The 144,179-nt window shown below is 39.3% G+C and overlaps 1 protein-coding gene and 1 pseudogene across 2 annotated transcripts; one reads left to right on the forward strand and one right to left on the reverse strand.

Moving 5' to 3' along the window:
• Positions 1-3,987: 3,987 nt before the first annotated feature.
• On the forward strand, positions 3,988-56,402 carry GXYLT1 (glucoside xylosyltransferase 1). 2 transcript variants are annotated; one of them, XM_019934615.3, is made up of 8 exons: positions 3,988-4,327; positions 17,888-17,980; positions 27,883-28,054; positions 33,576-33,701; positions 36,665-36,916; positions 42,803-42,926; positions 43,142-43,314; positions 50,587-56,402. In XM_019934615.3, exons 1-8 carry the CDS (start codon positions 4,107-4,109, stop codon positions 50,746-50,748), a joined length of 1,323 nt encoding a protein of 440 aa, XP_019790174.1. In that variant the 5' UTR covers positions 3,988-4,106; the 3' UTR covers positions 50,749-56,402. The 2 variants fall into 2 exon arrangements, with proteins under 2 accessions (XP_019790174.1, XP_019790175.1); XM_019934616.3 differs by lacking the exon at positions 17,888-17,980 and having other exon boundaries at positions 3,990-4,327.
• Positions 56,403-74,895: 18,493 nt separating this feature from the next.
• Positions 74,896-86,416, reverse strand: LOC109549798 (N-acetyl-D-glucosamine kinase pseudogene; annotated as a pseudogene).
• Positions 86,417-144,179: the final 57,763 nt, after the last annotated feature.

Below are 144,179 nucleotides of genomic sequence, written 5' to 3' on the forward strand. Positions count from 1 at the left end.
TCCCCCACAGGATGTCTTTTTTTTTTTTTTAAAGAAGTACTAAAAGGTAGAATTGGGAAGGAAATGCTGAGCAGGACCTAAATTTGCTCTAGAGTGTCTTGGAAAAGACATTTAAAAACCCCCCAAAACTCATTAATTGAATGTCTACCATATATCCAGCATGTACTAGGAGCTATATGAAAAATCAAGATTAATCTTTTGAATATACGATTGTTGAGATTCGGATTATCCTGAATCCGAGAGTTTTTCAGGTCATGGAGAAGGTCTCTATCTCCATAATTTAAACAACTAATGTTGCTACTTTTAAATTTTTTTGTCCACCTAAATTTACCTTTTTTGACAGAATGAAGGGAAGATCAATATTGATTAAAAATTTGGATATAGGGGCTTCCCTGGTGGCGCAGTGGTTGGGAGTCCGCCTACCGATGCAAGGCACGCGGGTTTGTGCCCCAGTCCGGGAAGATCCCACATGCCGCGGAGCGGCTGGGCCCGTGAGCCATGGCCGCTGAGCCTGTGCGTACGGAGCCTGTGTTCCGCAACGGGAGAGGCCACAACAGTGAGAGGCCCGCGTACTGAAAAAAAAAAAAAAAAAAAAAAAAAAAAAAAAAAAAATTTGGATATAGCCAGCCTGTCACTAGAGAATTAAAAGGGTGGTCTAGAGATGAAAAAATAGACTTAAGAACACATACATACACACAGTAAGTGAAAGAAATGCCTAACCATTATGGCAAAAAATATTTTCAATAATTTACAATTAATTTTAGGAATATCAAAATGTGTGAATCCTGGAAATGATCAGAAGTATTCACACAGCTCCTTATACTCCAGGATAACCAGATGGGACAGTGTGTGGGTAATACAAAAATCATTTCTATTTTTGGAATGCCTTACATACTTTTCAACAGAATTTCCTTTTTAATTACAGGATTAAAAGGAACCTAAAGGGATGATATGGTCCAGAACCCTGATGTCAAGTAAATGGATGATTGTTCTTCCGGATATGCTCTTCCCATATATTGTCACAGAAATGAATATTGCCATTCTAGTATTTTAAAAATCTCTGGGTCATTAAATTATTCTTTATTTTCATTACATTTAGTTTGTTGAAATAGAAACAATTGTAGTTACCATCTCTTTAAGTTAAACGTACTTTGAGTGCTAGCTCTTACTCTAGTTTCTTGGTACCATATCCTTTAGTTTTCTCTCTGAAAATCTATTTTCTGTTCTTATAAATGCTTTTGTCATCCATCTTTGTACCTCATTAAGTTTATCTTTATTTCTCTAAGAATTGTAAGGTGTAGTGAAAGGATTAACTTTATATTGTCGTGGTTTTTACTTGCCTGTCTCCAGTTTTGGGGGCAGTACAGAATAGTCCCTTGTCTGGCATGTAGAATATATTCAATAAATGTTTATTGAATGAGTAAGTGTGTGTTTTCATTCTATTCACAGCTTGATAGCATGCTAGTTTTCATTTTTTGTCAAGTAAGGCAAGAAATTTAATCCTTATAGGGTAAGAAACTGAGGCTTAAATTTGTTTAGTGACTTTCCCATGGTCACTTATTTGGTGTAGGGATTCCAAATGAAGAACTACCACTAATTATACAGCATTTCCATATCTTGTTTCTCATGGCCAAACTCTTCAAAGCTCCAACTGCAATTTGAACAGTTTAACAGCATGATTTTTCTCCATGGAGAGAGAGAGAGAGAGAGAGTGTGTGTGTGTGTGTGTGTGTGTTTAAAGCCTCCTTTCCCTCACTTTCTGGCACTGTAGCTGCTTTCTGGCTCCAATCTCAATCTGTCCCAGCCTCTACACTGCAGCCAGAATCTGCTCTCTAAAAGGCAAATGTGACCATGTTATTTCCTAATTTAAAAACCCTTCAATGGTTCAACATTTTACGTTCAAGCTCCTTGCCAGATTATGTTCAAACTCCTTGCTGTACTAAATAAGGCATTCCGATATCTGGCCCCTTCAACCTCTAGTCTTATAGCTCATCTTCTCCTCTTTTGCATTCACTTAACTGGTGATATCAAACTTTTCACAGCTCCCTGACCCAAGAGCCTGTTTCACTGATTCCTCAGCCTGGAATTACTTCTCTTACCACACCCTAGACTCTAGGGCCACTTTTGCTACAGTCAAAAGTTCACAAAAAACAGAAGTAAAACCTGTGAGTCACTTACATAGTTATTAGTAAAAGTTTATTGTGTGTACACCAAAAAGACAGCAAACTGGGAGCACTCAAACCAAAATATGGAATGAGGCTCAGGAGTATATTCTGTGAAGACTGAGTGTGTATTCTCTACAGTGACTGGTTAAAATATTATAATGTCCTCTTTTCCTTTCTTTTCATTTTTTTTGCAGTTTAAACTTCAAACGTTGAGTATTCAACTGCTTTTCTTTCTTTGTTTTTAAATTATTTTTTATTATATAAGTTTCAAGTGTACAGCATTATAATTCAACACCTATATACTCTGCAAAGTCATCACCACCACAAGTCTAATTATCGTCCATCACCGTACAGTTGACCCTCTTCACCCATTAAAAAAAAAAAAAAAAAAGTATTTGGCCGCTCCGGGTCTTAGTTGTGGCACATTGGATCTTCCTAGTCGTGTGCGGGATCTTTAGTGGCGGCATGCGGGATCTAGTTCTCTGACCAGGGATCCAACCCGGGCCCCCTGCACTGGGAGTGCAGAGTCTTAGCCACTGGACCACCAGGTAAGTCACCCCCGCTTCACCCATTTTGCCCACCCCTCCTAGACTTTTCTTAAATGAAAGGGAATTGGTTAGTGGTTACCTCATACCAATTTTCGGGAACTATTTAAGGTCTGCTTATGATTTTCACATGCATAAGCAAAAAGTGACCCAGGTCAAGTTAACCTCTTATCCCGCAAAATAAGCTAAATTAAGCTTTGCTTGTATGACTAACTGGTTTTGTTCGCTCAGGGAATTTTCAAGTCTGGCGTCTGTGTTTCATTTTAACATTATGAAGTGTCTCTTAACCATGCCCGCAGGCAGAACTGATTGCTCCGTTTTGTATGTGTGCCCACACCTTTACAGGCTTATATCCTAATGTCTGTATGGTCGTATTGCACTTAACAAGTATCCACTGTCCCACCCCCATGCCCCAACTAGGCGTCTTTGTACCCCAAGGTACTCACACAGTGCTTGGCACATGCTTTGTAAATGTTCAATAAATGAATGGAGTGAAAATATGGCTGAGAAAGAGGGAAAAGAAATGGAAAGCTAAAGGCAAAGCTCTTTAGGGAGAATATTAATTGTTTTGGACATGCGAATGGTGAGCTGTGAGGAGGATCAAAAAGGCGTAAAAGGTTGAACCTCATCAGCCTTATAGGAACTTACAACCTCGATGGGAGGCGAGATATGCATCCTAAAGGGCATTAGGAGGTAATTAGACATCTGGGTGAAAATGGCTCGAACCGACTGTATTATAGAATCTTAGAGGCTGGGGAAGTCCCTGCTGAGAAGGATGTAAGTGAGAAATGGCTCGATCAAGTGCCGTCTAAGTGCAAGGGTTTTTTCGTGCGTTAAGCAATTTTATCTTTACAAGCACCCTATGATGAGGATGTCATCTCCATTTTAGAGACGAAGAAACACGCTCAGAGAATTTAGGGCTTTCAGCGTCCCAAATTACCACGTGGAAGAACCATCATTTAAATTTGGGTCGGTTGCCTCAAATACCCCAATCATTTCGTCCGCAGTTGGGAGCCACAGGGCTCGAGAGTCGCCCTCCCGGGGTCGCCGGTGGCCCAAGACCCTGCGCTAGCCGCGTCCGGCGTCCCGCGGGCCCCAGCCCACCCGGCGCGCCCTGCCCCCCTCGCGCTCAGTGCGCCGGCGCGTCCGGCCGCCCACCTTCTGGGAAGAGGCCCGCGGCGGAGGCGGGGCCGGGGCTCCGGGGCGGGGTGTCCGCGCGCTCTCGAAGGTGGTGGGCGGAGAGCGAAGGGAGGCAGGGAGGAAGGGGGGCGGGCGCGAGGCCGTGGCGAAGGAGGAACTTGTTGCGCCGGCGGCTGCGTGGTGTCGCTCCCTCCGCGCCAGTTCGCCCGGGCGGGCGCGGCGGCGACGGCAGCGGCGGCGGCGCGGGGACGGCGTGATGCGGCGCTACCTGCGCGTCGTGGTGCTGTGCCTGGCCTGTGGCTTCTGCTCGCTCCTCTACGCCTTCAGCCAGCTCGCCGTGTCCTTGGAGGAAGGAGCGGGCGGCGGTAGCGGGAAGCCGCAGGCCGCAGCGGCTTCCTGGCTCGCGGGCGGCGGACGCGGCGCCGGGAGAGGGGCGGGCAGCGCGGGCCCCGCGGCGCATCCCGGCCGGTCTGACAGGTACGGGCCGTTCCCTGTCGGGGGCCGGGGCGGGGGGCGCGGGGGCGCTGGGCTACGCCCGGCCCGGGCTGCCTGCGGGTCAGCCCCGCGCCTCCCGCCACCAGGCCCGCGTCTCCCGCTTCTTTGCCGCAGACTCTGATCCCCTTTGCTCGTTTCCCTCCTCCTCACCCTGGGGGTGAGCCCAGCGCTGCTCCAGCCCGAGAGCACCCCACGCTTTTTGTGTTTGTCTTCAGACCCATTCTTTAGGCACTATTCACAGCAGTTAGAAATTAATTTTCAACTCTTAGTTGACAGTTGCATTTTCTTTTTCCTGTTTTCTTAGAATTCGTTGAAAATACGAGGGTCCTTGCAAAGCCTTCTTGCTGTCAGGCTAGTGGGAATTCCCTCTTGTTTCCATGGCGTTCAAGTTGAGATATTTAAACATCGGGCTGGCGCCCTAGTTCAGTTTTTTCCCCCCTCCTGAATGGGACATTTAAATTTCCTGTTAACGCTTAAAATTTTCATTATTTGCCGGTTAGTTAAATTTGGATAGACCATTTCTGCGGACTGTGAATTTTTCTTTAGGAAACGATCGGGCTGTCGTGAAACTTACAGCAAGTTAAGAAAAATAAGCGATACTTAACATGCCCACGTCTTTTGTGCGTTGGAATAGAGGTGTTTCTCTTTAAAAATCGGAATTTAAAAAGCATAATGACTTAAGTAGATTTACACAGATCACTGTCAGAGTTGGAATCAACATGAGATTTAAATGGAAAAAGCAACGCATTACGAATGCTTAACAAAATCTGAGCGTTTCCACTTCCTTGAAAACGAGGCTCCTCTGTTTGTGGGCACCTCTCTTACTCCGTGTGCTCCCTTAGTAAGAGGCAAAGGCTGCTTTGATATGAAAAACTTCCTACGGGCTGATAGGAGGGAGCGCAGATCAGCTGTAGGCTGTTAATGTTCTTCTGAGAGTTGATGGCCATTCCCAAAATGAAAGGGGACGTTTGGGCAGAGGAGCAGCATGGAAAAGCTGGATTGTCCTGTTTTCACCCTGTGATTTGATTACAGTCAGGACTCTGTTCATAAAAGCAGAACTACTTTCCAGAGCCAGGTTTGTCAACGCTATTATCTGTTCTGGGAGAGGCCGTGACTGAAGACCTGGATGAGCTCATGAAAAGCTAATGGTGGTCTGTTATGTTCCAGTGAAGCATTTATTTAAAGTTATGGGGAAGAAGCTATTTTTGCATTGGGTAGAATTGTCAGGAAGCAACATTTTTATCAAAACATTGAATGAAAGTGGACTATGATATTAGCATTTCAATCTGTTAGAGTAACATTCATTTTTAGTACCTTGTCTGAGATACTTAATATTTTGTGACAAATTTTTATAAATTGTATCTGCTTGGCTAGCTAATTTTAACAAAATTACATTATTTGAAATTCAGAAAGTAAGTGCTTCAGTTTTAATGAATGTTTTATAGAGCCATTACTGAAATCTGAATCTTGATGTGTCAGTCGAGTCAGCTAAAAAGCTGTATATTACAGGTCCTCTGGGCAACATAATTACTCATGTTAAATGAGGCACACATTTGAGTTAAAACTGAAGGTGTATGGGCTTCCCTGGTGGCGCAGTGGTTGAGAGTCCGCCTGCCGATGCAGGGGACGCGGGTTCGTGCCCCCGTCCGGGAAGATCCCACGTGCCGCGTAGCGGCTGGACCCGTGAGCCATGGCCGCTGAGCCTGCGCGTCCGGAGCCTGTGCTCCGCAACGGGATAGGCCGCAACAGTGAGAGGCCCGCGTACCGCAAAAAAAAAAAAAACACCTGAAGGTGTATCATTCTTTGTAAAGAAGTGTGGGCAGAGGAGCACCCTGGAAAAGCTGGATTGTTTGTAGCCTATGATTTGATTAAGGTCAGAAGATTCCTAAGACATCAGGACTCTTCATTTTAAATATTATCATTTATAACATCTTTTTAGATTTCTCATAGAGTTTAGTCAACTTTTTTGGCTACCATGGGATATGGAGTAGGTATTCTTAAGCTCTTTTCCTATGTATAGTTTGGTGGAGGTGCAGAGGGCATCAGTACCAGCATTGCAAACTATGTATCCTTTGATTGCTCTGCAAGTGCTCTTTCTATAAAGCTGCTGTGATAAGAACCTAGTCTAGATAGCGTTACATCAGTGGAAAATGGGGCTATGAGGCAAGCAACATCTTCCTTTTTTTGGTAGGACTTATCATTGCATTCCTACTTTTTTTAAAGCTATCTTACCTCAAAGAGTAAAACTATTATTTCTCTCTCTCATTTGAAACATGGGATTATGGTTATACCCAATAGGTTCCAGTGGTCAAACCTTATAGAAAATATTCATTGCACAGAATTCCACGACAACAAAATACTTGGAAATGTCCTTGCACGTTCTCAAAGTAAAAACTAGAAAATGATGGAAGCAATTTTTCAGTGAAATTTATTATTAGTGAGTTCATTTTGTTTGAATCCATTATTTTGGTATTTAGAAAATGGGTAGATCTTAGTGTCAGACAAACCTGTGGTCTCATTCTGGCCCTGTTTCCTGTGAAACCTTGACCACCTCTCTGCTTCACTTTTCTTACCTGTAAAATGTAGTTTGTATTTACCTTAATTAATTTATAGTAATCAGAATTCTTAGTTGTCAGTCACCAAAGTCCATTAAAAATGACTTCAGCAAAACAGATATTTATAGGCTTATATGGGTTGCTGGAAGGAACAGGATTGAAGGAAGAATTCCCCGGGCAGTTCCAGGGACCTCAAGGACTGGGGACTCTTTCTCTTCTGCTGTAGACAGGCTTTGTTCCTGGGGTCTTTCAACTTCTTGTAGTGTTTCATCACTAATCTCAAGTAGAAAATTTTAGAAAAAGGCTCTCATTGGACTTGCATTACATGCCCATCCTTGGATCAGCCAATGTTGCCTGGGATGGGGGCCTCTGGTTCTCTGGGCTGTGTTCCTTGCACATCCATACTGCAGACAGAATCCCATGACTGGCGCTGGAGGGGAGTGCTGCGCCAGTGGAGAGGAATGCTCAGGAGGTGGTGGCTCTTCCACATAGAGGGACTCTGAAGGTGCTCAGTGTGGACAGACTGTATTTAAGGTTTTCAATCTAAAGCACTTACCTTAAAGCACTGACCAGATGTCAGTACTTCAGAAGGAGTTAAACCATGCTCTGGCTTTTTAGATACTCTGGGTGATTAAATTCTCACAGTTCACTGATGACAGCGATTATCAAGATTTCATCCCATTGAGGCTGTACAGCATATCGGTAGTAGGGAATCAAGAAACTACTAGGCATTTCAGTGATACCATTTCTGGACCCGTCATACCCTTACTGTGAATGACTGTTAACTGGGAGGTAGTCACCTTACTTTCCTTTTCAGATCTGGTCAGGCCATCAAGTTATGGTTTCTGCTGGGTCCCAGGAACACTAACTAGTAGGATATACTGAAAATGTAGAGTGGGAAGAGTCAGGGCTTTGGAAACAGACTTCAGCTTTGCCACTTACTGGCTGTGTTAACCTTGAACACATTTCCTCATCAGTTACAAAGAGGTAAGAGTATCTGTGATAATTGGGTTGTTTGTGGGAATTGAAAAAAATAGCTTGTGTAGATTACTTGGTATGGTGCCTGGCACAATAAAATTATAGCTAATTCATTGATGGTTTTGATCATTTAAATTTTAAATGATTTTTTTTTTTTTTCCAGTTTCTGACCTCTGGGAAAAATGTCCTCAGGCCCCAGTCCAGACCTGTTAAACCAGAGTCCCTGGGAGTGGGGCTTGGGAATCTATATTTTAGATATGTGCTCCAGGGTGTTGTTATAAAGCCAAAGATTGAGAACCATTGATTTAACTGAGAATGATTTGACCACTATTTTTGCGCTATTGTTTTTTGGGGGAGAAATTTTTTGCCTCTTCCCTGCAGTTATTTTTGAAGAAGAGAGGAGTTAGGCAGTGAACAGTGAAGAAGGCTGAATTATTTACTAAACCCACCTTAATCTCTGCTTTGTTGATGCAGAGACATCTTAGATAAAAACCAGTATTTTGCACCTTGTATTTCAGTTCACTGAAGATCATACTTCACATAGCTGTAAAGTGCTTAGCACAAACCTGACTAGTAAATTAATTAATTAACGTTGTTCTGTGCTTTTGAACGGGAAAGTGGTTAGGTTAATGAGAAAATAATGTGTACTTTTGACATAGAAATCCTATTTTAAAACATTAAGATTATTATCTGTGTGTCATACCTGTTGGAAATACTTCCCCCCAACATGTTAACTTAAATTTTTTTCAGAGTGTATGCCACGTGAAGTTTAAAATTTTTACGTATTCAGATTGGCAGTTTTTTCCTTATCATTTTTATTTTTGTCATGCATAGAAAAACTTTCTACCAGTGGGTTTTTTCCCCCTTTTTTTTTTCATTTAAATCTTTAATTCATTTTTTTTTTTCCGAGAGAGTTTAGGTTGTACAGTGTGATGCTAACTTATTTTTGAAATGGTTAGATAATTGTTCATTGCCATTTGCGTATAAGCAGTTCTTTTCACACTTCTTGAATATTCATGACACTAGATATTTATGAAAAAGAAGACCTGACTTAGATGTCTGAAGACAATTTTTAGTTGAAAATGAGTTGTGCAGGAACTGATCTTTAAATAATGGTGGTTAGAACCATGGGAATGGTCTCCTTTAACATGGCTGTAAGCATCTTTATTTCTCTTGCAGTCACAGTGCAGGTATCCGTGCCTTTAAGGTGCATCTTTGGTGAGGCATCTCATTCAGACTTCCACATTCTTATGCTGGATATGCCTAGACTTATCACTGACTCTCCACAATGCAGATGGTTTTCACTAAAGCCTCATGGCTATCAGGGACATTTAGAAATGAAAAAAATCTTTTTCAGTTTGATTTAAAAGTATGAAAGACCTTCTGCTGTTGCATTTAAGTAAACTTTAAGTTTGAGGACTGTTATTGTGGAGAGTGTTACTGTTAAATGCTCTGTTTAATCCAGAGCATGATGTCTCAATTTTTTTAATTATTTATTTATTTATTTATTTTTTTGTGGTATGCAGGCCTCCCACCACTGTGGCCTCTCCCATTGCGGAGCACAGGCTCCGGACGCGCAGGCTAAGCGGCCATGGCTCACGGGCCCATCCGCTGCGCGGCATGTGGCATCCTCCCAGACCAGGGCACGAACCCGTGTCCCCTGCATTGGCAGGCGGACTCTCAGCCACTGTGCCACCAGGGAAGCCCTTTTTTTTTCTAAATTTTTAAATTTTATTTTATTTACTTTTTTATACAGTAGGTTCTTATTAGTCATCAGTTTTATACACATGCGTGTATACATGTGAATCCCACTTGCCCAGTTCATCACACCACCAGCCCCACCCCTTCGCAGCTTTCCCCCCTTGGTGTCCATACGTTTGTTCTCTACAACTGTGTCTCAACTTCTGCCCTGCAAACCGGTTCATCTGTACCATTTTTCTAGGTTCCACATACATGCGTTAATATATGATATTTGTTTTTCTCTTTCTGACTTACTTCACTCTATGTGACAGTCTCTAGATCAATCCACGTCTCAACAAATGACCCAATTTGTTCCTTTTTATGGCTGAGTAATATTCCATTGTATATATGTACCACATCTTCTTTATCCATTCATCTGTCGATGGGCATTTAGGTTGCTTCCATGACCTGGCTATTGTAAATGGTGCTGCAATGAACATTGTGGTACCTGTCTCTTTTTGAATTATGGTTTTCTTTGGATACATGCCCAGTAGTGGGATTTCTGGATCATATGGTAATTCTATTTTTAGTTTTTTAAGGAACCTCCATACTGTTCTCTGTAGTGGCTGTGTAAATTTACATTCCTACCAACAGAGCAAGAGGGTTCCCTTTTCCCCACACCAGCATTTATTGTTTGTAGATTTTTTTGGTGATGGCCATTCTGACCTGTGTGAGGTGATACCTCATTGTAGTTTTGATTTGCATTTCTCTAATGATTAGTGATGTTGAGCAGCTTTTCATGTGCTTCTTGGCCATCTGTATGTCTTCTTTGGAGAAATATCTATTTAGGTTTTCTGCCCATTTCTGGATTGGGTTGTTTGTTTCTTTAATGTTGAGCTGCATGAGCTGTTTATATATTTTGGAGATTAATCCTTTGTCCGTTGATCCGTTGGCAAATATTTTCTCCCATTCTGAGGGTTGTCTTTTCATCTTGTTTATGATTTCCTTTGCTGTGCAAAAGCTTTGAAGTTTCATTAGTTTCCATTTGTTTATTTTTGTTTTTATTTCCATTACTCTAGGAGGTGGATCAAAAAAGATCTTGCTGTGATTTATGTCAAAGAGTGTTCTTCCTATGTTTTCCTCTGAGAGTTTTATAGTGTCCGGTCTTATATTTAGGTCTTTAATCCATTTTGAGTTTATTTTTGTGTTTGGTGTTAGGGAGTGTTCTAATTTCATTCTTTTACATGTAGCTGTCCAGTTTTCCCAGCACCACTTATTGAAGAGACTGTCTTTTCTCCATTGTATATCCTTGCCTCCTTTGTCATAGATTAGTTGAGCATAGGTGTGTGGGTTTATCTCTGGGCTTTCTGTCTTGTTCCATTGATCTATGTTTCTGTTTTTGTGCCAGTACCATATTGTCTTGATTACTGTAGCTTTGTAGTATAGTCTGAAGTCAGGGAGTCTGATCCCTCCAGCTCCGTTTTTTCCCCTCAAGACTGCTTTGGCTATTTGGAATCTTTTGTGTCTCCATACAAATTTTAAGATTATTTGCTCTAGTTCTGTAAAAAATGCCATTGGTAATTTGATAGGGATTGCACTGAATCTGTAGATTGCTTTGGGTAGTTTGGTCATTTTCACAATATTGATTCTTCCAATCCAAGAACATGATATATCTCTCCATCTGTTTGTATCATCTTTAATTTCTTTCATCAGTGTTTTATAGTTTTTTGCATACAGGTTTTTTGTCTCCCTAGGTAGGTTTATTCCTAGGTATTTTATTCTTTTTGTTGCAGTGGTAAATGGGAATGTTTCCTTAATTTCTCTTCCAGATTTTTCATCGTTAGTGTATAGGAATGCAAGAGATTTCTGTGCATTAATTTTGTATTCTGCAACTTTACCAAATTCATTGATTAGCTCTAGTAGTTTTCTGTTGACACTTTTAGGATTCTCTATGTATAATATCATGTCATCTGCCAAGAGTGACAGTTTTACTTCTTCTTTTCCAATTTGTATTCCTTTTATTTCTTTTTCTTCTCTGATTGCCGTGGCTAGGACTTGCAAAACTATGTTGAATAATAGTGGTGAGAGTGCACATCCTTGTCTCCTTCCTGATCTTAGAGGAAATCCTCTCAGTTTTTCACCATTGAGAATGATGTTTGCTGTGGGTTTGTTGTATATGGCCTTTATTATGTTGAGGTAGATTCCCTTTCTGCCTGCTTTCTGGAGAGTTTTTATCATAAATGGGTGTTGAATTTTGTCAAAAGCTTTTTCTGCATCTATTGAGATGATCATATGGTTTTTATTCTTCAGTTTGCTAATATGGTGTATCACATTGATTGATTTGCGTGTATTGAAGAATCCTTGCATCCCTGGGATAAATCCCACTTGATCATGGTGTATGATCCTTTTAATGTGTTGTTGGATTCTGTTTGCTAGTATGTTGTTGAGGATTTTTACATCTATATTCATCAGTGATATTGGTCTGTAATTTTCTTTTTTTGTAGTATCTTTGTCTGGTTTTGGTATCAGGGTGATGGTGGCTTCATAGAATGAGTTTGGGAGTGTTCCTTCCCCTGCAATTTTTTGGAAGAGTTTGAGAAGGATGGGTGTTAGCTCTTCTCTAAACATTTGATAGAATTCACCTGTGAAGCCATCTGGTCCTGGACTTTTGTTTGTTGGAAGATTTTTAATCACAGTTTCAATTTCATTACTTGTGATTGGTCTATTCATATTTTCTATTTCTTCCTGGTTCAGTCTTGGAAGGTTATACCTTTCTAAGAATTTGTCCATTTCTTCCAGGTTGTCCATTTTATTGGCATAGATTTGCTTGTAGTAGTCTCTTAGGATGCTTTGTATTTCTGTGGTGTCTGTTGTAACTTCTCCTTTTTCATTTCTAATTTTATTGATTTGAGTCCTCTCCCTCTTAATGAGTCTGGCTAATGGTTTATCAGTTTTATCTTCTCAAAGAACCATTTTTAGTTTTATTGATCTTCGCTATTTTCTTTGTTTCTATTTCATTTATTTCTGCTCTGATCTTTATGATTTCTTTCCTTCTACTAACTTTGGGTTTTGTTTGTGCTTCTTTCTCTAGTTCCTTTAGGTGTAAATTTCGATTGTTTATGTGAGATTTTTCTTGTTTCTTGAGGTAGGCTTGTATAGCTATAAACTTCCCTCCTAGAACTGCTTTTGCTGCATCCCATAGGTTTTGGATCGTCGTGTTTTCATTGTCATTTGTCTCTAGTATTTTTTGATTTCCTCTTTGATTTCTTCAGTGATCTCTTGGTTATTTAGTAACGTATTGTTTAGCCTCCATGTGTTTGTGTTTTTTACATTTTTTTCCTTGTAATTCATTTCTAATCTCATAGCATTGTAGTCAGAAAAGATGCTTGATATGATTCCAATTTCCTTAAATTTACTGAGGCTTGATTTGTGACCCAAGATGTGATCTGTCCTGGAGAATGGTCTGTGCACACATGAGAAGAATGTGTAATCTGCTGTTTTTGGATGGAATGTCCTGTAAATATCAATTAAATATATCTGGTCTATTGTGTCATTTAAAGCTTCTCTTTCCTTATTTACTTGCATTTTGAATGATCTGTGCATTGGTATAAGTGAGGTGTTAAAGTCCCCCACTATTAATTGTGTTACTGTTGATTTCCTCTTATAGCTGTTAGCAGTTGCCTTATGTATTGAGGTGCTCCTGTGTTGGGTGCACTTATGTTTATAATTGTCATATCATTTTCTTGGATTGATCCCTTGATCATTATATAGTGTCCTTCCTTGTCTCTTGTAACATTCTTTATTGTAAAGTCTATTTTATCTGATATGAGAGTTGCTACTCCAGCTTTCTTTTGATTTCCCTTTGCATGGAATATCTTTTTCCATCCCCTCACTTTCGGTCTGTATGTGTCCCTAGGTCTGAAGTGGGTCTCTTGTAGACAGCAAATATATGGGTCTTGTTTTTGTATCCATTCAGCAAGCCTGTGTCTTTTGGTTGGAGCATTTAATCCATTCACATTTAATGTAATTATCGATATGTATGTTCCTTTGGCCATTTTCTTAATTGTTTTGGGTTTGTTTTTGTAGGTCCTTTTCTTCTCTTGAGTTTCCCACTTAGAGAAGTTCTTTAGCATTTGTTGTAGAGCTGGTTTGGTGGTACTGAATTCTGTTAGCTTTTGCTTGCTTGTAAAGCTTTTGATTTCTCCATCGAATCTGAATGAGATCCTTGCCAGGTAGAGTAATCGTGGTTGTAGGTTCTTCCCTTTCATCACTTTAAATATATCATGCCACTCCCTTCTGGCTTGTAGGGTTTCTGCTGAGAAATCGGCTGTTAACCTTATGGGAGTTCCCTTTTATGTTGTCATTTTTCCCTTGCTGCTTTCAGTAATTTTTCTTTGTCTGTAATTTTTGCCAGTTTGATTACTGTGTGTCTTGGCATGTTACTCCTTGGGTTTATCCTGTATGGGACTCACTGTGCTTCCTGGACTGGGTGGCTGTTTCCTTTCCCATGTTAGGGAAGTTTTTGACTATAATCTCTTCAAATATTTTCTTGGGTCCTTTCTCTCTCTCTCCTCTCCTTTTGGGACCCCTGTAATGCGAATGTTGTTGCGTTGTTGTCCCAGAGGTCTCTTAAGTTGTCTTTATTTCTTTTCATTCTTTTTTCTTTAGTCTGTTCCGCAGCAGTGAATTCCACCATTCTGTCTTCCAGGTCACTTATCCGTTCTTCTGCCTCAGTTATTCTGCTGTTGATTCCTTCTAGCGAAGTTTTCATTTCAGTTATTGTATTGTTCATCTCTGTTTGTTTGTTCTTTAATTCTTCTAGGTCTTTGTTAAACATTTCTTGCATCTTCTCAAACTTTGCCTCCATTCTTTTTCTGAGGTCCTGGATCATCTTCACTATCATTATTCTGAATTCTTTTTTTGGGAGGTTGCCTATCTCCACTTCATTTAGTTATTTTTCTGGGGTTTTATCTTGTTCCTTCATCTGGTACCTAGCCCTCTGCCTTTTCATCTTGTCTATCTTTCTGTGAATGTGGTTTTTGTTCCACAGGCTGCAGGATTGTAGTTCTTCTTGATTCTGATGTCTCAATTCTTAAAACATATTTCAAGTACTGAAATTTGGAGGAATTTAATTTGTGATTCATTTATTGTTTTAAACTTTTGAAATAAATAAAAGTTCACAGGAAGCTTCATAGATACCCCATTTATTCTTCACTCAGTTTTTCCCCAGTAGTAACATTTTACACGAGCTTAGTGTAATGCTACTGTATCTGGAATATATGTGTATCAACATAGTGGAATATTAGAACCCCAGAAATTGACATTGTACAACCCATAGACCATCTTCAGACATCACCAGTTTACCTGCACTCATGTGTATGTGCAGTTTTATGCTGTTGTATCACGTAAGTGAAATTCGTGTCATCACCCCCACAGTCAGGATACAGACTGTTGTATTACCACGGAGATCCCTGTGCTATCCCTTGATCAGTTTGCTTGTAGACAAGCCACCTAGAGCTAGAAATATTAAGCTGTATGAAACAGGGGGATGAGTCATGGTAAAGTTTTATTTCAGTTTGATCCACAGTGGAAAAACTTTGCATTTATGGACTTCACTGATTCTGGATGTCATTGTTTACTGAAGACATACCCATTTAGGTCAGCTACAGTTTTGCCCCATTAAAATTATTTAATAGAGTTACCTCTTTGAATTTTGTATGTCTAATGTTCCATTTTCAATAGTCTTAAGGAATAAAAGCAAAAGCACCTAATAATCAGAACTTGGATAAGTACCTTTACTTTTCCAATATTTTTAAACTTTTTTTTTTCTGGCCTGAAAATACCAGTACTGTCTGTCTCAGATTAGTTGCTTTTCCTCATTTATTGCTTGTAGTGATAGTTATTGGTACGTAATGAGTTCTCAGAATGAGTTTCTACTCTCTATCTTAATCTTTAAAACCAAGTTTTCAGAAGTGAAAGAATATAAATTTGGGAGATAAGAAACTGTGAATAAATTATGCCCCCTTTTGCTAGCAGCAGCTCAGTGTTTTATGTTTGTTTTTTTTTTTTTAATGGTAAGGAGGATGTATACTCACTAGTGCATATGTTTTATATTTCCATTAAAGAAAGACAGACAGAGAACATTCTTTCTGTAAACTGTGTTTTCTGACATTGAGTTATGGTCAAGAAAGTTACCTAAAACTTGACATTTTTTTCCCTGTAATTTCATCTGCATTAATCAGTTTACATTGATTACATGATCTAGCCATTCCTCTCGTAGGGGTGTGTGTGCGCACGTGTGTGTGTATGTGTGTGTGTGTGTGTGTGTGTGCGCGTGTGTGTGTGTGTGTGTATATATATATATATACTCAAGAGAATAGAAAACATACGTTCATGTTAAAATTTTACATGGATGTTCATAAAAGTATTATTTATAATAACCAAAAAGTATCAACAACCCAAATGTTCATTAACTCATGAATGGATAAAGAAAATGTGGTATATCCATCCATTCATAAAAGGGAATGTTATTTGGCCATAAAAAGGAATGAAATGTGCTGATAAATGCTACAGTGGGTGAACCTTGAAAATACACTAAGTGAAAAAAGTCTGACTCAAAAGGTCACATATTATATGATTCCATTTATCTATGGAGACAGAAAATAGATGCATGATTGCCTAGGGTTGGGAGCAATACAAGTTGAGGCAGAAAATGGTATTAATATACAATTTCAAGCAGTCATTTTTACAAAAAAATTTAATTAGTCATTTTCTTTGAGACTTCATTTTTAATTTTCATTTTCTACTGTTGGAAGATTTGACAGAAGGAGATGGAATAACCAACTTATTTCCTTCCTGGAACAAAGGGGCACTTTAGGTGTTGATTATAAATAAATTGTGGATTTGTTGAAAGAAAGCTTTGATGATGTCTGTATCTGAAAGATGGAGATACCTATTTGAACAGGTTTGTTGTGAGGCTTAAATGGATGTGAGAACTCTTGAATCTGAAAAAACTCTGTGTTAGTTGTTGCCACTTCCACTCAGCCTGTCTCTACAAATAAGTGCAAGACTTAAAAACTACATGACCACACCTGGAAGGGGACCAACAAATTTCCTGATCAGGTTGTACATTTTACTGGTCTGCACACATTTTCTGACTTATCAACTAAGATATGTTAACTTTTTATGCTGTGCTTGAAAACGGTGTCCATTTCAAGAAAAAACAAAATATAGTGTCACTTTTTTCCATTGATTTAAAAATTCTGACGTAGTTCTTCATGCAGTAGTATACAGAGTAACTTAGGCAGGATTTTAAAAGCAACCAGTGCCTGACCCTGTCCTCAGGGTTTCTGATTTAACAGGTCTGGTGTAGGGCTCTCTGGTGATTTCATTGTACATCCTGGATTGAGACCCCCTGTCTTAGCCTGTTGACATTTGTGAGAGGTGTGATCAGAGATGTTGCAAATATGAAATTTCATAGACCTTTCACTGTAAGAACAGTAACTTATAATTGAATTAATGGTGATGGGACATGAGGTGACCTGGTTTAGTGACTCACTCTGACTTCATACTTGCTTTAGTAAACCCAAGCCTCCACTGTACTGAATTTCCAGCTAGACTCTTGTTTTGAAAAGGAATAACAATGAAAAACATACTTTTTGTAATGTGAGCAGTTGTTGTTGTGTATTTGTGGGGTTTTTTAGCTCCAACCTGCAATCTAAGAAGAAAGTTCACATTTGATCCCCCATTTTAGCTTGTGAAATATAGTGAAACTGAGATGTGTAGGTAATGAAACTGAGCCGTGAATATCAACTTGGTCTCTTATTTCCAACTTAAAACACGATACTTGGTGTTTTAAGCTTGGATTGAGGATTAATTTAAAAGCATTTAAAGATTCTCTCTTTCCTTTCTACCAGCATTTGTGGCTTAAATTTTGCTTCAGAATAAGCAAATGTTTTGTTTGGCAGAATGGATTTTATTCTAGGGGGGATATGTGCAGTTAATGAAGGAAGGAAAATTTTAGAAGTATTCCAATATTTTCTATGTCATCTTAGGAGGAGAGCTTAATATATTAAGAGCGTTCATGACTAAAAAACGTTTCCAGTCTGTGGTATTTTTTGCCTAAAGGTTTTAAAGTTCTATTTAAAGTAGTGCTACCCTAAGTAAGGGAGAAATCAATTTCCAGAAATCCTCAAGTTACCATAGCAAGTTGGATTTGCAGTTTTGTTGCTGTAAAATAGAACAGTAAGTTTTTATGTTATTGAGTAAATTCCTTGTTAGTTTTAAGCCAAAATACTCACATAGGACTATTTCTGTCTTACTCTGTTAGGTGTAAAGATTTCTCTCTGTGTTACTGGAATCCCTATTGGATGCTGCCCTCTGATGTTTGTGGAATGAACTGCTTTTGGGAAGCGGCTTTTAGGTAGGCACTTAATATTTAATTGGTAGATCAGTGTAGGTAAGATTAGATAGTAGCTAATAAATTTTTGAGTGTAATAAAAATGTGGTCATATGGTCATAAAAATGTTTCTTTTCCTGTAATATTATTATACAAGTAAATAATTTGTTTTCTGATTGGGTTTTCTATTTTTTCCCACTTTGAAGTAGTTATGACTAATTTTTTAATACATACTGTGTATAAAATGATCTAAAAAATTTTAAAGGTGTTACTAAGATAAACCATTGTTCTTAGGACAATTTATGATCAAATTTTAGGTAACAGGTAATGAAGTGGTAACCGGATAATAAAGGTAGATTTCCACTGACATTTACAGACATATAGCATTTATCTAACTTAAAGCTGGTATACTGAAAAAACATTTTGTAGGCAGATGGAGACAACTGGGGAAGGATTATATTGGTTATGAGCAGAGGGGTTGAATATTGGGGAATGGAAGGATAAAGATAAGTGTGTAATGAAGGAGCAAATGATATGACATTGTTTATTGGCCCTTTTTTAAAGTTTTTGACTAGTGCAGCTTTGTTCACGTCTCTGGACAATGAAGGCATTGGATTGACTGACTCTCAGGTCCCTTCCTGCTCTAACCTTCAACGAAGGAAACAAGTATTGGTAGGAATGGGATATCAGACTCTCTGAGATAGTAGCAGGGGAGAGTGAGGCTGTAGCCTAAAGTGCCCTTCCCAAGAATAAAATTTCTTTATGATTCATTTGAATTTTAATTCTACTCATTCCATTTGCCAGGCACAGTGCTAGGTGCTAAGAATCAGACTGAGTCTGGTTAACATGGCCCCATCCTTCTGGAGCTTACATTCTGATGGGAGCTTCACACTAGTCAACCTGAGACTCTAGTAGAGGGTGACAGGTTATAGCCACAAAGATGGGAGAAGCAGGTGGGAGGCATCAGGGAAGGCGTTTTCAAGGGAGTGACTGCATGACGAACAGGAAATTAGCCAGGCTTAAGGACAAGAGGTGACATATTCCAGGTGGGAAGAACTGCATTCTTAATAAATATTAGTAGTGTGTATTTATAAATTCTAGTATTCCCAGTACATTATACATCCCATGAACAACTGGGAATGAATCATTGAAATCACATATTTTAATTGTATCTCATTGCTATGGAAAAGATTGGATGATTGAGATTCTAATGTGGGTCAGTCGAGTCAGATTATGTAAACTTTTAAAAGCTCACTGTTTCAAGATAATCTTACCATTCAGCTTGTTCATAATTTTGGAGAATAGGAGCTCCATATTTTTCATCCTTTAAAGAGTTTTCTAGTGAATAGAGTAATGACAAGCACCACTTAGCTATCTCCGACCTGACATAAATCTGCTCACTCTGGGAGCTGGGTAAGGTTGAAAGCCCCTGTATACTCCGATTTATACAACCCAGGCCCTTTCGTAAGTTACGGCATGAGTAATGATCTTCCTACCTCCTCTGCTGCAGAAGTAGCCCAGGGAAGTTGACCTAGTCTGAATCCTGGAGCTTCTGCTTAGTATTCCTTTTCTTTGAGTCTCTCCAACTCACTATTTTCCCAAAGCTCCGAAGTATTCCCTGGAAGGAATTACATGTGGATAGATACGTGACATTGTAAACCCTTGTGCTTTTTTACTCTCCTAAATTTGAGATTTTAAAAGTTATACTCTCTGCCTGTAATATTACATCCGTAGTATAAATCTGTAACCATTTTGTTACATGTATCATATCGTTATGTAAAATCTCTTAAACTTAGTATGATCAGGCCACCCAAAATGGCTGTTCTCTTGCTCTCTGTACATCCCCTGCTCGACCAGTCCCTGCCTCACCTACACCCTACTCACATGACTGACCTTCCTACATACTTGCCCCTGCCCCAACTGGCGATGGTTCTGACCTTTAAATCAGAACATCTCCTCCATGATAGCTTATCAAAGGGATGGTGAGGCACGTGCTCCTCTGCTAGTTTCCCTGGTAACCAGTGAGCCAACCTGAGGTCAGTTCTCCCTATAACTGATTACCCCTTCCCCCCGCCCCCCAGCAAACACTGCTGCCATGTCATCTGCACACAGTAGCGTGCTGCTCCAGGACCTTGCTTTCGACATGTAAGCTCCCCCCATCCATTAAGTCATTGATGTCTCTGCTGGCCTGACTGGCCTCCTCCTTCGGTCTTGAAGCTGGGCAAGTACGGAGCTTGCAGGCCTGCATGCTGCAGCCCAACACTTAGTTTCTTACTTTGCTCTTGGGAATCCCTTATTTATTCAGTCTATTCCAATGTGCCGACAAGCTAAAGTGCTGTCCCATTGCCATGTCATTCTCCCCCTCCATTTCAGTATTTAAATAGCACCTCATTTTTGCCTGACTCTGCCCACCTGGGGAAGCTTCTCTGAAATCCCCTTGGCTACCATTAGCTCTCCCATTTTGCCTGGCACCAGTGGGCCCTTATAACTGGCACCATTTTCTTCTCCCCAGACTTGTCCCAGCGTTTCCAATTTGAATTCTTTATGTATTTTGATTAGACTTCTCTGGGGGGTTATTTCCTCCCAATTAATTTATTATACAGTGATCATAAAATAACATAAAAAAGCCCAAATCGCCTCAATACCCACCGCAAGTGTTTTCGCCGTTCCTGTGCGTGTGCTTCTAATAACTTGTATCTGCATGAGTTGTCTGCCCCTGACTGCGCCCCGGTGGCGTCACAGCGCTCACACCTCTTCCGCCTCTTCTGTCCTTGAAACAAACCAAAGTCCCTACCGCAGCTTGCTTCCAGCCCCTTTCCTTCAAGCATCCTTTGTTTGTTCTTTCTCGTCACCAGCAAACATTTATGAGTATCTGCTGGCTTTACTTCCTTAAAAAACAGCAACAAAAAGAAGAACACCTTCACACCTCAGCCCGCTAGGAGCAGCACCCAGCCACCACCTGACAAAAAACCCGCTCTCACTGAAGTCACCTCTGACCTCGGAATTGTTCTTTGAGCCCTAATGTGCTTTCTTGTTACCACTTCCTCTTTCTTCCTTTCGACTCTGTCCGTCTCTGGCTCTTGTCGTCTCAGGCTTTGTTCCCGCCGCCTCTGGACTCCTCTCTCCAGTCCTAACTCCTTAGGACTCTGCTCTTTCTTCTGCTGCTCCCTGGATGGTTTAACTGATACCTTCATTCCAGAGCTGTTCTCTGAGCTCCCGAGCTGTGTCTCCAGCTGCACGGTGGTGATTTTCGCCTTGCTGACTTGGGCTAGCCCCTCACACCTCCCCTCATCTGGGTTTTGTGTCTTGGTTCACGGTGGGCTTCCCACATGTCAGTCAGTCTGCAGTGACTTTTCCCGCCCGTCTCCTTTCATGCTGTTGCTCCTGCCGGCCTGTTCCTTTCTGTCCCTTAACTACCGTGGAATCACTTCTTATCCCGCCACTGTGACCTCCCTTCCGTGCCCACCGCTTCTCCCTTCTCTGTATCCTCCTAGTTACTGTACCTGCTGCATCTGTTGTGGTTGCGAATCATTACCCACTTCTGGAGTGTTGACTTCGCAGACGGACACCACGTGGTGTTCATTATTTAAGCCCCATTATTTGGCAAGGTGCTTGGCAACCAGTAAATGACTAGTAATTTTCCCCAGCAGTTTCAGACTAGGTTAGATGTCTGTGTAGTGAGCCCAGTTAGCAACCTTGATTGTTTTCTGTTTAAGCAATTACCATGCTTTCTGATTAAATCTTTCAAAAATCTGTCTTTTCACAACAGCTATAAATTGTGTGAGGTTAGGATTGTGGCTTTCTTGTTTATCCCCAGTGTCTAGCATGTGAAAGGAGTTCAAATATTCATTAAAAAGAATGGATATCACTTATGTTCTAAAAATTATACAGATTTAAGCCTGTACCAGCATTGTGTGAGTGTACTGGTGTCACCATAACCTTAACATTCATTATTGGGAGTTATAATTTTACCACTTATTAGAGTAAAATGGTAGCTTATTATTGATTTATATTCATTGATTATTTCTTGAATATATTTTTGCATTTATTTGGCTTTTTAAATTTTTGTTTGTATTTTCTGTATTGATATTTACCTATTGAGCTTTTTAATGCTTATTTTATGAACTCTTAGAATAACACGTTCTACCTTTGCCATTGATTACAAATATTTTCCTTATTTGTTTCATTTTTTAATTGTAGTTTTCTTTTCATTATGTAATCTCTTAATTTTAATATTATTATGTGACTTGAGCTTTTAAAATATTTGATCTTTCTCTCTATGATGGGAATTGATTCTCAGTTCATAGTCTGTGTATTTGCTACCTGAACTGTTATCTTGAGTGGTCCCATGCTAGTTTTAAGAGGTATATTTTTACAGACTATTTTAAATTATATTTTAACAATTAATACTTACAAAATGTTGAATTTTTAGATTTTTTTAATCCTTTGCATAAAACCTTGCAGAGTTTTTTTTAAGTATTATATTTTGTCCCCAGAGTGATTTATATACAACCTTTAAAGTAGTTTTACCTTAGTATGTTAATTCACCACAACTCTTTTTTTTATAGTAAGAGGAAAAACTTTTTTTTAAGAGCTACACATTAAGGAAATTATCATTAGTGTTTCTGAATATAGTTTTCCAATTTTGTCCAATTGCAAGTTTGTTTTGTTTTTTTGCGGTACGCGGGCCCCCTGTTGTGGCCTCTCCCGTTGCGGAGCACAGGCTCCGGAAGCGCAGGCTCAGCGACCATGGCTCACGGGCCCAGCCGCTCTGCGGCATGTGGGATCTTCCCGGACCGGAGCACGAACTCGCGTCCCCTGCATCGGCAGGTGGACTCTCAACCACAGCGCCACCAGGGAAGCCCACAAGTTTTTAAAGATAAGTTTGTGGCAGTTATTTTTTAGTTTGGGAAGATTGTTATCAGAAATTTAATCTGTTTACTTTGAGTCTGTGTACTTAATTATAATGCTAATTACTAGTCTAAATATTGTTATATGTTGTTTTCTTTTATAGAGAAAAGACTAATTTAATTATAGGCTAGAAGAACACACTGGAAGCTTTTGATGCTAAATTTTGATTAAAAAATTTTTAATTTTCATTAAAAACTTTAATGTTTAAATTTTGATGCTGTCTAAAAAAAGAAAAATTATTATTCCTTTATAGCAGAAATGTTACTTAAAATAAGTCTATTCTTAAGGCTTGTAAGTCTGTTTACAGTATTTGTATTAGAATTTTCATCTAAAACATTGTGTTAACTTTTTTTTCTGGATTCCTCCTCTCAGCTTTTTACTTTGATAAGTTTTCAAATCTACAGAGGTTATAAGAATAGCATAGTGAGCCACTACATACCTGTCACTAGATATTTACCTATTAGCAACATTTTGCCACTTTTTGGGTGAACTGTTTGAGCGACAGCCTAAATATTCAGCATGTATTGCCAAAGAACAGGGATAGTCTCCAGTACCAACATAACAAAATTGGCACTTTCAAGTTATTTAACACTGACAGAATGTTATATTTATATATATTCATATTTCCTTATTTTCCTTTTAATGAACTTTGTATCTTTTCTACCCCATTCAGAACCCAGTCAAGGAACAAGTGCATTCAGTTATTAAATCTATTTAGTCTTCTTTTTTCTAGAACAATTCCCAGACATATTTTTGAGGGGGGGACGGGGCAGGGAGGCGTGGTGGTCGGTGTCTTTCTTTCATGACATGATATTTTTGTTTTGTTTCGCAGAATGTTCCTTTATTTGGATTTGCCTGTCTCCTTAGGATTAGATTTAGGATCTTTGGCAGGAATATTGCGCAGGAGATCTTGTGCTCTTTGGGCGTTCTATGGGGAGGCATGTGGTGGCAGACAGTTAACATGATTGGTTGTTTGATCCCCTGGTTAAGGTGGCGGTGTCACATTTCTACACCGTAACAGTATCTTTATCCCCTTTGTAATGTGTGGGGATAATACCTTGATACTCTGTGGTTTTAGCATCCATTAATTATTCTTGTTCAAATCATCTATTGCAATAGTGAGTGCAAAATAGTGTTTTTTGTAATTCTGTCATTCCTTCTACATTTATTGGTTGGTATTCATCTTTAAAGGAGGGTTCCCCCTCCGCCTTACTCTTTATTTAGTATCATTTTGGACTCACTGATTCAGTTTTTTAATAGGATGTGTTACCAATCATTGCTGTCACAATTCTTGCCTATGCTCAGGCTATGCCAGATTTAGCCATGGGGACCCTCAGGTGTTACCTTTGAATTATCTGAAGCATTTCTTCTAATCATATATCTGTAGAAAAGTAAGTTATGACTTTAAAATGTCCTTTTTGGATAACGTTTCTTTAAATCCACAGGGATTTTCTCTTATTCACACTGTAATTAATATATAGCATATTTTTGTAGATCCTGACAATATTAACACCATTCAGTTGGGACCAAAATTACTTGAATGGCTACTTCCCTACAACTTCTTCGAAGGTTTTAGTTATCCCTTCCTCTAGTGTAAAAGCTTACTTTAGATTTCTTCCAGTTGCAGTTACTTCCTGTTCCTGGGTCTAGGGACAGGGTGGTGAGCAGAGACATCTTTAAAATATGCTTTGTCTTGTCAGTTTAGCTGTTGGAGTCTGTACTGTATATAATGCTTTTGCTAAAAAGGGACACATAACAGAAAAACAAATGCAATATTGTTGACAGTACTACTACTTTTATAGAAATTGGTGGAAGGAGTGCTAGCAGTGTGATTAGAACAAGCCTTTCTGCAGTGCCTGAGAGCAGGAGTCCCTGGGACTGACCTTAGAAGGACTTTTTTTCCTTGAAGAACATTTGACTTATTTCTCTTGAGAAGGTTTATTATACTTCTGTATGTAGAGAGTTCTGTGCCAAACAGCACATGACTGTTACGGCTCACTCTTTAAATCTCTAGGCTTTTAGCTTTGGGGCAGGATCTAGTTATGGCCAGTTAAGCAATCCGAGCCCATTATAGATTCTCAAATCTTGGTGCTTTAATGAGGGTCTTTGTACCCTCATGAGTAACAGGACCTGGAGGCATTTATCAGAAAGCTGAGACAATGGAGAGTTCTGTGAGATTGTTGTGTGTCTTGATTGCCTTCTCTTTTACTTGTGTCGTTGTGGCTTCCACTGCTTTGAGGTGAACTGGATTCATGTCCCCTTGTTTAGGTATAGAAAGTGTAGATAGTCTCCCCTCTGCTAGGGCTCCAAAGTTATAAACTGAGGGGCTTAACCGAAACGAGGGGAATGGATAGAGGGTACAGACGAGGACGCAGGCACTGCTTCTTTCTAATTCCTGTCAGTGGAAAAGAACAGAGCTTTCAAAAGACCCAAGCTTATGCTGTACCTTATGAGTGAAAGAGGTAGCACAGCAGGTGAGTGGTGGAAGGCTAAACTCTGGTAAACCTGTAACAGAAGATAGTTGGATAGCTGGATAGCCATGTGCAAAATTATGCAGTTGTCCCCTCCTCAAACCACTCATAAAAAGCAGTTCCTGGTAGATTGATGTAAATTTTAAAGGCAAAGTATGTACCTGATGTTATATCTTAATTTAATGATAATCTTAATAACTTGATGAAGAATGAACTATCACCACCGCTTCTCGAATAGTAAATTCCCCTTCCAACAATACCACTTTTTATGTGACTTCTCCATTGAATACCATTAACAAAGTGGTGTAATAATGTTTAACTTCATGAATTATCCAGGGAAGGTTTCTTTTTCTTAAAAGCAGTTGTTGTTGTTTGTTTTTAAGGAACGTCATCTTTAGAATAATTGGCCCATTAGTCTGAATAAAGGGTAGGTTATCAAGGTATTGGGTTTCAGCCTCCCAGTTGAGGGATCAGGGAAGGAAATGACTCTTGTGTTTTCTAGGAGATAAGTATTCATGCTGAAAAACCTTTCTGCTCCTCTGCTGAAGGCTGACAGTTACCAGTAATTGTGTGGGTAAGAGATGTCCCATGTAAGAGAAGTGAACCCATTTTCAGGCCTCAGAAACTCAGAGCAGAAAAGCGTCAGTTTCAACTGCTGTCCTTAAATGTCTCTGGGCCCTTGGCAAACAAGCTTGTTAATATGACTGAATAGATACATAGTAGATGCAGGAGCACGTTATATATATTCAGACTTTATCATTAATAGGATAAAAAATTAATAATTCCAAATGTTTAATGTTAAAACATTAAGTTGTATGAATTTGATATTTAGGTGTGTTTTATATAGTCAATTGTTTGTATTTAATGTTATTTAGCATCATTTTCTGTTTTCTCATATCCTGGCCAGTTGAGGGACTACCCATGAGCAAGACCAAGATTTTCCTCAGGAAACAGTTCTGGGTCCACTCTGACACACGGACACATGAATGAATACTCAAGGTTCCAAAGTCCTGTGCTAAGGAACATAACCATGATAATTTTAGCTTATAAATTTAAGAAAAATGATTAATCACCCATCCCTGCTACTACAAAATTTCAGTAATGGATACATACAACTATTAACGTTAAACAGTATTATTTGTAATCCCCTTATACATTTTACAGAAAGGATCTCTGTAACTAAAAATTCAGTTAAAGTCAAATTCGTATGTTTTTAGTTTTGGAATGTTTGTACTTCATAATACTTTAATGTGCTACTAGGTTGTTTTATGTTGTCTTCCACTCCTACATACCTTTAGCTGTCAGTTCCAAAAAGATTATTTTATGTCCTAATTACAGATGAGGTCTTTATTTCATATTGTAAATGTTAATTGTTTAATAACAATGCAGTCACACATAATTATTTCTGTTCCTTGTATGATGGTGGAGTATTACTGGTTCAGTGGTAAGGTGCTTGCACTGCTGCTCTGTGTTAGAGGTAGGGTCCAACATAGCCTAGGCTGATAACTGGGGTTTAGGAATCTTTCCTTCCTTCCAAAATGATGTGCTATGAGCGTTTGACTAGTATTTTTAGACCACCTCAGAAATTTTTACTTCTCACTGATTACTTGATAAATGGGACTGCACAGTAAAACAAAACAAAACAAAACAAAACAACTTATGTGAAGGAAACTTCTTATAATCAGCATGGTTGAAGATTGGATATAATACTGAAATATTTGTGGGTGAATTTATATCTGGGTTTGCTTCAAAATGATCTGTTGGTTAGTGGAAGGGGCTGTGGGGAGGGGTTTTAGAGGAAATAAGAATACCTTTGAATGGATAATTGTTGCAGCTGAGAGATGGGTACATGGAGGTTTACTGTTGTCTCCTCTCTACTTTGGTGTGTTTGAGATTTTTTTTTTTAAGTAAAATAGTTAAAAATTAAATGGAAGACCTTCAAATCAGTGCTGCTCCCTTTCTCAAGTGGGGGTTTCCTTGAGAGAATTAAGCCCTAATGTCCTACAGCATCCAGAGTGAGTAGTGAATTAACTTCTCTCCCGTGCATCCAGAATGATGCTAGTTATGTACCATTCTTGGGGGAATGCGGAAGTGGTCATTTTTTGTGTTTTGTGGTTCCTGGTGAGGAACGTTAGCTGAGAAAGGCTGGTTGAGGGTATATATATATATATATATATATATATATATATATATATATATGATTGATTCAACATTATACTGTTTTGTAATTTGATGTGTCTTTGCTTTTTAAATAGAAGGTTCAAACTTCAGGTTTTTTTGTTTTTTTTTTTCAATTGAACTGTAGTTGATTTACAATGTTGTGCTGGTTTCTGGTGTACAGCAAAGTGATTCAGTTATATATATATTCTCTTTCATATTCTTTTTCATTATGATTTATTACAGGATATTGAATATAGTTCCCTCTGCTGTACAGTAGGACCTTGTTGTTCAAACCTCAATCTTTGAACACGGTCAGAATACCATGTCGTTAACATGTTACCCTGTACTAATACTGTTGGAAAATGTGGTTTTCTTTTCTATCAGGTATAGTCTGAAAATGCAGCCCGTTGAGGAAGTGCACCTAGCCGTAGTTGCCTGTGGGGAAAGACTGGAAGAAACTCTAACCATGTTGAAGTCAGCACTTATCTTCAGCATCAAACCTCTTCAGTTCCATATTTTTGCTGAAGATCAACTGCATGATAGTTTTAAAGGCATAGTAAGTATTTGAGACTTAGTCAAGCCTGTATAGTTGAATATTTAATGGTATATATAGTAAAATGTTGTTGAACAAAAATATGTATTCTAGGGCTTCCCTGGTGGCGCAGTGGTTGAGAATCTGCCTGTCAATGCAGGGGACACGGGTTCGAGCCCTGGTCTGGGAAAATCCCACATGCTGCGGAGCAACTAGCCCCGTGAGCCACAGTTACTGAGCCTGGAGCCTGTGCTCTGCAACAAGAGAGGCCGCGATAGTGAGAGGCCCGCACGCCGCGATGAAGAGTGGCCCCCACTTGCCGCAACTAGAGAAAGCCCTCGCACAGAAATGTAGAGCCATACACAGCCATAAATAAATGAATAAAATTTTTTTAAAAAAAGGCAAAATTCCTTTAAAAAAAAAATGTATTCTGCAGCTCTGCCCTCTAAGAGTGGGGACTGTTCCCTGCTGCCACTTCCATCTGTACTTCCAGATCTAGGGTGTAAGAGGAAGACTTGTTTTTGAAAAGGAGTTAGGCTATTTAGAGTCCTTTGCCAAGCATGGAGGTTTTATTTTACTGACTATATAGTTCCAGGATGTTTTGATTGAGAAGTCCTACTTCTTAATTGTGTTCCCATCCTTGGCTTGAGAGTGCCTCAATCAGAGTGTGCACAAAGGTTTTAATTCTGTTTTGAGTGGAGGGAACTCTTAATTGACAATATGGAGGGAAGTAGCTTCGTGCTCTGGTAAGAAAGTTTCTTATTTTGGTTTTGTATTAGTTACAGTCAGTTTGGCTGTAATGGCAGAAAACCCAAAATAACAGTGGCTTAAACAAGATAGAAGTTTATTTCTCTCTTATATAAAAGTAGGCAGTCTGTGGTATATGGCAGTGCTGTGTCTTCAGGGATTCTGTTTTTTTCTCTCTTGTGGCTGAGCCATCTTTAACTTAAAGCTTCTACCTCATGATCCAAGATGGCTACTCAAGCTCCAGCCATCACACTCATATTCTAGCCAACATGAAGGAGGAAGGAGTGAAGAAGGGGGTTCTCCTCCTCCTTTCTAAGGAAACTTTCTAGAAGTTGCACATGACATTCCTGCCAGTATCTCATTGGTTTCAACTTAGTCATGTGACCATATCTAGTTGTTTGTGTGGGTTGACGATATACCCTTTTAATCAGGACTGCCACATAACCTTAACAAAAAAAATTATTCTTATGCAAGAAGAGGAGAACAGATAAATATAGGAGGGAGAACATATACAAAGAAGAAACTTCACCTGAAATCTCATTACCTTGTGTCCTGAGATGGTGGTGAAGAGGATAATGATTATCCCTGCACCATCTCTTATCTCTCTATCTACACTCAATTAAGCTGTCAAACTGATTTGGGTTTTTTGCTTGATCTATGTAGGAAAAGTGTATTCGATGTTTTTTTCAGGTTAAATTAGTTCATTTTGCATATTAAGTGAAAAACACTACTTGTGACCTCAAGTCTTAGATTTCTGCTAAAATCTTTGATTCCAAGAGGCTTAAAGCTTTACTTACTATTTTACAAGGAATGAAATTAGAACATTCTCTAACACCATACACAAAAATAAACTCAAAATGGATTAAAGACCTAAATGTAAGACCAGAAACCATAAAATTCCTAGAAGAAATCATAGGCAAAACACTCTTTGACATGAATTATAGCACTATTTTTTTGGATCTGTCTCCTAAAGCGCAAAGGAAATAAAAGCAAAAATAAACAAATGGGACCTAAGTAAACTTAAAAGCTTTTGCAAAGGAAACCATTGACAAAACGAAAAGACAACCTACTGAATGAGAGAAATATTTGCAAATGATATGACGAATAAGGGGTTAATATCCAAAATACATAAACAGCTCATACAACTCACCATCAAAAACAACAAACAACCTGATTAAAAAATGGGCAGAAGAACTGAATAGACGGTTCTCCAAAGAGGACATGCAGATGGACAAACAAGCACATGAAGAGATGCTCAACGTTGCTCATTAATCGTCAGGGAAATGCAAATCAAAACCACAATGAGAGGGGCTTCCCTGGTGGCGCAGTGGTTGAGAGTCTGCCTGCCCATGCAGGGGATGCGGGTTCGTGCCCCTGTCCAGGAAGATCCCACATGCCGTGGAGCGGCTGGGCCCGTGAGCCATGGCCGCTGAGCCTGCGCGTCAGGAGCCTGTTGCTCCGCAACGGGAGAGGCCACAGCAGTGAGAGGCCCGCGTACTGCAAAAAAAAACAAAACAAAACAAAACACAATGAGGGCTTCACTGGTGGAGCAGTGGTTGAGAGTCCGCCTGCCGAGGCAGGGGACATGGGTTCGTGTCCCGGTCCGGGAAGATCCCACATGCCGCAGAGCGGCTGGGCCCGTGAGCCATGGACGCTGAGCCTGCACGTCCGGAGCCTGTGCTCCACAACGGGAGAGGCCACAACAGTGAGAGACCTGCGTAGCGCAAAAACAACAACAACAACAACAAAAAACCCACAATGAGATCTCACCTCCCACGTGTCATAATGGCTGTCTATCATCACAAAGACCACAAATAAGAAATATTAGGATGTTGAGAAAAGGGAATCCTCATATGCTGTTGGTGGACATGTAAATTGGTGTAGACACTGTCGAAAACAGTATGGAGGTTTCTCAAAAAATTAAAAATAGAACTACCATATGACTCAGCAATCCACTCCTGGGTATATATTTGAAAAAAATAAAAACACTCATTAGAAAAGATACATGCACCCCAATGTTCATAGCAGCATTGTTTACAATTGCTAAGATATGGAAGCAACCTAAGTGTCCATCAACAGATGAATGGATAAACAGATGGTACACACACACACACACACACACACACACACACACACACACACACACACAGTGGAATGCTACTCAGCCATAAAAAAGAATGAAAATTTTGCCATTTGCAGCAACATGGATGGACTTGGAGGACATTGTGCTAAGTGAAATAAGTCAGAGAAAAACAAATGCTGTATAATATCACTTATGTGTAGAATCTACAAATTACAACAAACTAGTGAATGTAACAAAAAAGAAACAGACTCACACTTAACAGAGAACAAACTAGTGGTTACCAGTGGGGAGAGGGAAAGGAGGACAGGCAATATAGGGGTAGGAGATTAAGAAGTACAAATTATTATGTATAAAATAAGCTACAGGATATATTTTACACCACAGTATATCCTATATATAGTGTGAGAATGTAGCCAATATTTTATAATAACTATAAATGGAGTGTAACCTTTAAAACTTGTGTACCTGTACCTTACATCTGTAACTTATATAATATTGTACACCAGCTGTACTTCAATTAAAAAACAATGCAGAAAAAAAGCTTTACTTACTGTTTTAAAATATTTCTGGTATCTGTACTTATGATATGTGCTTTTGTGATCTTAATCTTATTATCTGGGTTGTTTCCTAAAATATTAACTGAGGAATTAATCTCATCCTAACAGTTCAGAGAATAGTAAGAGATTGCTACCAACTGTGGAAACCTTTGAAAATGTAATATAAAAGTAAAATAAATTTATTGCTTCATCTTATATGCGGCTTCTGTGTTGTCTTCAAAGCTGGCTGAGTTATTGCTTGTATAATATATACTATATTTTTAAACTTAGTTTTTCTTTAACTATCATGGTTAACCCTGAGACTGTTTGGTTTTGCTTTTGATGAAGGAGAATCAAATATTTTGTGGAATGTGCTTTTACTGCAGAAAAGATGATTCGATATTAGAATTTTAAGAATGACTAAGATTTCATTTTGAAGTTGGTATTGAAAGGATCTTCTTTTAAATTTATTTATTTATTTATTTATTTACTTATTTTTAGCTGTGTCGGGTCTTAGTTGCGGCACATGGGATCTTTCGTTATGGTGCCTGGGCTCTTGGTTACAGCGTGTGGGCTTCTCTCCGGTTACAGCACGCAGGCTCAAGAGCGCGTGGGCTCTGTAGTTGTGAAGCGAAGTCCCTTGAAAGGATCTTTAAGTGATTTATAAGTCACGCAAGGAAAATAAAATACTAGTGTTTGAAACTAATTAACAGATACATCAAAACAGTGTGTTGGAAGTAAAGTTATTCCCTTAAACTATGTTGGAAGGCATTGATTGTGTGTGTGTGTGTGTGTGTGTGTGTGTGTGTGTGTGAGAGAGAGAGATAGAGAGAGAGAGAGGGAGGGAGAGGGAGGGAGAGAGAGGGAGGGAGAGAGAGGGAGAGAAAGAAGGAAAGAAAGAGGGAGGAATTAATGTTTTTAAAAATCCCTTGAACAGGGACTTCCCTGGTAGTCCAGTGGTTAAGAATCCGCCTTCCAATGAAGGGGACGTGGGTTCGATTCCTGGTCAGGGAACTAAGATCCCACATGCTGCGGGGCAACTAAGCCCTTGCACCGCAACTACTGAGCCCGCGCACCACAGCTAGAGAGCCTGCGTGCCGCAACTACAGAGCCCATGCACTCTGGAGCCCACGCGCCACAACTAGAGAGCCCACATTGTCTGGAGCCTGCATGCCACAAATAACTCACGTGCTACAACTACTGTGCCCATTCACTTGAGCTCACACGCCACAAGTAGAGAGCCTGAGCGCCACAATGAAAGATCCTGTGTGCCGCAACTAAGACCCGATGCAACTGAAAATAAATAAAATAAAAATAAAACAATAAAAAATAGATATGTGTTGAGCATTTTAAAAAATTTTTAAAAAGTAAAAATTACTTGAACACAGACATAATTCAAAAAGAGATCATCTTCAGCCTGTTATATAAAATGCTTAGTTTTTTCTTCCTGCAAAAATTGTGAATGCTCTGTAGGAAATTTAAATCAACAATTCTGTTTAAGCAGCAGTGATAGGTAATACTTAAACTGAATTTGAAGCAATTCAGTGTCTTGAATTGCACTCAGGCTGCCAAAGAGTAAACGTGTTCATTATAAATTTTGAGATCAGAAAATCAGATTTTGCTTTTTGTAATGATTTTTTTTTAAATCATTTTTTTAAAATCATTTATGTATTTATGTATTTATCAAAATATTTTATTACCAGGAATATTGAATCTACATAGATAAATATTTTCTAATCAGTTTTTCACATTGGTCTGACTTGGATTGTAAATATTTTCTGTTATATCATACATACTGTGGTAATAAAATTAGTGCTTAATTTTTCTGAGTTTAACTTGTTCAGGGATTGAGAGGATTTATACATCAGGTCAAGCTGATGGAGGCGAACAGTTTGTAAGGCTCTTTCCACTTTGGTTTTGTGGTTGATATCCTTATAACTTCAATTGTCCCTCAGATCTTTACGGTGGAGTCTTTCTAGCATATTGGAATGACTTTAAGATTTTGAATGGAAACAAAATGGTGGGAAAGAAAAATCTAACTTTCTCTTAAGTGTGTATGACATACAATGTATAACATCTTAAATTTTAGCTTTTGAAAAATAATCTGTTGGTTTATGATTTTGCAGAGAAAGAGAAATCTAAACCGAGTTTTTATTTTTTATTTGTTTTTTTATTTTAGCTTAACAGCTGGTCATTTCTCCAAACATTTAATTATTCATTATACCCGATAACTTTTCCAAGTGAGAATGCAGCAGAATGGAAAAAGCTCTTTAAACCGTGTGCTTCCCAGAGATTGTTCTTGCCAGTAAGTTTTTTCTCCAGTGTTTTTTTCGTTTGTTTGCATGTTGCTGTTACACACACAAGTTAATGAAGAGTTCCAAATAGATCAGTTAAATAAACACACATGTATGATTTTCCCTTTGAACATTAGAAGAAAGAAAAACTTCCCATAGAACAAATAAAAGATAGAATAAAAAAACCTCTGTTAAAAACGAAAAATGTAAATAATTTCTGTTGAAATGCTATTTCTTACATTTTAATTGATTCAGTTGCTATAAACTTTCATCTCTAAGAAGGAGTTAGAGGTCATCAGGTCTTAATGGAGCCAAGTCTTTGCCAGGAGGAATGCAGTGGCAGGATCACCTGCCAGGTGCAGACTTCATTTATAATTTGGGACATGAAGTAGATCATTAGATAATCATTTCTGTCTTAACAGCAAGCCAGTTCACCTTTTCTGGCTGATATTTTAACACAGACACAAAATTTGAGGCACGTGAACTCGAAGGGAAATGGGAACCATTTATTCAATGGGGCTGTTCTTTGGTGGTGGTCTCTGGTGATAAACCCTGATTATTTCTTTTTAATCTAAAAATATTCAGGGACTTCCCTGGCGGTCCAGTGGTTGGGACTCCAAGCTCCCACTGCAGGGGACACGGGTTTGATCTGTGGTCAGGAACTAAGATCCTGCAAGCCGCATGGTATAGCCAAAAAAGAAAAAATAAATAAAAATAAATAAAAATATTCAGAAGCCAGCTTACCTTTTCCATTTTGAATTGAATTCACTGATAGTTTTAAAATTCTCAGTAGTTGTTAGAACCACTGTAATGTTTAAAATAGTTACGGTAGTTAGAAATACTGAGTTTAAGAAGCTCACAAGTTTCTGGAAGGTGAATTACTGGGAAGAAACTTAAGTTACTTGTTATTATTAAGTGGATTAAGGCAATTCTTAGTATATTAAGAATAGAGTTTATCAAATCCAGGATGTCAGTTAAAATTTAAAATTAAGTTACATTTTGATAGCTGAGTCTGCCTAACCAGTAGCTTTATTGCTGAGCATAAAAAATCTGGATCCTAGGATATCTTTCTCATTACCTGCTTTCATTGTAAGAAGCACACAAATAAGGGATTAAAGGGGAAAAGCCTAAGAAGTTTTAGGTACTTAATGTAGGCCTTAAATTTTAAAAATTAAAAAAAAATCTTATGTTGAATCATTGCAGTGTTACATCATTTACTTAATAGTTTGAGTGCCTCTATTCTACCAAGTATCTGTAATGAAGTGCTGGGTATATAGGAATGAATGAAACAGATTGCTTGTTTTCATAGAGCCTGTTGTCTGATGTGGGAGGCTGACATTAAACAAGCACATTATGACATTAAATAAACACAGATATGTCACCGAAAAACAATGATGAAAGAAGCATGAGGTTACAGTCATTGCTCTTCTGTTTTATTCTGCATTATTAACAAGTTTAATTGTTGATGTCTTGATAGGAAATTTGCCAGATCATTTAATGATGTAATCTGGTTAAATTCCTAAATGGAATTTGAATACTAAAATTAAATACTTGAAGCCTGTCAAATTGTCCTCGTCCTTCACTCTTACTTCTGCATCGTTTTAACCAGATCTAAGTAAATTGATTCTTCATTTTTCTAAGTAAAATCCTTTTTTTTACTAAGTTTCTCCTCTAAAATAGATGGATTAAAAGAACCAATGTAAGCTCTGCCGACTCCTTGTTCCGCCAAAAGGAAGCATAGAAAAATACTGACGTGGTTATTATTTAACCTTATGTATGAACTCCAGTTGGCAGTGGCTCCCAACAGTAACCCTGGAGCTTCCTGTAGTGTCTTCCTAGATTGCTAACAATACAAAAGTCTGTAAACACACATTTGTCTCATGGTACAGAAGCAAAATGTTGATATAAAAACAATTTCCCTCACTCTTCGCCCCGCAAAAAGAGAGAGAGGAACAGACATCCACATACATACATACCCTTTTAATTGTAGTCTTTGAACAAGTGAGCCTTCTCTACTCAGGCTCTGTAGCCAACTGTCAGATATTTTTCCCCAGCCTGATACTAAATCAGTGGGGGCATGGAGTGATTTCAGCTTCGTAACTGCTCACCTTCGTAACTGCAGGAGGAGGTAGCAGCTTTGAAAAGGAGCAGAATGAAGATCAAGCTCTTATCGTCTTTGTATTCTTAACCAAAACCCTTTAGGTTAACCTAATCATTGAGTCTTACTAATACACTGGAATAGGCAATACATTTAAATTCGCAGGAGTCACATTCTAAAGTATATGGATAAGGCAGAAATAAAAACGTACCCTTGAAAATTCCTATAAGAGATGCATGTTGGAGGTTTAACGTCTCTCGGAAAGTGACATAGCGAGTCTTCCAAGACAAGTCTTGTCTTCACCCTTGCTATGTGAGTGCACATTTTCTTCGATTTGTTGGGAGGTAGTAAGCTCAGAAATAAGAGCATGGGTTCTGGAGTTAGGTGGTCTGGACTTCAATTTTGGCTCTACCATTTGCTGGCTGAGCCCAGAATGAGGTAAAGGTGCTGGCCATTAGTGTTACAGGCTGAGGGGACGAGTTGAGATCTCCATTTGTACTGATTAATTTCTGTATTTACCTCAGGAAATTAAGATTCGATATGTCAGTTCACCGAAGCTAATGTTATTTTCCATTATGAAAAACATTTCCACCCTAGTCTTTGAGGCTACTGCTTTTATTTTTTCTTCCAATTTTTAGTATTGAGTTTTTGTTCTGATTTGTTTTTATATAGCTTTTCTTCTCTAAAAGTTAATTAAAGAGATTAGCAGACCATCTATATATGCTCTTGTAAAAAATGAGAGACTTGGGAAAAACTACTTTTAAAAATTAATGTCAATTAGTTTCTCTCTTAGGCGTTTTTTAAATAATGAAAGCCTCTTTCATGTTTTATATTAAATAGAGTTACAGTTAATGATTCAAATATCTTTCCCCACAGTTAATCCTGAAAGAAGTTGACTCACTATTGTATGTCGACACTGATATCCTTTTTTTACGGCCCGTTGATGATATTTGGTCTTTACTAAAGAAATTTAATTCCACACAAATTGCTGCAATGGCACCAGAACATGAAGAGCCTCGAATAGGCTGGTATAATCGCTTTGCCAGACATCCATACTATGGAAAAACTGGAGTGAACTCTGGAGTTATGTTGATGAACATGACCAGAATGAGAAGGAAGTATTTCAAGGTAAGTCACCGATCCAGGTTAACTTCTCTCTCTTTTCCCTCCATATTGTTTGGTTTCCAATTTAATTTTGCTTTATTAAAAACTAGATCGAGCTATTCAGAATTTTTCCACTTATCTAGAATAATTGAAGAAAAGTGTGTTCTTAGTATTCTGTTTATTAGAGCATTACAGTAGGTCAGAGCAGATGGTGTTACAATGAAGTAACAATGCAGCAAGTGTGAACATCACCTTCCTAGATTGGTATTCCAGGCAGGAGTTGTCATTTTGTAGTTGTGCAGCCTCATAATACTTGAATCTAAAGTGTGGTACGTCTTGGGGGAACACAGATTGTGGTTAAGAGCTAAGAACCGTTGGCTTGGTTCAGACACTGAGATCTTGGGTAAGTTTTGAACATCTCTGGGCTTTGATTTCCTCATCTGTGAAATGGGATGATAGATAACAGTACCTATGTCATAGGGCTTTTGTGAGGGTTAAATTAGTTAGAAGGGAGGCTAACACATAGGAAATGTTGGCTATTTTGGTGCTATTGGAAGTTAACTTAAAAAAAAAAGTTCCTGTGTGTTTCTCATCTCTCAAATTGTGGGGTCAGTAGAAGAGTGAGGCTATTTAAATTCTCTTATTCTGCATATTCTGAACACATGAGTGTGTTGTACTGTTTACCAGTTTCATGCTGATGAGTCCTTAAGTCGTTGTAGTCTGGGGGCATTGGGGTCAAGTGGTTTAGCCTTACGTTTAGCTTTGCCACCTGTTCACCACAACCACTAGCCAACTAGTTAACTTTCAAATGTCAGTGCTCTCAGCTGAAAAGTAGAGATAATAAATGGACTTATGTAGGTTGTCTTTTTAAAAGAGACCCATTCAAAATGCTTAGTACAGAGCATGACACATGGTAAGCACTTCAGTGTTAGCTAAAAGCAGTGGCTTCTGAAACACTGATAGAGACTCACTGTTTATCCTTTTACATCTAGTTAGTACTAACTCAAATATCAAGGGATATTATGTCTTTTATGGTATGAATATATATGTATATTTGTATGTGTATATATATATTTGTCTGGTATTTTTCTTATGGCTTCTGGTGGACCAGAATTTACACCATTACTTATTACTCCTTTCTGCATGTCTGATTTAAATCTCTCGTCCCTTCTTATCCTTGCTCTAGGCAGCAGTACTGCTTGTAGCCTTCACCACTCACATCTCGCCATTTCATTCTTAAGACAGTTAATACCCATCACTCTTGTCTTCTGTAAAGATCTAGTAAACCTAGGGTTTTTTTTAGCTTTCCCATTTTCTGTACCTTTCTGAAATCTTGATTTCATTTCACTTTTGTCTTCCACAAATGAATGCATTAATGAGGCCAGTGTAACCTTTGCTTTTGCTTACAAGTGAACATCTTTCTTCAATTACCCAATTTTTTGATACATTTTGAGTTTTAAAATTTCATGTACCATAAAGTTTTACTAAATAAAACAGGTGTCATACCATGAGTTTTCTTACTTTTCTGATGGTTAGACTATGCACAGTAATATTATACCAGAAGATGGTGCTGTAAGATTATGTGCTAAGGAATAATGTGCCTGCTCAGGAGCTCTTCATTTGAAATTCTTAGAATTATGAGAAGTGTAGTGTTGCAGTAACCTTAGAGATAATTTAGTGTAACACCATTACTTGATTTTTAAGAAAATTTCAGATTGCAGCTATATAGTTCAAATCTCTGATTATTTTTTATTTACCTTTTACTTACTTAAATATCATTCTTAAATATGTTTAACAGTTTCTCCCCTTTCCCTTTTCTTTTTGTCTGTGGCATGTTCTAAACCAGCTAGAGATGTAGATATGAGTTGAAATAATTTCTAAACTTTCAAGCTTTTGTTTTTTTCTATGTATTAATGACTTAATGAAGAAAAATATGAGTGTGATAGTACATTAATTTAGTAGGCGCAATTTACTTCATACCTACTATCCCTCTGTTTCAAACAACTCTATTCTTGCCCAGTGGGAACAACACAGATTTACTCTGTTTCTAAATATTGTATTTATGATTGCTGATATGTTTCTACAAAATTTATTGATTTTTAGTTCTGTTTTTCATATATCTTTCTTTATTTTTCCTGATTTCCAAACATACCTTTAGCAAACATTGCCTTGTTTTTTCCTACTAACTCTATAATTTCTGGCACAGATCTTAAATTTTAGAGCTCTAGTGATGTAACTGAATTACTTGTAATAACTTTTCAAACTGTTTCACGCAGATCCATGAATGTTACCCCATAGTGCCTATCACATGAAAAGCTGTAAGATTACCCACTTAGGACAGTGGCCATGGCCATGTTTTAAAGTCTTTGCTTTGCTGTCACCCAGCCCTACCATTCATGATTATTCAGTTCCAACCTGATGTATTATAATTATATATTTTAAAAATTAAAATAGTAAAATTCTAACTTTTTTGTTTTTTTTCTCATAATGCTTGATAGACATTGATATAACACTGGCTAAGATACTGCTTTGTATTTTGTATTATGATTGTATTTGCAGTGTTGAATCTCTATTAAGATATTTCTTAACCTTTTTCTATTTATTAGCTAAAAACCAGAGAATATAAATAAGGCATCCTGAGAATTTTTTTCTTGTATATTTACTGTACCCTGTTCATGTCGTGCCATGTATTACTTTGTAAAGTAATTTTTGCCTGTTTTCTCCATCTACTGAGGGCAGGGTGTGTCTTTTATGCAGCTTTGTATTCAGAATATTTAGCATGGAGTCTGGCGTAAAGTAGCAACTCAGTAGATAATTACTGGCAGAGGACAGACAGAAGTTTTAGAAACTAGGCCATTAATGAATTATTGAAAAATTAAAAAAAAAGAGAATACTTACTGTGAGGTGGCTGTGAGGGTCGTTTTTTACATATTTGAAAGATGTATGTGATGGAGGGCTTTTATTGTGTTACGTGTAGAGCTTAAAACAATATCAATGAACATCTTACCAAAAGGGATGGAACTTTTCAGAGATTAGGAGAGTAACTAATCTTTGGGAATTGATGAATTCTCAGTTTCTAGCATTGTTGGAACATAATAGGAATAGCCACCTGTCAGTTTTGTATTTGTTTGTAACCTAAACTGAGGATAATAATGAGTCTGTCTATTTTCAAAAGCATACATAGTTCTAGAAATGAAACTAATTTATCTTAATATAATGCATGTGCATTTTGGTAGGTTTGCTGAAATTAGTAAATTAGAACTACATCTTTTTAAAAAATTACAAAAATACTTCAGCTCTGTCATCTCCCACCTCCTCTCCCTCCTCCAGTCAGTAACTCTTCTTGCCTGTTCACTTGATGCCAGTTCCTGTATGCCAGCTGTTGTACTGTACTACTGTACTTTTCAAGGTATTGTACTGTAAGATTTAAAATGTTTTCTTTAAAAAAAAATTTACAAAACTAAATCATGCTTATAAAAATTCAGGCAATTCATTGCATATAGAGTAAAAAGACAAGTCCCCCCTTTACACACCACTCTCCTCAGTTTCATTCCTTTGCCCAAATGGCATTATAAACTTTGCTGTGTATTCTTCAGACCCTTTAAAAAAGTATTTTGAAACAGATATACATGTACATTAGCATTTATATGTAGAATTCTTTTATATATCTTCAGTTTGCTTTTTTCACTTAGTAAATATATAAATGATTTTTATGTCAGTACATATAGTCTGTCACATTTAATATGTGTGATATTGTGGAGAAAGAATGTTTTGATTTTATTGTTTGTGTGTACTAGTATGAATATGTAGTTACATGGCTGAAAAATATCTCATGTATTTTAATTTTTACTTTCCTGACTGTACCACCAATGTGGGATGAAAATCTTTTCATACAAATTTTAGCCATTTTTGTTTCCTCCTTTGTGAATGGCTGTATGGCCATATCCTTTGACTATTTCTGTACTTTGCCGTTTTTCCATTTCTGTTGACTTGAGCTCTTTTTATATATGATGCCTCTTTATTAAACTCATTTCTCATAGTTTTCGTTGGTTGTCTTGGATATTCTAGGTTGTATCCTCAGCAAATAATACTAGTGTTATTGCTTCTTGTCCAGTATTTTTCTAGTAGGACTTTTCCTTTACGTGTATTATAAAGGTCCCCCCCACCTCCCACCCCTTGATTTTTTTCTTTTTTCCCTAAAACTGCCCTGGACCTTGTAATTTTATCTTTCTTTTCTTTGAATAGATGTATTTCTTTGAATAGGTGTATTTCTGTCTCTCTATACATTTTTTTTTTCATAAGTAGAATCCAGTGAAGACTTGAACATTGACATGGTACAAGGGGTCCACCAGTCCTGTCTATTTAATCTGTTTCTGGTCTTGGTCCTTTTGAGCAATTCAGAAGTTTCCTTTTCAGATCCTAAGAACATTTAGTGAACATGATCTGTGACTTATTTCAGAGTCATCCTTTCAATAAAGTATTTTCTTAATATTTCCTTAAGTAAAACTTGCTTCAGTCATTTTCCAGATTTATTTCTGATTGTGTATAGTTTACTGTATTTACTGCATTCTGAGAAATTTCACACAAAGGTAATACAATTATAGCAGATTATATTTAGTTTAAATACGTAGTTTTTCCCCCAGGAATTCTGACTTTTCTTTCTCGAAGGATAGATTGTTTATACCTCCATTGTGTTTGTTATATATCCTAGAATAGCTTGTAATAATGTTTTTTAAGCTATCTGTGGAGAAGAATCCGTGTTTTTTTAAACATTATTTACAATCTGTCATGAGGCAATGCTTTTCTAAAAATAATATAAATAAATTACTAGGAAAATATTAGACTAAATAGACATAAAGTTGCTATAAATGTTTCTAAATCTTACTCTTAATTTGTGTACTTAAATCTTGTAGAGGACATGAAAAATTCACTGATCAGCACACTGCAAACTGTACTTTGAGGAGTACTGGTTTAAGTCTGGAGAGTTTCACAGAGTCAGATTGGTATAAAAGACTTAGTATTCAACTTCACCCCAGGTTCACTTGATCCCCAGCGCTCTTTCAACTCTGTTGTTTCCTTAGGTATGAGCTATGAGTAGTTCCGTAGAGGCTGAAAAGGCATCTGACGAAATTCAGTATCTATTTTTGATTTATCAATTTCAAATGCCCTCTTTGAAATGCCAGTTATAAAGGGTTGGCAAATCAGACTAAGAATAATAATGATCATGGTGATAATAATAGCTAACACTGTGCCAGGTACTTCCTAGTACTCTTTATTTATATATTAATAGGTTTGATCCTCAGCAGCTGTATGATAGAGACAGAGGTACTGTGTCTAGACATATGACATAGGTACTAAAGCTATCTGCTTTTTAAGATGAGGTCACAGTCATAGTACTTAAACTACCACCTACTTTCTCTTTCCCTTTCCTCCCTGACATCTGTTAGTTTTATCACTTCTTTGTGCAGCTTCAGATACCTTCTTTTGTTATCTTCTGCACTCCAGCTGGGCAGTTTTACTGACATTTATGTTTACATTAGGGTCACTTGGTTTTGAAACAAAAGTTTACACTTCTGGGCTTCCCTGGTGGCGCAGTGGTTGGGAGTCTGCCTGCCGATGCAGGGGGCGCGGGTTCGTGCCCCGGTTCCGGGGGGATCCCGCATGCCGCGGAGCGGCTGGACCCGTGAGTCATGGCCGCTGGGCCTGCGCGTCCGGAGCCTGTGCTCCGCGGCGGGAGAGGACACGGCAGTGAGAGGCCCGCATACCACCAAAAAAAAAAAAAAAAAAAAAGAAAGTTTACACTTCTCCCCTTGATCTGTAACAATTGCTAAGGGAAGAATGGGGAACTGTCATTATGCTGCCATTTTACACCTGGAAGCCTGAGAATCTCATTAATGTATTTACCAACAGAATGATATGACCTCTGTGCGACTACGATGGGGAGATATACTTATGCCACTGCTTAAAAAATACAAACTGAACATCACATGGGGTGATCAAGATCTGTTGAATATCATATTTTTTCATAATCCAGGTAATCATTTAAATTTATTCTTTGCATTTGTAAAAATAATCATAGTTAATATTTAGTCAGAACTGGAGAAATGCATTTATTTGATTTTGGCTTATACTAATGGCTATCACTCTTTTTTTTTAAGACAGAGTAAACTAAATTTAAACTAAAATTTTGCAAAGTATTAATTCTGTGGAATTAGGGTATGTTTGCTTTTTTGTTTTGTCTCTGCCTAGAAAGCCTTTTTGTTTTTCCGTGTCAATGGAATTATCGACCAGATCATTGCATATATGGAAGCAATTGCCAAGAAGCCGAAGAAGAAGGAATCTTTATTCTTCATGGGAACAGAGGTGTTTACCATGATGATAAGCAACCAGCGTTTAGAGCTATTTATGAAGCACTGAGAAATGTAAGATTTTTTTAAAAAAATGTTTTTGTGGACATACTCGCAAGCTTACAGAGAATTTGCATATCCTTTACCCTAGTTCAAGAGTTATAAACCCAGCACTCCTTCCACATCTAGCTCTGGCACTTGGCGTTCTGCTGTAAGGAAGAGCACTCCCCTTTTCCCACTTACTGATCTATACATTATCAGTGTGAACTCATTGATATGTATTTTTTTCCATGATTTATAATGCAGTATTCAATTTTATTTATATTGATGCTGAAGTTGTGCCAGATTTGGCGATTGGGAGCCCTTTTGGCTACCTCTTGTGCTCATTTGACATATTCCCATCATTATTTTGAGTACCTCCGCATTCTCTGTCCAAACAAAATATCCCAGGCTCGTCTTGTTAATACATTCCCTGCCCTCACCCTGAAATCAGCTGTCAAAGGAACTCTGATACTTATTGCTACAAGGGTGTCTTCCCTTCTAAGCCCTTTCAGCAGCAGAGCTGGGAAATACAAATATACAACCACACACAGTCATGTGCTCACACCAGTGCCTCCAGTTCCATTCCCTTAGGCCCCTTCCTTGCCTTCTCCTACTCTGTTTCTGTTTTATCTCATTTCTTCCACAATTAGAATCCTGGCTCCGAGCATACAATATTTCCTCTTTTGCTTAGTTCTACAGTACACTTAAACTAATTTCAAAAATGCTCCATTCATACTGCTATCTCTGCTTCTCTGTTCTTGAAAAACCAGCCTACTATAAAGGATTTGTTTCTAGTCCTCCCCCCGCCCCTCCCCTGCCCCAGACGAGGGTGTGTACTCAGTACTATGTACAGAAGTTACTTGCGTCAGTTCTTTTCTCCTTCTTTCAGTGTGGTTATTCATTCACTGGAAATACAGTTGGGTTCATGTGTTTCTGTATGCTTTCAGTTTTAAGTTTTTCCCCCTCATCTTTGTTGATTTAACTTTAGTTTGATATGAGGAATATTAATATACTTCAAAAAGTCGAAACTATATAACGGTTTACTCAGAAGTAGCACTCCTTCCCCATCCTTCCACCCCAGGCCCCCCACCCCATCACCAATTTCATTTTCCGGTTTGTCCTTCCTATACTGGTAAGTAGATACGTGTATGTTTTGTAATTCCCCTTTTCTTACATGAGAAGTAGCATACTGTTCATCTTTATTTGCGCTTTGCCTTTTTTACAGTATTCTGGAAATTTGGGCATTTATAAATATTTTCTTCATGCTTCTTTTCTTTAAACAGCTGTATGATATTCCATTTTGTGCATGTACCAGAGTTTATTCAATTAATCTCTTATGTTTGAACATTTTGGTCTTTTCCAGCATTTTGAATAATAAATAACGCAGCAGTGCATAACTTTGCCATACATATATATGTATTGTTGGGAGATGTTTCTTCAGGGTAAATTCCTGGACATGGGATAATTTTAATTGAAGATACCGCCTGTTTTCCCTACATGGGGATTATTTGCATTCCCGCCAACAGTTCATGACGAGGCCTGTTACTCAGCCTCCCTAACAGAGTGTATTATCAAGCTTGAAAAATTTTTGCCATTCTAACGAGTGAGAAATGGAATCTTAGTTTAATTTTAATTTGCCTTTCTCTTATGATTGAGATGAACATCTTTCTATATATTTAACAGCCGTTTTTACATCTTTTTTATTGATAACATATTTTATATACCACACAGTTCACCCATAGTATAAATAATTCAGTGGTTTTTAGCATGTTTACAGAGTTGTACAGTCATCACCATGAGGGAGTTTCGGTCTCTACTCCCCACCTCCCCACCATTTGTTGCAAGTTCTTTGTGTATTAAAGATGTTAGTTCTTTTCCTGTGACATCTCATGTAATTTTTTTTCCCAATTTGACTGTACATGGAATTTTTTACCATTCAAAGTTGTTTTTTAAAAATTTTATGTAATCAAATTTAAAACCTTTTTTTAAAAAAAGTAGTAATTAGAAAGTCTTTCCTTACCTATACTCAACTTATAGAAAAATTCACCTATATACTTTTTCATTTATTACATTTAGCCTTCTGCTCAATTTGGAATTTACTCTTTTGAGAGAGGAATAGATCTAATTTGATCTTTTTCCAAATGGCTGTCTTGTCCCAACACCATTTATTTAAAAGTCTATCTGTAACCCAAAGATTTGAGATACTGACTTTATTATATACTAAAGTTCCATTTGTAATTTCTGGATTTTCTGTTTTGCTCCATTGATCTGTCCATTTGTGTACTCTTGCACACTATTTTAATTATAAAGCCTTTGTACTGTATTTTAATATCTGATAGGGTTACTTCCTCTTCGTAGCCTGTCCTTTCAGTGTTTTCCTACCTACTGTATTTTTATTTTTCCACAAATATCAACTCATTTAATTACATAAAAAACTTGGTTTTTTGTTGGGCGTGTATCATCTTCACATATTAACTTAGTGCCTGCTGACATTTTAATGGTGTTGAGACATCTTAAGAACAAGGCCTGTCTTTCATTTGTGTCTTTCAGGAATGTTTAATAGTTTTCTTCATACTGTGGATTTTGAACATATCTTAAGTTTATCCTTAAGTATTTTATCTTCTTTGTTGCCTTTGTAAATGGGGTTTTCTCTTTTAAGCGTTTACTTTATATTGATTTTGGAAAAAAATTATACTGGCCCCACCACCCCAGATATCTGTTCTTCTCTCTTTTTTTTTTCCTTGTTCTTACGGTGCTCTTGTTTAATTAAGGTGGATTGACAGGGGGAGATGATGCATGAACCAGGTCTCTGAATATGTTGGGGACCAAGACTTGGGGCAAATCCAGATAAGGACTGGATTTATGATTTTGCTTAAGGAGCATTATATCAAGTGCTATCCATGCAGCTAATTCATTGATACCTGGGGAGAAGTGTATGTGAGCACTCATCTCTCACGTGGGTGTGTTCACTGCTCTGCTAGACTGTGTCTAATCTTATGTGGACGTGAAGACAAAAACATAAGTAAAATAACAGGAGTGGTTTGGTGTAAGCGTGGGGGTCAGGAGAAGAGCTGATGCCCCTGTTTGCTAGATGCTCAGTATCTGCTCGTGACTGCTCTCATTGTTTGCTAGTACAGCCTCAGTAATAGGAATGGGGTTAAAGATACTGAACTGTACGTAATCTACTGAGACACAGATTGTACTAGGACTGTGAAAGAGTGCAAGTTTTGCCCCGAAGAGCCAGGGAAGTCTTTGTTGATGAGGCATTTGAAGTGAGCCCTGAAGAATGAGTAAGAGTTTGCCAGGTGAGCAGGCTGGGCCAAAATTGCCTGAGAAAAAGCCTCAGGGGTTGTGGAAGGTCCGCGAGGAGGTCAGGCGTTGAGCTGTTTGGGTTGATGGGTGAAGGGAGGCAGCAGCAGGGCTGGGCTAGATGCGGTGATGACGTGCTGTGTAAGGTGATGGTCTGCAGTGACAAGGAGCTGAAGGTTTCTCCTGGAAATCTGAGTTTCTCAAATCTGGTGGTAGGCAAAGTGCTGACAGCATTGTAGGCTACAGTTTTAGTGTTTTTGCTAAGTTTCTTGTCCTATAAACCTGAGAGAGAAGGTTTCTGAATAATCAGTTTATCACGATACAGCTACACTCACTGAAGAATTATAAAATTTAGTGATGTTCATTTTCATGTAGCCGACCTTGTATGCCTTCAGAAATCAATATCGTATTTTAATAATGCTTTATCATGGGTTGTCAAGAGGTGATAAAAATGACAAAAGGTACATTTGGGGTTCTGAGACTTTGCAGGATAGAAAAGAATTGCACTCCTATAAAAATGTGATTTCTTTGTTGCCTTTGATCATTTAAAAAAAATTATTAAGGAATTAAATCTTACTAGTTTTATTTGATCTTTTCTGATCTTCTATAAATGTATACTTTAAAAAAATTGAGTATTGGTTTTAAGCTGATGAATTACACTTGGTTTTTAAAAAATAAATCTTATTTTAAAAACTATTTCAAATACTGAAGTAATTAAAGATTAATGTTTGTTTTGGGTCCATATTAATAGCCATATTACCCATTTTTCAACTTAATGAAGTTAATCAGTCTTTTTTGGTGCTCTTGGTTAGTGTTTTTATCTTGCCTTATCTATAATTCAGTGAGAAGTGTAATTTAAAAGAATTGCAGTTTAGACAAGGGCATTTATGCAAGTGTCAGACAGAAGCTTAGTCATAGCCATCGAATGCTGTGAACAATAAGGACGTGAACCATTTTTAAAATGTAAATGCATGGCTCTGTCTGCCAGCAAATCAGTTTTTACAGCCCACACATAGTTGTTAAATATTAGTTGCTGAGTGAATAAAAATACTAAGATTAAAAATTGCAGATTTGCAATGGGAACAAAATATTTTATTGCTCTGTAAAATATTTTCTGCTTCTTGTATTTCATTTGAATTATTAGATTTCTTGGTGTTTCTGGGTTACCTATGATTTACTTCACACCCTTCTTCTATTTGCATAAGATGCAGTAGATTTGCAGTGATGCAAGGGATTCTCGACCATTTCCCTCCTGCACGACCTTCTTGTACATAGTTGGCACTCAGCATTTGTCAGATTGAACTGCCTGCCATTCTGCCATACTTTTAAAACATGTTCTGTTTTTTGAAAATGCCTTTAATTATCTACTTGTGGTCATCATAGCCTCACTATTTATTCACTGCCTTCAACTGACAGTCTTAGATATAAAACATGACCTTCCTAAAAGTTTGTGTGCTGGGTGCGGTGCCAGTGAAGAGGGAGGGAGTGATTAACTGTGTCAGGAGAGCTTCTCAGAGGAGCTGACTTTGGACTGAGCTGGAAGGCTGAGTACCAGGCAGGCAGGAATGGTGCAGACCAGTCAAACGTAGCACTCAGTATGGGAAGAGGCGCACAGTCAGGTAAGGGCACATGTGGCCTCTGGGAAAGGGAACGTCTGGACGTGCGTTCCATGCTGCACAACTCCTGGACACTGCAGAGTCTGTGGCTGGTGGAGGGCGTGACTTCCGGCTGTGTACTACAGGTGGACATCTGGGTGATTTATCACCTTCTCCCGTAAAGGGCAAATTACTTGTGTTATATGTTGGACTAAAAGAGCTCTAATTCATGAGGCACTATTTTTATTTTGGGAAAATACTCATCAAAAGACTTTCCCAGTGAAGAAAAAAGAAATTTAACCACAAACTGGGATTTAAATCACATGAACATGGATGAACTGAATCTCTAGTATTCCTGGGAGTTTACTTTTAAACACCTTTGTTATGTTTTCATTTTTTGTCATTGTAGGGTAAGAAAAAGACCACAGTTTGCTCTTCCCATTATTACTCGCCTCTCAGCCACAGTTGTCCAAGTGTGTTGTTTATACACAGTGAAATGTTACTTGACAGTATCACTTAATACAGGTGTTAAACCTTGAAGAAGGTAAGGTAAACCTGACCTTCTTCAGCATAACCCCAGACAAATGTAGACGTGTCTGTATACAGCACAGCACAGTTTACCACTGTTAACAGAGCTGCATCTTTTAACAGAGTTTTTGAAACTGACTTGGCACAGTTGCGTTTGCTGTTTTGGATAAGCAGTGCTGTGTGGTTGTAAAGCTGTTGACTTTTTTTTTTTAACATCTTTATTGGAGTATAATTGCTTTACAGTGGTGTGTTACTTTCTGCTTTATAACAAAGTGAATCAGCTATACATATGCATATATCCCCATATCTCTTCCCTCTTGCATCTCCCTCCCTCCCACCCCTTTAGGTGGTCACAAAGCATGGAGCTGATCTCCCTGTGCTATGCGGCTGCTTCCCACTAGCTATCGATTTCTTTTCGCAGCTGAGGTGGACTCCTGGCTTAGCCACCTAACTAGCATTGTAACTGGGAGGACTCTCCCCCTGCCTTAAGTTGCTTTGTAAATAATGATGTCCTGTTACATGAAGTTGGTATGAGGCTTAAGTGCATTAATATGTATAAAGCTCTTAGAACAATGCCTGGCATGTAGGAAGGGCCCTCTTTTAACCAGTCCAGCTTTCAGCAGTCTCTCCTAGATCCCTGTGTGCTAGCTGTTGTTATTTTCGTTACGTTCTTCCCAGTTAAGCCTCTCCTCTCTTTGTTTTTTTGGGGTTTTTTTGGTTTTCAAAAATACTTCAAGATATTTATCTTCAGTATATGGGATTAGGTTTGAAAAACCACCCCAAGAGTGAAGGTTTCATGCAGTTAATGCTCATAGTTTTCTTGCACTAGAGACACCCAGGTTTAGGATCTCTTTGCAGCTCTACACGTCCATGTTCTAAATTAGCATCTACGTTCAGCCTGTTCTCCCTAGATGGGCTGTGGCTTCCTACAGACTCACTAATTGTGATTCAAATGGTGCTTTTATTTCCTCTTCCTCAGTGGCAGCGTAGTGAGCCTCAGGTCATATGCAGCCCTCCTAGATTTCAGGTTCTGAATTTCCTTCAGGATTTTGCATTTTTCACTGACTTCAAACTTTTCCCATAAAATGTTCTGTTTTCAAGCCCCATCAGTCTTTCTGACTGTAGTTGCAAATACTAAATGAAAAAATGTACCTGGTTGAAAATACTAAGCTCACAGGTTATTTGCACTTAACTATTACAACAGTGTTTTCCAAAATATATTCCTCGGGCTATTAATATATTTTATGGTGAAAAGGGTAAAAAGTATATTTTGGAATTAGTGGGCCGAACAATACCCAACAGATGTATTTTCTGTTTTTATAGTTTTTCATGTGCCACTGCGAATCCCCCCGAGAGTGCTTGGTATTTAGCAGTTCTCAAACATCTTTATCCTTGGGATCCCTTTGTGCAGTTAGAGTTCTGTGGGAAGCACTGACCTGTGCTGTCATTTTGCATTCCTCCCGCTGTGTGCCTCCGTCTCACTCCTTCCCAGTCCAGCCTCACCAGTGTTATCAGAGTGATTCTTGGCTCTTACTAGTCTCTCTCAGACACCTCGAGCTTTTGGTTGTCACCTCACACCTGTCAGTATCTCTGGTCTTCTCTGCCCTTGACCATGTTCTTGCCTTCGCCTGGAGTGCCCTGCCTCCACGCTCCTCTCTGAAGGGCTCTCCCCAGTACCCCCAGTGAGTTACCCGTACTCTCTCCCTCCTCCTGTGAGATCGTAGTCTGTTAAACTCATTGAAATCATTTGTTGGGCACATACTTTCTGTGAGACTTTAAATGGAGGTTGTCAATGTCAAGTTGATTGAAGAAGAAGTTGTTGGGAATAGAGTGAAATTTTTATATATATCTTTGTCTTATTTTCTTTCTCTAGTGTTCTTTTGAAGATGACAACATCCATTCTTTATTAAAGCCTTTAGAACTGGAACTACAAAAGACAGTGCATACATACTGTGGAAAAATTTACAAAATATTTATCAAACAGCTGACGAAAAGCATACAAGATCGTTATGATAGACCACCAAAGGAAAGGTGATTCTTGGTGACCGCTAAATCAAATGAATTAAAACAACAAAATATCAGAGGATGTGTGTGAAGGAATAGTCTTAGATGAAGTGTTCAGGAAAGAATTATTCATCTTCAGAATAATTTTTTTCCCGAAGAAGTTTAATGAGCAGTATTTTCATGTAATGAAGAATAAGTTGAAGTCTTGGACCCCAACAAGAAGATATTTTTGATTTCTGATGTTTTGTAATGCTATTTGCTATCATTCTAGTATTGATGAAGATATTATTGAATGGTTATAGCCTACAGACTTTGTTTGACTCTTACTCTCAAGTGGGTGAGAGCAGTAGGGATGTATGGTTGGAGAAAAATGTACCTCATACACAGTGGAAACACTCAAACTGTGAGTATAGCAATAATTTTATGTCAGCACTAACCTCACTTTAAACGTGTGAGAAAAGAAAGTTGTTTACAGGAGCAGAAAATGTTCTGTTTCTAAAGAAATGGGATGTAACTGATGTCACTATCGACAATCTGTGTGTGCCTTTATACATTTCATCTCTGTTTTAAAATATTTTTGTGACAATCATGCTTAAAATTATTTTTAGTTTATAAGTAAACTGCACATTTAAAATTGAGAGGGAAAACTGAAAGTTTTGATTATTAGTCTCTGTGTGTATTTGTGAAACGTAGAATTTTCATTTGTATGTGCTTAACTGTCTTGCCAAAAGTCATATCTAAGATTATTAGGTATTTTAGGAAATTTTTTATCACTTTAAATGAAAATTTTCAGCTTTACTGGGCATTCTGGACACAATAAATATACTGATAATAAAATGAGAACCTAACGAGTATACTTATATGATGGTGGAAAATGTGATGGACCAAAATGCATAAGCTATGTACTTCCTGTGAGCAGTCATTATAGTTACAGTGGAGCAGAAAAAAAGTGGTCCACTTAAACCTTTTTCCTTCTACCTCAAAATGGCTTTGCAAGATATTTTTGAAGAAGCAAATATACGTATAGAGCCTGACTTTAAGTTAGACAACTTTCATGGATGATTGGCTTCAGAAGATTGTCACATCTGATTATAGAAAAACTAGTTTTGATTTGGTTTGATGTGCATGTCCTCCTTCTTTGAATATCACTTAAGACAGTTATTTTTTTTTTTATCTTGGCAATAAGAAAATATTACTTCTCTTAGTGTTTTTGACCTGTCTTCTATAGCTGTAGATTCTGAGTACTTAGCATGTACTGTGCTGGGGCACACGTCTCATTTTACCAAGTACTGTATGGTTAACTTCTTTTTCTCCTTTTGACATTTTAACGCTTAAATAGAGAAGAGAAAATCATGAAGGAAGACTATCACCTTTGTGAAAATAGTGGTGATTGGGTTTATGAAGACACAGTGCCCTCTGTGGAGACGTGGAAGACGGTCCTTGGTCTTTGCAGTTCGGTCAGGGACAAATTGGGAGAGGAAGGTGTTAAGAAAGGCAGATTAGAAGCTGATGGCCAGCCCAGCACTCTTGGACAGAAGCGTTCAGAGAGCACAGTCTGTGTGTCCCTGGCAGAGCACCGTGGTGACTGTGAGAACTTGTGAACTTGTTGAAGTTGATTTGCTAAATAAAAAATGAGGTCCCTAGAATTTTGAAGTTTGGAGGGTATAGGATCATTTTTAATGGTCCCCAGGTGAGACCATTGGCGGCCTGGCTACATTAGACTCTTGTGGGGACCTTGCTGAGAATGGATTCCTCACCTTTGGTGACTCTGGTCCCCCATGTCTAGATGGGTCTGCACATTACACAGAAGTAGAGAGAATAGTACAGTGGGACCCCTCATCCAGATCAGACACGTCAGTATCTTACCACATTTGTGTCATCTGTCCCTTTTTCCTTTGCTGAAGTATCTTAAAGAAAATGCCAGGCATCATGTTATTTCACCTCTGTGAACACTTCGGTAACTACAGTGACATCATATCTCCTTTGGCTTCGGTTAATATCCAGTTCTTAGGCAGATTTCCCTTACTGACTACAATGTTAGAATCAGAGTGCAAAAATAAGTCACATTATGATTCTATTTTTAATAAGCACCTCAGATGATTTTGGTGTCAGTCTGGGAACCCCTGGAAATCATTTTGCCAACTTGAAGGTTGAAGTTAGGACCACAATTCTCGGCACAGTTGGTGGATTATAAATGTGATTCTGAAACATTAGCGGAAGTACTTGGGGCTATTGACACGATACAAATTTATATTAGGAAGTTGCTTAGATTTAATTTCCTTAGTGAACAGAGACTCTTAGCCCCATAGGCTCTAGTATGATTGGGACTGGGTAGAGTGTGGTCATAGTTTAACTGGACTGTGTGCTGTGGTCTCATGCCTGTTGTACCTATTTACACGGTTACCCACTCTACATTGTGGATCAGTTGGAAGGTTCTTCATGTGGTTTATTCAGACCTGACCTAATTGAGCGTTTTACCATAAATTGGTTTATGGCGAAAACTCTCCACTTAGGGACTGTGTTTACCTGAAAGTTAGGGTATCACAAAAAGTCCTTAACAATATTAAAATGAGTTTTCTGAGTTTATCTTTAGATAAGGTAATGTTTTCCTTGAGAAGTCTCAAGAAGTGCAGTTCTCAGCATTAATGAGGTTAAATTCTAGAACAGCTTAGAGAATGTTTTATATTTCTTTCCATAAGATGGTGTATCTATGCAGTTTATACGAATTACATTCTATATCCTTTGAGTCTATGTGTTAGAACAATTCTGACCTCAGAACTATCTCTGGGCTGCAGTATTACCAAAGCGGAATGACTTTATAATGTAGCCAGCCCTCGTTTATATGAAGTAGCCACCTTAGAGGAACTTGGAAAACCTTTAGAAAATATATATTGTGATTTACATTTTAAGAAAATACATACTTTTTTTTTCCCTATGAAGAGTAGTTCATAATGTATACGGTAACCCACTTACCTTTGGACACTTCAGAGCCTGAAACAATACTACTGCTTACTCACTGCTCTCTCATCTTGCCTTCAGTCAGATGTTATTGGTGTAATGGAAGGAAAACCAGACTGTGAACTAGATCTGGATTCTCTTCTTGGTTAGGGACCCGAGGCATATCATTTAACCTTCTCTGTGCCATAAGTTTGTGAACAATCAATATGCCCTTCCCACCTCATAAGACTCAGAAGTCATGAAGTTGAGACCCAGAAGAGAGAATGGATTTGCTGCATGGCTTGTATCATGCCACACCAGCATTACTGTTGAAGTTCTGTGTTGCTCTGTTGTCTCCTGAACAGATCATTCTGTTTTAGGCTGAATGTTTTTTATCTCTGGTGTGAATTTGCTTAGATTATGTAAGGAAGAATTTTTAAGGAAGAGAAAGCAAAGGAAAGAATGATGTAAAGGAATGATCAAAGGAAGAAGGAAAAGAGAGGAAGTGAGAAAAGTGAGGAAAGAGAAGGGAATAAGAGTGAGAATGGCCAAAGGCAGAGTGCAAGAAGAGAGGGGATGAGAGTGGGGAAATCGAGAAGTAGAGGTAGAGAGCGGAGGTGTGGGAACAGTCACTTTTTGAGTTGCAGCACCCCAGCCTGTACCACTGTCTGCTTGCCTTCCTCTGTTTCAGTTCACGAGGCCCTCTGGGCTCAGGAATTGTGCTGGCTTTCGTGGAAGGGGCAGCCAGGATACCTTGGTTTGATTTGTTGATCCTAAAGGCTTTTCCCAGTCACTCTACTCACTGATCATTTAGTGCTGTGATTCAACATTGTATTTGTTTTTGTATTTTTTTGTTAATTGGATCCAAGTTTGTGAGCTAAGACCTGTCGAAACACGATGACAAATATCTTCCTTTTTAACATTCTTTTAGTCTTCCCAGATGCTGGATTATGCAGGACTGACCACACAGATAACACAGGAGGAGGGGATGGCCATATCAGATCTGAAGGGGGCCCAGGAATCTATCACAGTGGTTTTCCCAGATGATACTGATAAGAAGCTAGATTTGGGAACCACTGCCCTGCCTTGAATGAATGGCAGCTTAAACAGTACATCACATCTCCTGATTCCTCAATAGGCATACTTCCAGTTGAAGTGTTAGGAATGGATTAAAGAGAACAGGAGGCAGCAGGAGTACATTAAATGGAAAAACCTAAAAAGAAAGTATTCAGTGTCTTTTTCAGAAGTTTATATTGTAGGTAATAAACACCTTAGTGTTAATCAGGAGTGATTTAGGGAGACCACTGATTTTTTTTTTTTTTTTAAATAACTTTTCATTCCTTAGAGTAAAATAGAGAAGAATTAGGGAAGCAGTATGTCAGGTGTGGGGCCAGTTATCATTTTATTAAATGTAATTTCAAGCATCTTAAACAATTGCCTTATTGAATTTTAATATTTAATAAAAGTAGATTAAATAATGATTAGTACTGCAACAGTTATCCTTTTATACATTGCCAAAGCAACCCTTTTTTGCCTGTTAAAGTCTGGCTAAACTGTCCTGGTGTTCGTCGTTTCTTAATTCATTGAACATGAAACTAGATTTTTAAAACTAAATTATATAAACTTAAGGCAGGTGTGAAAGGTGATGCAAGAATTTTTTTTAACTAAAAATGAATATGATGTTAATCCAAATATCTAGCAATTACAGAATTACGAGAACATGGAATAGCATATTGGACTAGGCAATTTAAAACTGATTACAAGTTGATGTCAAACTTCTAAATGGAAAATATCTATTGTCACGTCATCTCTACCAATTAATTCCAAATGTCTGATGGGATTGTTTCTTAAGAATTTTCTATGAACCCAGTTTTCAAACAAAAGAGAACCTTTGAAAAGATACGGAGAGAAAAAGAAAGGAAAATTTCTGTCACTTCTAATGCTGTGAATGTTATTTGGAGGGTCTGTGGTCAGACATTTTAATGCCAAACTGAAGACCCGATGTGGAGCCTCTGATGATGTGTAGTTTGCATATACAGTTTGAATTTGTGAGCATATTCAAACACACATCATCATAGCAACTCCTTGTAAAAACTGAAGAAAAGCAACAGTGTACCTTTCATTTAAAATGTAAGTTGACTTTGACTATGATGGAAAATAGCTGTTTTCAACCTGTGTATAAAATCTCTTCAGGGAATATCGGAATGTTATGCAAAAATAATTCAGGGCTTGTAGCGTAGCTGTAAACTGTGTCATCCATTGCATCACATCCATTGTTGTCAGTATCTGAGAGCTGGGCCAGTGGCTTTTGATGGATGTTGTAACAGAAGATTTATGAAGGAGATGGTGGTTTGTACTTGTTCCTGAAGTCAGAAACTGGAAGGTGCTTCCATTTTTCACAAGCATTTTGCATAAATATGTTAATATTTTGAGTAGTAATGATTCTAAAGCTGCAGGAAGGCAGCTGTGGTGTACTGTGTTACACAGAGATTACTACTCTTAAATTGATTTTTACCTGAAAATATGACGGTTTTAGGATAATTTGGATATCTTCCTCCAAGTATTTTGTGTATCTTGACATTTATTAAAGGGAGGGTCAGTATAAGATTATAGATTGGGATGTAACCTGAGAATAATGGAAAGTTGCTCTGTTCTGTTTTGGGGGGATTCAAATCATCTTTTTCTTGAGAAACTTTGTGTTGTTCTTACTAAATAAACATCTACTCAATAAATACCTAATTTCTTCAAGTGATGTGTCTGAATTATTCTAGCAGTCAGAAGCAATTTTGGAATCTTTAGGCTTGGGAAGCTTGATAACTAAAAGTCAGGGCAGTTCCTGGACTGACTAATTCGGCAACTGGACAACGTCATCAGAAACCTAGGTACCTTTTGTCTTTACAGTACTGTTCTCACCATGTGAGCTGTGTCTCCCCCCACGGCCCCCAAGTGACAGCCAACATTCTGCGTCTCAAGTGACAACCAGATGCAAAAATATATCTTTTTATAAGAGGAAGGTGCCACCTGTCTCCATTCACTTGCTCTCATAGCCATAGCAATATCTGTGTCCAAAACAATTACTTTGCAAAGAGAGTAAAACTTCAGTGGTTGGCTCAGACCATGATTTGCCCCAAACTTAAATATAGCCTCCCTTGAAGAATGTATACTCACAGGAAAGGAAATAACATCAGGGTTCTTTTAGAAGTCTGTGGGGTAGAAGGGTAGGGGCTTAGAAGATAGCTATTGGGTAGGCAACAGACCTGGATGATTTTACTGGCCCAAGTATTTCTTCTTATTATTATTATTTTCTTTTGGCTGCGCTAGGTCTTCACTGCTGCACACGGGCTTTCTCTAGTTGTGGCGAGCGGGGGCTACTCTTTGTTGCGGTGTGCAGGCTTCTCATTGCAGTGGCTTCTCTTGTTGCGGAACACGGGCTCTAGGGCGCACGGGCTTCAGTAGTCGTGGCATGCAGGCCCAGTAGTTGCGGCTCGCAGGCTCTAGAGCACAGGCTCAGTAGTTGCGGTGCACGGGCTTAGTTGCTCCGCAGCATGTGGGATCTTCCTGGACCAGGGATCGAACCCGTGTCCCCTGCATTGGCAGGCGGATTCTTAACCACTGCGCCACCAAAGAAGTCCCCAAGTATTTCTTAAAACTACCCAGAGGATCAAATTTCACATCTAGAGAAGAGTACCTTTTCTGTGCCAGGGTGTAATTGTGCTTTAATGGGTCTCGGTAATATTATGATCCAACAGTTCTCAGTTTTACATATTTTATTATTTATACAATGGTTTTCTGGTTACAGTGATAGCTTGAAGGGTTTTAAAAGATTATTGAGGTGATGACTACTTCCAAGAGAGTTTAAAAGTTCTAAATTTATGTTGAGAAATGTATTAATAGTTATTAGCAACCTTTATCATATTTTTAATCATTTATAAGTTACAAAATGCCCTCACTGAAAAACATTCAAACAATACTGAAGAATTAAAAGTATATGAAGTAAAAAGTAAGACTCCTAACAATCCACCCCTAAGAGCATCTGGTGTGTATCCTCCCTGTCTTGCTGTGCACATGTACACACAGTGTACCCACACACGGGCTTGGTTCTACAAGGGCTTCTACAACTTGCCTTATTTCACACAGTATATTATGATATCTTTCCTTGTTGATACATTAGATCTACCTCGTTCTTTAGCTGCATATTATGTCACAGTAGTGTACTTAAGTAGAGATTAGCGTATGGACTTCTGAAGTATGAAAGCATAAGTAATGAGTTTTAACCTGTTAGGGGAAATAGTTGTTAACTACTTTTACCATTTTTCTAGTTGTCATTTAAGGTGCATTAAATCGTGAATAAACTGTAGTGTACCTTAAAAATCAAAGTAAATATCAGATTATTAAAATTTTAAAAAATTAAATGGGAAGTTTTTGTAAGTAATAATATAATATGTAATGTAAGAAATACATAATAATAAAATAACAATAATTACATTTCTGTGAGACTGGCATGTCTGAATATTGTTACTTCAGGGTTCTTTTACCTTTCCATTCTTTTTTAAAAATACATTTTGAATCGTCTTAAAATACATTTGAATAGCTCTAAAAAATTTATTTGTAGAAATTAACAAAATTTGACCCTCAGTTTTACCTGTGCTTTACCTACTGTTCTTTAGCATTTAAAATATTTTAAGTGGGCCATTTAACTGGTTAAAAGAGGTTTTTAATCTTTTAGAACAGTGCTATCTGACAGTAATATAATGCAGACACATTTAATTTTAAACTTTCTAGTAGCCACATTAAAAGCGGTAAAAAGCACTTGCAATTAATTTTAATAATACATTTTACTTAATTCAGTATATCCAAAATATTATCATGTGGGCATGTAGTGAATATAAAAATGTTAGCGAGATCATATTTTTTCCATACTGTAGTAAGCCTATGTTTTTCACATACAGCACATCTCAATTCAAATTTGCTACATTTCAAGTGGCCACTTGTGGCTCATGGTTAACATCTTGGACAGCACAGCTCTATAGAGTACAAACTCTGGAGGCAAAAATCATTTGTTTGTTCAGTGGTGTCTGTCACTGTGACTGTACATGGTAGACACACAGATTTGCTCAGTGAATTTTTTTTTTTTTTTGCGGTACGCGGGCCTCTCACTGTTCTGGCCTCCCCCGTTGCGGAGCACAGGCTCCAGACACGCAGGCTCAGCGGCCGTGGCTCACGGGCCCAGCCACTCCGCGGCATGTGGGATCTTCCCGGACCGGGGCACGAACCCGTGTCCCCTGCATCAAGGTTATGGTGAAGCTACTACACAACTTCAGATGATAGTGAGGTCATATGATTCACATACCCTCAGAGCCCACTTTTTGGACCATTGATTACTCATGCACAAACATTGATCTCAAATCCATAATAAACCTGAGTCTGCTCCCATAGATTCTGGCTTCCCAGCGTTGCTACACCTCCCGTCTAAAGCCAGTCCCTTCATTTTGCACTAGACTTTTAACAGGTGGGGTGGGTTAGCTGTTAGCGCACACGGTGGTTACTCGCAGTGGTCCTCACAACAGAGAGTGCAGTGAGAGGCGGATCGTGGCCTTCTCTCCGGGGGGCCCCCCAGGCCCTGCGGCCTCGGGCCGGTGGCTGAGCTGGGAGCCCCAGGGACAGGCTGGGGGTGTGTCCTGCAGAGCTCCAGAGCCCTCGCCACGGCCGCCCACTGGCTGGGCTTAGGCCTTGAAGCAGCAGTGAACCTCTCCCCTATTCCCACCTCTGCGGCCTAATGCCAGCGGCTGTCTCCATGGGTCGCAGACCTCGGGACCCCAGCCCCTGTTTGGGTGCCCTGAGGGCCGGCTGGCTCCTGGGCACCTGGCTCCCTCAGTGATGACGGCTGGGCATGGTCTGGGGACCTGGCCCTGAGGGCACCTCCAGCTGAGATCTGCCTGCTTAGCTGGGCCTGGGCACCGGCAGGAAGACCCAGACTGGGTGCGGGACGAATGCTCTCAGGGTAACCTCCTGCGCAGGGACCCCCTCCTCTTAGCCAGGGCCTGGACCTCAGAGGGCTAAAGTTAAGCCTTGGGACCTTGCCCTTTCTTGTCAGAACTGAAAATAACATTTGTTTTGGTGGAGGTTTACAGGAACATCGTGTCCTGACCGTGACCTGACCTCAAGAACAAAGGATCCGCATCCGACACCAAGAAGTTTGCAGCAACTAACCACGCCCCTCCATCACTTCTCCTATAAAAGGTCTTTGTTGAAAGCTTTTGGGGAGTGGGGGGAGGTAGGGGGGTTAAGGCATGAGCCACCCGTTCTCCTTGCATGGCCCTGCAATAAACCTTTCTCTGCTCCAAACTCTGACATTTTGGTATTGTTTCGCCTCACTGTGCGTCGGGCACACACGCTTGCATTCGGTAACAGATTCTGTCCTCTCTTGTGTAACTCAAGAACAATGTTCCATCAATTCTTCCCGCTTTCTCTTTACCTTATAATTTTTTCCACTGTACTAGATCATTCTCAGGAAAACTCCTTGAAAGCGTTGTCTGTATTCTCTGTCTCCAGTTCTTCTCTTGTCAAGATCACCAGTGACTTGTGTGTTCTTTTTTTTAAAAATTATAGGTGGTTTATAATATTGTATTAGTTTCAGGGTTCTATAAAAACATTGAATCACAGTGACTTGTGTTTTCTTCCTTCCTTCCTTCCTTCCTTCCTTCCTTCCTTCCTTCCTTCCTTCTCCCTCTCCCTCTCTCTCGCTTCATAGCTTGCAGGATCTTCATTCCCCAACCAGGGATGGAACCCGGGGCCTCAGCAGTGAAAGTGCCAAGTCCTAACCACTGAACTGCCGGGGAATTCCCAACTTGTGTGTTGTTAATTCCAATCTCCAATTGCTAATCCTCATCTTATTTGCCCTATTAGTAGCATGTGACAGAATTTGAAGAAGCACTTTCTTCATTGAAACATCTTCACCTGGCCTCCATTTCCTTGTACTCTTTGTCTTCCTCTTTCCTCATTCAATACTTCTTTCAGGTTTTTGTCTAGCACTCCATTTTCTTCCCACTCTCTTAATGCTAGAGTGTATCAGAGGCCTCTCAGCAATCTCATCCGTTCGATGCCTTTACAAACATGGACCGTGTCCCCAATTTGTATCATCAATCAAGATGTCTGCCAAATTCCAGTCTCCTCTACTACTTGTTTCTGCTTGCTATCTCTACTAGGATATCTAGTATTCATCCCAAACTTAACATACCCAAAACAGAATTCTTGATTTTTTTTCTTAAACCTACTCTATTTAGAATCTTCTTTACTTAGATGATGATAAATCTATCCTTCTAGCTGCTCAGGCTAAAATCTTTGGAGTCATTCTTTACTTTCGTCTTGTTCATACACATGACACATCTAAGCTATTAAAAATATTATTGCATCAACCTTTAAATTAAATCCAGAATCCAACAACTCCTCCCTACTTCTACTTCTACTACACTTGTCTAGACCATCATTACCTCTTGTTTGAATTAATGCAACAGACTCCTAAATGGTGACCCTGTTGCCAGCAGCATCCAGCCAGTCTATCCTTAACATAGCAGCTAGACTGATCCTTTTCAAAAGATGAGTCATATCATGTCATGTCTCTGCTCATCACTCAGTGACACACCATTCACTCATAGTAAAAGCCAAAGCCTTTAAGTGGCTACAAGACCTTACAGGATCTGCCAGCATTATTTCTCTAATTTTATTTAATACTGTTGCCTTGCTCACTCTTTCTCCACCACACTGGCATACCCGACAAACTCCCAACTAGAAGATTTTGCACTGTTGTTTCCTTTCTCTGCAAATCTTCTCTTAAATATTTCCCTGGCCAACTTTTTCATCTCCTTCAAATCTTTGGTTAAATGTCAATACCCAGTGAAACCTACCAGAAGAATAAGGGATGGCTGCAAATTTTTTGACACTCCTATTGAGGGGAGAGTTTATTTCCCATCCTCTTGAATTAATAAGAATGGTTTGTGATGGCTTAGACCAGTAGAGCATGGAAGGCTTATCTTTGGGACTAACAACTTCCACCTTGGACTCTTAGAATCCTGAGTTTTCTTGTAAGAAGTCTGACTACCCTTCTGTAGAAACCACCTGGAGACATCCTGAGACTACATGAGGAGTGAGAGAGTCCCAGCTGAAACTAGGCTTCCAGCATCTCTGCCAAGTCCAGGCATGTGTGTGAAGACATCTTGAACCCTCTTGGACCAGTGAAGTCATACTGGATCATCCAGCCCAAACTTGCCACCAGTTGAAAACCACTGAGTGACTTCAGTTGACATCAGGTAGAACAGAAGCCCTGCCCAAATTCCTGACCCACAAAATCATATAATATAAAATGGTTGTTACTTGAAACCACTAAAGTTTTGGGGTAGTTTGTTACACAATAATAGACAACCAGAACACCTACACTGACTGCCTATTTAAAGTTGCAATTTGTACCTGTCTCTACCTTGGTACTCTCAATTCTCCTTACTTTGTTCTATTTTTTTCCTCCATATTACTTATCACCTTAACATGTAATATATTTACTATGTTTATTATTTATTATCATTCTCTTCTTAATCAATGACCCCTTCTCCCATTCACCAGAATATAAATGGGATTTTTTTTTCTGTTTTATTCATTGACACATGCCTGGCACATAGGTGTTCAATAAAGTCTTGTTGGATGAATGAGAAGTAATTTACACTTTATCACAGGATATAGAGGATCTCATCAGAGCTGTCCAAGAATGAGCAAGATAAAATTTAAAAAGTGGCATGGTAACTATGGGGTCATACTACAGGAAAAAAAAAATCCAACCTAGAAGAAACTATATCCTAAAGAACAAATTTCCCTCAAGTGCTTCATACTAGGGAACAACTTATTAAGCTCATGAATTCATTAAGGTAAGCCTCAAATATGAAATAAAACAATTAAATGAGATTTTAAAAAGAGATTATAGGTCTAAGAAACAAGTTGAGGATCAAAAGGAGGTCATGAAAAGTTTGTTAAGTAAATTAGAAAGGAACAGAAAAGACAGTTGAAAATTAAATTGCTGACATAGAGGAAAAGTACAGTGAGTCAAATGCCAATGAAAAAGATCATCATAATTAGGAAAAATCCAAAAGGACCACAAACTAGAAATAGGGCATGAACACATGGAACAAGAAAGTTTCCTTGGAATGAAAATTATAAAAGAATAATCAGCAAGTTAAAAGAGCACATCTTATTTCAGGAAATTTTGTTTCTGAGTACTAACAGATATATTCTAGGTAAGTGTAAAATTTCAAAAATAAAGACAGATTTCTTCAGATAAATCTTTTTTTATTAGAAAAAGCAAATCATGCTCCTAGGCACCCCCCCCCCCCAAAAAAAAAGAATGAAAAATGCAAAATCAAACTATTTTTAGATTTCTGGAGAGCAACATTCAACAGACAGAGGAAATGTCTACAAGGTTTTGAATGAAAGAAAATGACTCTAACATTTATAACAAAGAAGATCTCATTCAAATATAAAGGCAAAATGCATATATTCTCAAACATGCATGAACTCAAAAGATGGTAAACCCTTGAGCTGTTCTTGAAAGACCTACTTATAAATGAAAGCAGACAACTAACTGATGAATCAATACAGAGACCTCAGCAGTGGAGACGCCATGATAAAAGAATTTACAATAAACTGTGAAGCATTCAGTTATGGGGCTAATTGGAAATAGTGGGGGTATTATGATAACATCTGAATCTAATCTAATAATGTAATCCACAAAAAATTGGGAGGTGGAAAGCAAGGAGGGTATATAAAGTGTTAAGCCTTTACTAGTTTAAAAATGTATTAGGATATCAACCTCATTTAAAAATTTTTATTTATTTTAAAGTTTTAATCACAAAATTAGATGAATCACAATGCCTGGTGCAAGATATGCTCTTAGTTTTTGTCTATTTGTAATCTTTCATTCATTCCTTCATAACATGCATGGTATAACCCTATTTCATAAAAGTATTCCTACTTATCATTCCACCCGTATATATGTAGAGAAAGATCCATGAAATGATGTTCACCTGATAGTGATAGTTATGTGGATGGTGGAGTTTGAGGTGATGATAGTTTTGTTAACTTTTTGCTGAGAAGTATAAGAGAAACTGAGGAGCCAGGGGTTGGGGATTGGGGGATTGAGACAGCAGCTCTGCCTCTGAATAACTGTAATTTTGAGCAAGTTAATAAATTTTAAGTTTCTGCATCTGTAAAATGGGTACAGTAATAGTCCTACTTCATCAAGCCATTGTGAGGATTAAATGAGTTAATATCCACAAAGTACTTAAAATAATGTTGACATATAAAGAGGTCTCAATAAATGTTAACTTTGTTTTTTTAACTGCCTTTCCTCTACTAGTCTTCTTCATGCTAGACATTCCTTAAAATAAGCATGTACCATTTTTATATAAACAAAATTAGTAAAATACAGACCAATATCTTGATGTTTGGTTTAAAAAAAAACTAGCTTCATGTTCTCTGTGAGAAATATATCTGGTAACTTTAGCAACAAAATGATAATGTAATTGTTGGAAAAATGCCCATGTCATTAGAGGATGTAATATTTCTTTATAGAAAAGGATGTGGAAATTTATGGATTTGTTTAGACAAGGCAGGAGATGACACAGAAAGCTGCCTGATGGTGGTGTGGGCTATTTAGTCTCCAGTAATTTCCCTGGGACATACATTTGTGGATATGAGTAGCTGCATTGTGTAAGAATTCTGACAGATCTTATCTTGTCATTCTCACAGGATTTTCATCTCCTTCTTTTCCCCACCTCTGCCTATTCCCTCCTATCCTTACTGTTCTAGAAATTCAAACTCTGTGCCTTCCCACTCAGCAGAGACAAAATAATCCCACAATGTTTCTGAGTGCTTTCCATGAAAATGGGTGAATTTAAGAGCCATTTCCCAGCAGGCCTAGCACCCTTTGAAAGAGTTAGTCTTCTGACACTTTGAGGTTAATCCTGCAATACCTAAGCAAAGTGACAAAGGAAGAAGGAAAATACAGGAATGGGGAAAGGCATAGAAGAAAAATTTTTAAAGGAAATCAAATGTAATATTATCAGAAAGAGTAAAATCAAGATCCAAAGTTTAAAATGGGACAAAGAATTTTTTTTTAAATTTCATATAGTAGTCTACCAAAATATACACTAATTATTATGCATCAAACATTATAGAAGATGTTTACATATAGCAAAATCTTCCAAAAATATATGACATTGATAAAGCCACCATCATAGTATCAATCTTTAATTAACTTTCAGAATTTGTACATCAAGAAGACCAAAAATATCAGATGTATTTATAGGATTTAAATAACACAATAAATAAAAACCATGTTATATATATCCATATTATATACAGTTTTTTAGAACTTAATAATTTGCAAAGAAAACCTTCCTAAGCTTGTGTATTAGGTTGGATTACCTGAGATGAGATTTGACTACAAGTGACAGAAAGCAAAAATAATGATGACCTAAAGAAGATAGAAGCTTATTTCTCTCTCACATAAATGTGGGTTGTCAAGGCTAATTTGGAACATCAGGAACTCAGCCTCCCTCTTGGCTGCTTCTTTGTCATTCCCAATAAATGATTTCTAACAATGGTAACAAAATGCCCTCTGGTTCCATCTAGAGTGTCTGTTTTCTAGCTAGCGTGGATGAAGAAACGGTAGGAGAAGGGCCTGCTCCCAGATTTTAAGAAAACTTCTGGGGACTCCCTGATCTCAAATTATACTACAAAGCTTCAGTAATCAGTACAGTATGGTACTGGCACAAAAACAGACACATAGATCAATGAAACAGAATAGAGAGCCCAGACACAAACCCACACTCGTATGGTCGATTAAGCTATGACAATGGAGGCAAGAATATACTACGGGGAAACACAGCCTCTTCAATAAATTGTGTTGTGAAAACTGGATGGCTACATGCAGAAGAACCAAACTGGACTACTTTCTTATACCACATACAAAAAAAGAAAAACAAAAACAAAAAAAAACACCTCAAAATGGCTTAGGGACTTAAATGTAAGACATGAAACCATAAAACTTTTAGAAGAAAACATAGGCAGTAAGCTCTATGATATCATCGATCTTAGCAATTTTTTTGGATATGTCTCCTCAGGCAAGGGAAATAACAGTAAAAACAAACAAATGGGATGACGTCAAACTAAAAAGCTTTTTGCACAGTGAAGAAAACTATGAACAAAATGAAAAGGCTACCTACAGAATAGGAGAAGATATCTGCAAATGATGCATCCGATAAGGGGTTAATATCCAAAATATACAAATAATTCCCACAGCTCAAGGTAAAAAAAAAAAAACCCAAACAACCTGATTAAAAAATGGTCAGAGGACCTGAATAGATATTTTACCAAAGAAGACATACAAATGGTGAACAGACACATGAAAAGATGCTCAACACTGCTGATCATCAAGGAAATGCAAATTAAAACCACAATGAGATATCACCTCACACCTGTCAGAATGGCATCAAAAAGACAACAAATAACAAGTGTTGGCAAAGATGTGGGGAAAAAGGAACCCTCATGCACTGTTGGTGGGAATGCAAATTGGTACAGCCACTATGAAAACAGTATGAAGGTGTCCATGTGGGTGTATGCTTCTCCTGTTTTACTATCATTTTGGTGGAGTTTAGTGAAGAAACAAAGATAAGTATGTGAGTTCAATTCGCTATGTTTAATTAGGCAATTTGTTGTTTTTAACATGAAGAGTTTTTTGTTGTGTTGTTGTTGTTTTGGCCGTGCTGTGAGGCATACGGGATCTTATTTCCCCGACCAGGGATCGAACCTGAGCCCCCTGCAGTGGAAATGCAGAGTCCTAACCACTGGACTGCCAAGGAAGTCCCAACATGAAGAGTTTTGATTTTCTTTTCTATCTATGCTTCTTACTTTAGTATCTTACATTTTTAGTGGCCCTAATTACACGTGAAAGACTCATTTAGCTAAACTCTGGGTGTTTTAAGCTCCATCTGCTTTCATAAATCTCCTTATTTCACCCCACACATGAGTTTATTAAAGGAGCTAAGCCTTTTCTAAGGTAGAGCACTAAATATGATGCTTTTTGCTTTATATTTATTATCTCATGAAATCTTTATGACAGTTCCAGGAGCTAGATAATACTATCCCCATTTTATAGATGGAGCAACTGAGAGACATGGTATGTTATTGGCCTAAGGCAAAGCAACTAATAAGCGGCAAAAGCAGACTTTAGTGCTCTTATTCTTAACCTCAAAGCAACAAATATGTATCCTTTTGCTTTGTTGTGGTGGTTCTTCCTTTTTCTACTACTATATTGTCTTTTGGGGAAAACGTAGTTAGCTACTGAATAAATCATTTAATTTTCTTTTCTAAAGGGACTTTCTGTTTGTTTTTATGTTAATACCACTTTAGGTCATTTGAGATGGGCAGTTTATTAGACTGCTGTAATGTGTTTTTCACTACCCTCGGGCTCTAGGAGTCCAATTCATCTCATACTTTTCCTTTTGATAGCTTAGCATCAGCATCATATCCACAGCTCTGTAATTATATGCTGCACCCTACAGATTCATTTGATAAAATGTTCATTTTTTAAAATATTTATTTATTTGGCTGTGGCACGCTGGATCTTTTAGATGAGCTGCACAGGCTCTTCATTGCGACACATGGACTCTCTAGTTGTGGCACATGGACTCTGGAGTGCACCAGCTTAATGGCTCTGCACAGGCATGTGGGATCTTAGATTCCCCAATCAGGGATCAAACCCACCTCCCCTGCACTGGAAGGCAGATTCTTAACCACTGGACCATCAGGGAAGTCCCAAAATGTTCATTTTTAAACAATTGTCAAATCTGCTGACAATTTGCCAACCTTTTAATACCAAAATATCATCTGTAAAATTAATTTATAATATTTATATTAATTATTCCAAACATGTGCCCACTTGTCCTATAGAAAAATCAACCTATCCTGAAAAAGCAAACAAACAAAGCACCCCTTCCCACCCAAAACTGATCAAATCCATACAGAATCTCTATATATTCACAGATATCTTTGATCTTTATTTGGAATAGTTTTAGAAAAACATTAAATATAAAAATTTAATTTTTTAATTGACTCTCATTTGCCCTCTGTGTCAGTCTCTCTCTTTGTAAAATTAAGATTTATATACTAATTTTTCCAGGGTGAGAAAAGAATCAAGGAAGAAATGTGAAGGTGATAAAAAGTCTGAAAATTTATAATTATTCTGTATCTCTCCTTAAAAAAAACAACAAAATACCCATAATATTTCAAAGATACCTTAACTGCCCCAGGGAATAAATTGAGTAATTATGGCTGGATATTGGAGAGGAGGTTCTGATATTGATGCCAGCCAGTCTGAGTCCTATTCATTCTTGTTAGTGTTCCTGTGTAACAAATTATTAAGAATGGGTTGTTACTAGGCAACAAAACAAATCTCAGTAAATTTGAGAAAATTCAAACCATCCCAAGCACGTTTTCTGACCAAAATGCTATGAGACTAGAAATCAAGTACAAGGAAAAAACTGCAAAAAACACAAACATGTGGAGGGTAAACAATACTAAACAAACATGGATCACCAAAGAAATCAAAGAAGGAATAAAAAAAATACCTGGAGACAAATGAAAACGAAAGCACAATGATCCCAAATCTCTGGGATGCAGAAAAATCAGTTCTAAGAGGGAATTTTTTAGCAATACAAGCTTACCTCAGGGAACAAGAAAAATCTCAAACAACCTACCCTTATACCTAAAGGAGCTAGAGAAAGAAGAACACACAAAACCCAAAATTAGTAGAAGAAAGTAAATCATAAAGATCAGAGCAGAAATAAACAGAGACAAAAGAAAGAAAGAAAGAAAGAAAGAAATGCCCAAAGAAACCAAGAGCTGATTCTTTGAAAAGATAAACAAAATTCATAAACCTTTAGCCAGAGTCATCAAGAAAAAAATAGAGAGCTCAAATCAATAAAGCCAGAAATGAAAAAGGAAATGTTAAAACCAATATCTCAGAAATACAAAGGATCATAAGAGATTACTACCAGCAATTATACCCCAATAAAATGGACAAGCTAGAATAAATGTACAATTTTAAATTCTTATAAATGTATAATCTCCCAAGACTGTACCAGGGAGAAATAGAAAATATGAGTTAAGAAATTTCCAGTAATGAAATTGAATTAGTAATAAAACAACTCTCAACAAACAAAAGTTCAGGGCCAGATAGCTTCACAGGTGAATTCTACCAAACATTTAGAGAGGAGTTAACACCTATCCTTCTCAAACTACTCCAAAAAATGCAGAAGAAGCAATGCTCTTGAATTCTTTCTATGAGGCCAGCATCACCTTGATACCAAAACCAGACAAAGGTATCACAGAAAAAGAATATTACGAGTCAACAACATTGATGAACATAGATGCAAAAATCCTCAACCTATTAGCAAACTGAATTCAACAATACAATAAAAGGATCATACATGATGATCAAGTGGGATTTATCCCCAGCATGCAAAGATGTTCAAAATCTGTAAATCAAACAATATGATACACCACATTAACAAATTGAACAATAAAAATCATATGATTATCTCAATAGATGCAGAAAAAGCTTTTGATAAAATTCAACATCTATTTATGATAAAAACTATCAACAAAGTGGATATAGAGGGAACATACCTCAACATAATAATGGCAATATATGACAAACCTGCAGCTAACATCACACTGAACAGTGAAAAGCTAAAAGAATTTTCTTTAAGATCAGGAAAAAGGCAAGGATGCCCACTCTTGCCACTTTTATTCAACATAGTATTGGATGTCCTAGCCACAGTAGTCAGACAAGAAAAAGAAATAAAAGGACTCCAAACTGGAAAGGAAGAAGTAAAACTGTCACTGTTTGCAGATAACATGATACTGTATGTAAAAATCCTAAAGAAGCCACCAAAAAACTACTAGAACTCATCAATGAATTTAGTAAAGTTGCAGGATACAAAATTTATATATAGAAATGTGTTGCATTTCTATACACTAACAACAAACTATCAGAGAAATTAAGTAAACAATCCTATTTACCATCACATCAAACAGAATAAAACACTTAGGAAAAATCTAACTAAGGAGGTAAAAGACCTTTACATGGAAAATTATAGACACTGATGAAAGAAACTGAAGATGACACAAACAAATAGAAAGATATGTCATGTTCATAGATTGTAAGAAATAATATTGTTAAAATGTCCATACTACCGAAAGCAATCTGAAGATTTAATGCAATCCCTATCAAAATAGCCATGACATTTTCACAGAAATAGAACAAATAACCCTAAAATTTATATGGAATCACAAAAGACCTGTAATTGCTGAAGGAATCTTGAGAAAAAGAACAAAGCTGAAGATATCACATGTGCTGATTTTAGACTATATGACAAAGCTACAATAATCAAAACAGTATGGTACTGGAGCAAAAACAGGCACATAGATCAATGAAACAGAATAGAGAGGTCAGAAATAAACCCACTCACCTATGGCTGATTAATCTATGACAAAGGAGGCAAGAATATACAATGGGGAAAAGATAGTCTCTTCAACAAATGGTGACAGGAAAACTGTACAGCTACATGTAAAAGAACAAAATTAGACCATTTTCTCACACCATATGGAAAAATAAACTCAAAATGGTTTAAAGACCTAAATGTAAGAGCAGAAACCAAAAAACTCCTAGAAGAAAACATTAGCAGAAAACTCTTTGACATAAATGGTAGCAATTTTTTCATGGATTTGTCTCTAAGACAAAGGAAACAAAAGCAAAAATAAACAAATGGGATCTAATTAAACTTAAAAGCTTTTTCACAACAAGGGAAACCATTGACAGGAAATTCCCTGGTTGTCCAATGGTTAGGACTTGGCACTTTCACTGCCATGGCCCTGGGTTCACCAGGTTCATTTCCTGGTCAGGGAACTAAGATCCTGCAAGCTCCACAATGCGGAAAGAAAGAAAGAAAGAAAGAAAGAAAGAAAGAAAGAAAGAAAGAAAGAAAGAAAGAAAGAAAGAAAGAAAGAAAGAAAGAAAGAAAGAAAGAAAGAAAGAAAGAAAGAAAGGAAGGAAGGAAGAGAGAGAGGGAGGGAGGGAGGGAGGGAGGGAGGGAGGGAGGGAGGAAGGAAGGAAGGAAGGAAGGAAGGAAGGAAAGAAAGGAAGAAAGGAAGAAAGAAAGAAAACCATTGACAAAACTAAAAGACAACCTAACAAATGGGAGAAAATATTTGTAAATGATATGACCCATAAGTGGTTAATATTCAAAATATATAAACAGTTCATACAACTGCATATCAAAAAACAAACAAGCTGATTAAGAAATGGGCAGAAGACCTGAATAGACATTTTTTCAAAGAATACATCCAGATGGCCAACAGGCACATAAAAAAATGCTTAACATTGCTAATCATCAGAGAAATGTAAATCAAAACTGCAACGAGTTATCACCTCATACCTGTCAGAATGACTATCATCAAAAATACCACATATAACAAATGTTGGCAAGGATGTGGAGAAAAGGGAACCTTTGTGCACTGTTGGTGGGAATGTAATTTGGTGCAGCCACTATGGAAAATGGTATGGAGGTTCCTCAAAAAAAATTAAAAATAAAACTATCATATGATCCAGGAGTTCCACTCCTGGGTATATATCTGGAATAAATGAAAACACTAATTTGAAAAGATATATGCACCCCTATGTTCATAGCAGTGTTAGCCAACATATATAAGATATATATATTATATACAATACTATTATATACAATATATATAATGAAATATTACTCAGCCATAAAAAAGAACTATATTTTGCCATTTGCAACAACATGCATGGACCCGGAGGGTATTATGCTTAGTGAAATAAGTCAGACAGAGAAAGACATAACATATAGTATGTACTATATGTTGTCACATATGTGGAATCTAAAAGAATGAAATGAATGAATATAACAAAACAGAAACAAAGGTACAGATAGAGAACAAATAGTGATTAGGAGTAGGGAGAGGGAAGTGGGGAGGGGTAATATAGGGGAGGGGGATTATTACCATGTACAAAATAAATAAGCTACAATGATATATTGTACAGCATGAGAAATATAGCCAATATTTTATAATAAATTTAAAATGATTATAATTTGTAAAAATACTGAATCACTATGTTGTACACCTGAAACTAGTATTTAACAAAAAGAATGGGTTGTTACTGGATTGTTGCCATGTAAAAGATATTTTTCTTTAATCATTTAAACTTAGTTAATCCATGGTCATTATTAAAAAAAAATTAAACACAGACAAATAAAAAGAAAAAAACCTTATAAGCCTACCACTCAGACATAATGAGGATTTCCATTTAGCACTTATCTTTTCAGACATTTTCCTACACACATTCATGTATTGTTTCAGTTAGGGTACAGTCAGGGATGCAGAGTCGCCGTGGATTTATAGAAGAAGGGGTTGGTTATAGGAATTAGACCATAACAAGTTATGGGGGGAGCTGGAGAAGTGAGAGTCCAGAAGGGGGAGTTGGAGGATTGAGAAAGAGCCACTAGCTACTCTCCTGAAGCACCAGTGTGGTTGGACAAGCAGAGCTTGCAGGAAATCTGAGAAGCCCTACCACATCCCACTACAAAGCTGAGGCTTGTGGTGAGGTCTCTGGGAAGCTGTTGCCTCTGTGGAGTGAAGGCTGGTATAGGGTACTGCTGTGGCAGCAGCAGAAGATTTGGGTGTGGAATGAGAATTAGGACAAGTTGGAAACCACCAGGCAAGTCTGGGTCTATCTGGCAGTGTAACTAACTGGGAATTCCTTCAGCGTGTGGCTGCCAACTCCAGCTCAGAGCCAGACAGGGAAGAGGAGAGGTTTCTGGGAAACAGAGTTCCCAGGTTAACAAAGTTGACAATAACATGTGTGTGTGTATGTGTGTGTGTGTGTGTGTGTGTGTGTGTGTGTGTATAAGTGCATACATATATGTTTTTGTGTATATATGTTTCTATATGTATATGTACCTATATGTGTGTGTGTGTGTATGTATGAATTCATACTCTACAAGGAGTTCTGTAACCTACTTTTTCTCACTTCAACCATTGTAAACACTATTGTTTATATAGATCTTTACCATAACTTTAATGGCTGCTTAGTCTCCCATCATTTTGAGGATTTATTTGATCCGTTCGTTAATCTTCTCAATTGTTTAACACTGAAAGTTTAGGCTGGGGTGCTTCTGGTGATGGACTGATGCAGTGAGTAGGTCAGGTGAAGGACAGCAGGACATTCCAGAGCAGAGTGGTGGTTGTAAAGTTATAATATTCCATTATTCTAAGACTTTTAGTAATTTCTCATTAACCTTGACTACATTTTCTCTGATATACTGTTATGAAATCAAGAGGGAGGTTCATTCCTCTGAGGAAGGAGTCGTGGCCACATTAACTGGGCTCAGGGGCACGGTGATCCTACATGTGTCATTGTCATCAAACACAGTGGCATGTGAACACGAGGAGGCCAGAGCAGAAGAGACTGAAGACCCTGCTCCTGGGTGCCCATGAGGTGGCCCCCTTTGGGGATTGCTCAGATATAGCTGGAGGACACTTAGGAAGGATTAATCTCCAAACCATAAGGCCAGGTGAGAAAGGGTTGAGAGAAGCTTCCTTAGTAATTCAGGTTATGACTGAGGGTATCACAATGCATTTTATTTAACAGCATTCATTTTTTACTTTGGATTGTGAGCAATCAGAAAGCATCATTCATGTTCAGCCATCTTTGTGTCTCCAGTGTCTAGAGAGTATATATACTGAAGCATGTTCAAACTGGGTAGCTGAGGAGTGGTAAATGAAGTTACAAATGTGTGGTCAAGGTTTAGGGAAAACAACACGGAATGTTGGAATATCCAGGGCTCATAGCGCTGGGGAACTATTATCACTTCTAAGCCCAAAGGGGCAGAGCAGGGAGGCAGAGGTTGCCAGAACCCAAAGAGCATCTCCCACTGGGCAAATCCAGCTAAAGACCAGAGAGCACAGAGCCCACTGATAGAGTCCTTAAAGACAGACCCCCAGAGATCAAACCGGGGCGAGGAAGGTGGTGGAGGCTGAACTGGAGGGACAAGTGGGATATACCCAGCACAAGGCATCATTAGACACAGGTGTTTTTGAGAAGATGAGCCCTGAGCTAACCATTATGTATGTTTATATCTGTTATGAATTTTAGGTAAGTTTTCATTTTGATATATTTCGAACTAGAAAAGTTACAAGAATAGCACGAGGAACTCCTGTATACCCTTAATTCTTTTCCATTTTGCCTCATTTGCCTTATCATTTCCCCCCACCCCACCCCTCTCTCCTGTGGTTCTGAGGTTTCCCTCAACCATTTGAGAGTAAGTTGGATACATTATGTCTCCTTTACCCTCAATACTTCAGTGTGTGTTACCTAGACATAAGGACATTCTCTTACATAACCATCGTACAGTAATTTAAATCAAGAAATGTAACAATGATACAATTCTATTCTATTGTTTTAAATACAGCCCATATTCAAATTTTATCAATCACCCCAATAATGTCCTTTATAGCTTTTTTTTTCCTGCTTCAAGCTCTAATCCACGCTCATACATTGTGTTAAATTGTCTTGTTTCTTTAGTCTCTTTGAATCTGGAATATTTCGTCAGGTTCTTGTAGTTCTTTTTGATCTTGACTTATTTTTTTTTTGCTATTACTGTTACATTTAGGTTAAATCTATACTTTTGAATCCATGTCATCATAGAGTTGAGTTTATAGGATGCCCCTCCCTCCTTTCCTTCCTTCCTTCTTTCCTTGAAAAGCTGGATGTTATTTAACCTATTGCACTGATGTGAAAACCAAGGCCCAGAGAGGGCAAGTAACTTGGTGTAGTTTGTAAGTGTAAAGTTGGTCCTGGAATCTAGAGCTTCATGAATCCACAAACCTGTGTTCTTAACCATCATGTTATAAGGTACATAGTCAAGTAATTTGGAAAGGGCTATTTTAGACAAAGTTATAAAATTACATTGATTTCTTCACTGTAAGACTTGTTGGAGATTTTATTATGCAAATGAACATTGGGAATTTCCAAGAGGGGAAGAGTATGCAGCATTTCTTAAATTTGTACTCACAGAAGCCGTTCCCCCACCTCCTAACCCTCGGAATACTTCTCCTATGCAGTGCTGTTTATAAACATTGGGCTGGAAGGTGGAGCATCTGTGGCTTGAAGAGGGTGGAAGTACAGAGCTGTGGTTGAAAAAGGAAGGTTGAAGACTGTTAACGGGAGGATGGCCGAGGAAGTTGGAGTTTCCATGCATGAAGTCTGGCCTGGGTGCTCTAAGCCACCATCTTCGGGTTGTCCCCTCAGCCTCTTTTTCGCTTTGCTACAGCTGCCTACACCCCTGCTACCCCTGCTACTGCAGCTAACACAGCCTTCAGGAAAGTTTTAAACTTGTGTTTAGAATGCTGACTCACAGTCAATCTAAAAGAATAGATTCAAATCTTTCAGATTTGAAAGATGAGAAGAGTTCTGGTGATGGGTTGCACAGCAATGTGAATGTACCTGGCGCTACTAAACTGTTCACTTAAACATGGTTAAGATGTTAAATTGTATGGCATATGTATTATACCACACACACCATAAAGGCTGTAGTGATTGACATACTTCTCATCCCAGAATCCAGTTTGGGCAGACGGTCCCTCCTACCTCAGGGTTACCACCCTATTTATTGACAACACAATGCTTCTCAATAAAATGCCATAAAACCAGCAGAGGGGAAAACTGCCACCAGTGGAGAAAAGACAAAAATTCCAAGGACAAGCTTTGCTCTCAAAAATTACTTTTAAAGGGGAAGTTCTATTTGTATTTTAATTTACATTGTATTAATGTACAATTTAATTTGTTTTAATGAATTTCTTAAGATGTCAGTTGATGAGCAAAACATCTTTGAAGTATTCTCAATCCTGTTCAGATATTACTTGTGATGTAACCATGTTTATCATAATTTCAAAGAACAGTAAAAACATTTTATATAAGGAAAAATATCAACAAAGATGTAATTTTATTCAGAGCATTTTGAGAGTCTCTTTTTACTCCCAAGTCTAAAACATCTATAATTTATCCTTCTTTCTTCCCCTCCTACCCCCATCACCAACTCCCACTGCCCTAATGCAGTTTTATAAATGTGCTCATAGACACAGTTGTAGTCTCAAAGGAGTGGAGCTGTTCATCTATTTTGGCACTTGGTCCTCCTGTGTATGTCAGATCAGTACAAAGAGTGACTAAATTAACAGCAATATTAGGATAACAGAAAAATCCAAGTCGACATTCTGTTAAAAAAAATCATTGTGTGACACAAATGAAGACATGGGAAGGTCTGAATTTGCATCTTTGAATGACATGTATGGTAAAAATTCTCTGCTTTATAAAACATATTATAGAGAAGTATCGTATTTTTTATACTTAATAATTCTTGAACAGCAGAAAGTCCATTGTGTAGCAAAGACCAAACCAATACAGTCAAGACTTTAGAAAGAACTTCCTTCCATCAACACAGAAGCAGATGGAGCCAGGTAGCGGAAATAATGGGAATCTCTTAGTGTCTGAATCGGTGTGACAACACCGAGGCATATTTATAACCTCACGTTGCTCCTTCTGTGGCCGGATGAAAATGTAATAACAGGACACCAACTGCACATTCCAGGTTCAAGGGGGAAAACCCCACAATATAATAAAATAAGAAGTAAATCATATGTTTTGGAACTAGCCATAAAGGAGGCAGGTGCTCTGACAATAATGCTGATATATCCAGGGAGGCATCAGGGATCTTGTAGGCTGGTTCTTCCTCAGATTAGCACTGCCTAATTAAGAATAACTGAATTATGGGCACTGCTGGTGAGGCTTGTATCATTTGTCTTGTTGATAGCAACTCCAAAACACCCACACTTGAATTAATTTGCTGGTAGTTATCATTGAAAGAGAAGTAAAATGGTTCAGCAGGCTAATCAGAAGGGCTGGAGAAGTGGAACGGAAAGCCATGCTGTCAGTTGCATACCGCAGCCCAGCTACGTCATGGAATATGTCATTGAGCCGTCAGTTGACACCTCTGCCTCAATTTCTTCGTGATGAAGCTGGAAAACACAGTGGCTCAGACCTACAGAGACTTCTGCTCATCTCAACACCACCACTGAACACCAGTGTCAATTTTATTGGCTTCAAATTCCACTTTGATCCTGTAGAAGCAAAAAGTGACATTTTACCCTGCTTCCAACATGATTAGGCACCTCATATATGACAGTCAGAGAAAACATGTAATGCTCTGACATAAACCAAAAATAATGAGGTCACCTTGACTGGGTTTGGCCCCTGCATAGCAAAACCTTGAATATTTCCTGTAAACCATTTTATACTTGATATTTGCCATGTTGGTGTCTGAAGATACGTCGTGAGTTTTTGAATATGATAATCATGTGAGAAAGCTACTGTTTTTCCTTCATGGACAGACTAATGTAAACTCGGTAACCTGGGCAATTTTGCAGCTTTTAAATTTAAATACTTTGGCCAGCCAATTCTTCTGAAGTCTGACTCTCTTGCCCTCTTAGAAAATAAATGTTTGCTTTCCTTTTCTAAATGCTTCTTTCTCTGTCTTCCTTTGACAATCATCTCAAAAGCCTTTGTGCAAAACTAATGGTTTCTTATTATTTATCCAACCAGATGCAAATTCCTTTGGCTGAGATGTCCTGGCTATTGAAATCTGACCTTGAACTCTTTCTGTAAATTTCTGTCCCATTGTTCCCTCACACAAATCCCATTGCAGCCAGGAGGAGCATGATGCCTGGATTGCCACCTCTGCACCTTGGCCCATGCTACCTCTTCCTCTTGCAAAATCCTCCCAACATCGCTTTATCAATGCAAATTATATCCATCTCGTGGGGCACAGCTTAGGTCCTATATTGTCCGTGAAACTGACTGGATGGCTCACAGTATTGTCCTCTCAAATCATAGTCTGTGCTACGCACTCAGCATTTAACCCTTTGTCCCTATGTGAAGTGTTTTGCATTAACGTTTAAGTCTGAGAACCGCATCCCTCTAGATAGACTGTAAACTTCAATCCACAAGAAAATGCAGGTCTACTATTTAACAGAGGGATTGGAAACTGAGTACCGTATCGTTCTCTGCTTTTTACACAATTATAACTACAATACATGGGAAACATTGGAGTACAAGCCGCCTTTAATAATTCTATGCCAAATACTACTTTCCAACCTCCTAACAACACCTTGGACAAATCCTATACCTTTCTGGTCAGTTTCTGTTATTAAAATAATCTAGTCCAGTTAAAAACTTCAATTTCATATCTGATCCAAAACTCTCCCCCAGTGCTGTTCAGACTTGTTACTCTTCCTCTGTCTTCTTTCTAGAGCTTGGGGAAGGGATGGCAGGGAAGGAAAGCACCCCTTGTCTTCTTTGGGTGATTACAATCTGCTCCTTGTTGCTTTTCTGGTAATGCTGATGGCAGATAACTCCTTGCAGAGTGCAGGTGCCGGCTTTCTGACGGGGTCCCCACTGCAAAGTCCCCTCTTATGGGATCTTTGGGTCCAGATCAGCCTCTTCCCTTGACCTCCTTTTACTGCCACACCACTTTCCTGGCAAATGGCTCCCTTGGGTGTTGTTCTGGTTGGATAATTCCAGCCCAAGCACTTTCACACAGCCACACAGAAAAGTCATGTTATTCATATGATGTAGCCCAAGTGCTGACTCCACTCGTGCTTTCTGTGTCCTGCTTCTTCCCTGTTCCCCTTCTTCTGCTCATGCCAGCCTGGGCGCAGATATGCAAGACTACTTTCTCAGCAGATACAAAGTGGGGAAAAACGACAGTGTCCTGACTTGTACACACCCACATTTTTTACATCTGTTCTTTCGCACACTCCTGATCAACCCTGGGCTTACATAACAAGATACCAATTTTGTGAAGCTCCTTTTCTAATAGCAGTTCTTGGTCAAAATTATCCTTGATCAAAATTGTAAAATGAATAGCTGTTTCATTTCTAAATGAGGTAGTTCTAATGAAAGCCTAAGATGTCCTCAGGCATCCTATTATATTACATTATATTATATTCACAGGGGTCTTTGTTTCACTGAAAAAGAGACTATTTCAACAGGTTATTTTTCAGTCCTGAAAATTTAAAAAATTTGTGATATATGAATTTTATTTTATTAGAGACAGTTTGGGACTCTGCCTAAATTTCAGACACGCTCCAGACAATACCATTATATTTTATAGTCACCCATTCTCCCTATAATTTTTCAGCTTAATTTGCATTTCTAATTAAGTTTTTGTGTGTATTCTACCCCATCATCAGTGTAATCTTTTCCAGATTTTTACTTTGGGGTCACTATATGCTTCTTTTGTGCATTCTAATTTTATATTCTCTATCTGGTATTTCCAATAGCTGAAGTTCTTGAGGGCCTAATCTCTTATCTCAGCTAATTTTTCCTCATGGCTGGTGTGTTTTGTAATTTTGGATTGTGAGTATCATGTTTGCCTGAACTTTATATGTTAATTTACTGTTTTGGGGTTTCCCAAACCAATTAGAGGCTGAATTTTAATCCCAAATGCAGATTCATAACCTGTAGTTATGAATCTCAGAGGTTATTATTATTATTTTTTTTTTGCGGTATGCGGGCCTCTCACTGTTGTGGCCTCTCCCGTTGCAGAGCACAGGTTCTGGACGTGCAGGCTCAGCGGCCATGGCTCACGGGCCTAGCCTATCAGCGGTATGTGGGATCTTCCCGGACCGGGGGGTGAACCCGTGTCCCCTGCATCGGCAGGCAGACTCTCAACCACTGTGCCACCAGGGAAGCCCCTCAGAGGTTATTTTTATTTTTGAACACCCTAAGTCTGTGCCAAGACAGACAAATCTCTTTGTGTTTCCTCTTTGCTGATAGGCAGACAGCATTTTTCTAGCCTTCTTTTTCAGTGTGTGTGAGCACTGGGACTTCAACTCCAAATCCCTATCTTTTGCAAGTTCAAGGTCTTGTTTTCTGTCTCGAGGTTGCCCTTAAAACCCAAGCATTTAGAAAATGGGAAGTGTCAACTGCTTTAAAGCCAACTGCACTTTCAGTGTCAGCCTACAACTATGGTTACAACTTGCTTTTTAGACTTGGCCCTTGGGAATTTTCCATACTTTTTTTTTTTTTTTTTAATGAATTCAGCTATGCGTTGGAAAGAATGGCTATTATATTTGATCCAGTTTTTCTAAGTATCTTATAGAAAAGAATTTGAAAATATCTAGCCTGCTCTTCCTTTAAATTTTCAATCCTACCTACTTGCATTTCAGAATTTTTTCCATATCTTGTTCTGAAGCAATGTAATAATATTTATTGAATGCCTTTTATATGCCAAGTGTTTTATATTTGTGATCCCATTTTCTTGTCATCTTTACTGTAATTCTGATCATATCGTATAAATAAGACCCTATCTGTTACTTTCTGTGTCCACCCCTTGTGTATATCCTGCATAGTGCTATGATATTGACTTGTAATAAGAAATACATATTTGGTCTTCACCCAGTTGAGATCCTAAAACTCTTGGAATTTCCTAAGTGATGAGAGCTATTACGGTGTTTCTTGTTATGTTAATTAGGTGACTTTTGGACCCCACCTAATTGGGGGCGCTGGTTGCCAGGAGAATAAGCCAGGTGATTAGAGGGTCGGAACTTACAGTCCTACAATCTGACCTCCTGGGACGGTAGAGAGTCTGGAGGTTGAATTCATCACCAATGGCCAATGATTTCGTCAAGCATTCCTATGTAATGCGCCTCCATAAAAACCCAAAAGGACAGGTTGGTGAACTCGTGGAGATTCAGAAAGAGTGGCGTGCCTAGAAAGGGCGTGGAAGCTCTGGGCCCTTTCCCCATACTTTGCCCTATGCATCTCCTATTTGGCTTTTCCTGAGTTATACCTTTTTATAATAAGCTGTTAATATAGCGAGTAAAATGTTTCTCTGAGTTCTGTGAGCCACTCTAGCAAATTAATCAAACCCAATTTGATTCACTGGAACCTCCAATCCATAGCCAGTGACAGCAATGGTGATAGACACATAGGTAATATGTACCTATTTTCAGATAAGGACCTGAGACCAGGGAAGTGAAGTGACTTGTCCAAGTTTATAGAGGTAGTCAGGGATTGAGTTGTAATAAAAGATCAGATGCCCAAATCCATCCCCACTGCCACTGGGACGCTATTTATTTCATCAGTTTCTGGGAAGCCAAGGTGACTAGCTAAATTATGAAAGTGGTTTGATTAAATGATAACTGAAATAAATTTTCACATCATTAATTTCAAATTACATTTAATTTTAATGCTGTTAGATGATTTATATTGTACAGAATTAAAGAAATTTCACAGAATCAGCACAACAGAGTAAAACTTCCAGGCCCTATTGATTATACATTGTGCCAATTTTTGTACCATCTCTGAAAAGTAGGTAACATTTATTTTGGAAGGTATTTTGAGTTCTTACCTCATGCAAGAGAAATATTAAAAACCATTGTGCTTTATTTCTTCCCTCCCCTACTTTTCTTAGTCCCTGATATAAAGGAGAAGATTGGCAAACTATTGTTTTTACTGAGTCCATTATAAAAATCAGTTTATTATTATTTCTAAAAAACCCATGAAAATTAGCAAGTTGAAAATGTCTTATTCTTAAAATTCTCTAAAATAGATAAAAGTGCCTTGCTTTGACTAATCTATTACAGTTTTCTGTGATAGATTTAAGACGAGGTATTTAAACTGGAGAACATTTTCTGCAGTAGAGGCTAAACTATCAAATTGGTGATCAAAGTCAAGTGAATATCACAAAGAATATCCATACCTGGAGAAAGTATGCAGCAAAGATTAGATTCTCAGAATAGATGAGTAGATACTGTATGCTGAGTAGAAAGGCTATTTTGGGTCTTTTTAGGCTAAATCAGTCTGTAGCAAATTGTAGGTCACCACTGCTGCGGTTCATTCTCAGATGGAATTTGAAATAAATGAATACATGTGCTCTCTGAGTATAAAGTTTCTGACTTATAGTGCCTTTTTCAGTTCTGTGCTATGAAAAAAGTGATTCCCATTGTCTGAAAGAGTAGTTTTCTGTAGGGTCTGGAAAACGTTCTTATACTTTTAATGGCAAATTTAAAAATGTTGTCTACAGGGTTCTATATTGTACAGCTGGAGTCCATTTTACAGGAAGCGTGGAGTCTTGATTATTGGATGGGTTTTCATGGTGGCATGCACAGAGAACAGCTTTTCAGTCTTTAGAGTCAGAGTGTGTTTGCTTATGTTAGGTCATAAATCAATGCTATTTTAATTGCAAAAAAATGAAATACCAAATATTTTGGCAATATAATTAAAAAAAAATACACAAGGAGTTGTAAAAGCTAACATTTAGGGGAAAGAATCTTTCCAAAATAGGACAGTTTTGAGTGACAGTATGATTTTAACATGCCTTACTAATTACCATGCAACTCTTTAGGTCAAGCACGATATTAGATTGAAGGCAGGGACATCTCTTCTTCATTTTTTATCATCTCCGCTCCTTCTACACCTGGTCAGTCGTGGGTGAAGGTCTTTGGAGACATCCACCTAAATGATCACGGATGAGCCTCCGCTCGAACATTTGTCAACACAATTACCCCCACCACACCAGTCAGCCCATTCTGGTTTTGACGGCTTAGGCGGAAACTTTTTCTTCTCTTGAGTGAACATGTGCTCTCCTCTAACTGGAACTGAGCAGAACCCTGCAGTGCCCCTTACCCCAAGAACAAAGACCCCTCTATGTCCCCTGCCTCTCATTTGTAGAAAAGCTGAAGTCTCCCAGGCCTCCCAGAATCACAAGAGAGCAGGCTCAAGCAGTTAATGGTTAGGACAATGGAGTCACAGACTCAGTGTCTGATGCAAGAATGGGATTAACACTATTGCTCATAATAATCTATATCTCTGTTGGTGTAAGAATAATTGTAGTTTGCTCTGCCCATGTATATAAGCAGGCAACTAAAACTGTCAGCAAAGAGATGCTACAGACCCATGTCGACATTTTTCACTCTAAGAATTTGATGCTCTCTCTCAGCAGGGAGCAGTTACAGCAGATGGGCCTTTGCCCCTAGTCTCATAGAAATGGAACGATGTCTGACAGTGGGGATTTGTAAGTGGCTTTTTTGCCCCTTTTCTGTTTGTTCGTCTCTGTTTTCCTCAGACCTTAATCATAAAAATGAGATCACTAGGTAACATTTAACCTAACTCCCGCCTTGCCTAACCTGTTGACTCCTTTCCTGGATTAAAAGGAGTAGGAATGAAGAATTAAGTAGTTAAAGAATGACTGACTCTCTACCCCCAGTATAGCAAATTTGCAGGCAGACCACAGGGGCCAGAGGACAGCCAGTTGCAGGTGGACCAGGTGGGCAAGACAGCATCCAAAGGAATCAGGAAAAGTCAGTGGGTCTGCACGCAACGGAAAAATGACAATCTAATCTCTTACCTTAATGATTAACTGAGATTGTTTCCGCCTTTTCCTTTAAAATATCGCCATGGCTGAGCAGAATCTTTGGAGCTGGTCTTTGGCCAAGAGTCCACCTCCTCCTCAGATTGCTGGCTTTTATGAATAAAGCAACTTTCCTTTCTACCGACACTTGCCCCTCAATTGTCTGCTTTTGAGTGGTGAGCAGCCGAACCTGAGTTCAGTAACATAACTTCCTCATGCCGTGTCTGTCCTCTGAGGCCTCAGAGAACAAGTCTGACCCTTCTTCCATGTCAAAATCCCTTTAGACATTTGAAGGCAAATACAATGACACAAAATTTGAATTATGGTGAGGCAAGTATCACACCATAAATTCAGATTCTGACTTCTTCCTTTCAGGATTTTGAAGAGGTTTCTTCTATGGGTTACCTTCTCACTCATTTAAACCATATTAACCTTGTAGTCACCTAAAATCCCTGTGCCTTTCTCTCATGCTCTTAAACATTTCCACCCATCCTTGAGTAGTTAGACTTTGAAACTTGCATTTATCCCTCTTAAATTTCTTGTTGTATTTAGCTTATCATTTTGGCTTACCAGAATCTTCATGGATTCTTCTTATATTATCTAATGATCCCCTAACACTCTTTTAGTCTCATCTCTCAACACCCCCACCATCATATACCCTGCTCCATACATACAATCAGAAATATAATTCTTGGAACAGGTCATGCTTTATCTCAATTTGAGTGAATTGAGACATTCTGTTGCACACACTGTTTTGTGATACTTTGCACATACTTTTGCACACACTGTTTTGTGATTGCACGTACTGTTTTGTTGCACATACTGTTTTGTGATACTTCTCCTTTTCTCCTCTGCTAACTTTTATTCTTCAAGGCTTGACTGAGACATCACTTTTTTTAGGACTTTGTTTATTACTGGGTGACGTGGCCCACTTCTGAGCTCCTATAGTACTCTGTATTTATGTTAATCCTAGCACTTATCAAACTACATTATAATGGTCATACCCTTGACTTCTTTTCCTCACTAACCTGTAAGATCCTGAATGCAGGAATATATATTTTTTCACCATTGTATATTCAGTGCCTAGTACAATGCATGACATATAGTAGGCTTTTAGTATGTATTTCTTGATTCAACTAGCCTCACCAAAGTAATAAGAAGCATATGTATACAACCAAGGAAGTTGCCTATGATGTGCCTCATTAAACCTTGCTCCCTCAATCCATAATCTGTGTTTTAGACTCTGGTCATTCAACCAGTTATGAATCCACCACACAGAGTCACTTCCAGCACAGGTCTTATCCCATGTCTAACAAGGTCATCACCAAATATACTGAAACTCTATCAAATGCCATTCTGAAATTCAGTGATATTATGCAAATGGACTTCACCTGACCTATCAGTCCTAGAAATGAAACATTTGTGTCGATCTTGAACTATAATGGTATTTAATTCTTATGCTCAGTTTTTTGTTGATCTTTCCCTGTATTGTTTATAGAATACTTTAATCTCATCTCAGTTTTCTGTAGATTTTATTTGTATTTTCAAAACATCTTTAATAAATTTAGAATACCTGATTTTTTTAACAAATATTAAGTATGTTTATGTTATCACTGATCTTTGTTTTTTAACTCTACCTTACAACCCCCTTTCTTAAAATGAAACTTAAGTTTTATTTATAGTTTAAAGGAGTCTAGAGAAAGGGAATTAACCTTGATGAAGTACATGTATGCCAGATACTTCCCCCTTGAATTATTGCTTATTCCTCAGAAAATACTGCAAAGTAGATTTTATTAAACCTGTTTTATATAAGAGGGAAGTAGGACATGAAGCAAGGAAGGGACAGAGTTGACACTGGAATTCAGTTAGGTTTGATTCTAAAACAGAGAACCTCTGTGAGACTCTGATGAAAGCCATAGCCCGCTTCCCAGTAAATGTACGTAAGTCACATATCTGTTGGTGTTCTCTGTTATAAGCTACAGAAATGAATCCGATTTTGAAATAGAAAGGAGACTTTATGTTTTTAAGACATTGGTAGCTCACAGAACCTCTGGGAGAGCTGTAGAATCGGGAATGAGACTAGGCAACCAGGAAGAAATGTCCAAACCCACCCTTACAGAAGTGTCTGGTGAGGGATCCGTTGCTATACTTCTGTGAAGCACTAGAAGATGCAGTTTGCACTGCTATTTCTGGAATTTAGTGTTGTTGAAGCCACTGCTGCCACCCCATTTTTTTTTTTGGAAGTGGGTAAAATGTGTATATTTTCTTCTATTTGTGTGTATGTATGTGTTTAAGGAAAAGGAGAAAAAACCTCCTCCCTTCCAGGACCCAGTGTCTACTGGGCTTGGAGGCGGGTGGAGCCAGGGCCAAGCACCCCTATTAGAAGTTGTAGAGTAGAAGGTGATGGTGTTAACTCTGTAGTCCATGAGAAGGGGGTGCTGCATGTGTCTGAACCCTAGGCTTCCCTGCCCAGTGAAGAGAAGTGCCACAGCTTCATCAGGGTGAAGGTAGAGAAGCAGTTCTGAGCCAGGATCTCTGCCTTGGGTCAGTGCCAAAAGGAAGTCTTCCTTCAGAAGCTCCCAGCTCTTCCATAAGGAGCCCACACATAGGATGAGAAGGCCAGTCTCCTGTTGGAACAAGACCTGGTCAATCCCAGGTAATATTGCCATGGTATGTCTTCCCAGCATCCACGCGGCCTTCCTGAAGGTATAACAAGAAAGGAGAGGGACTTCCCTGGTGGCGCAGTGGATAGGACCCCGTGCTCCCAATGCAGGGAGTCCAGGTTCGATCCCTGATCAGGGAACTACATCCCACATGCATGCTGCAACTAAGAGTTCGCATGCCACAACTAAGGAGCCCGCCTGCTGCAACTAAGGGGTCCACGTGCTGCAACTAAGGAGCCGGAGAGCCACACCTAAGGAGACTGTGAGCCTCAACTTAGGAGCCCACCTGCTGCAACTAAGACCCGGTGCAACGAAATAAATTAAAAAATGACAACAACAGCAAAAAAACACTAATGTGTCTTAAAAAAAAAAAAAAACAAGAAAGGGGAGCTACCTGCTGAGCACCTCCTGCAATTTTAACAGCAAAATCCAGTAAACCTGCATTTATCAAATATAGGTGAGTGAGGATTCCTAGCTGATCTGACACCTGGATATAGTTGAACATGGCGGGCAGTGTCATGAGGAGCTAGGCTGTGCATCGTCAGACACAAACACCCCACTAACTTGGTCCTGCAGCAACAAGCATCAGTACTTGTTGACATTACAAACGTGGACGCATAGCAACCATCATCTGCACCTTGTTGACACTGCTAATAGGGCCTGCCTCCTGGGTCTGCAAGCTGAGCAGTTGCACAGGGTGCCATGTTCAGAAGGGCTCACACTTGGTTTAATGCTCTATTATCGCCACCTTGGATTGCTGAATCATTTTTGCACACTGGTCTCCACATTTTCACTTTGCACTAGGCCCTGTGAATTACGTAGCTGGTCCTGACTGCCCACATGGTCCTGTAGCAACCACCACCAGCCCTGCATGGACACCGTGAACATGGACCTCGAACTACCCCCACTGCCATTACACTACCACTGCAAACATGTTCCGCTGCCACTGGGATCACCAACATGCCAACACCACAGATACAGTCCTGCAACAACCCCACTCTTACACCGAGAGAGAGAAAAACCCATGAAACACAACTTTTGTGTGAATATTTTAAGGTTCTTGGATTTCTAAAACCGCCTTTGTGGTCCCAGCTTAAGACTCTAGCTCTAAAGCCCATTTCCAGGACTAGAGCAAGAGATTTTTTTTCCAGTTTTATTGAGATATAATTGACTTACAGCACTATATAAGTTTAAGGTGTACAGCATAAAGATCTGACTTACATCATGAAATAATTACCACAATAAGTCTAGTGAACATCCATCATCTCATATAGATACAATATTAAAGAAATAGCAAAAAAATATACTTTTTCCTTGTGATGAGAACTCTTCAGATTTACTCTCGACAACTTTCATTATAATATTGTGAGTGTTAATTGTCTTTATTATGTTGTACATTACATCCTTACTACTCATTTATCTTATAACTGGAAGTTTGTACCTTTTGACTACCTTCATCTAATTCCCCCTCGTATGGTAGTTCTAATTTTAATTTTTTGAGGAAACTCTATACTGTTTTCCATAGCAACTGTACCAATTTACATTCTCACTAACAGTGCATGAGGGCTCCCTTTTCTCCACATCCTTGCAAACACTTGCTATTTGTTGTCTTTTTGATAATAGCCATCTGACAGGGGTGAGGTGATACCTCATTGTGGTTTTGATTTGCATTTTCCTGATAATGAGTGATGGTGAGAATATTTTCATGTGTTTGCTGGCCAGCTGTACCTCTTCTCTGGAAAAATGTCTATTCAGGTCCTCTGATCATTTTTTAATTGAGTTGTTTGCTTTTTTGATGTTGTATATTTTGGATAGTAATCCCTTGTCAGATATATCATTTGCAAATGTCTTCTCCCATTCAGTAGGCAGTTTTTTGGTTTTGTTGATTATTTCCTTCTCTGTGCAATAGCTTTTTAGTGTGATGTAGTTCCACTTGTTTATTTTTGCTTTTGTTTCCCTTGCCTTAGGAGAGATCCAAAAAAAAAAATATTGCTAAGACTGACATCAAAGAGTATGTTGCCTAGAAGAGCATACTCTTCTAGGATTTTTATGGTTTCAATCTTACATGTAAGTCTTTAATCCACTTTGAGTTTATTTTTGTATATGCTGTGAGAAAGTGGTCCAGTTAGATTCTTTTGAATGTAGTTGTCCAGTTTCCCAATACTGTTTATTGAAGAGGCTATCTTTTCTTCAGTGTATATTCTTGCTCCTTTGTCATAGATTAATTGCTCGTATAAATGTGGGTTTGCTTCTTGGTTCAATTGATCGATGTGTCTGTTTTTGTGCCAGTAGCATACTATTTTGATTACTGTAGCTTTGTAGTATAGTTTGAAATCAGGGAGTGTAATACCTTCTGTTCCATACTGCTTTTTTAAGATTGTTTTGGCTATTCGAAGTCTTTTGTGTTTCCATACAAATTTAAGAATTATTTGTTCTAGACCTGTGAAAAATGCCATTGGTATTTTGATAGGGATTGCACTGAATCTGTGGATTGCCTTGGGTAGAATGGGCACTTTAACAATGTTAATTCTTCCAATCCATGTGCACAGTATGTCTTTCCATTTGTTTGTGTCACCTTCAATTTCTTTCATCAGCGTCTATAGTTTTCCATACAAAGGTCTTTTACCTCCTTAGATTTATTCCCAGATATTTTATTGTTTTTGATGTGATTGTGAATTGGATTGTTAATTTCTCTTTCAGGTAGTTGGTTGTTAGTGTATAGGAATGCAACAGATTTCTGCATGTTAATTTTGTGTTCTGCAACTTTACCAAATTCATTGATGAGTTCTAGTAATTTTTTGGTGGCATCTTTAGGATTTTCTTTGCATAGTATCATGCCATCTGCAAACAGTGACAGTTTTACTTCTTCCTTTCCAATTTGGATTCCTTTTATTTCTTTTTGTTGTCTGATTGTTGTGGCCAGGACTTCCAATACTATGTTGAATAAAAGTGATGAGAGTGGGCATCCTTGTCTTGTTCCTGATCTTAGAGAAAATGCTTTCAGCTTTTCACCATTGATTATGATGTCAGCTGTGGGCTTGTCATATGTGGCTTTTATTATGTTGAGGTATGTTCCTTCTATACCCATTTTGTTGAGGTTTTTATTGTAAATAGATGTTGAATTTTGTCAAGAGCTTTTTCTGTATTGATGGAGATGATCTTATGATTTTTATTCTTTAATTTGTTAATGTGGTGCATCACATTGATTGATTTGTGGATATTGAACCATCCTTGGATCCCTGGGAAAAGTCCCACTTGATCATGATGTATGATCCTTTTAACGTATTGTTGAATTTGGTTTGCTAATATTTTGTTGAGAATTTTTGTATCTATTTTCATCAGTGTTATTGGCATGTGATATTTTTGGTTATGACATCTTTGTCTAATTTGTTATCAGGGTGATGCTGGCCTTGTAAAATGAGTTTGGAAGCATTCTTTCCTCTGCAGTTGTTCAGAATCATTTAAGAAGGACAGGTGTTAACTCTTCCCTAAATGTTTGGTAGAATTCACCTGTTTGACCATCTTGGTTCCAGACTTTTGTTTTTTAGGAGTTTTTTTTTTTAATTACTGATTCAATTTTATTACTGGTAATTGGTCTTTTTTTTATTATTGGTAATTGGTATATTTTCTGTTTTTTCCTTGTTCAGTCTTGGGAGATTGTACATTTCTAGGAATTTGTCCATTTTTTTCTAGGTTGTCCATTTTATTGGTATATAATTCTTCATAGTAATCTCTCTCTCTCTCTTTTTTTTTTTTTGCGGTACGTGGGCCTCTCACTGTTGTGGTCTCTCCCGTTGCAGAGTACAGGCTCCGGACACGCAGGCTCAGCGGCCATGGCTCACGGGCCCAGCCGCTCCATGGCATGTGGGATCTTCCCAGACTGGGGCATGAACCCGTGTCCCCTGCATCGGCAGGCGGACTCTCAACCACTGCGCCACCAGGAAAGCCCCATAATAATCTCTTAATGATCCTCAGTATTTCTGAGGTGTCAGATGTAACTTTTTTTAATTTCAGATTTTATTTATTTGAGCTCCCTCTCTTTTTTTTCTTGATGAGTTTGGCTAAAGGTTTACCAATTTTGTTTATCTTTTTGAAGAACCAGCTCTAAGTTTCATTGATCTTTTCTTTTGTTGTTGTTGTTGTTTTTAGTCTCTATTTTATTTATTTCTTCTCTGATCTTTATGGTTTCTTTTCTTCTAACTTTGAGTTTTGTGTGTTCCTTTTCTAGTTTCTTTAGGTATAAGGTTAGGTTGTTTATTTGAGATTTTTCCTGTTTCTGAGATAGGCTTGTATAGCTATAAGCTTTCCTCTTAGAACTGCTTTTGCCTTATCCCATAGATTTTGGATCATTAGGTTTTAATTTTTATTCATCTCCAGGTATTTTTTTGTTCCTCTTTAATTTCTTCAGTGACCCATTTGTTATTAGTAACATATTGTTTAGCCTCAATGTGTTTGTAGGTTTTGCATTTTTTTTTCTTGTACTTGATTTCTACTCTCATAGTATTATGGTCAGCAATGATGCTTGATATGATTTCAATTTTCTTAAACTTACTAAAACCTGTTTTGTGGTCTCGCATGTGGTCTCTCCTGGAAAATGTTCCATGTACACTTGAAAATAATGTGTATTGTGCTGCTTTTGGCTGGAATGTTCTCTATATAATCTATTAAATCTATCTGATCTTATGTATTGTTTAAGGACAGTGTTTCCTTACTGATTATCTGTCTGGATGATCTGTCCATTGATGTAAATAGGGTGTTAAAGTCCCTTACTACTACCATGTTACTGTCAATTTCTCCCTTTATGTCTGTTAATATTTGCTTTCTGTATTTAGGTACTCCTATGTTGGGTGCATATATATTTTGAATTGTTATATTTTCTTGGATTGATGCCTTGATCATTATGTAATATCCTTCATTATATGTTGTTAAAGTCTTTGTTTTAAAGTTTATTTTGTCTGATATAAGTATTGCTACCTTGGCTTTCTTTTTATTTCCATTTGCATGGAATATATTTTTCCATTCCTTTGCTTTCAGATATGTGTGTCTTTAGATCTGAAATTAGCCTCTTGTAGACAGCATATATATGGGTCTTGTCTTTGTGTGCATTCATCCACTCTATGTCTTTTTGTTTTTTAATTTATTTATTTTTGGCTGCGTTGGGTCTTTGTTGCTGTGTGCTGGCTCTCTCTAGTTGCAGTGATCAGGGGCTACTGTTCGTTGCAGTGTGCAGGCTTCTCATTGTGGTGGCTTCTCTTGTTGCAGAGCATGGACTCTAGGTGCACAGGCTTCAGTAGTTGTGGCACGTGGGCTCAGTAGTTGTGGCTCGTGGGCTCAAGAACAGAGGCTCAGTAGTTGTGGCACATGGGTTTAGTTGTTCCGTGGCATGTGGGATCGTCCCGGACCAGGGCTCGAACCCGTGTCTCCCATGTTGACAGGCGGATTCTTAACCACTGTGCCAACAGGGAAGCCCCACTCTATGTCTTTTGATTGCAGTATTTAGTCTACTTACCTTTAAAGTAATTATTGATAGGTATGTACTCATTTGCCATTTTGTTAATTGGTTTTGTGGTTCTTTTTTGTTCCTGTCTTCTTCTTCTTTTGCTCTCTTCCCTTGTGACTTGATGACTGCCTTTTGTGTTATGTTTGGATTCCTTTCTCTTTTTTTGTGTGTGTGTATCTATTATAGATTTTTGGTTTGTGGTTTCCATGAAGTTTATATATAGCAATCTATAGGTACATACACATGATTGTTTTAGGTTGCTGATCTCTTAAGTTCAAATGCATTTTAACAGTTCTGCAGTGTTATTCCCCCTCTCCATGTTTATTGTTTGTGATATCATATTTTATATCCTTTTCTTTTGTACATCCTTTTCCTTATTGTGGATATAGGTGATTTCACTACTTTTGTCTTAACCTTCCTATTAGCTTTATAAGTGGTTGATCTACTACCTTTACTGTATATTTGCCTTTACCAATGAGAATTTTCCTTTTGTGCTTTTCATATTTCTAGTTTTGGCCTTTTCTTTTCCACTTCGAGTACTTTTACCTTATTTCTTGTTTAGCTGGTTTAATGGTGCTGAACTCTTTTAACTTTTATCTCTCTATCAAATCTCAATGAAAGCCTTGCTGTGCAGAGTATGCTTGGTTGTTGGCTTTTTTTTTCTTTTATTCCCTTTCATCACTTTGTATCATGCCACTCCCTGCAGAGTTTCTGCTGAAAATCAGCAGATAGCCTCATGGGAATTCCCTTGCACATAACTTGTTGATTTTCCCTTGTGGCTTTTAGTATTCTCTCTTTATCTTTAATTTTTGCCATTTTAATTACAGTGTGTCTTGGTATGGTCCTCTTTGGGTTGATTCTGTTTGGGACTCTTTGTACTTCCCTGGGCATGGCCAGGGTCCTGGGTATCCACTACGAGTGGTGCCAGCCTGCTGGTGGGTAATTTGGGTCTTGACTTGATTGTCTGTGAGGTGTGGTGGTCCAGGGGCTGGTGTTGGCGTGTTGGTGGGGGGGCTAATCTGATGGCTAGCTATGGGGGCCCCTGAGGGTCCTGGGGCAAGTGCAGGCTCATTGGTGGATGGGGCTAGGTCCTGGGCCCTCTGGTGGGCTGGGCTGGTTCCCAGGTTGGCTGGGTGCTCAGGGGGTCTTATGACAGTTGGCCTGCTGGTGGGTAGGGACCTGGCCTAGGGCATCCCAGGGCTGATGCTGACTGGCTATAGGGTGGGGCCAGGTCCCAGCACTAATAAGCTAGAGGGAGGATTACCAGTACCAGTGTCTTTGTGGTGGGATGAGCTTCCAAAAATGGCTGCTGCCAGGGTCTATATCCCCAGGATGAGTTTCAATTGCATTTGCCTCTCTACGAGGCTCTCCAAGATTATCAGGTGGGTCTGACCCAGGCCCCTTTCAGTTTACTGCTTCTGCCCTGGGTCTCAGAGTGTGTGAGATTTTGTGTGTGCCCTTTAAGAGTGGAGTCTCCATTTCCCACAGCCCTCTGGCTCTCTTGAAAGTAAGCCCCACTGGCTTTCAAAAACAAATGTTCTGGGAGTCTATCTTTCTGATGCAGGACCCCTGGCCTTGGGAGCCAATGTGGGGCTCAGACCCCTTGCTCCTTGGGGAGAAACTTTGTAATTATAATTATCCTCCCATTTGTGGGTTGCCTATCTGGGTGTGGGTCTTGACTGTATTGCATCTCTGCCCCATCTGCCTGTCCTGTTGTTGTTCTTAGCTGTAGGTCTTTTCTTTTAGTTTTCAGGTCACTTTCATGGATAATTGCTCTGTAAATAACTGCAGTTGTGGTTTGCCTGTGGAATGAGGTGAACTCAGGGTTTTCCTACTCCATCATCTTGACCACTCCTCTCTCTAGAGGAAAAAAGATTTTGCTCACATGTGGATAAGGGATACTGTGAATTCTTGATCTTGAGCTGAGTGACTGTAAACCTAGAAAATAATTAAATGGTTATCATAGTAGAGCATATACTGTCTGTAGAATTGTGAAATACTGAAATATATTTTGTAAGTGAATTGAAGCCAGGAGCTTAGAGAATGGTTAGGAGTGGAGATCTGAGAGTCATCAACATAGATGCAGAAGCTGAGTTAATTAATTCAACAAATATACATTCAGTACCTACACATGCTGGGTGTTCTTTTAGGCATAGGCATAAAATTTTGAGAATTAACCCATGTTACTACATTTAGAGTTTATATCTAGGCACTAGAGCCTTAGGGAGAACAGGTAGACTGAGTAGAGGAGATACTCTGATACTAATAATTAAAAGGATATGCTTATTCATGTAAATACAACTTTTAAGTTTTCTAGGAATTTAATTGTAAATCTGTCATTGACAACTGAAATCTGTAACTGCAATTCAAAAAGAGCAATGTCGTATCTAAACATTTTGTGGGACATTAAAAAAATGGCATTTAAATTTATACATGAACTAAAAAATGAAACAAGTCCTATCATAATTTGACAGGCATAATCACTTATCCTGTAATGCAGACAGTAACCTAATAGCAAGATGCTAATAGTTCCTTGGTGCAGGTGTTGCTAATTAGCTATTGGATTAAGCTGAATCCTCTTCTTCTACCTGTGCATAATGTTTGTGCAGAATGCAAATGTGAGGTGTAAGCTGAAATGTTTTAAGTGCCAACCATGGCTCATGGATTGACCTTGAAACAATGAGAATTTTGAATTGGGCAATAACCATAGCTGAATTGTAGCTTAGAGCTTAGTCAGATTCCTGGTTCTCCTGATGAGGAGGTTTGCCCTCAAATAGGAAGTTTAGTTAATTTGGGCTCTTGGTCAAGTGACTAGATGAGAAGACAGAAGTCATTTCTTATTCTTTTCCTATCCATTTCTAGTAGTTGGATTGTTCTAGGAGAAATGGTAGCAATTACTAACACGATTAGGGATCATTTATTTGCTTATTCAGCAAATATTTATTGAGTGCCTACCGTGTTCCTGCACTCAGCATATGGTAGGAGTAATATAAGTATTTGTTGAATGAAAAATAATCACTTGAGAGTTTAAAAAGCCTTCCATAAATAATTTGCAAACTTTGGATTTACCTTAGTGAGGAAATTATTTCTATTTGTGTGATTGAAGTACGGAAGAGTTACTGAAATAGATTATTTTATTCTCCTACAGTTTTTCAGCCTCTTTTCAGTTGAGAGGGAGAAAATACTAGTTCTGGCTAATGAGATATGAGTTTACTTCTGGGCTGAGACTGTAGGAAGCCCAGTGATCAAGGAGGGAGGCTGTTTTCTGGATGATGAAGAAGATGGTGGAACTCTGTGGAGCAAAAGCCCTTGCTGATTCCTGCAGGCTGTGTCACATGAGTAAGAAACAAACTCTTGCTGTATTAAGAGAATCTGAGAGTTTAGTAAAGGGTTTCGGGGTTGTTCTTTTAACACCATGTTACCTAGTCTATCCTGACTAATACAAGCTCTATTGTGTACTTTCTATTCTAGAGGATTTTATGTTGCTCTTGTAGCATTGTATATTGTAACAAAAGACTATAGATAATTAAATGACCATTGATAACAGGTAGCTTAGATAAGTTATAGTATCCTGTACTGTAGAATATCAACTAGCCATTTAAAAGAATGTGCTGATATTGAATTCTCTCTAAGATATGTTGTTATGAGAAGAAAAGAAGGTTCAGAACAGTGTTCACAGCTTCAATTAGTACAAAAAAGAGAGGATCTATCGTCTATTGATCTATCTATTATCTATTTACATGCATGCACAAATGAACACATGTGGTCTTTTTTATTGTAGTAAAATACACTTAACATAAAATTTAACCATTTTTAAATGTACGGTTTGGTAGAATGAAATATATTCACATTCTTGTGCGACTATCACCACCATCCATCTTCAGAACATTTTTCATCTTCTCAAATGGAAACTCTATGCCCTTGGACAGTAACTCCCCATTTCCCCCTTACCCCAGCATCTGGTAACCATCATTCCACTTTCTGTCTCTATGAGTTTGACTACTCTAGGTACCTCATATATGTGGAATTATGCAGTATTTGTTCGTTTGTGATTGGCATATTTCACTTAGTAAAATGTCTTCAATGTTCATCCGTGTTGAACATGTGTCAGAATATCCTCCTTTTTTAAAGCTGAATAATATTCCCATTATATGTATATATGACATTTTGTTTATCCAATCACCTATTAGTGAATACTTAGGTTGCATCCACTTTTGGGCTATTGTGAATAATGCTGCTTTGAATACGCGTGTACAAATGTCTGTTCAGATCCCTGTTTTTAATTCCTTCTGGTATATACCCAGAAGTGGCATTGCTAGATCATATGGCAATTCTGCGTTTAATTTTTTTTTTTTTTTTTTTTGTGGTATGTGGGCCTCTCACTGTTGTGGCTTCTCCCGTTGCGGAGCACAGGCTCCGGACGCGCAGGGTCAGCAGCCATGGCTCACGGGCCTAGCCGCTCCATGGCATCTTCCTGGACCGGGGCATGAACCTGTGTCCCCCGCATCGGCAGGCGGACTCTCAACTACTGCGCCACCAGGGAAGCCCTATTTGCAGCTTTGACCCATGAATTTTCTCACATTTTCCTTAAAATTTGAGTGGTACCATTGTGTAGTGCTTAAAAGTATAACTTCTAGAGCCAGGCTACTTGAGTTCAAAGCCTGGCTCTGCTACTTACTAGCTGTGTGACTTTGGACCAGTTACTTAATCTTTCTATGTTTTGGTTTACTCTTCTGTAAAATGGGAATGATATTGGTACCTAACTCAGAGGGTATTGTGAACACTAAATAAATAAATATATGTAAATCACTTGGAACAATTCCTGGGACACAGTAAATACTAAATGTATTATTTACTATTATAGTTAAGTTTAAATATTGTGAACTATTTGGTAATAGTGCAGCACATGTTTATATGTATTTGGAAAATACGTTCACAGTGTTATTCAGATCTCAAGCAAGGGAGTAAAATAGTCTATTCATTATGGCTTCTGGAGAAGAGTCTATGTCTTTGAATAGAAGGATTTATCTGGCTTGTGTTAGTCAATAAAAAGTAGCTGAAAGTCACCTTTAGTACTTCTCTTAAAAGTAACTAATCTTTTGATACCATGGGGCCTTGAATCAATGGTTGCAGATCAATATTTTCTATATACAACTATTGTTTCCTTTCACCTTATACACGATGGGCTGAAAATCAACACACTGTAGACCGAGAAAATCAATGGGGTATATTTGTGGTTTAGAGAACACTGGATAGGAGACTATGTCCTTTTGGAAAACACATACAAAGAAAATTATGTAAGCACTCTCATAGGAAGCCTAGGCAATTACTGGATGAATTTGTGACCCAACAGGTTTCTCCTCAATTACACATAGAGAACACATCAATTCATTTAACTTGCAGTAAACAGCCTACCTCAAGCTTCCAAATAAAGACACCAAGATTGTTCCTGTTACAGTAATTGGCTCTGGTGGGCCCAAACTCAGAATTTACATCCTGCTTCTCATTTCTGGCCCATTTGGCCTTGATTTTTCAGGGACAATTACTACTTACTGCTTTGAAAGGAATCTTATTTTCAGTAGTCTCAAGGAAAGAAGTCTGAATGGTTTTGAGCTTTCTGTGTTAGTGGAACCAGATGAATTACTATCAGAAGCTAATTCACATTGTGAATTATGTCTCTTTAACAAATGCACTCCCTCTTGGGGAATTAACAAAGCTATGCCATCGTTTTAAAGTCAGGACCTCAAGAGTGCTGGCTGGCCCTTGTACTGGGAGTTAGCTCTGCAAAAGCTTTCAAGAAAGAAACATATTTCTGTGGTTTGAATGGGGAGTAGAGTTTAATGCTATGCTCTCTGAATCCTCACATGCTGTTTACTGGGTGAAGTTTGTGTTGGGATAGATATGCTGTGAGGTTTTCCCAAGTGGATGACCACGTGTTTCATATAGGAGAAAGGCTGAGAGGAAGAATTAATATTTTTATTTTCTGAATGTACTAGAATATTCATGATGGGTTGCTTGTATTATCATTTGCAAATTAGATTCACACAATTAAGATAGAAAACTTATCCTTCATTGTGTTTTTATCAGCTAGCATCTGAGTTAGTTCAAGCTCTGCCACATTCTAGCTAAGATATTGGGCAACTCATTCATTCAGTCATTTCATTGCACAAATACACTGTATGTCGAGTGGCAACTAGGTGCTGGGGATACAGCAGTGAACAAACAAAATCTAGTTCCTTATGAATCTTATAATCTAGTTGGGGAGAGTGGATTGTTTTAATCTTCTCAGGATGCCATAACAGTATACCACAGACTGGGTGGTTTCAACAACAGAAGTTTATTTTCTCATAGCTCTGGAGGCTAGGAAGTTCAAAATCAAGGTATGGGCAGATTCAGTTCCTGGTGAAGCCCTCTTTCTGGCTTGCAGATGGCTGCCTTCTAGCTTGTCCTCACATGGCAGAGAAAGAGGAAGCAAGGTCTCTGGTGTCTCTTATAAGAGCATTAATACTATCATGAGGACCTCATTCTCATGACCTCATCTAACCCTGATTATCTCTCAAAGGACCTGTCTCCAAACATCATCACATTGGGGCTTAGGGCTTCACATAGGAGCCTTAGAGAGATGCAGCACAGTCCACAGCAGAGAAATAGACTACTACATAAATACATAGTAGTTAGATGGTGATAGACACTAAGGGGTATGCTGATGGGGTTGTCGTTTTATAAAAGGTGGTCAGGGCAAACCTTTGTGACGACAAATGAAACGGAGTCATTGTAGAATTCTGAGCAGAGAAGTGATGTGATCTAAGGTATGTTGTATGTTTTAGGTGGATCCCTCTGTCTATTGTACTGGGAATAGACTTGGGGTGGGGTGGATTAGGAGACCATTGCAGAAATCCAGATGGGAACTTGCACAGGGATACAGAGGCAGAGGTGATGAGATGTGGACAGATTCTTGACATATCTTGAGCATAGAACTGATAGGGTTTGGTGATGCATCGGCTTTGGGATGAGAGAAAAATAAAATAACGACTGTTGATATGAGCAAATGGTGTTGTTATTTATTGAGATGCGGGAGGCTGAGGGAGAACTTTTTCTTGGGGGTAATCAAGAGTTTGATTTGGGCTACTAGACGTGTGAGCAGAGAAGAGGGCACTTGGATACATGAGTCAAGAGTTTTGGGTCATCTGAGCTGGAGACGTATGTTGGGGAGTCATCTGTACACAGATATTATATAAAGTCATAAGACCAGGTGAGATCAGCAAGGAGGTCCCAGGACTGATCTCTGGGAGATGAAGAGGAAGCATCAAAAAAGACTGAGAAATAGAAACTAGGTAAAATGTGATCCAAGAGAAAGTGATATTTCAGAACCCAAGGGAAGAATGTATTTTGAAAAGAAGGAAGCAGCCAACTGTGTCCAATGCTAAAGGTTTTGGTGGAGGAAAGAGTGAAGTTCCCTGTACTAGATTGTTCATTCCCAACTAGGCACCATGTAAAGCTGGAACTACATTTCTCAGAAACTCTTTCCCTGTATGGCGAGAGTTGGGCAAGAGAGAAACTTGTATTGAGATTTTGAAAGTGAAAGCAAGAGCCATTATTCACAGCAAGTCAGGCGGCCACACGTGATGGCTTGGCAGGTTTCTCTAGAGCTCCCCCTGCCGGTATTGGTGGCCACGAGCAACAGTTTCTCAGGCTTCCCTATGTGAGCTCTGGCTACTTCTCTTCCACTGCCTTAGTTTAAATCGAGGTTGTTAGTCACTATTTTTCTTCTTTTTCAGCTGCAGACTTTAATTCCTATGTTAAACTCCTTATTTCTTAAAACTTGTAGTGGCTCTGTTCTCTGACCAAATCCAGACTGATAAATCCTGCTTGGATCTTTATGGAGTCACTTCAAATATGTTAGCTACTTCTTGGGACTAATTAAAAAGGTAGTGAAGCCCCTGAAGGGCTTTTGTAAATTCCTCTTTTATGTTGCTCCCAGAAATTCTGAAATGGGTCAAGGAAGAGCATTAATTAAGTAAACCTGAAGACTACATACACAATAAATTCTGGTAGAGGTAGAAGTCTCTCTACCCTGGAGAATTCACTCATTTCCTTTGTCTCTAGAGCACGGGACATATCTGCCAGCAATACACCTCGAATTTGATTTGAGCATCCCCTGACTGTCAAGTAAACACCTGGATTTCACAGAAAAGTTTAAGTTCCTCTTCTCATTAATATCATATTTTTTTCTATTAGAAAGTTAAAGCACACTTGACTATTAAATCTTTCTTCTGTTGTTCAAAACAAAGTACAAAAAGTGGATTTTCCTTCTTCTCATCGCCATAATAAAATTAAAGTCCCACTGTGATATTGTGATTTATAAGAAATATATATTTGGTCATTCACTTAACCAAATATATTTCTCATATATATTTGGTTTTCATCCACATCACTGGATTCTTTTTTCAAGAGGGTAGATAGAATTGAATACAGCAAGGAACCAGAACCTGAGCCATCAGTGTCAGGCGTGAGTGAAATTGCAGCTTGCCCTCTGTCTCCTTTTGCTGACGATCCTTCAGCTCTACCATCTCCCACCTCTTCTCCCTCTTCCAGTCAGTAACTCTTCTTGCCTGTTCACTCGATGCCAGCCCCTGTATGCCAGCTGTTGTACTGTACTACTGTACTTTTCAAGGTACTGTACTGTAAGATTAAAAAAGTTTTCTTTATTTTTTGTGTGTATTTGTTTTTTATGTATTATTTGTGTGAAAAGTATTATAAATCTATTACATTATAGTACTATACAGCCGATTGTGTTAGTTGGGTACCTAGGCTAACTTTGTTGGACTTACGAACAAATCGGACTTACAAACACGCTCTCGGAACGGAACTTGTTCATGTGTAGGGGACTTACTGTAGTCTTATAGTCTCATCTCAAACAAAAGAAATGATCCAAGAATCCAATCATATATTTTAGACCCACATTAATTTCATCAACCACAGACCATAGACAGAAACAGTATTTTGTGGGGAAGGAGGTAAAAAGAGGAAATAGCAAAGAGAAAACTAGAAAGGTATTTTGGCCTCAGCATGGCCATGGTGCCAGTTAAACCATCCGGTTGGCCAGAATACAGGGTCTGTGAACTTAAAATTCAACTGGAAGAGAGATTGACACAAATGGTTGCATACTATCATGATATTCTGCACCTTGTTTTTTTTTTTTAACTGTAGTAACTTGGAGGTTATTCATACTGGTGCATATAGAGGTGCATCAGTCTTTATGCCAGCTGTATAGTATTCCATTGTTTTTATGTGTCATAGTTTATTTAACCAGTCCCTTGTTGAGTGACACTTATATTGTTTTAAAGTATTTTCCTATTAAATACAATACTGGAATGGATGATCTTTGTATCATTTGAGGACCATTTTGAAAGACAGAATTTATTGTGTATTTCAAACAGAGGGAATTCAACATAGGAAACTGGTTAGAAAGGTCCTAGAAGGGTTGGAACAGCAAAAGTTAGAAGATTTAGGGAGCCCTGGGAAAAATGGAAGATGGCGTGATAATCTGAGATCAGAAGGCACTAATACCCCTGAGTAGAAACCCGCACCAGCGCTGTTCTGTTGGAGATACTATTGCAGCCAGTTGCTTCTGGACCTGCTGAATCTGTGCACTTAGGTCAGCACTGAAATAGCTGAAAAGATGGTTCTTGGGGTACTGAATTCGGACTTCTGCTGCCGTGACAGTATATGCCAGCCACCAGCAGTAACCACCACGCTGGCAGAGCCAGAAATAGAAGGTTTGTCTTTTTTCTCCGGCCTTCTCATTACCTTCCAGGATCTCTTACTGGCAGAACCAAATGGGAAGCCAGCTGACAAGGGTGGCTGGAAAATGCAGTTTGCACACCGAGAGTCTCAGTAGCACAGAACAGAGTATAGAAGGGTGGGGAGGGGGGCTGAGGATAACTAGCTCAGTCTACGCCGTAGCGTACTCAGCCGTATAAAGGTCCTTCTACCTAAATTTTGCCTTTTGTGAATAAATTTATAGGACAAACTCCTCAAGTGGAATTGTCCGGCCAATGGATACATACCTTTGAAAATCTGAAACATATAACCAAATTACTGTCCCTAGAGGAATATTTGAGAGTGCTTATTTTTCCATGCCCTTGCTAAATCCATGTACCTGCTGCTCTGGTAGAACTGGTCAATCTCTAAATCCGTATCAGTCATGCACCAAAGCCTTTGTTCTCGGCAAATACCATGCTTATCACTCCTAAAAAAATCATTCTTAAAAAATGCCTGAAATCCCCTTAATTAGAGACTCATGGTTAATAATATTAAAATAAATGCACACCTGGAAGTGTTAAGGCTAGCTATCATGCATTCACACAGTCCTATGAATTAGTTCAACAGTTTTCAGTCTTAAAGGGAGGTAGGAAGATTTCAAAGGTATTCATAAACTTTGCTAAGAGGTTTTGCAACCAACTTCCAATGTGGGGGAAAGGGGTTCCCACACCAACGAGCAATTCTCTGACAGCAGCTGGGTGTCCTACAATTCAGGCCAATTCTGATACTATCTACCAGGAGGTAGAGTCAGATCCAACAGGTTAAGGGCTTAGTCTTATAAGACTGCATCCACTCCACTTCAGATGCCAGTGGCAACTCTAGGTGGTCACCTGTGCTTCTGACAGACCAGCTATAGATCCAGAGTTCCAATGATCCCCTCCTTGGGCTCAATTTATTTGCTAAAGCGGTCCTCTGAACTCAGAGAAACATTTACTTACTAGATATAGAAAAGATGCATAGGGTGAGGTGTGGGGAAATATCTCAGATCTTGCATGCCCTCTCCAGGAGTGCTACTCTTCTGAATCTCTACATGTTCACCAACCCGGAAGCTCTCTGAATCCCGTCTCTTCTGTTTTTTATGGAGACTTTGTAACGTAGGCATGATTGATTAAATCATTGGGAATTGGTGATTGAATTCAATCTCTAGCCTCTCTCCCCTTCCTGGAGGTCTGAGAGTGGCATTAAATATTCCAACCCTTTAATCACATGGCTTGTTCTCCTGGCAACCAGTTCCCATCTTTAGGTAGGGTCCAAAGTCACCTAATTAACATAACAAGAGACACCTTAATCCCTCTCACCTCTTAGGAAATTCCAAGGGTTTTAGGAGCTCTGTGCCAGAAATGGGGATGAAGACCAAATGTATGTATATCTTATTATAAATCACAATGTCACAATTGCCTAGGACTGACTCTACAGTGACTGGAAGCAGGGAGTAATTCTTTAGAGCTGGATGGGAGGCTGGATGTCATCTAATCAAAATCCTTTATTGTGTTGATAAAGAAAGGCCTGGAGAGGTGAAGTCACTTGTGAACAGAGGCAGAGTCGGCAACAGAAGGAGACTGGGGAGGACTGCACTGTAGATGGATGAAGCATGTCATATTTTTTAATATTTAACAACAAAATTATTATTCATTATGAGAAAAATAAAGACTGTTGAGTTTAGTTTATGACTTAGTATTGTTTTAATTTTTAATTACATATTGGTGAAGGGGTACCATTCACTATTTATGGCCTCAGTAGGTCTTATTTCAGCCTGAAATATAGGTCTCTTGGGTCCTAGTTCGTTCTTTCCTCCTCAACATGTTGTCTCTGAGCACCACTAGACATTATGATATACCAGAAAAAAAATGACATTTCTGGCACTTCAGTATTTATTTTGATTTTAAGTGAAATGAACACTGAAATACATGCATCACCTATAATTTATTTAAAACAAAATTTCATAATTCTTAAAATTCAGTTGGATTAAAAAGTCATACATTTCAAATATAAAAATTATAAACCTAGAAAACCTCAAGTAAAATATGAATTCATGAAAATAAATAAGCATTATAATAGTAAAATTATTAAAAAATGAAATATATAAAATAATGCTTTACTTAAATGGGCTCTTTATAAAATGAAGAAAATTAGTCACAAAATGTAAAATCAAATATCTGTTGTAATTTATAGTTCTTTTAAGAAGCACTAATTTAAAAGAAATGAGGTCAACGGTATCATTATTCAGTTGCAAGCATGTTTTTGTACAAATTTTTTCAGCTGCTGATAATGCTCTTTCTATGTACCTGTCAGAAGTGGAGAAGCAAGTTAGAAGCTAACTCCAGACATTTACTTTTGACTCTTTCATCTTCAAACAATGCCATCCCTTTGAGGAGTACTTTTTGAATATTTTTGAGACTGACAATCTTTTTATTATCATAAGCTTCAATATTTTGTTTTGAAAAAAACATTTTGGGTTTGTCTTTTCTTTTCTTAGTGTCTTAAAGACTGAGATTGAGAGATCTTCATCAATGTCAATACTGACAGATTCATATTTTACTTGCTCAGAAAGTCTTTGAATTGGAAGAAGACTTAACCCTTTCAGTGGAAGCCTTGCAATTGCACATTTGGTTACTTATTGCAACCTTTTGGGTGTGGTCTTACCCAGCTCTAAAAAATGAGCACAAGTTTGTTTCGTGGCATAAATTGAAGAATTGAGTCACTGATTTTTGAATACATAAAGGATTCAGATTTCACATTTTTTCAAATATTGAAGCAACAGTATTATCCAGAACTAAATATGTATTTTAGTACTTAAAAATAACATAGTGTGGCAGAATACTGTAAATGGTGTCACGAACACTAAGTATCACAATGCCACGTTTTGATCCTTTTCCTTCTCCTTTTTAGCTTTCTGTTTCCTGGGCTTGCCATTTTGGTTTGTAAAATAACGTCATAATGTAACTGTATGATGAATTACGCAGACTCATGAATTGGCTTGGGAAATTAACCACTTTTTATTTCTTTGAGGAGGTACTTTCTTACCTTCAAGCGACTGCCTTAAAAATGGACTTTTGCAACATAGCATATCTATTAGTTAATTTCATATGTAGTTCTTATCTATATTATAACACAAAAGGTTTGACAGAAACTTAATTAGTAAAGAAGGATGAGAAACTTAAGTCTTAACACCCAAATTGATAGCCCCTCCTGGAAGCTTATTTGAGTCAGTGTATTCTGTTTGATAAAACTCATGAAGCAAGCTAAAATATTTGACAAACTTAATGTTGCGTAAACATGGCTTCGGCTATGAACAAACTTTGTGCAGTTAAAAACTGCACTTACAAGGAATGTTATTCACTAGTCACATCCATGTTAGTGTACCTTTCCTCGAGTTTCCTATTTCCTAAGTGGTATGTGAAATTGCCTTATTTAAGGTAAAAAATAGTCAAGTAGCAGTAGTTTCTTATGGCTTAATTTATAATTTGTTTCATGAATACTATTTCTAGCATCTTGTTCTTTCCCAATATTTTTGGGAATATCTATAATAAAAAACAAGCATTGTTTATCTCTTGCTGTCACTCCTACCTCAAGTTATAGGAGTAGAAACTTAGTAAAAATCAACACCTGGAATAAGATGTTGGCAGGAGATGCCAGAGGAAGCTGCCTTTGGGCTTCTCTGTCCAGGTCTCTGCTGTGGTCTCAATCCAGAATTTTAGGGCTGGCTGTACATTAGGTAAGGGTTCCGAGACTTTTGTGGCTGTCCTTGACATCCTGTTTACCATTTTTTTCTGGTCACATAAGCCCTAAATCATCCAAGTTAGAGACCAGTATCTAGTCCTGTCCAGGACATATTCATTCATAGTTGAAAGAATCTCAGTGCACCACTGTCAGCTCTGAAAATAGGCTTCATTAAAATAGAATTACATACTGAATCCAGCTAAAGAAAGATCAGTAACACAGTGCAAAACCTCAGCTATTTTAAGGAAAGAAGACTACTTTTGAATCATTCTTTAAGTTCTAATATGTTATTTTAAAAATATTTATCTTAACTCAAAAGGTGCTGTTTTATAACATTGTTTGAATACATTATCCCTCTGCAATATTTCCCTTTGTGTATGGCATTAATTTTGTGGTATTTAAAATGAATGCAAAGGAAAGAACTGTAATTAAGGTCAGATGCTTTATTAAAAAAATGTATGCTGTGATTAAAAAAAATGTATGCTGTGATTCTATGACATTCATAAATATTATAAACTAGATTTTAAACTTCAAACCTCATTTTTGTCTGAGACCCTTATCTAGAATATCACACATAAATAAATGATAATAAATAATAAAAATTTAACAAGTAAATTTCATGTATTCTTTGATATCAGAGAGAATTGCTTTACAGAACGTGGAAGAAACGCCTTCGGAACACAGAAGTAATTCCTTAGCAGTGTCAGCTCTCCCCTCAGGCAGACAGCAGATGGCGCTGCGCTTCCCCTTTTGCCTGCCTTCGGTAATGGGACTGGAACCCAATTTTGGCAGAGCTGAGCTGAAGACTGTAAACAACATATTCAGAACTGGGTGAGCAATTGAAGCTACGTTTTAGCATCATAATTCACCTCACTTCATACCGATTTGTGCTCTCAAGGACATAGTTTTTGTTATCCTTGATCTAGGGGGCTTAATGCATTGGGTTAACAGTGCTCATTACCGCTAAGGGAACCAGCTGCTTATCAGGAGAAAGGACCCGATCGTTGCCGTGGGAGGTTGAAAGACTGTTCTCAGCAGCCCCCAACAGATACCAAGAAAAGGATGCTCTCTTCTTTCTCGTAACCAGTTTGTATTTATTAAGGGTCCCTTGATGCTTGGTAGTGAGCTGCAATGACAAGATGTGACTCGTAACTTTGAGAAGTTTGTGGCTGCGACGGTGACGGGCAGATATTCAGTCAAAACGATTTTCTGCCCATTGATACTAAACAAGCAGTTTCATTTTGCTGTGTTCCAGCATTACTGTACTAATTGCATCTGATGCTCACCAGCAATCTCTCCTCTCTTTAGTCTTTTGGTCTGCGTCTGTTTCTTCTTCTGGGGCTGTTTCTTTAGTTAAATTGCACTTGTTGACCTTGGCAAACAGACACGTTTAGCTTTATTTCCTTAAATAATGGAATAAAAATGCTTTTGTGGGAAAATGACGACAGTTCAGTGTAATAATCATATAATTTTCAGCTAGATGAGATCTTAGAGATTATTTAACCCAACTGGTTAAATAATAAGGTAGGAAAGTGATGCTTAGAAGTGTACAAGGGTTCTCTCAAGTGCCCGTAGATTCAGAATGAGAACTTTGACCCAGGTGTCTTGAACAGTCTAACAACCCACTTTACTTTATGCCCTATTGCATTTTAAAACAGGTTCGGATCAGAAACGTCAAAGTTAATTTCTGTCACTGACATGCTGATCATGGGTAGATTTTGGCTGGTCACAGTCATCACACACAGCTGTACATGCAAAGCCTTCCTCAGCTTTCCTGCCACAGCCAACGGTCAGTGCTCTGCTTCTGTTCCCTTTGCACGTGCCTAGGCTGGCCCGGGGCCCCATTGTACTGGAGTCCGTCTGTGGTCTACCTCTAGGCTATGAGCTGGTTGGGAACAGGCTTTTCATCTCACTCACGTTTATGTCATCCCCTGTGTCTTGCATACTGCCTGACACCTCTTAAGGATTCAAACATGTTGATTGAATGAGTGAATGAACTTTTTTATGGAGACTACCCTGAAAATGGCAAACTTGGGTGCTATGGGAAGCCCTCTTCAGGCTTTGAACACAGAGACATGCTGGATTCAGTGTAAGAGAAACCCTTAACTACAGCTGAGCTTGAAAGCAAGAAAACAAATCCTCAGATACTAAAAGCAAGCAAAAGCCAAAATTCAGAATGCTGCAGAGATAGCAGAACAGGACATGTGTAGGAGATATTTTCAACTAGATGAATATCAAGTGAGTTTTTATTCATAGACTCTTCGATGGCAAGGAACCATTAAACTGAGCTACTTCTTATATAATAAGGAAAGGCCCTGGCACCAGGGCACAAAAACTTGATTAATGACTGTGTGCCTTGGGAACCCCTTCTTCTGTGTGTCTCCAAGGAGCCATACAAGTTGTTTTGATGTCACATACTTGGGATGGTAATTGGTGTTAGAGACCAGTAAGTCAGTAAAGACAGGGGCACCCCAAAGTCACTTTAAACAACTGAGGTCTGTACAGGAAACAAAGGAGAAGCATACATTAGCCAACAGTCTGCCTAATAAACTGAGTGCCTCATTCCACAACAAAGGTTGCCCTTATAACTCAAACATATGATTTTTCTGGATGTTTGGCATCTTATTTTTTCCTCATTCACAGGTGGAAAAAAATTTGCAATCACAAAATAAGATCTGCAAGAAATGTCATATTTTTTCATTAAAAAAAGTCAACACAAAACTTGGAAGCAACCAAGATGTCCTTCAGTAGGTGAACAGTTAAATAAGCTGTGGTACATCCAGACAATAGAATATTATTCAGCACTAAAAAGAAATGAACTTATCAAGCCATAAAAAGACATGGAGGAAACTTAAATGCATAGCACTAATTGAAAGAAGTCACTCTGAAGAGGCTACATACTGTATGATTCCAACTCTATGACATTCTGGAAAAGACGAAAGTATAGAGACAGTAAAAAGATCAGTGGTTGTCAGGGGTTGGGGGGTGGAAGGATAGGTGAATAAACAGAGCACAGAGAATTTTTAGGACAGTAAAAATACTCCATGTGATACCATAATGGTGAATACATGTCATTATACATTGGTTCCAAGAATGCACGGCACCGAGAGTGAACCCTAGTGGTAATTACGGACTTTGCACGATTATGATATGTCCATGTAGGCTCATCCATTGAAACATTGAAACAAATGTACCGCTCTGGTGAGGAATGTTGATAACAGGGGGGAAGCGATGCACGTGTAGGGGCATAGGGGGTATATGTAAAATCTCTATACCTTCACCACAATTTTGCTGTGAACTTTACTCTAAAAAAATTCTCTTAATTTAAAAACAAACAAGGAGTCAACATCAACATAACTGTGGGTGCTTATCTCCTAAGGTGAGCAAGACACTTACTTATAGGCATTATTGGGGTTTCTTCCAACTCCCTTGGGTTGACAAGAACCCAGGAGGCTCAGGGGTGCCTTGCTTTTTGGGGAGGACCATCCAGTATCAGTCCCGTGTGGTCACAGCTGGCATCTGCGCTAAGCCCTGTGCCTTGGAGGCAGGCAGCTCTGTGGCTTCTGGGCAAAGCCTGGGCACAAAAACCTTGCCCGTCTCTGAAAGCTCCACTCCTAGGGGCCTGATCAGCCTGAGTCTTAACCACTTTATCCCTTCCTTCCCTGTAGCACAAATGCAGACAGAAAAAACACAACGCAGTATCTTAAGCACATTTTTCCTCTCTCTCCCTGTCTCCGGGATGCTGACAAGATTGCGTGAGGTGGGGTCTGTGAAAGCATTTTCTCAGCTGTGGGATGGTGGACACTGGAGGAGCCACAGCTCTGGGCAGGTGCCATGTGGGGCCTGTCATTGTCCCTCCCTGGGGTTTTTCCTCCTATAGCTAATAGATGGTTGTTTCCCTGGGTTGAGCATGAGATGAACTAGTTAATCTGTGTTGAGGAGTTTGTTATCCCAAAATACAAACCTTTAAATCTTCAAATCACATTCAGTAAGATGAGATGCTCCATTATGAAAGCATCTGAGGACAGAGGTAAACTTAGTGAATAGTGTGGTCCTGTCCCTAATCATTTGCTCCTTCCATGGCGTGTTTGTATCGAAAGGGTGGGTCAGAGATATTGCCTGCACTTCTTAAATGGTTTCTCCTTGGCTTTTCCTTCTATCTATATTTTTCCCTTTTCTTTTTTTTCTATATAATTGAATTCAAGTTTAATCTGAATATGATGTGGCGGATTGTATTAAAGAGAATCAAAGATTTGAAATCAAAAGCCAAGTATTCAGGTTGCAGGCCTGCCGCTTACATGTGTGTAATCTTGGCAAAACACTTTTCTTGGTGTCCTTTTTCTCACTTGGGAACTTTGGGCTGACAATGCCGAGCTCGTGGTGCTGTTGAAAGGCAGAAATGAGGCCATGGATGCACATTGTGACTGTAAAGTGCTTGACAGGAATGAGTTACTGTGGCTGACTGTAGGTTTTATTGTTATTTTGTTATTATTATTATTTTTTTTGCGGTATGCGAACCTCTCACTGCCGCGGCCTCTCCCGTTGCGGAGCACAGGCTCCGGACACACAGGCTCAGCGGCCATGGCTCACGGGCCCAGCCGCTCCGCGGCACGTGGGATCCTCCCGGACCGGGGCACGAACGCGTGTCCCCTGCATCGGCAGGCGGACTCCCAACCACTGCGCCACCAGGGAAGCCCTGTTGTTATTTTGGACTTGCATCTTTGATAGTCTGTGACCACTGTTTAACCAGCAGTTTGTTAGATTGTCTTTTGTCTCTTACCCAAGAATGTTATGATCATCAAAAACAAGCTAGCTTTTAAGTCTATGGAAAGGCTTTTCCTAAAGTGAAAGTTCATATTTTGAGTTTCTTTAAGTGGTTGGGGACCCTACTAGGAGTGGCGGTTTAAAGGCCTCTTTAAAACTCTCCTGGGAGCTAGGTGTCCCCGGGCTCCCTCCCACTGAGAAAGAGGGGCTTCAACAGGGGTCCAGGGGCAAAGGAGTTCCCAGGGATACACCTGGGCCGCAAGGCTCCAGGGCAGGCCTTTCAGAGTGGAGGTAGGGCCTGAAGTTTACATCCTTGGAGGTTCTTCTCCTGTATAGCTTCTTTCCCTGTTAGCCCATGAGGCTGGTGTCACACGACAGGCTTGAGCTATTTCCAGCTTGGTGCAAGTGACTTGGAGGGACTCTTGCCCTCCAATGTGTAGGGGCTGGATAACCACAGAATTTATCTTTCAAACCTGGGTGTGCTTGGGAGAGGGTGTCTTATTAATAATTATGCCAGGATTGACCTAGGAGTGTGGTTTAGGGAAGGCCCTTCTCTTCTTCAGCATCCCTTTTCTGTACATCTTCTTTCCATGGAGTGGTGAAACTTTAAGAGCCAGGATCAGAGTGGATGGACCCGGAAGAGGCCATGGAGATCTCTTGGCCTGGGCTTTTGGTCCAGGCACACCAGGGTTAGGTGTTCCACATAAAGCTCGTGGCCAGAACTTAGAGTGACCAGGAGTAGACATGTGCCTGGCCTTGATGTCTGTCTTCCTCAGGGGCCCAGCTGGAGCTAGAGGCTGGCTGTGGTAGGATGGGTATCAGAATCCTCATTTCCATTCCGCTTATCACAAGTTTTCCTGGGGACACAAAATGAACAATAATTATAAGAGCTAATACGTACCCAACACTTACAAAGCAGGTTTGCTAAGCATTTCACATGGATTATTTCACTTAATTCATACAACCATTCCTCCAGGGAAGTTATTATTCCATCCCTTTGGCAGATGAAGAAGCTGCAGCTTAGTGGGTAAGTTGTCAAGCCCACACAGCCAGGAAGTAGCAGACCTGGACTTGAATTTGGGGTCTGCCTCTAGAACAAACTCTTAATCATGATACTGTCAGTCACAGGCCTTGCCTTGAAGGGCTTATGGACTCGTGGAAACTGTGGGCCACGAAGTAGACTGTACTGTAAAAAGCACTGGAATGTAGACATATGCTAGTGAGAAAAGGAGCACAGAACAGGGGGTAATTCCCCTGTCAGGAGGAGCTGAGAGGCCAGCAGAGACACGACATTTCTAACCTCCTCTCTTCTACTGGCTTCTACTAGCTTCCCAGGAAGCTGGCTTGTTCCTTGTTTCACTTGATCCTTCAGCCTGACAACATAGTTAGGCTTCTCCTTGACTCCTTTCACCTCTCCTTAAAGGTGGGAACTGCTCGGGACTTGGGCATGTTTCCTTCCAATGCTGGGTGCCTGGAAATTCATGAGGCGGAGGTCATGAGAAAGCCACGGGAGGGGAGACATTTGTTAAGACTTTCAGGTATTCTGTGTGAAAATGTTTTCACACATTTCACGAGGGACGGCTTCCCAACTAATTCCCACTGAAACTCAGGGCTGGAAATACATTTTAAATGCTTGGTCGTTCTCCTAGGCTTAGATAAATGATGCATCAAAACAACAGCAAAAATAGACACTTGCAGCAGAAATGGGTCAACTTAGAAAATTTGTCTTATAGCAAACATTTACATAGTTTTCTTTGTTTTTTAAAGTAAGAGTTAGGGGGCTTCCCTGGTGGCGCAGTGGTTGAGAATCTGCCTGCCGATGCAGGGGACACAGGTTCGAGTCCTGGTCTGGGAAGATCCCACATGCCGCAGAGCAACTAGATCTGTGAGCCACAACTACTGAGCCTGCACGTCTGGAGCCTGTGCTCCGCAACAAGAGAGGCCGCGACAGTGAGAGGCCCGCGCACCGCGATGAAGAGTGGCCCCCGCTCGCCGCAACTAGAGAAAGCCCTCGCACAGAAACGAAGACCCAACACAGCCAAAAATAAATAAATAAATAAATAAATAAATAAATAAATAAATAAATAAAGTAAGAGTCAGATCACTGGAAGACAACTGATACTTTAAATCAAAACATGTCACCCAGTGTACTTGTTAAAACTCCAGTCTTGGATTTTTACTTGTTAAAATCTGCATCCAATCCAGGACTTATTAAGTAAACATTTTGGGGGGAATGGGGTCCAGGAATCCACATTTAAAAAAGATTGCAGGTAATTTCTTTTAATGCCAACTAAAGCTTGGGAGCCACTGCTTTAAATTAATTTGTTAATCCAGTCATTCAATATTTACTGAACCCCATGATCTGCTATTCATCGCGTGGGTTATAAAGACAGACCCCTCCATTTCAAGCGCTTACATTTCAGCCAGTGACATGTAGGGAGGGTTCATGAGAAGCTGAGCTATTTAACCACTCTAGAACTCTGGAAGCTCTTGGCTGACTACGGAGGTATGAAATGAGGGCCTGGTAAGTAAGCTTCTTGGGTGAAATGCTGGAGAGGACTGAAACATCAGTTTGAGAATCATTGGGAGCATACTCTCATAGCAGGGTCAAAGGTGAACCCTGGAGTTTAGAAGGACTGAGAGGACAGCCGGGGAAGTCCTCATCAGGGGAGCTCAGCCTGCTCTCTGGGGCCCCGGGCTGCAGTTGGCCGGGAGAGGTGTTTGGTGCTGCCTCGCCAGTGTCTTCTCGTTTGGTGCCAGGTGCCAGGGGAACTTAAAAATACATGCAAGAGCTGGGGTCCCCCTTTGTGGAATTCTGGCTACGTGAGAACCTTATCCCACCGGCGAGAGAGAAGCAGCTGCCGAAGTAGGGATGGGAAGCCGTGAAGGGCCTTCGATTTGCATGTGTCCACAGGCGTCAGTTCAGTTCAATGAGCTGATGAAATTGATTTTCTCACTGCATTGACTGGTTGTCATACTGAATTGCTGAGGTGATTGACTAGTTCAGTATCTTGCAGATATAGCCACAAACTCCAGTGATTCGGTCGCATTCTAAAAAATAAATTGTAGAAATGCTGTTTTTTCCCTTTATCAGGTTTCAACCAGTCTAAGAAAGTTTGCTAAGAAATAGGTAAAAATCTCTCATTCAGTGGCATCGGCAAACACTTGGAATTGGGTGACAGTTAACTCAGCTAAACTTTATGCTGATTTGACTTTGAGAATAATATGAGTGATAACTAAAGAAATTAGATCGATTCTACTTTGCATTCAATAGGTTAGCTGATTGGGGTTTTAAAAAATCTGCTGTAACTACCTTCAAATTTTGTGAGTCAATATGCTGTTAATTGAAGTTTGGGACCAAATTGTGAAAGGCCCTCAGTGCCGATCAGGAAGATAGCTTTTCCATAAACCATCATTTTTGCCTGAATTGCTAGATACTCATTTGAAATTTTCAAAGTCTGTGTAGAAAACAAATATACTTTGCTTTCAAGTAGGATATGCATGACGAGAACTCTCAAATGATATTAGTCCCACTCATATAGCATTAGTGAAATCCCTGTCATTAGGAAATGTTATTTTATATAAAAAAGTTGATAATAAGATATAAAGATGATAATATGATTAGGTGATGAGCTGATAATGGGTATTTGTTTTCGTATCAGTGATTTTCATTTGTCACCGGCAAGTCTGATCTCCCTAATATGATATGATATTATAATAAAACTCAGGCAGAGAGTCAGCAGTGAAATTTATGATGCACAAGAAAAGTCAATAGCATTATAAATCTTAGAAACTGATTATATTTCAGCTGTCAATGTTCTTGGCTGGAAAATCTCCTTTAATTCTCATGTCTTAGTCCTATTTACTTTAGTGATACCAAGAAAGGAAATGAAATAGATTTAAATCTTTATCTTAAGGATAACTTTAATGAGTGACAGTCAATTCCACATGGCCTGGTGACTGCAGATCTGCACCTTTGCCTGGATAAACTCCCATCTAATTAAGTGTACATTTAAATGCAAGTAGTTGGCAGGGAGTAGTCAGCAGAATTTAATTCTACAAGATATAAATGTCGTTTTCTCTGGTATCATGGTTTTAAGTAATAAATGGCTGCCTGAAGGTGTGGGACAGTCATTTCAGCATCATCAAAGGTAGGTCCTTCTTTTCAGTGACAATGTAGTGTGGCCAATGAGCATTTCTAGAAAAGAAGGTCTCTGGATGGGGATAGGGGGCAAAAAGCAATGAGATTCATTCGAACCACCTAATCATCCAACTACGATCTCTTGAGTTTAAACAAAAATATATAAGACATTCACATCAAGGTCGTGAATAGATGACGGCTGTGGCTATCAGTGTATTGGGGAAATTCTCAAGGGACCAGCAGTCCTAGCAAGCTGTTTCTTGTTTGGTGGCACTAACAGAATAGGAAATGCACCAGAATGGGAATGTTAAATGACAGCCCTCTCTTCTAGCTTATAAATTAAGAAAGGGTAAGTATATAAAAGTTACTCTCAACGATATAACAAATACTGTATGTAATAAGACGTGAATGTCTCACTGTGAGTCTAATTTCAGTGGTTAATGCATTGTCTATAAATCATTTTTCAACACTATTAATGCATAGCACCAAACATGAGGATGATGAAGACAGGCTACTTGCGGATCTGTAGGTATAGTCCAAGAACTGGGAAAAATGCTATTACTGCAAAAGCATTACGCACTGGAGTCCTAATACATAAGAAGAGCTACTGCAGTGTGGAATGCAGACGTAGGCAGGTCTATCAGTCTTCTATCAACCTTTTAAAAAAAGCTTTATATTGGAGCATTTTGTTGGAACCTTATTTTACCCATGACATACCAGGGTTATGATACCCAGAGAGGGGTCCTGTCCATGGAACTTTCATAAATATTTTCACTCTCAGAGTCTCCTAAACGCGTTATAAAGCAGGTTCCATGGTTCTGCTCATGTGTATAACTCTTGTTGGCTTCAGAGTATGGGAATGAAACCTCATGCATGATGTTTGCTGGACCACTTCACCTCATGAGACAGTCACTTGCATAGTTTAGGGCCAGAGAACTCCCTTCCTTCCTTTCACTAAAAGATTTCAATTTAGCAGAATTTCAGTTCCTACATTGAGCTCTTAGCTGGGCTGAACTTGGGTTTGACTGGACTAAGCTTGGGTCAGAAGCCACACCAGTGCAGTTTTCTACTCCAGGTAGGGGAAGAATTGCTTAGAATAGGCAGTAAGAAGAACAGCCCCAAGAAAGCCAGCAGAATCTTTTCTGTGAACTTCCAATACTTTTGCTATTTGACCTTTGGCTTCTGCCCAGTTTGGTTTCCTGCCCCCCATTTATTTAGTCTACCGTTGTTACCCTAACTGCGCAGGCTGAATTCGGAAGTTCTTTTGGTTCCTAATTGTCTGCTCTGTGTTGGCCTGCAGCCCCTCTTCCTCCTGCACTCCTGGGCTTCAGACCTGATCTGCCCACTTTGCACTCAGATACTGCTTTTAACTCATTATACCCTAGAGCCCACTCCTGCCTCTTTGTCAATTTAGTCCCAAGAAATGTGGGAAGTGGACCAGAACTGACCCACCACGTGTGATTAATACGTAGTAGTTGACTCCTGGCTTATTTGTCATGTACGGGTTCTTAAGAATTTTTGAAAAAAGATACTTAATGATAATAGGGCTACTTTTTAAGTTTTTCATTTTCTTCCAACAATATCATGTCCCTTAAATTTTGTTTGACATTAATACATTTTTTTTTTTTTGCATGAGCAAATGTTAAAATTCATCTTTCCAGTAAGTTTCTACCTATAGACGCTTCCCAGCCACAACCGGGTCTGGCATTGTAGCAATCCACCCATTCAAGTACAATAGAAGATGACGTGAGGGGAGGGATGGGGGAGGAGGCTGGGAGCCAGAAGAAAGGAGAGAGTCAGCTAGAGCTGTGATCCCAGTGTTACAGCAACTACAAGGGCTCACTGCTTCTGAGTCCTGAGCGTCTGCCATGCATGTTCTTGTGCAATCCTGGGAACCACTCTGTCAAGGCCATTTCCATCGCCAATTTAGAGGTAGAGAAATCGAGGCTTAGTGATTTTCTCAAGGCTGCACAACCAATAGGTGTCAGTATTTAAATTCAGAGCTGTCTGACAGCAGAGCTTGAACTCCTAATCACCTTGTTAAATTGCTTATACATTTTTATGAGCTGACTGAAAAATATTTAATGACTAAAATTTACTAAGAATTCAGTATGCGCTTCAATAAATTAGTATTCTAGCTATTACACATAGAAAAACTTGAAAAATAGCAGTTCTCCTACCCCGAATCGAAATCGAATCGCCCTCCCCTTGAATCAGGCTAGCCCTGTGAGTTGCTTGACTAATAGAATGAGGTGGAAATGACACTGTGTGGTGTCCAAGACAAGGTCATAAGAAGCTTTGCTGCTTCCATCTGGCTCTTTGTAATGGTCCCTTTGGTGGGTGCTACCTTTTTCAGCCCCGCCACCCAACTAAGAAGCCCAACCTACATAGAGATTCCACGGGTAGGTGCTTTGGTTGACATCTTCAGCTGAACTGCCGGCCAAGAGTCAACAAGAGGCAGCCATGTAAGTGAGCCATTTTGGACGCTCCAGCCCAGTCAAGTCCCCGGATGACTGCGGCCATCCTGGAGCTCTAGCTAACACCAGGTGGAGTGGCAGAACCCCTGGTCAACCCACAGAATTATGGGAGAGAATACCTTTTGTTTTAAACCTCTGAGTTTTGGGGTGGCTGTTATTATTCGTACACAGGAATAGACAACTGGAACACACATCCTTTGTGATAATATGCTTTTTGTACTCTGCACACTGTGAATGACTGTGTTCATATTGATTCAAGGATCCCTTGGCAGCAACTCTGTAGCTCTGTGAGTTCTGAGGTCCACTCTCTGGGACCAGGAAAATGTTCATGGGAAGCTTCCTATAGTGCCACATCCCATGCATATTGGATACCTCCAAATCCCTTCTTGTCCCAGACAGTAATTTTTTTTTGTTTTTTTGCGGTACGTGGGCCTCTCACTGTTGTGGCCTCTCCTTTTGTGGAGCACAGGCTCCGGACGCGCAGGCTCAGAGGCCATGGCTAACTGGCCCAGCCGCTCTGCAGCATGTGGGATCTTCCTGGACGGGGACACGAACCTGTGTCCCCTGCATTGGCAGGCAGACTCTCAACCACTGAGCCACCAGGGAAGCCCCCAGACAGTATTCTTAACTGTCTCATAGGGGTAGAAAAACTCCTACGAGGTGCTGTGGAAAGCTGAGTTAAAATGTGCACACACATGTACACATACACAAAAATATATAGATGACCTCAAATGAACACTATGTATCTGGGTGACCTTTGAAAGAAGCAGCCATTCGGATTTCTCTCTTCCAAAGACCAGATACGGGCTAAATGATGCATCAGTAAGTGCCTTCCACAGGCATTCTTAATAGCTACAGTTTATATGCCTATAATTCTAACATGGGCTTTCAGAATGCAATAAACAAAGAACAAAGTGCAACCATTTTATGATATTACTAAAATAGTGCATATAATTGTTGTCTAGTAATCAGAATATTTTAAAAGATACTTGATTATAATGAGGGCTCTGTTTTAAATGTTTTTCTTCTTTCAACATTGGTTCACTTATATAGAAAGTTTTAAATTTATTCTTTTAAAAACATGATCTAAACCTTTAAGCTTTGGTTATATTCTTTTGGTTCTAATGATAGCTCCTGTTTTTTGAGCACCTTTGTGCCCTACATCATGGTGAATCCCTATGCAATCTTGTGAGGGAATTATTACTACCCCTTTTATAGCTGGAGATACTGAGGCTTAGAGAGTTAAATCACTTGCCCAAGGTTACTTGGTTAATAAATGAAGAGCCGGGATTTGAACCACAGTCTTTCTGATTCCAAAGCCATGCACTCCTGCTGCCTTAATGATGACTGCATCTCCTACTGCCCTTCTAAAAAGCTTATGATTCAAAAGTCAATTAATAATAAAGAGCCAGAGTGGAATTGAGGTTTTAAAAGCACTGCCTGCTCTTTCAGGTATGAAATATTTTGTTGGAAGCAATAACAGCATAATTATAGCAAATGTCTCCACCTTCACTGTTGCCACTGCACACGGGTCTAGGTTACAAGTTTGAAATTCTACTGATTATTGGCACATAATTGGCTTCATGTAGATGATAAATGTATTGCTGATTGATTATCATGACTTGGTCATATCTGAAATGTCAAAGTAGAAAATTGAATTGTCATATTATTGCATGTTCTCATTCAAGCACCAGATAAATATTACAAATGATGATTTTTCCACTGAGTACTATATAAAGAATTTATGGAATATTAATAATACTGTTATCCACAACCTTCATGCTCCGTGGATGACCCCAAACTGAAATCATGTTTGACATTTGAGAAATAAACCTCAAGAATGATCTGCTTTAACCCACTTCCCTGCTGCCTACAGTTTTATAGTGTAACTATTTCTAAGGACAATGCTCGCCTCCCTTAGCGAGAACTGGACATTTATGAGATACTTGACAATGCTTTTTTTCCTCATCCTTTTACTACCTATCATGCTTTAAGCCGGTCAAGGTGGCCTCTGGGGTGAAATCAGATCTTTGCAGAGGATGAAGTAGTTGCTCTGAGCCAGTCTAGGTTCAGTCCCCAATTCTAAACATGGTGAAGACCTTGACAGCTTTAAAAAATGCTGCTGTAGGGCTTCCCTGGTGGCGCAGTGGTTGAGAGTCCGCCTGCCGATGCAGGGGACACGGGTTCGTGCCCCGGTCCGGGAGGATCCCACATGCCGCGGAGCGGCTGGGCCCGTGAGCCATGGCCGCTGAGCCTGCGCGTCCGGAGCCTGTTGCTCCGCAACGGGAGAGGCCACAACGGTGAGAGGCCCGCGTACCGCAAAAAAAAAAAAAAAAAAAAAAAAAAAAAATTGCTGCTGTAAACCATCTGTAGAAACCCAGCGTTTGCTGCCAGCCTTCCCACTTCCTAACACGTCTGACCTCCTTGTTTTCACTGGGGCACTAGGGCTGTCTTTCCACAGACCAGTTAATGAGAAGAGCCTGGGAGGCAATCCCTCGAGATGACAGGCTGGGGCAACAGATCTTAGCCTGTGGGACTCAAGCCTCTGCTTCTGACCCTTGAAATTATTAAAAAGAACTTCAAATTCCCCAGTGCACCAAGAGTGGTCTGTAGCCTGAATAAACCACATGATTTAACTAACTGCTTTTTAGATATATGTAGAAGGCAGATACTGCTGTGCTTAATGAAATACAAGTTATTTTAAGATAATACTGAATTTGTTACCTTTCAACGATATGCATTTTCTTAACCGATACTACAAAAATAATGTTATGGAAGATGCATGGATTTTTTTTTTTTTCTCACATCGACTGGGCCTAGGAACCATTTGTGCAATCACAGGTGCTCTGGAGAGCTAGGAGGGCTGCTAGGAGGAGAGAGTTCCTGCTCCCTAAACCTTGCTAATTGATGAAGTAGTTGAGGAAAACTTACAGTCCACTGGTTTTATTATTTCTTTGATCAGACTGAATGAAGATGCTCCCTAAATGCTCCAGATCTGCTCCAGGTCTCAGCTTAATCATTCTTTCAGATACTGTCATCTTTAGGTCTTCATGGGCATTAAGTCTAAATATTTTTCAAATCCCTATTTCACTGTCTGATTTATACATACTAGCTGCTCAGTAAATGTTTATTAATGTTGACGAAGATGCTGCGTACGCCTGTCATCAAATCATCGTTGTTAATCATATTCATATTTAGAGAGGTATCTGTGAAATGAATGGAGTATCCCTGGGTTAGAAGGAAAGGAAAATCAATGCTTCATAAATGTTATTGAAAATGTGTCTATTCTGCTCCTCCTTGATATTCAGAAAAGAAACAAAATGTATTTTAATTTGAATTAGCCACCTGGCTTTTAGAAGTGGCTTCTTACAGAGCTTGATTTAAATCTCTGGTATCCATTTTCCTTTCTTACACATCTATATGTTTGAAGTGGAAATGCCAAAAGGGTATGCATACTCTTTGACTTGTAAATACACAGTAAACATGAACCCCAGGAAATAAGTGTTTTTCAAGGCACCATGTTCTTTTTTACTTTGTGTTCTGTACCTAATCTTTCTTCAGTTATCAGTACCAAGGTTCAACTGGTTCCATAGTTAAACCACATTATGAATAATCCTGCTTTGGCTGGCCAACCTAAGAGCCCAATAATATATTATAATTCATTGGATTAGGGGTGGGACACAGGAGACATTTATTTATTTTCACATCTTTACTGGAGTATAATTGCTTTACAATGTTGTGTTAGTTTCTGCTGTGTAACAAAGTGAATCAGCTATATGTATACATATAAACCAGCCACCTTAGGTCATTTTGAGGCCTGTGTGTCCTGATGTAAAGGGCTGCAGGTGGGGCAGGGAAGGTGGAGACTGCCGCTTTGGAACACAATTAGGATTTGGAGGGAAAAGAAGGCTTTCAAGAGTGGGAACAAGCATGAGTGGAAGGACAGAGGAGCACATTAATGGGAACGTTAGTTAGGTAGTAAAGCATGGAGTTAGGGGTGTGGCCTCTGTCTGACAAACCTGGTTCTGAATCCACCTGCTCCACCACTGGGGACCTGTCAGACTTGGACCAGTTACTTCACCCTCTCTGATCCCCAGTCTCTTCATCTCTACCACTGGATAATAATGGCATCTGCCCATCTGCAGGGGCTGGTGTGAGGATGAAATGAGAAAGTGCAGTGAATGTGCTCTGCCTCAGTTAGATCCTTCGTAAATATTATATTAGCTTTTTTTGTGCATATGCATACAAAAAAAAGTTGCATTTAAAATTTCTTTTTCTCCCTGAAGTCACAGAATCTATATTTTGAGAGTTTTCCTTTTTTTTTTTTTTTTTGTTCTGAGAGTCACCAAGTCATGTGGAGAAGTAGGGGAAATACCCTGAGTCTGGTGAAAGTCAACATATTCTCTTGGGGAAAAAAAAAAAGGATCCCTGAAAGTGACATATTTTGAAATGAGAGCCAGGGCCAAGCTGGGGGAGGGCACAGGCCACAGGCTCTAAGTACTCTGAGCTCTGGCTTTGCCACTTGCCTGCTATACAGTTTTGTGTAATTAGTCAGCACGCTTCTCTTGCCTCAGTTTCCTCATTAATCAGTTAGAGGGTGCTAAGGGCTCATGCCCGCGGGGCACTGTGCGTGCTTCTGAGGAGGGTGTAGGTCCCAGTGCGTGTGCAGAGTCGGACTCTGGGGCGGAACTGCCAGGTCTTGACTGCCTCCGCGGTTATAACTGCAGCTGTGGGCCCCCTATGTCAGCTTTTTCCATTTCAGTTTCTTCATCTATAAAGTGCGGGTCATTATGATCAGGCCTATCTCAGTGGATTATCCTACTCATAATAATAAGCAATGAATACATATGAAGCAATTAATACATAACAAAATGTTTAAAATGGCTCCTGGCACATATGGGTACTCAGCAAACGTCAGCTATTGTTATATGGATGTATTGTAAGTTTGGGAGCAAAATATTCCTTCTAGGGAAAATCTTATCGGGAGGATTAATCTCCCAATAAGATTAGTCTCAAGTCCTCACCGAGGACACCCCTTATCTTTCATTGTTTCTCAGGCTGAATCTTTTCTTTCTGCGTGAGCGCTCTTCACTGTTCTCCCCAAATTCCACTACTCTTACTGAGAGCTTAATATATGTCAGCAAATCACTCTTACAGCACCGTCACAGGGAATCTTCACCACAGCCCCACAAAGAGTGCATTTTTCCGCCCTCACCTGAAGGTCACGTATCCAGTAAGTGGCAGTGAGTGCTCCGAAGCTCATGCCGTTCACCTCTTTGTTTTACTCTCTCATAAGCCTTCACCGTCTGTGCTATTGTCCATTCTACCCCCTACCCCACCCAACCTCAGTACTTCCCTCTTTTCAAACTCTTCTTGGGGGGTTCCTTGCTGCTCCATCTCGCTTCGGAGTAGCACTTATTTTCTCTACTGGACCTCCTATTACTCTGTCTCATCCATGTATGTGTCTTTCTAAGAAACTGTAAGTTCCTTGAAGAAAGGGTCCACAACATCTCCCTAACAGTATAGTTTTATGTCAGGCATAGAATGGTAATCATTTGTTTAATTGAATGTAACATGCATGTGTATTAGTTTGCTATAGCAGTCATAACTATAGACTGGGTGGCTTAAACAACAGAAATTTATTTTCCCACAGTTCTGGAGGCTAGAAGTCCAAGATCAAGGTTTCAGCAGGTTTGGTGTCTTCTGAGGCCTCTATCCTTGGCTTGAAGATAGCCACCTTCTTGCTGTGTCTCCACATGGCCCTTCCTCTGTGCACATACATCCTTGGTGTCACTCTGTATGTCCGAATTTCCTCGTTTTATAAGGACACCAGTCACACTGGATTAGGGCCCACCTTAATGGCCTCATTTTAACTCAGTCACCTCTTTAAAGGCCTATTTCTGAATACAGTCATATTATGAGGTCCTGGGGGACAGGGCTTGAACATTGAAGTGTAGGGGAGGCACAATTCAGCCCATAACAGGATATATCTCTAAAATGACACACAGTTGTACTGAATGTGAAATGCTGACCAAAAATTTAGAATTTCTATAAATATATGATCTCACATAAATGTATGATCTATATATGAGGCATGCATTGAGAGTATCTCATACGATACATGGAGATAATCTCCCATATAGGGAGATTCAATGAAAATTAATTCCAGAATTTATCAGGCAGATTACAGTAATTTCCAGGTGTCTAACAGGTAAGCTGATGATAGCTATGTGGTCTGCTTAATCACAGCCCATTGGGGATTTTTAAATAACATTTCTTTTACACAGTTAGTTAGCACATATATCATGGATCAATAAGGCCTAACTACTCACCCAGCTGTACTCCCTCCTCCTAGGTGTCACATCAGCTGGTGTGAATCAAATTAATAATTTGTTATGGAAACCGAATGCAATCAATTACATCATTTTGAGCTGTTCAGATTTAATTCCATTAAATTATATCATGAAACTGGTCTATAAGAAGTATTGAAAATAAGATGGCAAGAAGCATGCATAAAGGGCCTGTCACTGGGAAAATGCAGTTATGAGAGAGGTTATGAGAATATGGTCTTTCGATTCCTCCAGGCCTGGGTGTGAGTCCTAGCTCTGTCACTTAGTAGTTGTATGACTTTGGGCAAGTTTCTTCACTGGACGAATGCTCAGTTTCCTCACCTGGAAAGTGGAGATAATAATGATCACTGCCTATGTGTGTTGTGAGAATTAAATGAGATGATGAAGGAAAAAAAAACAATTGTTTGGTGTGTGAACAGCATGAGAGCAAGGAGTTTGTCTCTTTTCTTCATTACTGTATCCCTGGTGTTTGCAACAAAGCTGGAAAATAGAGGTGCTACCTTTTAATAAACAAACATTTATTTATTTAAATAAATGAATTAATGAATAAATGAATTAACAAAACAAAAGAAAGAACTCCCACAGAGCAATAATGATATTTTCCATGGATGAAAGCAGTGGTTCTCAAATCTGGCTGCACTTTCAAATCATTTGGAGAGCTTCTGAAAAATATTTATGCCAGGACCTCATGCCCACAGAATCTGACTTATTGGTTTGCATTTGGCCTCTAACACTGGAATTTTTTTTGCGGTACGCGGGCCTCTCACTGTTGTGGCCTCTCCCGTTGCGGAGCACAGGCTCCAGATGCGCAGGCTCAGCGGCCATGGCTCACGGACCCAGCCGCTCCGCGGCATGTGGGATCCTCCCGGACTGGGGCACGAACCCGTGTCCCCTGCATCAGCAGGCGGACTCTCAACCACTGCGCCACGAGGGAAGCCCGTCTAACACTGGCATTTTAAATAGCAGTTATTATCTTCTAATATACTATTTAATCAGTACCTATACGATATAATCTTATGGCATACATAATATATTAAATGTAATAATATAACAAGAAGTATTATGTTTATTTGTTATAGTCTGTCTCCTCCCTCCAGTATGTAAGCTTCATGGTGCAGAAAATTTTTTTTGTTTAATTTAATTTAGTTATCTTATACAGCAGGTTCTTATTAGTTATCCATTTTATACATATTAGTGTGTATATGTCAATCCCAACCCCAGTTACTCACTCAGCTCTGGACTCACAGTCCAGAGCAATGCTGTCCAGCAGAACCTTATGTGATGATGGATGTGTTCTATACCTTCACTGTCCAATATGGTAACTGTTAGCACATGTGACTATTGAGCACTTAGGATGTGGCTGGTGAGACTGAGGAAATGAACTTTTAATTAATTCTAATTTGGATAGCCTCAAGGTAGGAAGCTCATTCAGTGGGAAAGATGAAAAAGAATGAAGGTTTGTTAGATTTTGAATTTTCAAACAGGTTTTGCAGGAACTAACCCTAGGAGAAACTGTGGCAAGAATAAAGTTTGTTGTTAGCATGCTTTCAGCTTTACTTCTACTTCCTTTCCATATATATATTTAACATGTCAGAAGCTACTTTCTCAGCTCCCCACAGCAGTGCTTAGCCCAGACCTGCTTTGCCCTGCCTCTCCTTGGAGCACCTACAATGTGTGTCACAACTTGTCCCCACACCAAGCTGGGATTGAGCACTAGGCAAATAAAACAGAGAAGACAGGGCCACACAGGGACAGGGCCAATTGAACAAAACTGTCCAGCTGGCCGCCTGCAGGGGAATGAAAATTCTAAATCTCACTCTAAGTCCTGCTCTAGGTTTTTTCCATAGCATTTTAATGTTCTGAAATATTACATAATTTAACTATGTTGTGTTTATTATTTAATACTTCTCTCCCCATGCAAGAATGTGTACAGGAAATTTTGTGTATATTGTTCACTGATATACCAAGTTACCTAGAGCTGAGTCTCTTGAATAAATGAACTGGACCTGGTGAGGCAGACATGGACTGTGCAAGTGGTACAGGGAGGCATCAAGATTCTAGGAGTGAGTTTAAACTAGAAAAGGATCCCAGACAGTAGCTGAAGGGTGCGGAAATAGGATTTAGCTCAGGACTTGACCAAAGGGTAAATCCTGGGTGCCATTCCAAAGAATAGTAGTTCCTGACCACTAGGTTAGGAAGGACTGTGAAACCAACCCTGAGCCAAGCAAAAGAGCATTGTAATCAATTAGTTATGTCTGCCATGAGTGCAGGACTGATTGCCCAAGTGCCCCCTATTTGTCTATCTTGACTAGTGTAATGAAGAACTAAGGGTCCAGCCCAAGGGCCTGTGATTCGGGCCAGGTGTCCAATCCAGTGAGGAAACTTGAGGTCACTGAAAAACACAAAAGCACTCACCTAATCATCCAATCTATTAAACACAACAGGGTAATATTAGGAAGACAGGCCAGTTAGAAAGACAAGAGATGCCGGTGTCCCCCACAGACAAAACATAGTTCAAAATAAAGGCGTCAAGATGCATTCATTGATTCGACCGACGTCTATTTATTTATCTCTGTTCCAAGCATTATTCTAGGCACACTTAATATAGAAGACACGGCATGAATAAAACACAGAATTCCCTACCTTCATGTAGCTTACGTTCTAGCGATAATATTCAAAATAACCAAAATATATAGTATGATAAATAGCAGTAAAAATTAAGCAAGACAGGGTTTAGGAAGTATGTACGGGAGTACAGTTGTTGAAATTTCAGATAGAGTAGCCGGGAGGGCTACACATAGCTGATAAATTCAAGATCCACCTCTTGAGGGCTGGAAATCCTAATTACTACAGAATTGCATTGGGTTGGCCCAAGTATCTTGGTGAAACTGGGCTTGCAGAGACCAGACTTGGCACCTAGAGAACACTCGCTAGAGGGGAGCAGGATGCGGCTCTTCTTGTTGTGAGTCTGGTCTCGGATGTTTCTTTGGAGTCACCCAGCAGCAAGGACTTCCCACTGTACTCTCTCCTGGTACAAATAATGCCATGGGCCTCCTTAGCAATCTGATGATGCCTGAACTCCTTTTCAGAGTAATGTTTTTGAAAGCATAAAATACAATACATGGTATTACAGGACTTCCCTGGCTGTCCAGTGTTTGGGATTCCATGCTTCCACTGTGGAGGGCGTGGGATCGATCCCTGGCTAGAGAACTAGGATCCCACAATGCGTGGTGTGGCCAAAAAATAAATTAATTTAATTTAATTTAAAAATACATAGTACTACAAAGGAAGCAAAATATATTGAAATGTCAAATATTTTTAACAAATTTGTGATATAGTAGTATATATGATTCTTTATTAATGCATTAAATAATAAAATCTAGAGACCGGTGTAATAGCTACCATAATTTTGAAGTGGGAATAATTGAAAATATTTTGATATATCTGAAACAATAACATGATATGAAAAAATTGTGATTTCTATTGCTAACAAAGTCTCTTACAGTTCGTTGCCTACATTTGTAGCTGAATAAAATGCTAAATTTCAGCTAGAGGTAAGTTAAAATAAAATAGTAGTCTTTCCCCCATCCAAGTTCATTGACTGCCTGAATTAAGAGCCACCAACCTAGTAGAATGAGTTTGGTAGTGTTCCTCCCTCTGCTATATTTTGGAAGGGTTTGAGAAGGATAGGTGTTAGCTCTTCTCTAAATGTTTGATAGAATTCGCCTGTGAAGCCATCTGGTCCTGGGCTTATGTTTGTTGGAAGATTTTTAATCACACTTTCAATTTCAGCGCTTGTGATTGGTAGTTTATATTTTCTATTTCTTCTTGATTCAGTCTCGGAAGGTTGTGCTTTTCTAAGAATTTGTCCATTTCTTCCAGGTTATCCATTTTACTGGCATATAGTTGCTTGTAGTAATTTCTCATGATCCTTTGTATTTCTGCAGTGTCATCTGTTACTTCTTTTTCATTTCTAATTCTGCTGATTTGAGTCTTCTCCTTTTTTTTTCCTGATGAGTCTGGCTAATGGTTTATCAATTTTGTTTATCTTCTCTAAGAACCAGCTTTTAGTTTTATTGATCTTTGTTATTGTTTCCTTCATTTCTTTCTCATTTATTTCTGCTCTGATCTTTATGATTTCTTTCCTTCTGCTAACTTTGGATTTTTTTGTTCTTCTTTCTCTAATTGCTTAAGTGTAAGATTAGGTTATTTATTTTTCTTGTTTCTTGAGGTAAGATTGTATTGCTATAAACTTCCCTCTTAGAACTGCTTTTGCTGCATCCCATAGGTTTTGGGTCATTGTGTTTTCATTGTCATTTGTTTAAGGCCAGACACTAAAAAACTCTTAGAGCAAAACATAGGAAGAACACTCTTTGACATAAATCACAGCAAGATTCTTTTTGACCCACCTCCTAGAGAAATGGAAATAAAAACAAAAATAAACAAATGGGACCTAATGAAACTTAAAAGCTTTTGCACAGCAAAGGAAACCATAAACAAGATGAAAAGACAACACTCAGAAAGTGAGAAAATATTTGCAAATGAAGCAACGGACAAAGGATTAATCTCCAAAATATACAAGCAACTCATGAAGCTCAATATCCAAAAAACAAACAACCCAATCTAAAAATGGGCAGAAGACCTAAATAGACATTTCTCCAATGAAGAAATACAGATTGCCAACAAACACATGAAAGAATGCTCAACATCACTAATCATTAGAGAAATGCAAATCAACCACAATGAGGTATCACCTCACACCAGTCAGAATGGCCATCATCAACAAATCTACAAACAATAAATGCTGGAGAGGGTGTGGAGCAAAGGGAACCCTCTTGCACTGTTGGTGGGAATGTAAATTGATACAGCCACTATGGAGAACAGTATGGAGGTTCCTTAAAAAACTAAAATGACCCAGCAATCCCACTACAGGGCATATACCCTGAGAAAACCCAGCAATCTCACTACAGGGCATATACCCTGAGAAAACCATAATTCAAAAAGAGTCATGTACCACAATGTTCATTGCAGCTCTATTTACAATAGCAAGGACCTGGAAGCATCCTAAAAGTGTTCATTGACAGATGAATGGATAAAGAAGATGTGACACATATATACAATGGAATATTACTCAGCCATAAAAAGAAAAGAGCCACCAGCCTAGTCCTATCATGCCTGTCTTCATGTCCACAATAGGCAGATGCTATTGAAAGCAAAACTAACAGAGTGTTGATTCAGAGGGCAATTACCTTTCACTTGGAGGGTGAAAATGGTTGAACTAATTTGACTTGCTAAGCCTTTTCTATTCCCCAATAAAACCTGATTATACATGGTCATGAGCAAGACAGTCATGGATAACTTGTGGAGACCATCTCATTAATCTATAGTCAGTTTTCATAAAATTTATTAATTCAGCAGATATGTATTGAGCACCTATTATATGCCATGCACTGTTCTATATACTAGGGATACATCAGTGAACAAATAGACCCCCCCCCCCAAAAAAAGCCCTTCTCTCATGACCCTGAGATTCCAGTGGAGAGTGGTTGGGGGAGGGGCTGGTAGGAGCAGGGGTCAGACAATAAACACAAACAAATTATATAAATGATATCATAGGCAGGGAGATGATAAGTGCTGTGAGAATATATATATATAACAGTGTAAGGTGTGCAGGGAGCTAGAGGGAGACTTGAAACTTTAAATGAAGTGATCAGGGTAAAGTTGATTAAGAAAATGAGGGTGAAATTTAAGAAAAGACTTGAAGGAGGTGAAATTAATCAAATGAGTTCTCTCTCCCAAAGTGACCAAGTTCTTCTGTGTCAACAGGCAGCGTGGGTTAACCAAAGGAGCACAAGAATGGATTCAAGCATCCTTGTCTCTGTTCTCTCTCTGCCAGTTGACTTTTCCTGGACTTGGTTTCCTCATCTATGAAAGGAGAGAGTCCTAACTAGGTCAGCTGTTATAGAGCCGTGATTGGCATGACCTTGGGGTGGTGGAGGTACTTTGGGGATGAGGGAGGTACTTTGGAGGGAGATACCGCTGTTAGAGGCTAAGTAGGCCAAGATTTGAGTCACTTCCCCAGCTTCAACCTTTGACCCGTTTTACATAACGTGGCTGCAAATCAGATTTTGTTTGAAAAAAGTGTTTCACTACAACCCCCCCACAAAAATGTCTGAAAACCATAAATAGTAATTATAGATTTTTATCTTTGAAATAACTGCCATAATTATTCAGAAGAAAAATCACGACAGCGTTGTATATACTGCTGCCGTGATTCTTCACTGCTCACAGCTTGCCATGATTTCACTACTTCTTTTGGCTTTATTTCATTACTTTCCACACAGAGGTATTTATAGTGATGATAATGAGTTTCAGAACAAATCTAATGAAATGTGCATTTCTGTAGAATTTTGAGTTCCTAGAATAAACAAGCATTGATTTAGGGAACCAAATTCCACAGCAACCAGGTGAGGAGTCTGCCCCAGGAAGGTGACTGTGCAGCCTGCCCGTCCTTGCCGTCCTGGCACTGTGCTGCCCCAGATATCCCTACCTGCTCCACCAATGCATTCCGGATTGATTCTATTAAAGGATCATCTATCTGATCATTCCCGTTAAAAATAGTCCTCCAGCTGACACAGGCGCGGCTCACCTAGAGGAATTTTCTAATAGGCGGTAGATCCTCAGTACAGGGTCCCGCTCAGTCAGCCGTCAGACACAGCATACCCACATAACTGATTAGATTGCCCTCCCCATAAATATTCCACCACCAAAGAAGAGATTTACGATACTGTATCTTCAGTTCAATTTTCAGAACGATTTACAGCTCACACACATCCAAAAACTCATTACCAACTGCATTATTTGAAAACAAAGCGATAACTTGCTCTCCTCCGAGAGGACAAGGGGAGCCTTTCCCGGCACTTTCCTTCCTCCACTATCTCTGCCACTGCTCTTACCAGGATATATATATAACAAACCTCTTAAGTGAAGTTACAAAGCACACATGCTGCACAGTGTGTAGTAGTCTATTAAGTGAAAAGCCTTTAGAGGATCACATATTTGTCTTCAAACTGGGAACCTTGACAGAACTTTTCAAGAAACTGAGAGCCCTAGAGCAGAGGTTGTGCTGAGAATCCATGAGGCCCCGGGAGCATCCCCCAGCTAACCAGTGACACCACTGCATGGACACCGAGTTCAGTCAATAGCAATGCTCTACGTGCACCTGACTTCATGGCTTCCTGTCCATGGGCGGCCAGGGTGACCTCGCAGCAGCGTCCCCAAGCCCTGGCTACACATCAGAACCCCCAAGGGAACTTTACAAGAAAAGACTGGCCCCCCAGCCCCATATTTAGCGATTCTGGTTTAATTGATCTAGGGTAGAGCCCAGACATCAGTATTTTCAAAAGCAGAACTCTCCAGAGGTTTCTTCATGTCTCTGGCTTTAGTTTCCTCAGCAGTGAACTACAGTAGGCACTTGCTCTGACAAGCTGGGTGAATGTACACACAAGTCTGGCTTGTTAACCATTGTAGCTCTCGCTAGTGCCTGGCACACATTAGTAGCTCACTAAATATGAGTTGAATTAACCAGTGAATAAACATCAAGTCCTGGGCACAGTTCAATCAGTGACAGCTAATATTGCTAATCAAAATGCCTTTTTACAACCTTTTAATTTACAGTTTTTATCAACAAAAATGTTCTTATTTGACTCTTGCTTTCCCATCCAAAGGCACTGTTTCTTCTCAGAACCAACTTTTTTGTTGTCACATTATCACGTAATAGGGAGAATTATGTACGTATGTATTTATTTATTTATTTTTATTTTTTTGTGGTACTCGGGCCTCTCACTGTTGTGGCCTCTCCCCTTGCGGAGCACAGGCTCCAGACGCGCAGGCTCAGCGGCCATGGTTCACGGGCCCAGCCGCTCCGCGGCATGTGGGATCTTCCCGGACCGGGGCACGAACCCGTGTCCCCTGCATCGGCAGGCGGACTCTCAACCACCGCGCCACCAGGGAAGCCCGAGAATTATGAAATCAGATACTGTAAGAAAAGTACCAGCATCCAGCACTGGCACATACCTTTGTACCCTAAAATATTTGCCTGTGTCCTGTTTCAGTGATACATTGGAGAAGAAATGCTCCTTGTCTCCGTTTGCCATTCCTCATTTTATTGAGAACATATTTTTCCCATAACTAACTTCATACCATGATGGAAAAGGAAAACTATATCTCAAAACTCAACATTCTTGCAAAAAATATGTTTGTAGAGGCAAACATCACAACATGAAAAATTTCAAATTAAAACGTCCATTTTCATTTTAGTTCCAATAGCATCAAAGTCCTTTGCTAATCAAGTAGGAGTGGGACACTGATCGTGCCTCCACATGAAATGCACCTCCTTGTAGTGCAGACACACAGGTGCACTGCTTAGTCATTCTGGCCCACTTCATTGATTGGTGCCGGTAGCCACACCATCAGTCCCACTGGGGAAGTAACCCTGATGGCCAGCATTGGTAATGAAGGCAGCTGGAAGAGTTAGTGCCACTGAGCTGAGATCCAGGGACGATAAACGGACCCAACTGCAGGCTCAATTATATCAGAGAAGGGGGATTCTGAAAAAGTAGCCACTGATGTGGTCCACACAATTAATCAGCCCATTTAATTGAGATTCATCCCCAATTCTTCCTTCTGTTTTCTCAGTTTGAATTCCTCTCCACATCACTTAGGTGGCACTGTGATTCACTTATACTAAATCATCTTTTTAAAACCAGGTCCTTCATAGTCGCGATTTAAAACTTTCGAGTTTTATTCAGATTTGGTCCCTTTGAAAGCCAACTTCAGACTGCTCTTTAAAATATGAATAATTTTCACCCCCTCAGCCAATCAGGTCGACCCCTGCCACATTCTTTTGAGGTGCGTGTTCCCCCAGGATTGCCTCCAATGCTTTTGCATCTTTGAAAAATAGCTGTAATAAAAATTCAAATACAATAAAAAATGAACATAAATAAAACACAATTTCCTCCAAATGATTTATGAAACACTAAACCTTCACTTCCCTGTCTTCCTGCCTGTCAAGAGTGCCGCAGCGTATATCCTTGGGGTGATGGGACTGCTCTGTGTTCCCCTGCAGAGTCTTCCATGGGCGCTGCCTTGACAACGGAGAATGCCCGGAAGCCTGCCAGCTCTCAGAGAATGTCGATCTCCCTTTATCCATCAAAGCACCAGGATGATTTCATCCATGACGAGAAGGTACAGCCCTCCTCCTCAGAGGGCTCTAATTTTAGCAAAAATGCTGGGATGAAAAATCTGTCAGGACAGCAACAGGTGGGGGATGGAAGAGTGATTCACCTTATCCCACATGGATTTTACTAGTGCCCGAATCTTAGAAAAAGGCACTGTGGAGCTAGATTCACTCCTCGTCAACCATCCACCCACCTCAGCTGTCCCCATTCCCTGCCAGTCCCCAATCCCCTGCCTTAGTAACCACAGAGATACCTGGAGTGGGTCTTTGACAGTGGTTGACATGCACAGAATCCCCTGGAAGGAATGTGGAAACACAGGTTGCTGGGGTCCTGTAGAGTTTGATTCAGTAGCTCTGTGGTGAGGCCTGAGAACCTGCACTTCTTTTTCCCCCAACTTTATTAAGATATAATTGAGAGAATTTCCTGGTGGTCCAGTGGTGAGGACTCCATTGCAGGGCACACAAGTTCTATCCCTGGTCAGGGAACTAAGATCCTGCAACCCGCAGAGTGGCCAAACAACAACAACAACTATATATATATATATATATATATATATACACACACATATATATATATGTATGTATATATGTATATGTGTGTATATATATATATATATAACTGACATATAACATTGTGTAAGTTTGTTACACAACTTAAACAATGTTGTAAGTTTGTTATACAACATCATGATTTGATATACATATATTGCAAAATGATTACCACAATAAGGTTAGTTAACACATCCATCACCTCACATAGTTGTGTGTGTGTACGTGTGTGATGAGAACTTTTAAGATCTATAGTCTTAGCAGCTTTCAAGTGTTCGATACAGCATTGTTAACTATAGTTATCATGCTGTACGTGATATTCATCTTACAATGGGAATTTTGTACACTTTGACCACCTTCACCAGGACTATTCATCTTATAATGGGAAGTTTGTACCCTTTGACCACCTTCACCGATTTCCCCCAAACCCCAAACCTGGCAACCACCAATCTACTCTCTGTTTCTATGAGTTCAGTTTTTGGGGGATTCCACATATAAGTGAGATCATACTATTTGTCTTTGTCTGGCTTATTTCACTTAGCATAATGCCCTCAAGATCTATCCATGTTGTTACAAAAGGCAAGATTTCCTTCTTTTTATGACTAATTAATATTCCATTGTATATATACAGGCATACCTCCAAGACATTATGGGTTTCATTCCAGACCAGGACCTTCCCGGACTGGGGCACAAACCCGTGTCTCCTGCATCGGCAGGCAGACTCTCAACCACTGGGCCACCAGGGAAGCCCTACATTTGCTATCTTTATATGGTCGTGGTTTGTGGCACCCCAAAACAATTACAATAGTAACATCAAAGATCACTGATCAGAGTCTAAGTAGACATTTCTCCAAATGTCTACATTTGGACATACAGATGGCCAACAGGCACATGAAAAGATGCTTAACATCACTAATTATTAGAGAAGTGCAAATCAAAACTACAATGCGGTATCACCTCACTGCAGTCAGAATGGCCATCATCAAAAAGTCTACAAATAATAAATGCTGAAAAAGATATGGAGAAAAGAGAATGTTCCTACACTGTTGGTGGGAATGTAAATTGGTACAGCCACTATGCATGGAGGTTCCCTAAAAAACTAAAAATAGAGTTACCATTATGATCCAGCAATCCCACTCCTGGGCATATATCCGGAGAAAACCATAATTTGAAAAGATACATTCACCCCAATGTTCATTGCAGCAATATTTACAATAGCCAAGACATGGAAGCAACCTAAATGTCTATCAACAGATGAATGGATAAAGAAGATGTGGTACATATATACAGTGGAATATTACTCAGCCATTAAAAAGAATGATATAGGGCTTCCCTGGTGGTGCAGTGGTTGAGAGTCCGCCTGTCGATGCAGGGGACATGGGTTCGTGCCCCAGTCCAGGAAGATCCCACATGCCGCAGAGCGGCTAGGCCCATGAGCCATGGCCACTGAGCCTGTGCATCCGGAGCCTGTGCTCCGGGCCACAACAGTGAGAGGCCCGTGTACCACAAAAAAAAAAGAATGAAATAATGCCATATGCAGCAACATGAATGTACCTAAAAATTGTCATACTAAATGAACTAAATGAAGTAAGCCAGACAGAGAAAGACAAATATCATATGATATCATTTATATGTGGAATCTAAAAAAAAAAACAAAAAACAAATGAACTTATTTACAAAACAGATAGACCCACAGACATAGAAAGCAAACTTATGTTTACCAAAGGGGAAAGTGAGATGGAGGGATAAACTAAGAGTTTGGGATCAACATATACACACTACTATATATAAAATAGATAACCAACAAGGACCTACTGTATAGCTCTACACAGTATAGTAACTATATTGGATATTTTTTAATACCTTATAAAGGAAAAGAATCTGAATATACATATATGTATACATATATGTATATATGTATAACTGAACCACTGTGCTGTATGCCTGAAACTAACACATTATAAATCAACTATACTTCAGTTTAAAAAATAATTTTAAAAAATTTAAAAATTAAAAAAAAAAATTAAAGATCACTGATCACAGATCACCATAGCAAATGTAATAATAATGAAAAAGTTTGAAATGCTGCAAGAATTGCCAAAATGTGACACAGAGACATGAAGTGAGCAAATGCTGTTGGAAAAATGGCACTGACAGACTTGCTCAATGCAACGTTGTCACAAACTTTCAGTTTGTAAAAAACACAACATCTGTGGGATAAGGAGGGTAGGAGGGAGGGAGACGCAAGAGGGAAGAGATATGGGAACATATGTATATGTATAACTGATTCACTTTGTTATAAAGCAGAAACTAACACACCACTGTAAAGCAATTTTACTCCAATAAAGATGTTAAAAAACCCCACAAAAACCACAACATCTGCAAAGTGCAAAAGGGAGAAGCACAGTAAAACAAGGAATGCTTATATCTGTTGGCCATTTGTATTTCTTCTCTGGAAATACGTCCATTCAGCTCCTTTGCCCATTTTTTAATTAGATTACTTTTTGTATGAGTTCCTTATATATTTTGGATATTAGCCCTTTATCCATGATTTGCAAACATCTTTTTCCTGTCCTGTAGGTTATCTTTTCATTTTGTTGATCATTTCTTTTTATGTGTAGAAGCTTTTTAGTTTGATAGAGTCCTGCTTGATTATTCTTGCTTTTGTTTCTTGTGCTTTTGGTGTCATAGCCAGAAAATCATTGCCAATACCAATGTCAAGGAAAGCTTTTCCTAGGTTTTCTTCTCAGAGTCTTATGGTTTCATGTCTTTCATTTAAGTCTTTAACCCATTTCAAGTTAATTTTTGTGAGTGGTGTAAGATAGGAGTCCAGTTTCATTCTTTTGCATGTGAATATCCAATTTTCCCAGCATCACTTATTGAAGAGACTTATCTTTTCCCCATTGAGTATTCTTGCCTCTTTTGTCAAAAATTAGTTAACCATATATGTGTGAGTTTGTTTCTGGGCTCTGGACTTGATCCATTCATAGTCTATGTGTTTGTTCTTATGCCAGTATCTTACTACTTTGATTACAAGTTTTGTAGTATAGTTTAAAATCAGGACAAGTGAGGCCTCCAGCTTTGCTCTTCTTTCTCAAGATTGGCTTGGCTATGTGGGATCTTTTGTGGTTCCATACAAATTTTACAATATTTTCTATTTCTGTAAAAACTGTCATTGGGATTTTGATTCTAATTCCAAAGATTACATAGAATCTTAGATTGTTTGGGGTATTATGGACATTTTAATAATATTAATTATTTCAATCCATGATTATGTGATATCTTTCCATCTGTTTGTGCCTTCTTCAAGTTCTTTCATCAATGCCTTATAGTTTTCAGGGTACAGATCTTTCACCACCTTGGTTAAATTTATTCCCTAAGTATGTTTTTGTTTTGATGCTATCGTGAATGGGTTTGTTTTCTTTATTTCTTCTTCAAATACTTTGTTATCATTTAGTGTATAGAAATGTGCCTGATTTTTGCATATTGACTTTGTATCCTGCAACTTTACTGAAATTGTATATTAGTTCCAACAGGGTTTTTTTTTCTTTTTGGTGGATTCTTTAGGGTTTTCTATATGTAATATGTCATTTGCAAAAAAAGACAATTTTATTTCTTCCTTTCCAGTTTGGATGCCTTATATTTCTTTTTCTTGCCTAAATGCTATGGCTAGGACTTCCAGTAATATGTTGAGTGGAAGTAGGGAAAGTGGGCGCCCATGTCTTGTTCTTGATCTTAAAGGAAAAGCTTTCAGTCTTTCACCATTGAGTATGATGTTAGCTGTGGGCTTGTCCTACATGTTTATGTTGCACTGCATTCCTTCTATACCCAATTTGTTAGAATCTGCGTTTCTAACAAGTTCCCAGATGATGCTGATGCTGCTGGAGTGGGAGCCATGCTTTGGGAACAAGTCGTCTAACTTCTCAGAGACTGAGGTTTCCTTTATGGGACTCAGGTAGGAATGAGATTGTGCTGAGAACAATTCAAAATGCACTAGACCTAATCATGTCATATTCTATAGAAAGATCTTAGGGTTATGTGATTCCCAGGGAATTTTCTACACACACTCACACACACACACACACACACACACACACACACACACTTGTGCAGGAAGATGCATGGCACACTGGGAATAATTAGACACATGATGAATCCTTCCCCTTGAATAGCTCACAGACTAATGGAAGAAAAAGTACAAAAATAAATAATTAGAGAGCACTGTGAAAAATGCCTTAGAGAAAGTGTGTACCAAATTTGTGGGAGCCCAAAGAGTAAGTGATTAATTGCCCAGGGAAGTTAGGAAAGTTTTCAAAAAAGGAGGTGACACTAGACCTGGCACTTGAGGGGTGTATGAGAGTAGAAGGTGAAGTAAGGAGTTTTCAGGCAATAAACGGAACAGATGTAAAAGACAGCTGAGACAGATGAAAAGGCCTGGTGCTCAGAGAAAATAAAAGAATTTTATGTGTACTTAAGGGAATGCTTGGAGATTGGTGTGTGTAGGTTCTTAAATGCCAATCTGCAGAGTTGAACCTTGAAACAAACAAAAGGTTTTCAGGTCAGATCTGTATTTGCATGAGAGACCAGCTCACTATCCTTCTGGAATCATTCTTTGGCTCCAGTCCAGTTCTCTGAATCTGTCTGTAACCACCAAATCCGTGCCGGAGTTTGAGAAAAGGTTGGCCACAGAAATCAATCAGATTCAATAAATTGACTGAGGAACTGGGACACAACACGGAGATGACCAAACAAGCTGCTATCTGGAAGCTACTACATACAAGAGTAAGCTCTGCCTAAGACCCAAGAAGCTCACATGGCCAGATATTGGCAGGAATTTTGACCTGGGCCACAGATCAGGTCTCCATGCATGTGGGTGTTCTACCGATAATGAGGTTGTGAAGACTGTACCTGACGTACAGCCACTGAGCCTGACACAGATGCGAGTCAAGTGCGTAATAATGGTAAAATGTTATAAGATAGCTACTACATGGGTATAAATTTTGCAGTTACAAGGTCAGATGTACAAAAATAGAACTTTAAAAAATTTATTTCCCTATAACTCAACCTACCTTAGCTCTCAAACTTTCATTTCACCTGGAGCAGAAAACTTTGTGTAGTCACTTCCAGGGAAACTCAATCCATTCAGTGTTCTCACCCTCTCCTTTTAACTTGTTTTTGCCTAGAGATTATTCCAATCATGGGGCCTCAAGTAGTCACCATGTGTCATTGGTAGACAGCATCTTTTCCCCAACTCCTTCTTCCATGGTCATATGCTGTGTCCACTACTAACACCTCTGGCTAGATGTTTTTACTTTGGGGGCACTAACCACACTGCAACTGCTGCTGAACCTTGAAGGCTCCACCCTGCTTTCTGGGCACCAGGGCCATACTGGTCACCTGCAACCTTCTTGTCTAGATGTCAAGGCCTCTCAGGTACAGAAGTGGCTGTACCCCTCTTAAGGACACAGGTTACTTTCTTTACTCTTCTACATTACTTCAGGGATGAGTAAACTTGATGGTTGTGGGCTGTCAATTCTTCTCTGCTTAAGTATACTTGAGCCATTTTTAATCTACTGGAGACCCAGTTGGTGCAGGGGGTTCTGGGTCTAAGAGGCTTTTTGTTTTCTCAGGCTTTACCCAGGAAGCAAAGCACAAGTACCCCTGTTCTGGATCTTCCCCCAGACTTCTCTGGGCTTTCTATTGTCTAACCTCTGCCATGAACTCATCCTGGAAGGTGTAGAATCCCCTCTCCATCACCAACCAGTTCTTGTGTAGCCCCGCCAATCCACCTCCTACCACCAACTGATTGAACGTATGTCTATTTTAGAGCAGTAAAATCTGTTACTTAAAAAAGACATTAACTTCAGCTACTTCCAAATTATTTGGATAATATACCACGGTTATTCATTTATTATTAAGTATTTACTATGCATCAAATATGTTCTAGGGACTTAGGATATGGCAAGAAACCATACATAAAAAATCTCTGCACCATGAAGTAGCTTGAAGAAGTACCATGAAACCATACATAAAAAATCTCTGCACCATGAAGAAGTACACAAGTAGCTTGAAGTCCTGAGGAGGGTTCAGAACCAGGATTGAGCTTCAGGATGATAAGCAGCCAGGAACCTGGAAATGAGTCACATACCAAGGAAACCAAATCAGGTTAACTGGTGGGCTGTCAGGGTAACAAGGATGAGTACAAGCAGAAATGAGCTGGAGTGGAATCCAGCTGGCTGGAATCCAAGGGTGTCTGTACAAGGTCTGTGGGGAATACATGAGAGGACACTCAATGACTCGTTTGTCACTACTCTTCTGCCCCCAGGAGCTGGACATTTTCTCATCTCCTTTATCCTTACCTTCCTCCTTTTAAGTGTCCAGCCATCCAGGTCAGACATATTGGAATGGTCTTTGATTCTTTGTGAACTCTTGAGCCCTGTCCCCCACGTCCCACATAACCCGTCTGCTTCCTTAGTCCCACCCCTGTTGCTCACATCGGGGTTCATATCCTTATTTTTCTCTCCCTTGAACAATTATTAAAACTTCTCAAATTATCTTATTACCACTAATCTTTTCACTTGCTAGTCTTTTTGATGCACTCCTATAAAATCAGACTTCTTAAACCATAGAATTGATCCTTATCTGCTGGACCCCCAACTTCAGTGGCCTCTTCTGCCTCCAAAATCAAGTCCCCCGTCTTGCCCTGTCATTTCAGACATTCTGTGAAATGTTTCAATCTACATTTTAAATGTTATCTTTTCTTACAAACATGTGCTGTATTGTACAGCCAAGTTGGATTAACTTTGACTCCTGAATCTATTTCCTGTCTTGATTTACTCATGCTCTTCTCTCCACCTGGGACACCTTCCCCACCCTTTCAACTTCACCTTGCATACGTAACCCAACCTTGCTTAAAGGCTCATGTTAAATTCCACCCCTACAAAACGTCTTCCTAATTTCCCTGTAAATTAAATGTTCTCCATCTACTTCTCCAGATTCACTCTCTACCCTTGTCCACTGTGCTGGGTGCCTAGGAGGCTGACCTGCATAGATTGTGTCATTTACCCTCTGGCTTCTAATTGGGTTTGGCCAATGGGACAATATCAGGGGGCAATAGAGAGAGAGGTCAGGGTATTTACTGCCCTGACACCCTTCCTGTGTGGCCGCAGGTAGCTGAGACTGCGCTCCATACTGAAGGCTGCCACTCCCGTCAGAGGCCCCTCTCTACAGTTTCTGCCTTTTCAGGTCTAGGGGTAGTAATTGTGCTCTGCTGTTGCTAACCCTGCAGTGCTTTACCATTTTTGTTTGTTTCTATTAATTTGTCCCATTCCTTTGTATGGAATTACTGCATGAAATGTTCCTCAATTATTCCTTTTGGAGGTTCCATGTGTTTACTACCAAATGTCCTGACTGGTATACCCCAGACTAGATACAATTACTCTCTCCTTTAAATCCCTTCTCTCTTAGGGTACTTTCTATAGTCGTAGAGCACTTATCATCTGTCAGTCACTATTCCGGATGCTGGGAATACAGTCATGAGCAATATAGATAAGCCCTTGCCACCTTAAACTAGAATAATGGAACTAGTATTTAATAAGTGATTACCTCATGGCAGGCACTTTTAAAAGTCCTTTACATGTAGTAAATCACTTCATCCACACAACAACCTTGTGATATATTTTACAAATGAGAAAATAGAACCTCAGAGAAATTAAGTAATTTGCCTGAGGTTACACAGCCAAGAAGTAGCAAAGCTGGGATTCTAATCCACATGGTCTGACTCCAAAGCTCATATGTTGTCTCTTACTAGCTTAGTGTCCTTTGCAATGAGTAGTGCATACATGACACTCAGCACATTTGTTGGGCTGATTTGAGTAGATGGTCCCATTAGGAAAGGAAGAAACCAATGGGATTACGCTTTCTATAGGTTCAACAAAATTTTGATTTCGATAGCTTTCAAGAATAATTTGGTCTTCTTTATTTTGTATTATGTTTATCTGCAGTAGCAAGTGGTAAGAAATAGATCCTTTTCCCAATTTAACTGAGCTAAATAGCTGGTCACGTGGCTGGATCTTCATCACGAAGAGAATTGTGTGCTCTGACCCTGGGCAGAAGGCAGCCTCGCTTGTGACATAGCAAGGCTCAATGGATAGTATTTGCAGCAAATGTTCAGGTACAACAGAAGAGCGCCCAACTTGTAATCATTAATAGAAACCCGTGTAAGAGTTTGCCACAGCTGTGACTTCTTCTACTGGTGAATCATCCTGTTTGAAATATAATGTACCCAAAAAGCAGCAGAAACTGTAGTTAGAAATCACCGTAATGGCTTTCATGAAAGCCATTGCTAATTTAGGGCCCAATTAAAACTAGAAAACCAATTATTGCTGAATAACATAATTGCAAGAAAGTAACTTGAATTGCATGTATGTCAGTAATTAAGGAGGAAACTTTAATAAGAGAATCTGTTTGAACCATTACAAAGAGGGGCCAAAGAGTCTGAAGATCTGCTTCCTTTCTCCTTCAGGGTGGGTCACAGCAAGAAATGCCCCAGCCATTAGGTGCGGGCAGTCAGCTCTGAATCTTGTAAACATGCTGTGCTCTTACAACCTAGCTCACAAGGTCCTGGTAAGATAAATGTAGAATTTATGAGCAGGTTAATCCGATATCTGAGTCCACTTCCTATGAACATCAAATACATTGTTAGCTCTGAAAAATTAAATATCAGGAGGTGCTGTAAGTTAAATACTTGAGTTACTATAGAAAGCAGTTGGCAGTATAAACGTTGAATGCTGTATCTTTACAGTTCAAAGTCAGATTTTGACCTTGTGGTTAATTTTGCTGCACTGATTTTGTTGCTTGCAATGGAGTGACCAGGCTGCTGGGGTTATGGGCTTGGAGAGCTATAGACTGGGCACACCCAGTGTGTAAAATACTGAGAGTGCTACCCTGGGTAGGGCAGAGTGTAGCTCGCTACTGGCAAATGTCTGGTATATTTCACATTATATCCCTGACCAGTGGAGGGCGCTAGCAGCACCTCTAGCAGCAGCACTCAGTATCCTGGGTAGGTGATTTCTTTCACTCTACAGGATATCAGGTGGTTTGAACTTTTACTGAAATACAGCAAGGCCACAATTCTCAAATTGTGTGCCTCAGAATCACGTAGAGGGCTTGTTAAAACACAGATGCTGGGCCCCAGAGTTTCTGAGTCAGTAGGTCTGGGAGGGGACCCTAGAGTTGGCATTTCTAACCAGGTAATGCTGAGGTTCCCAGGTGATGCTGAGGTTGCTGGTTGGGGGACCACACTCTGAGAACCAGTGAAATAGGGCATATGAGTCAGCTGTGTCCTCTGGCGAGGAGATGGAATTATGAGTGTGGAAAGTTTATTGGAGAGTAAGACCTCTAAAAAGAAAGAATAGAAGTGGAAGTGGGTCGGGGGGGGGCAGTCTGACATGACGCCCATCTCACAAAATCTTGGCCCGTGGATGAAGGTTGCCCAGAGGAGTCCCTGTTGGGCAGAAATGTCAGGCTCTTGGTACCACAGTCACGCTCAGTCACTGGCTGCAGCATCCCCGGAGGAGCCTAATGTTGGCCAAAGCTGAGGCGATCCTGAAGGAGTAAATAGCTGGAGGCTGTCAGGTGATCACGTTCTCTCCAAATCTGGGCAACGAGTCCTTTCTTTCTTTCTTTTCTTTTATTAATTAATTAATTAATTTTTGGCTGTGTTGGGTCTTCGTTTCTGTGCGAGGGCTTTCTCTAGTTGCGGCAAGTGGGGGCCCCTCTTCATCGCGGTGCGCGGGCCTCGCACTGTCGCGGCTTCTCTTGTTGCGGAGCACAGGTTCCAGACGCGCAGGCTCAGTAGTTGTGGCTCACGGGCCCAGTCGCTCCGCGGCATGTGGGATCCTCCCGGACCAGGGCTCGATCCCGTGTCCCCTGCATTGGTAGGCAGATTCTCAACCACTGCACCACCAGGGAAGCCCCACGAGTCCTTTCTTGAAGGCATATCTGAGTGATGCATCTTGGTGTCTACCATGGATACACGTGTTCTCTGTGTACGGAGAAAGTGGGGTGACCTTGGTCGTGAGACTTGCAGGGGATTCAGCAACAGTGGCCAGTAGGGAAGGGAGGATGCTAGGAGACGACAGGACCAGGGTGAGAAGGACTGAGCAAAAAAGGTATAGCCTCCGATCCCCTATTGTGGGTTTTTAACCCTGCCTGCATGGTAGAATCACATGGGGAGCTTTGAAAAATACTGATGCCCAGGCTCCTGAGATTCTGATTAATTCAAAGAGGCCAAGAACTTGCATCACTACAATATCTTGGTAGGTCAAATCTAGTGGGTGGGGCCTGGCAAAAGTGGTGCAGCAGTTGGGTGACAAAGTCGTGGAGGACAGCTCATTTGGGAGAGGTGGAGTGGCTGGAAAGGACTAGAAAGGGGTCAGAGGCCTCACTTATCACACTGGGGTTCAGGTCCAGCCCCACTGGGCAACAAGAGTGTAAACTAAAGAAACAAGGCAGGGCTTCCCTGGTGGCGCAGTGGTTGAGAGTCCACCTGCCGATGCACGGGACACAGGTTCGTGCCCCGGTCCGGGAAGATCCCACATGCTGCGGAGTGGCTGGGCTTGTGAGCCATGGCCGCTGAGCCTGCACGTCCAGAGTCTGTGCTCCGCAACGGGAGAGACCACAACAGTGAGAGGACCGCGTACCGCAAAAAAAAAAAAAAAAAAAAAAAGAAACAAGGCAGAGCATAAGAGTAGTGGTAATAATGGGAACCATCTCCTGAAGTCCTTTGTGCCAGTTGTTTTACTTGCTTTATTTAATTTAATTTAATTTTTTTTGCCTATTCTTATTCATCTTGGCTCCAGGCAAGGTGCACCCAGTGAATGAAATGCCAGAACCTCAGAAGAAAGCAAGAAATCCTACTCTCTCAGCACTGGGATCTATGAAGCATCATTTCACTCAGCAATAAATAAGGGGCAACAGAGGGAAAAATTAATTTGGCTCAGAAGGAATAAAATAAACTACTGATCAACTCCGAAGACAGTATCACAATTGCCTAGACGTGTACACCTTTGATTCCTGTCCTGTTGTCCGTGTCTCCCCACTTAGGACCTGTGCTTGCTGTGCACTCAGCCTCCTACTGTCCTTGTACCCCATTCCCAGCCTGATGGGCACAGCCTGAGGCAGGGTGGGCCCCTCTTGTCCCAGTGCCCCAGGCCAGGTCCAAACTTCTAGGTAGTTTTGTTTTAGTTTGTGACCAAGAGGAAAAAGGAGACAAAGTTTGAGCATGTCTGAGCCTTTCTCCACTATCAGAATTGGAGAATAGTACCCAGAAGGCAGGGGCTAACATCCACGACCTGGTTCAGCCTCTCCTCCTCAGAGCAGGTAAGAATCTAAGAAAGAAAAACCTAGGACAGTATCATTGGTGGGGGGCAGGAGGGAGAAATGGGGGAACCAATTGGGGGATCCTTCAAAAGGCCTCCCACACATCTCCCCTTCCATGAAGAACCCAGACTCAGTTTTAGGGAGTGGGGTCTCTCTAAGTTCAGCTCTGGCCTAAAAAGACCTGAGGCAGCAGGATGGCACGATTAGTGTGGGCCTAGTTCTCTAGGCCTAAGGAGAGGCTTAGAGTTAGATGGTTAATAAACCTTATGGACTATTCTGCTTGGAGTTATCTGGAATGGTCTGGAATGTTACAGGAATTTCA

The sequence above is a fragment of the Tursiops truncatus genome, chromosome 11, assembly GCF_011762595.2.
Source record: "Tursiops truncatus isolate mTurTru1 chromosome 11, mTurTru1.mat.Y, whole genome shotgun sequence".
Classification (NCBI taxonomy): Eukaryota; Metazoa; Chordata; class Mammalia; order Artiodactyla; family Delphinidae; genus Tursiops; species Tursiops truncatus.

Coding starts and splice junctions, on each gene's coding strand:
- GXYLT1 (XM_019934615.3), top strand. CDS start 4,107: ATGCGGCGCTACCTGCGCGTCGTGGTGCTGTGCCTGGCCTGTGGCTTC. Junction 4,328..17,887: donor CATCCCGGCCGGTCTGACAG/GTACGGGCCGTT, acceptor TTACTCTGTTAG/GTGTAAAGATTTCTCTCTGT. Junction 17,981..27,882: donor TTTTGGGAAGCGGCTTTTAG/GTAGGCACTTAA, acceptor CTTTTCTATCAG/GTATAGTCTGAAAATGCAGC.